Here is a 144,179-nt window from a genome sequence, read left to right on the forward strand (position 1 = left end):
TTCTCTGTGTGTTTGTGTGTATATGGTGTGGGTGTTGTGTGGGTGTGTTTGCTGTGAGAGTAGGCAGGGGCTTTTACTGTCTCTTGCATCTAAAGGGTCATTTCTCCAAATGGAGAAGAGACAGCAAAAAAGCAGATTGCGAGATGCCCAGATAGACCTAGACTTCCTGGTGGGAAGTGACCCTTTTCATCTGTTTCCAAACTGGCCATTGGGGTTGGATGAATCTTGAGAGCAGGGTTATGAAGAATAATTGAGATAGTTTTATGTTTAGCTGCTTAAATTCCCATTACAGTTGCAGCACCAGCAGCTAAAACCACCTCTTGCCTCTTTTTAGCTACTTCTTGTTTTCACTTTAGCTGCTGTAGTGTGGCCCCTCACTCTCTAGGGGGTGGTGAAAGTATTTATAGAAAGCACAGCCTATCCCACTGAAGGTTAGGTCATGGAAGGGTCCTTGATCCCCAGAACTGTCTGTCCCTGTTGAAGCCTAGGTCTCCCCAGAGATTCCGAGAGTATTCAGAACCCTGGCTAGGGGCTTTAAAAGGTATGCACTGCTGTTCCTGTGGGTGTGGAGACAGGAAGAAAAGATGGGAATTGTCAGTACTGAAGAGACTGTCAGAAGATAAGCACATTGATGCACTATTGGTGGAGTAGAAACAGAATATTTTAAATTCTATCTCCATAGAAAATAAATTCTTTCCACTAAATTTGTTGGTACAGTCAAATGATTTTACATCAGAAATGGCTATAATTAGCAATAAAATGACAATAAAGAATATGCATTATCATCTGTTTTGCCTCTACTCTAAGATTATAGAATGGTTATATTTAACTTGAAGCTGAGGCCATAAGTTTACATTGCTTCTCCCCACCTTCCATTAGAATGCGAGCATGAATTGTCATTTTTTTAATCTCCAGCACTTAGCATAATGATTTCTATAGAGTAATGCTTAATAAGTGCTTTATCATACATTTTATTTTAAACATTTCAACAAAATGTATTTCTTGCATTTTATTCATATTATATATATATTTAATGCAGTCACAATTAACTTTGTTTTCACTAAATTTCTCTTTCAATTTCAAATAAGATAAAATAAATAATTAAACTGTTCATATAACTTGACCTAGTAATCCCACTACTAGGTATAAACTTCAAAGAAGCTAAAGATAGAAATAAAGGTTAAACAGATGACAATACATTGTTGCTTTCGTTTGTATTATTGTGTGTTTTAATATTTGCATTTAAAAACATTATTCTGAAGAGTCTCAGGACTTTACAAGACTGCCAAAGTGGTTCATGGCAAAAGAAGGTTAAGAACCCCTGGGCTATAAAATCGTTCTCATTGTTGGCTGGTACTTAATGGTTCCAGAATTTGAAAATTAGCTGTTTAATCATTAGTCTTTTCATTTATATCTTATGATAGTCTTCCATTCTGTATTTAAATAGGCAACTCTGGCAAAATAAGTTCTGTAACATTTTTAATTCTAGGCTATTCAGAAACTCGGGGGTGTGCCTCAATGGATAATGGAATTTTGTCCAATTTCCATAGAATGCAAGTACTTTACTGAGCATAGCAAAGCCTCTGAGGTGTAAGCATTGCCAATTTGTATCCCAGTGATGGCAATTTTCTGACTTTTTCCTTATGCCAATAAAAGTCAGGGCCAAACTATAATATAAAAAGGAAACCAATTTGCAACTCGGTTTGTTCCTCAGTGTGTGTGATGTTTCTGGTTAATCCTCAAGGTTTCATTTCTTTTTGCTTTTGTGAGGACTTTGGGATGCTTCTATAATGTGAATATGAGGAAAGCCAAAAAAAAAAACCAAAAAAAGAAAAAAGAAAAAGGATATCAAGAGAATTTCTGTTAAAAACAAAGAAAAGCCTTTTCATTGTTTGTTCTGTCTCTTCAATCCCTCTCTTATTTCTTTCCTATTACAAAGAAAAATGAATAAAAGAACTTTAGCATAGTTTTTTGTTTCCCTCAAAATGGTCATTTATTCCTAAGAAAGCTAGTTCTATGAAGCAGATATCATTCCCATTTTACAGATGAAAAGCATATTAACAGGGAAGGTGGCTAAGTGAATTTGCTAACATTTTAGAGTCCAGGGCAGGTCTAGAAAAAAGGTATCATTTGAAGCCTCAGGACCAGATCACACTGCTTTCATGAGAGAGAATTGCCAATATAATGACTACTTAATGCTACATTAAGCAGGCTATAATGCAAAAATCCCACTGTGCCTTTAACAGTGAGATAAAAATAGAAACAATATCATTGTATCACAGACTACTGGGACTGTTGGAACTTTATAGATGCATATTTCTACTTCTTATTCCTTTCTAAACACATTTCTCCTGATGTGACAAGCAGATTAGACAGTAGCCAACTGGCTAAAGCATACAAAAATCAAAGTTATGTGTCTCAGAATCAGACAGATATCGCACTCCTGTATGGTAAAGGGATTATTAGAATATTGCTGGGATCTTGATCTATCAGCTCCTCTAAAAACCTGAAACAAATGACCTAAAGATGAAAGAATGTCATTGAAAGAACATCATTGTCTTTCTAGGGAATATTCTGGAAAGTCCAGCTTAGATTTTGCTGGGCTTCTTATTTTTGTAGCTTGTACTACAAAACAGTCATTTCACTATGCACAGACAGCTGAAGTCTAGATTGAGGAGTAGTTAAATAGGTGAAATAATCTCAAAGAGATTAAATTCACGAATATACATGAAGTAAATATTTATTAAGCATCTAAAGTGCCAGAAATTGTATTAAGTGCCTGGGAAACAAAAAGTGGTAAAATATAGGTCCTGTCCTCAAAAAGCTCACAATGTGTGTGGGGGGGACAAAAAAGTGAATACACACATACACATAGAGAAACAGCTATATAATGGATAAATATGAAGTAAATAAGGGCAGAAAGGCACTAGAATTAAGAGGGATTGGGAAAAGTTGCTGTTCCCCGCTCTTTCCAGAGTAGCTTCCATTTGTGTCATGAGTAGAGTGGAAGAAGTTAAGAGGGAAGGTGGACAATGGGGACAAATAGAGGCCCTATGACTTGGCCACTCAAGGGAACAGGAAAGAGAGGCAGCTGGGAAATCAGAGGTTACATCCATTGCAAAGGAGATGCCAATGTTAAGAAAGTTTGTGCTAAGGTGAGTCACAATACAACCATTTTTTTTCTATGGAAAAGCTATGATCTTCTTATCTGAATGTTGTATGAGCTCTAAAGAGCTTTCATGCTCAGCTATAGGATGTACCAAGTATAACAAACAGATGAATGATCTGTAAAATGGGAATATCTACTTCATAGAGTTAGATTTCTTATGAATAAATGGGCTATTTTGAGGGAAACCAAAAATGATGCCAAAGTTCTTTTAAAATCCCATTGTAGCCCTTTAACTGTACTCAGTGGCTTAAAAGAATGAATATTGATAGGATGAGAATGGTGGTAGTAGTGATGGTAATAATATAATAATTAATGACTCCACTGCCCATACAGTGGAAGAACTATAAATTTCATTTATATTGAAAACATTATAAGTCAGCATCATCAGCTAAGCTGCATTTATTAAGTGTCTACTGTGTACTATGATGTAAAGAAAGGCAAAAACACAGCCCCTACACTTAAACTCAGTCTAACGAAGGGAGACGACATCCAAATATTTATGTACGTACAAGATACTGTTTTTCTCTCTCTGTTTACATATGCATATGTGCATATATATTATATAAGCATATAATATATAGAAATACACATATATATTTGTGTGTGTGTGTGTGTGTGTGTGTGTGTGTGTGTGTGTATGAGAACACTTTGTCCCAGTAACCATAAAGGCAGCTGAAGCAGGCACTATGGACTGCTTAGATCTTGGTCAGACATTGAAGACTCCGAGGCAATCCACTATATTGCCATCAAACCCAGTGATGGCAAACCTTTTAGAGACCAAGTGCTATGCCCTACTCCCCCCTAGAGATCCAGTGGGCCTTCCCCCTTCTTGCCCCAGACAGAAGAGGGAAGAAGCATTTCCATTGGGCTGCTGGGCAAAGGGGCAGGTGAAGTGAAAAAATGTACTCAGGCATGGTGGAGAGAGAGAGGGCATTTTGAGGCTTGGCCCCCCTGAGTCCCTATGGCTTTCTAGTAATGAACTCTGGTATGTGAAGGTGCTCATAACCACAGAGAGGGCTCTGTGTGCCCTCTCTGGCATGTGTGTCATAGGTTCACCACCATGGTCCTAGCCCAACATTAGTCATTTTGACTTTTGCTTTCCTACTAAACTTTGATGCCTCTGGAAGAGAGTGAGGCTGATTGATTTTGTACAACTCTTCCTCACTTAAATCCAATTCATCCTCAAGTCAAGGTATCACTCAGTGATGCTATTAGTCTTCCTCAAAAACAAAAAACAACAGTAAAATAAATCAAAGGCAATAAAGCCAAAACATACTAACAGTTCTGAAGGAACAGCCTCCTAATCCTGTCCCCTTCCCTCCCATTCTTGATGCTTATGTGTGGCATCTCTGTTATCTGTATGCTTCATGGCATAGAACTAGAAGAGGAAATCAGGGAACATTAATCTAGAGGCTGTCCTGACTTCCCCTTTATAACCTCTCCTTCCTCCATCAATAATCTTCCTCCATTTATTCTATCTGTTGTATTCCTTATCGTTTAATAACTATCCTTAAAAAATATCCTTCTCTAGCACAATCTTTTGAGGCATTTTCCTATTTAATTTGAAATTCCTAGTAAATATTTATTAAGCATCTAAGGTGCCAGAAACTGTACTAAGTTCCTGGGAAACAAAAAGGTTAAACCCAGTTCCTAGCCTAACTCCTGGGTTAATATACCAGAAATTATTTGAATCTCTTATTCCTCTAAAGATGTACATGGATTTCAAGTCAAAGGATCTAGTTACAAATTCTATTTCTACTACTTGCCACCAATAGGACATATGGCAAATCGCTTATTTGAAATTTTGATTCCCTGTCTGTAAAATGAGAGAGGTTTGAACTTTATGATCTTTGAAGTCCCTTCTATATCTAGGTAGTTAGAAAATAGTAAATTGTTCTCTTGATCCTGTCTTGTACTTTATCTTTACATACACACACTGCTATATCTAGTGATTGCTTTGTTCAGTAATTTAATAAAGATTGTTTCAAAAACATTTAAGTAATTTATTACAGCAAGAGAGAAAATAATATAATCATCTTAAAATCAAAGTAACTATGTAATCTTTTAATGACAGTTTTCAAAAGCAACATACAGAGGGTAAAATAAGGAGGGGAATGCATATTTTTAAGTAGGTGACCTTTTCATCAGGAGATAATTGCTATTCAATACATTATATTTTTCTAACACTTCTAAAAAAGTATATTATCTAATTCTTTTTGAAACCTGTTCTCTCTAAGCTAATGATCTCCAAACTTTATATAGAGATATCTACTATTTAAAAATATATATTATCTTTTTTCTTTAACTAAATAATTTATACAAATTATTTTCTTAGCTGATATTTTATAAAATTAAAAACACTATAAATTTATAGTAACCCAAATAAAATTTAAATATGCAATGGAAAATAATGAAATATATAGCTATTGAGAAATCACTAACAATCATATTACATATTTTAATTAGGCATTATAATCATCATTATCATTATAATACTTTTTGTGATCAGCTTTTCAAAATATTATATTTGGCTCTAAGTTTTTTCTTATATCTTCTGAAAACTGATATTTTGTTATAAAATAATCCAAAAGCCTCATTTTACACAAAATAGTTACATATGGTAATAAAATTTGTATCACTTTGAGAAAGAAGAGATATTTTTCATTCAACCACAACCAAAGTATAAAATGATTTTTTGATTTCAAATGGTTGTTTCAGCATGCTATGACAAGTCTATAAGCCATTTTTATTTAAAATGGAAAATGTTATATATTTGTCCAGTGCAAATGAGTTCCTCATCTACTTATGCAAATGTATGTTATTAAAATAAGAATTATTCCCATAACTAGTCAAGTGATTAATACTCAGGCCTTATTTTCTTCCATTTCATTTTCAGATGAGATATTTTTTAAAGTTGAAGATAACAGAAAATATTACTTTAAAATTTATTATCTAATGTTTTAACTTTTCATAAATACAGTTAATCTTTGTGAAAAGTATAAATAAGAATCTTAATATTAATCTATATTGAGTACTCAAGTTAAAAATTAATTCCCCATAGAGGCAAGTTTTGAAAAAAACTTTTAATAAAATAAATTTCCTTTTTCGTTATCACTAAGAAAAATAAGTTTTAAAAACTCAAATACTCTTTAAAAGACTATGCCATAAAAAAGCCAGCTTAAAAAAAATTCAGAAATGTTTTATACTTTTCCTCATGTCAATGCAAAATTTTATGAAGAATACTCATTTTGGATTAGTTTTTATAAATTTACTCATTTTGTAACACACACACACACACACACACACACACACACATATATATACATATAGTACCTCCACATATCTTAATATGATCGTCTGTGTCAACCTCTAACTTCCTGAGTGTCTAGTTCCTCGGATCATAGTCAAACTGACTGGGAGAGAGCATGTGGAACATTTTTTCCTCAGGAAGAGACCCACCAGCTATAGGGTCTTGCTAGCTTTTATTGCTCAAAACCATGGAGTTCAGGGGAAGGAGTGTAATAGTCAGTTCTTGGAATAGGGTTTAGAGGCTCTCCAGAAACAAGTTAGGCAGGTTGGGTTGGTTGTTTTTCAAGAACAATTGCTTTATCTGGAAAATCCCTGTGGCTGTTCCAAGTCTGGATTCATCTGGCACTTGCTGTTTCTCTAGTGGGCTGCTGTTTCTCCACCTTAGCTATAGTCATAAAGCATTGTTATATCAAGGTTCCATAGGATCAGAGACTTCAGGAAAGAATGGAAACTTGAGTAAATCAAAATGATTATTATAGACTGTATTTCTTTCATTTCCACACTATGAAACTTAATCTTTTTAAATTGCAAGTGACCATAATTTTCTCTTTGCTTTTACTAGTTTCAGAAGTTTCAGGAGATTTTTTATTCAGTTGGCAATACACTAATCAGTCTTACAAAACAATTTTTAGAATTAAGATTAAATTTCAATGAAATACTTAAACTGTATTTTATAGCCATTGTTAAATTATTTCAATTTTTGAAAAGGAACAGTTTTAGCTGAGGACTACTTCTAAATCAACGATATTTGGAAATAGGTCAGGTACTAATGTATATTTAACTTTTATAAAATATTTTACAGACCTTATGTTCAAATGCAAGACGAAGTCTTGTGACAAAACTTATCCAAGAGGCTATGCTGACTAATAATGCTCAATAATGCCCGTAGAGAAATCTGATGACCACATGCTTAATTTTGACCTTATTTGCACATGTTATAATCAATAATTGCTGTGCTTCATTTCTGGTTCCAGAGAATGAGGTTTTTGTCGCTGTTAGTCTTGCTTTTTGACTAGGTTTGAACTTTGTTTTTGTTAAAGTCAATTTATTTAAATTTAGTTGTTTTGAACTTAATATTCATTTCATGTATTCATTTAAATTTTCTCAAAAATGCAGTAATTTAAACTACTGATCAATTCTTTAAAATGATATTTATGTGTATTGACCTTAAAATTTACTACTACACTGGTAATCAGCCTCTGCACACTTTCTAGTTTCTTATTCTATTCCTAAAATATGAACTAAATTAAATAATTCATATATTTGAACAAAGAAAGGAAATTATGGAATTATCACCTTCGTTGTCCTAAAGACTCTCCTCATTACACAGTCATATTGTCTTTTTTTGATTCACATGTCACATTCCTGACTCTCTTATAAGGGATCAGCTGAATTGGTTGTTTTTTGATATCCATTTTAATTTATCTTCAGTTTCAATTCCATGCCAAACATTTTTGTTCTGTGTTTCATTTCTACTTTAGCAACTAGTTCTCCTTTATTAATCAAAATCAAGTATCAATGTCAATTGACTTTTATGTCTTTTTTCATCTTCTAAAGAAAGCAATTATCACTTAGATAAGCCAAGAAGTTTTCCATCTGCTCTACATTTAACAGCTTGATTAACTATCAAGACAGGTAAACTTCATCATGACAATATCCACTCTCTGTGCCAGCTTTGTGACATTTCTGGATCTGATCTCTCATTGTTTCATTATATTCCCAATGAAATATTTTTTCTGCTTTGCTCTCCATTGATGTTGAACCAAGAACTATTTTCTTTCTATGTTTTCGTTCTTTGCTTTACACTCAGAAATGTCTTTTTAATGTACAATATTATTCCTCACCACTTTCAAATAATGTATTTCTGTTCAATATTATGTTCATTTTTGATACCATATTCTCGTTATTGGTCATATTCCACAAAGTCTAAATGATAATTAAAATTTAATTTTCATTAAGGTAGCTAGTTTATTTAGTTTACTATCCAATTTATTTTCATGTGTGTGCTGACATTGGGAGTAGGAATATTCTTAAACTTCCCTGTCTTAGAAACTAACAGATTAAAAGGTAGAAAAGGTCAAGATTGATAGTGATGGTAAAGGGAGGGACAGTGACTAAAAGCAAGTTTCCTTAGGTTAGGAAAGAGCAAGGGATGGGATCCAGTGTAGACGTTTGAGCCCTTAGGAGGAGTTATGCCTCAGAAACCAGAGATCATTTACAAAGCCCATTTGGATAGAACTTTTTTTCCAACCAGAGGTGAGAAACTAGAATGATTAATCAATATTCATGAATAAAACCTTTGCCTTCAAAAAAATTCTGCTAAATTTCATTTTAGTTCTAGCTAAGAAACTGGAAATTGATTTTTTTAAAATGTACAAACGCTTTCCTTACATCTTAGAATCAATACTGTGTATTGGTTCCAAGGCAGAAGAGCAGTAAAGACTATTCAATGGGAATTGAGTGACATGTGCAGGATCACATAGCAAGGAAGTGTTTCAGGATAGATTGGAAGTCAGTACCTCCCATTTCTAGACATGGCTCTCAATCCACTGAACTATATATCTGCCCCCAAGATTGATCTTTTTATGAGAAATTCCAGCTCCTAAGACTTACAGATAATCCATTGGTGGGAATATTGTTGTATGGACTAAAATGACCTTTAGAGAGTTTAAGACTAGACATGCCCTTTGTTTTTTACAGGAAACTCTCAGAAAAGAAGCTCCCTCTATCCATGAAGTTTACTTCCTTCTATGCAACTTATAATTTTAGAGCTTTACCTAATGCGTTAGTGTCAAACTCAAAGAGAAATGAGGCCACTAAACAAAACATAAGATTTGATATGGGCCACAGAGTAACTTAGGAAACTATGCATATTTACATATTTTTTATTAATACATCAGCACATTTAAATCAGATAAGAACTATTGTTTAATCTGTTTTGGGCTCTCCTTAGGAGTGTGATGGACTGTAAGCAGCTTGCTGGCTGTATGTATGATAGTTCTTGTCTAAAGCATTAAAAGATTAAATGACTTACCTTGGATTATGCAGACAATATTTGCTAGAGATATAGATTGATTTTAGGTCTTTTAGCTTTGGAAGCAATTGCTCTGTGTACTCTACCAACCTACTTTTCAGCCTTCTGAGAGCAATAATATATACCCTCATTTTCTTGAGCCAAAGAAATGACTGAGATAATCATTATAACATAGAATAAAAATGTTCCTGTCTCTTTGTAATCTTTCTGTACAAGTACATGTGACCATGTGTTTCACATGCTATTTAATAGTCATTTCACCTAACTGTGATCCTTGAAATCTTGAATCTGGTTAGGAGAAATACCAATATAGAGGATTTTTCCCTGTTAATCTGGTATATTCCTTATTTTTATACTGAATCCAAGTAGAATATATAACAAACCACATAGAATTCAACACAGAAAAATATGTCTTTCTGTCTGGAATTACAACTTGAATGTCACTGCACTTATTTCTAAGGCTATGTCTGCTCTATTCTTAGCAATACAGATAAATTCTTTATATTGCCAGCACATTGATTTTGTATTGTTATATATATTTCCTTTAATAATTATGCTGAAAGCTCATTATTATCTTTTGTCAGTTTAATGTGTTTTAAAAAGAAAGAAAAAAAGAGTAGTCTGTTGGAATTGGTTGGGGGAAAAACCATGATGGACTGTTAATCTTTATTCTGATAAAGGATGTAACTGATTTGCTGACTTTTCAATGACAGAAGTTATGTTAGTTTTGATTTTGATCTATAGGAGAGGCTTATGTCTGTAATCAAGCAATATAAATTACATATCTTTTGCCATTTGTTTTTGTGACTCGGTTTCTATAGATCTGGCTGTGGCTGATATTTTCAGATCTTTCCTTCTGGCAGACATTTGCTAAGGCTTATTATGCTCTGCCTTCAATCCTATTAGCAGGGTCTGGCCTTTTGACATGCTTTATGTTGATTTGGCTGAAAAATATGAAATGTGTCACATGAATTCCAGAAATAAAAACATTTATTTTTCTGCTGATTACAAAAAGGCTCTCTTCTGGCCCCACTGTAATCACTCTTGTGAAAAGTGGAGAGAAACAAGAGGATTAGAAAAAGTTTAAATACTGATATTACTTGTGATAGGTTTTGAATCATCTAATTTGAGATGAACACATTGTAAAAGAATCTTTATTGGTTAGATATTCTTATGTCTGAAGTATAGATAAAATGAACTCGAAGTATCTAAAAACTGCTATTCTGATTTTATTAAAAAAACACAGAAATAGGTAGTTTCCAGTTATATATAGAAATCTCTACATTTAATTGTGAGAATAAAAAGCAAATAGAAACACCGCATTATTAATGTGCCTTGACTTGTTCCTGACTTGATCTCTGAGAAGAGATCTAAGACTTCTCAAGATCATGCTGAATTTTATGCGGGAGGCTAGGGGAATAGAAGTTTGAGCTGTTTGGGGCTCATTGTAAGCAATTGTAATAATTTGCTTATAAGTAATTATTATGATAATGTGATTTGAATGTTCACTTTTCAAAACCAATCAGAAACATTTATTAAATGCCTCTTTTGATGTGTTTGGCAATGTAGAGGGTGCCCAGTAAGATACAAAAATTAAAATAAAAATTGATTTTGACCTTAACTTATAGTCTAGTAGTGGGATGGGGTATGAGCATGTAATGTACAATTCGTTCATTCATTTCCATAAGTTGTATGAAGTGCCAAGATTCAGGCATCATGCTGGGGGGGGGGGTGGACAGAGATGAACATTAGTGTCTTTCAGAGTGTGTAGTCTAATTGGAGGAAACAAGGAGAAACACAGAAGAAAAACAACTGCTTGAACACATGGGCTGATGGGGATATTATTGGGGATGTAGACACTAAATGATAACTCTAGTCCAACTATCAATAATATGGAATTAGGTCTTGATCAATGATATGTGTAAAACCCAGTGGAATTGTGCATTGGCTAAGGGGTTTGGGGGATGGGGATTAGGGAAGAGGGAAAGAACATGAAATATGTAACTAGGCGAAAATATTCAAAATAAAACAATAATTTCAAAAGAGAAAAAAGAAAAAAAGAAAGTTTCCTTTCAGGAAACTAAAAAAAAAAAATAAATAAAAAGACAATTAAATTAAATACTGATGCAAAGTAATCTGGGAGAGGAAAGAGCAAATGGTAGAAAGAGGATTGATTTCCTGTAAGGATTGGCATTTTAAGGAAGGAAAGTTTGAGGATTCTAGGAGGTGGAAATAAGAAAGGAGTCTATTTCTGATGGAAGGATGTGCTCCCAAAACTTTCTGTGGTTTTAGGTCATCTTTATCTTCATATGAAAGAAGGGCAACTCAGATTGCTAGCAAAGACCAAGATCTTGCCTCTTTGGCTTATCTACTATCTATAGGAACACCAGAGTTTTTTGGTAGTTATAAAGCCAATAACTATTACTTGGTGTACATAATACTCATCATAAATTCCTATGAGATTTCTGATGATAGACCCAAACCCTTGAGACAGAAATAACACACAAATATACACAGACAAAAGTGAAGTCTGTTAAGATGGCCCCTTTTTTTCCTAAAAAGCTTTGTATTGGAGGCTGAGAACAAGCTGTTGGGAAAATGAGAGGCCTCAGTAGCAAAGACTCTGAGAGAAGGACATATGAGCATCTTGTAGGGCTGCTCTTTTGTTGATTCTTAGGTAAGAGTGTTTGCTTTTCCTAAAAAAAGTAGTTTTTTTCTCATCATGCTAGAATCACCTCATTTCCTTTTTATATGAGGATACTAAAGTTGATGTGCACATTACTTTAGCTAGGGTACACTTAATATATGGATTTTAACAAAATATTTGATCAAGTATAAAAACAGTATTGTGGAAAAGATGAAGAGATGTTCATTTAAGTATTTTAGATGCTTTTGAAACTGGTTGAATGGCTGAAATCAAAGAACTTTAATGGTTCTCTGTAAACTTTTCAAGAAATTTGCATTTGATCGCCCTTGGGAATATGTTCTTGGCTATGTGATTTTTGAGGTTTTAAAAAATCAGTTACCTGGGGAAAAGGCTTTCTTGGGAGACATTGATTACAGAAATAAAGGGAAGATAGTCTCTACACTCTGACTTGAATAGACTTCATCTGGAATATTTTGTTTGATTCTTTCCAATAGATTAAAAGAGATTTTGATAAGGTGGAGAATATCCAGAATAAAACAACCAAGGTAGTAGTGAGACTTAAGTCTTAAGCTCTTTAAGAAACAATAAAAGAAAATGGGGATGTTTAGCCCTGAAAAGAAAAGAGATTTTAACTATTTGCAACAATATATTGTGGATGAAAGACTAGCTTTAATTTGTTTGGTAACAGAGGGCAGAATTCATAGCAATGGATGGAAGTGGCAAAGAGGTCAATTTAGATTTGAAGTGTTGGGGAGAAAAAAACACCTTTCTTTAATATTAGGGCTATATGGAAATAGAATGAGCTTCATTATGTGGTAGGTAAATTTCCCTTTAGAAGATCCTCAGACAGAGTTCAGGATGATACCTTGTTATGTATTTTATAGAAGGGCTTTCTTTAGTAACATTTTGGTTATTGGGTCCATTCTAATTCTCAGTTCTGTAATTCTTTGATCTCTTGGAATTCTGATTTCCTTTTCCAGACATTTTCTAAACATTCTCATAATAATATGTTTAAACATTTTGCCAGGCTTGAGGTAGAGCCAAGATAGTGGAGAAGAGAAGTACTCAGCTGAACTCTCCCAATCATCCTTTCTAAACAGTTGTAAAATGATGAATTCTGGTGTGGAAGAACCAACAAAAAGGTCTGAGTGAGACATTTTTCCAGTCCTAGACAACTTAGGAGGTCAGAGATTTCTGTGACATTGGAGTTAGAGGTTAGTCTAGAGCTCTTGTAGATGTAGCACCAAGTGGTGGGATTAGGAAGTTGCAACAGAAGCAATAGAGCTTAGGGAGTTCTCAAGCCAGAAATAGTAATAGGATCTGTCTACTTGTCAGAAAGAGAGTACAGAGTATCCCTATGTTATAATGGGTGCAGGACCAGATAATGTTTGGAAACTCCATTACTTTTATTAATTTCTAGGTCATAGTTCTAGTGCAAAGAGGAATACTTTCAATCAAGAGGATGTAGAAACCCTGAGAGGAAGCATCATTTCCAGTTTGAGGAGATCAACGACTCAGAGGAACAGTATTATTTCTGGTCACAAGGGAAGAGAGGCCCTGAGGAGTAGTATCAATTGTATTCCTAAGGAATCAGGGACATTTTCTGGGTAATAATCAGATTGTAGACCAAGAGAGCAGTGACCACACATCTCCACAGATCATACCACCTTGTCTAATAAATAGAAATTAATCTTGAAGACTTATACTAAATTTATAAGAATTTATTAGTCAAGAGAAAGAGAGAAAGAATAAGGTCCAGCCATGTTGCTGCTTCATCAGGTCCTAGGTTCCCAAACAGTCCTGGACTGCTTACCAATGGTTACAAGGGACCCCAGCCAACCACATGATTGGGCCAGATAAAAGCCAGCCAATGATCCCACACAAACTCTCTATAAAAAAAACCACTTAAGTGACAAAGAGGATCAAGACACAAGCTCAGAAGAAGAAAATGAAGTCAAAAGATTTAGAAGTAGAATTAGACCCAAGTCCAACAATAATTCATGGAAGAGCTAAAAAATTATTTCTAAAATCAAATAATATTAGGCAAAGTTTTAAAAAAGCAAAGAAATAAAAGCAAAGGAAGAAATTATAAGACAATAAAGACTTAGTAAAATAGGCACAAAAACTGATGAAAATAACTTCTTACAAATAGAATAGACCAAATGTAAAAAGATATACAAAATTTCATTGAAAAAAATTACTTAAAAAATAAAATTGGGCAAGTAGAAGCACTATGAAACATCAAGAAATAATAAAACAAGACAAGGAGAATTAAAAAAAAGTAGAAGAAAATGTAAAATATCAGAAAATTGACTAAACTAGAAAATACATCCAGGAGAAATAATTTAAGAATTATTGAACTGCTTTATAGCCATGATCAAAGAGCTTACTCATCATATTTTGAGAAATTATAAAAGAAAACTTCTACCATATCCTTGAACTAAAGGGTAAAAAAGAAATTGGAATAATCTACCAGTCACCACTTGAAAGTGATCCCTGAAGGAAATCTCTCAGAAATTTTATAGCCAAATTCCAGAGATCACAGGTTGAAGAGGAAATACTTTAAGTAGTCAGGAAAAAAATGATTCAAATACTGTGGAACCATAGTCAGGATTTCATAAAATTTAGAAGCTGCCACCTTAAAGGTCTTAGAGTATGGTATTCTGTAAGGCAAAAGAGCTGGCTAGAACCAAGAATAATCTACCCAACAAAACTGAGTACAGTATAATCCTTAAAAGAAAAAAAAATCCCCATAGATATGAAGGACTTTCTAAGATTCCTGAAGGAAGGATCAAAGCTGAATAGAAAATTGTACTTTCAAATAGAAGATACAAGGGAAACATAAAAAAGACAGGTGGAAAAGAAATCATAAGGGACTCAAAAAAGTTAATTTTTTTACCTTTCCATTTGGGAATATGATACAATAATGTTCTAAAACCTTTATCATTAGTACAACTGTTAGAGCCATTGTACATAGAAGAAGGGTGTGGGAAAGAGTTGATTTTCTTGGGATTATATAAAAAATGGATAGGCAAAAAAGAATTATACCTTAGAAGAGGGAAAGGAAAGGAACCATTTCAGGTTTGAGGGCTCCCAAGGGTAGATAAAATTATCACACATAAAAGAGGTATATAAGGAAGAATGTTTACAATGGAGAGGGGAATGATAGAGTGAGAAAGCAGTGCTTGAACATCACAATCATATTTGGTTCAATAAAGGAAACTATCTATACTAAATTGGTAATAGAAAGGAGGGGAAGGAGATGAGAGAAAGGGGGAGGGATAAAAAGAGGATGGACAAAAGAAGGCAGTAGTGAGAAGCAAAACAGACTTAAGAGGAGGTACAGAATAAAAATAAAGAGAGAATAAACAGAAGGATAGAGTTGAATGCACAGTTAGTAATCAGAACTGTCCATGTAAATGGAATGAACTCATCTTTAAAATGGAAATAGAAAGCAAAATGGATTAGAAACCAGAATCTGACAATACGTTTTGTTTTGTTTTGTTTTTACAAGAAACATACTTGAAAGAGAGACACACACAGAGTTAAAATAAGGGGCTGCAGCAGAACTTATTGTGCTTTAGCTGAAACAGAAAAGAGTAACAATCATTGTCTCAGAAAAAAACAGAGGCAAAAATAGACCTAATAAAGGGTAAACAAGGAAAGTACATCTTGCTAAAACGAACCATAGACAAAATCATGTAAATCCTAAGTATATATGCACTAAATGGCATGGCATCCACATCCCTAAAGGAAAAGCTAAATGAAATAACTGGACAAAATAGTAATATTATACTAGTCAGAGATCCCCTCCTAAGAAATAGATAAATATAACCATAAAAATATAAGAAATGTCAAGGAGATGAAGAGAATCTTAGAAAAATTAGATATTATAGACCTGTGGAGAAAACTGAATGGGAATATAAAGCAATATATCTTTTATTTAGCTGCAAATGGTACCTTAAAAAATTGACCAAATATTAAGGAATAAAATCCTCATTATCAGATATAGAAAATAGAAATGTTATACGCATCCTTTTAAGACCATAATACAATAAAAATTGTATTTAATAAAGAACTATTGAAACAGATTAAAAACTAATTGACAAAAAAATTAATCTAATCCTAGAGAATAAGTGGATCAAAGAACAGATCATAGAAACAATAATTTCATCAAAGAGATAAAAAACAATGAGGCAATGCATCAAACTTTGTGAGATATGGCCAAAGCATTACATAGGAGAAAATTTATATCCCTAAACACATATGTTAATAAAAGAAAGAGTAAGGTCATTGAATTGGACATGCAACAACAAAAAAATTGAAAAATAACAAAATTAAAATAAAAAATTTTATACAAATACAGACCTAAACAACTGGAAAATATTAATTGCTCATATGTAGGTTAAACTAATATCAGAAAAATTACAATTATACCTAACTTTATTTGCTAATTCAGTGTCATAGCAATCAAACTGCCTAAGAATTACTTTAGAGAGTTAGATAAAATAATAACAAAATTATCTAGAAGAACAAAAGATCAAGAATATCAAGTGAATCAATGAACAAAATGTTAATGGAGACAGCCTAGAAGTTCCAGATTATCAACTCTATTACAAAATGGTATTCATCAAAATAATCTAATAATAGATAAGAAATACAGTGGTGGATCAGTGGTTGTAGTTTAATTGTAAAATGATAGTGATAATGTTCAATTGTTTTTCAGTCAAGTTTGACTCTATGATTCTAATTGAGGTTTCTGGGCAAAGATATTGCAGTGGCTTGCCATTTTATTCCCCAGCTCATTTAATAAATGAAGAAACTGAGGCCAAAAGGGTTAAATTAACTTGTTTCAGGTAACACAGTTAGGTAGTATCTAAGGCCAAATTTAAACTAAGTCTTTCTTAGTCCCAATCTGGCACTCTATCCACTGGGCTACCTGGTTGCTCATATATAGCAGTAGAAAAGTAAAAAAAATCTATTGCTTGGTAAACCCAAAGATCCAATCTTTTGGGGTAACAGTTCAACATCTGATAAAAATTGCTGGGAAAATTGGAAAGCAATTTGGCTGAAACTAAGTGTAGACCAACATCTATAAAGGAAGAAAAGGTAAAAATGGATAAATGATTTAGGCCAAAAAAGGTGATATCTTTAGTAATTTAAAGGAGGATAGATAAATGTATAGGTCAGATCTACAAATAAGGAGAGTTTATAGCCAAACAAGATAAAGAAGATAATAAGAAATAAAATAGGCAATTTTGATTAGTATGAAAAAAAGAACTAATGAGGTCAAAAGTATAATGAAAACAGAAAATTTTGGGGAAAATTATAGCAAATTTCTCTGATACAGATCCAATTTCTCAAATATATAAGAAACAGAGCCAAATTAAAATAAGATCTATTCCCCATTGATCATTGATGGGAAAAGAATAAAGACAGGCTTTTCTAGATAAAGAAACCAAAATTATCAACAGCCACATTTAAAACATGCTCTAAATCACTATTGATTAGAGAAATTCAAATTAAAACAACTCTGAGATACCACTTAACACCCATCAGATAGGCCAAGAGGTCAAGAATGGAAAATGACAAGTGCTGGAAGGGATGTGGGATAATTGGGACAATTGTGAACTAATCCAAACATTCTGGAGAAAAATTTGGTATCACATCACACTCAAAGAGTCACAAAACGGCATAACCTTTGATCTAGGATTACCACTACTAGGTTTGAACCCTAGAGAGATCAAATCAGGGAAAAGTTCTTATTTGTACAAAACTATTTAGAATCAACTTTTTTTGTAGTGACAACGAATTAGAAATTGAGAGGAAGTCCATTAATTGGAGAATACTAAACAAGTTTGACTTCTATGAACTTATGTAAATTAAAAGTGAACAAAACAAGAAGATTGCACACAGTAATAGGAATTTTGTAAGGAAGATCAACTATGAAAGAGTCACTCTTATCAAGGCAACAATCCAAGACAATTACAAAGTATTCATGATGAAAGATACTATCCAAAAAGAGAGAGAGAAATGGTAAACTCTGAAAGCAGAGTGAATAATATTTTTTCTCTTTATTTTTGTTTTATTTTGTTTGTGTTTTGCTTCCTGTCTAATATGGAAATATGTTTTGCATGACTTCACACATTCGATGAAAATCAAATTGCTTGCCTTTGCAAGCAGGCAGGAGTGGACGGGAGGGAGCAAATTTGGAACTCAAATTTGTAAAAAAAAAAAAAAAAAAAAAAAAGTTAAATTTTTTTTACCTACATATAATTGGGAAATATTTAATGAAATAATTAAAAAATTTTTGTTAAACCTAAGATTTTTTCCAGAAACAAAGAAATATTCAGAGATAATATGTAAAGGAGTAAGAGGGTAAGGAGAAGATCAAGAGTGTGTGGTATACCTGAAGGTGAAGCAGGAAAATGTATTCGTCAGGAGCCGTGGCCAATAATACCAAAAGCTAAAGTGAAGTCAGAGAAGAGGGTTGAAAAAAGAGGATGTTGTTTTCATTAATTTGGAGGTCATTAGTGATCTTACTAAGAACTATTTTTTTCTCATTTTCTAGGGTTAAAAATCCAGTTTCTGGAAGTTGAGATAGTTGCCAATAAATATATAAAAACATCACTCAAGAAATCAGGTGACATTTTATTGGGAAAAAAAGGGGAATTTTAAAATTCATTATCATTTGGCTACATTCAGTATTTAATATTACATATTTATTTTGTAAGGAAATAATTTCCTTTTCCATCTTCTCTGTTGTCATTTCCTTTTTTCTGTCTAGTTGAATATTTCTCAGGTTAAGAGCCTACTTACTCCTAAAATGAATGAAGTAAATGAAAAGTATTAATTTTGTGTATCCTTTTTACAACACTATGGATTTCCTGACACAGTTACTTTGGGAGGTAAAGATGATATGTGAGCATTATGACCTCTGAGAGGAAAAAATTATAACCACTATAAAGTAATATTACTTATGGTTTATTGATCTGAAAAAAGGAAGACATTTCCCAGGGATGAGTAAATTATGTTTTCTCATCAGTATGATTGGATCAATAAATATGTATAGATATGTTACTGGAACTCCATGTCATAGAAGATTATCAATAGTGATTCTTTTATGAAGTGCTATAGTCCACTATGGCAAAACAAATGAATATTTTTAAAAATAAAAACTTATTGTAAAAATAATAAAATTAATTTGACTATAATCAAGTATATCTATGAACAGTTATAGAAAGGGTGCAGATGCCTGTCAGGTATGAAATAAAATGCTTCAAAAGAATCCTTGATATCCTACCTGCACAAATAAAAGCTGATGAAAGTCAAGATTTGTCAGCTGCAAAGAGGAGAAATTGAGCTACTGACATGATTTATGGCCTAGTTCTTAAAATGAACCAAAACAAAAGAAATAAATGAAAGATCCCAGAATAGGGTCAGCAAGATGAGCTCTTGAAATCAGCAGTTGAACAACTCAAGAATTTCAAGTGCTATTCAGTGACAGTTTTGAAGGCCTAGAGAGTTTTTAAGGGACTTTACTTGAAATACCAAGGAAGAGGATTCCATAGTTTCCCAGGATACAGTTGGTTTGGTGGAGGGAAAAGTATTACCTAAAAAAGGGGATACTGCAGTTGTAACTAGTGACAGTATGGTTATAGAACACCTTTTTACTGTTCTGTATGGCTAGAGAAATTGATACTCATCATTTCCCATTTTGACAGATGGGAAAGTGCTGCTAAATTTTAATAGTAACATGATTTTTAATGTAATCTGAATTCTATTTATTTCAGTATTCTGAAAACTATGTCAAAGATTTATTTCTTAACATAGGAAAGCTCATTCTTATGATCTATGCATCATTCATTTTGCATATGACACTTGTGAAGGATGATCTCAGTGTCATGGAAGGAGAACAGTCTTTGCAACCAGGAAAGTTTGAATTCAAATTCAAGTCTATTGCTCACTAGCTAGATGACCAAAAATGTCATTTAATATTTCTAAACATCAGTTTCCTCCAATGTAAAATTGGAATCATGATAATTATGCTACTTTATTTCACTGGGTTGTAAGACATTTTACATGTTACACATGTAAATATACACTATCATTGTTAAAAAGACTTGGAACATTTGTTTACTTTAGCAATGTTGAATTAACATCTTCCTAAGAAATTCCATGTTTTAGAATCAGTGTTCTGCAAAGTACAATTAAAGCATGGAGGCACATTCTCTCCTCCAAATACATACAGATGCAGAAATGAAAATGTGACAATTAAGGTGACAAGTGAGTCCTGGGAGGGGAAAATACATACTAAGTTCCAAATGCTACTTGGAGAGAAAATTTGGAGCTGAGTCCTTTGGGAATATAAGCCATATTCAATGATTCAAAACAAGTTTATTATTCATGGGGAATAAATAGTTTAAAAGAAGAAAAAAGTAACTTTTTATAGTATATCAAGCTAATCTTACTCTCTTCTAATGAAAGATTCCTAAGGAGAGGAACTATTTCTTTTTGGGAGGAAACATAGCTAATTCTTTTTAGGTAATTTAAAGATAAAATTTTGTCTGAGAAAGACAAGGCACTATGGAGAATCTGTCTGCATTATAATAAATATAGCAATATTTTAATTAATTTCACTTAAATGAATTAGAAATAATACATGGAGTAAATTTTAGTAAAACAAATATAGTTAGGGGGCAGCTGGGTAGCTCAGTGGATTGAGAGTCAGGCCTAGAGACCAGAGGTCCTAGATTCAAATATGGCCTCAGACACTTCCCAGCTGTGTGACCCTGGGCAAGTCACTTGACCCCCATTGCCCACCCTTACCACTCTTCCACCTAGGAGCCAATACACAGAAGTTAAGGGTTAAAAAAAATTTAAAAAACCACATATAGTTATTTCAGAAAAAAAAGAACTATTCTTCATCTTTGGTGGTTATGAAAATTAACTATGGAAAGCTGTTTTGAAGAGTTTAAAAAGTGATTGGTTACTTAAATTAAAATGTTTTAATTTTTCAAGTCATCACTTTAGGAAAACATTAACATTAACTTTGTTACAACTTTTCATTCACCAATGACTTTCAACATTTTTCAAGGTGTGTTTGATATATATCTCTTGGGCTACAGTGGTAGGAAAGTATAGGCCTTTTCATGGGAGATAATTCTCCATTTATCATTCATTGTTCTTTTATGTTAACGTAATGTACTGAATCAGGGATCAGGGGTGGGGGCGGAATTTGGAGACTGTTCTGGCCTGATTTTGTAGGCACCTGTGTTAGGGAGTGAGAGATCTAAGTTAGGGTTTTTAAATCTTTAACATTAAAGTTTGTTGTGAAGTGACTTCTAGGGGAATTTCTGTATTACTGCATGTAAAGGTGGGAATTTCCTAGGAGTCTGTAGGAGGCCTGTGAGGGTTCTAATAATAGCCTTTACTGTTCTGATTTTCCCTGGGGCTGAGTAAAGATATTGATCACAATAATTCTAATAATAAGGAGTGTTAGTGAGAGAAGAGTCACATGGGGGTACCTGAGTGAGGGGTTTCCCTCCTTCTTAAGGCTGCCATGCACTTCCTCAAGGTCCCCCCTGTGACCATGTCAGACAGGGTGGGTTTTGATGGCTCCCAGAAGAAAAATATTGTTATAGATACATACATATATATGCAACATATATATTTATATACAATTAGAATAACTTATGAATAGCTTTCACAGAATTTCCAAATCTTCAAGTTGGACAGTATATTTGAATCCATCAAGTGCAAACTTTTCTGATCACTAGAATCATTCAACAAAATAGAAGGTGGGTGGTCATCCAATTTTTCCATGGATATCTTACCTGAGAGAGAATACACTACTTCTGAAAGCAGCCTATTTCACTTTTGGATAGCTCTCGTGGTTTTGAAATATTTATTTCTATAGAGATGAAATTGGGCTTTGCAATTTTCATTCATTGTGCTAGCACTTAAAAGAGCCAGTTAATAAGACTTCTCTTTAATCTTCCTATGACAAGGCCTTGAGTTTACTTATCATTCTAGTTGCCTTCCTCTGGACACATTTTAGCTTGTTAACATCTTTTCTATTGTAAGATGCGGACTGAAGACATCACTCCAATTGTAGTCTGAATAGAGCAGAATAAACAAAGATAATCCCTTCTCTAATTCTGGACATGGTTTCTTTTATGAAGCTTAAAATGGAATTTATGTTTTTGGTTGCTATGAGTGATTGTGATCATGGACAAATCTTTTAATCTTTCTCTGTTTAAAATAATTGTCGAATTGTGACTCTGCATTGATGGAGAAAGTCTCCACCTCAGAGGTTTCTATCTACAATAATGAAATCAATGAGATAATATCTGTGAAGCATCTAAGCACATTGCTTGATGTATAATAGACTTTTAATCAAAGACTGCTTCCTATGAGATGGGATATTATTGGGAGTTGAAGGAAGCTAGGAGACCTTGATCATAAGGTACAGCATTCTAGGTTCTGGGGCATAGTCAGTGAATGTCCAGAGTCATGAGATTTTGAATTTTGCTCAAGGAACAGAAAGGAAGCTAGTTTCGATGGATCACAGAGAATATAATAGTGGAAGCTATATGGTTTCAAAGTCAGAAGTGTGTGTGTGTGTGTGTGTGTGTGTGTGTGTGTGTGTGTGTGTGTGTATTATGAATGGCTTTGAATATAGTATCCAAATATAGCATATTTGGTCTAGGAGTTGATAGGAAGCTACTGGAGCTTTTTAAGTAGAATGGTGATTTTTTGTTTTTTAGGAAGATCTCTTTGATAGCTGAAGAAAGGATGGACTGGGTGGGGAGAGACTTTAAGTGGGGAGATTTGCCAGCATATTATTGTAAATGTCTAGGACCCAAATCAGGGGAGTGACAGTGTCAGAAATTGAAGAGAGAATATATGAGAGATGTTATAAAGGTAAAATCAACAGGCCTTATCAACACAGAGTATGTGTGAAGGGAGAGGATTCAAGGATGATAATAATCTGGGTAACTGGAAGAATGGACCCTTGACAGCAGTGGTTAAGCTAGAAAGAGTGGAGATACTGAAGGGCGAGGAAATTGATGAGTTCACTTTTGGGCATGTTGAGTTAAAATGTCTAAGAGGCATCCAGTTTACAATGTCCAATAGGAAATTGGAGTTGCAGGTCTGGAGGTCAGCGGAAAGATTAGTGCTTGGAAAGATAGATTTAGGAATCACTAGCACAGAGATAATAATTAGAACTACAGGAGCTAAAAAAAAAAACAAACAAAAACAAAAACAGATAAAAGGGTCTAGGACAGAGCCTGACCTAGATGGAGTCCCTTAAGGGACACTGAAAAGGAGTAGTCAAATAGGTAGGAAGATAACCAGAAAAGAGTACTGCCAGGAAAATATAGAGTTAAGAGAATAACCAGGAGAAGAGGGTGATCAATATTATCAAAAGTTGCAGAGAAGTCAAGAAGGATAAGTGTTAAGAAAAAAATTTGAGTTGACAGTAGATCCTTAGCAGCTTTGACAGGAGCATTTTTGGTGTAATAATGTGGCTGAAAGCCAGAATGTAGGGAATTTAGAATAGAGTGATAGAAATAGAAGTGGATGTACCTTTTGTTGACTCCTTCGTCTTCTGTTTAGTCACAAAGAGGAAGAGAGGGATGGGAGGAGAATGAACAGATATAGATGGATCAAGTGAAACTATATCATTTCACAACCTTCTTTTGGAAGTTACTTTGTCCACATGAATTAATTTTCCAGATTACTGACTTAACACTTTTATCACCAACATTTAAAACTTTACATATTATTTGATAAAAAAATCTTGCTGCAATATACTTCATGCTTCCTTACTTGCCTTCTTGAACAGAATATATTTCAGTCTCACTGAATCTATGATTAGCAGCTTGAGTACTCCTCCACAAGATACAGGTTATAACCCACCCATACTTTCTCATCCTCTTTTATTTTTGTCCATGTACTCCCACAAATTCACCATAGCAACATGCTAGAGGTCTGTCTCTGGGTCTGCTAACTTCATATCAGTTGAGCACTTGGGTTGCAATCTATTATCTCTTATCAGCCTAGAGTTGCAATCCTCTCTCAGACATGAATTTATTGTGTGACCCTGGATAAGTCACTTAACTTTTCTAAGCCTCAGTTTCTTCGTCTATAAAATAGTGATAACAATGGCACCAATTTGCTAGAGTCATTGAGAACATAAAATGAGGTCATTTTTGTAAAGAACTTTTCAAATCATAAGGCTCTCTGTAAATGCAAGCCATCATCATCATCATCATCATTATCATCATCATCATTAATATCTATAATCACATGTATAGTCTGCTTTTCCAGTCATGAACAGAATATTAAATGTAATTTGTACTTTAAAAAAAGTACTTTTATGAAAGATAATTAGTACACTGTAGTAATTGCATCAATCTATTGAATTACTAGAGTTATTCATTTTATATTTTAAAGAGCCCTAAACTTCCCTGTGTTTTTTTTTTCTTTTTACTTTTTGTGTTGGTTTTTTACAGTTTTTCTCCTTTGCTGTTTGGCTGTCAACTACTTCTTTCTGTTATTAGTGTACTAGCCTCTCACAGCTACTGCTCTTCTAATTATCCCTATTTCTAATCTTCTGGAGGTTAATAAACAAAAAAAATTATTAGAATTATGTATAAAATAAGGGTGAAGAAGGGGAAATGAACAGAAACATTTTTACTACTTTGTCAAATTGATTTATGCATCTTAAAGAATTGTAAATTCTTTACACTTTGTATTACATTTTCATGTACAAAGTCTTTTTCTTTCTTATGTACTATAATGTTTTTATTGATAATAACAATTTATAGTATCCTCAAATGCTTGAAAATAGAACCCATTATCTTTCTACCTAAACAACCCTCTTAAAAACTTTCCAATTTCTGTTAAAGATATTATCATCCAGTAGTCAAGTTTGCAACTCCAGTGCCAGATTAAATACTGTGACAAATATTTTTCAACCAATCTGAAATAAAACAAAAGGTAAAGCTCCAAGCCAATAACAAGTTTATTGAGAGAGACCTGTGTGGCTCAGCAAAGCTCGGCCATTAGGCTTTTCTCCCAACATAAGACAATTGAATGAGGATTTTTCCCTTGCTTATATACCTTACTTAGTATCTCTTAGTATCTTGTCATAGAATCTCTTCTATCAAGTCCAGACATTCTTCTCTCTGTGGGTAGTCCAGATAATCTGTCTCAGCTTCTTGACTGGTCATGAGATATCTGAGGTCACTGACACTCCTCCTTATGTGCCTTATAGAGTAATGACCCATAATCAGTAGGTCTGCAAAGAGGTTCAAGAACAGCCCCCCTCCACTGCTCATTTGGACATGCCTATTATGGTTGATAAGCTTTCTGCTTCCTTGATGAGCCACAACCCTCTGCAAATGCTAGCTTATGTAGAAAGAGGAAGCAGCTAGATTTACTGCATTATTTTAAACTTTTCCCTTATAAAATATTATTACTGGGTTTCTATTAATCTTGCTATAATTCTATTAATCAATAATCAATCACTGTCCAAGATTAATCACTTCCTTTGGTTGCATACTGATTGATTTATGATAATTAGGGTCTTATTTAAAAAGATTCAGAGGGTCAGGGATTCTCATTCTCTTCAATACCCCTTGTGGTGGGAACAATATTCTAAGCCCCTTTTCCAATACCAGTTAACCTGGTTCTTCCTTAAAATATATTGAAACAATCTTCATGACTTAATTGATTTAGGAGACTAAAGACTCAGGCTATTGTCATCACTTTCTGGTTGCCTGAGATAAAAAAAAACAAATACAAAGTTCTCCAGGTCCATACTGATGCTTAGTTGATCAACCACAATGGGAAACTCAGAGTCAGGAGAGCTTTATTCGGTGAATTTCATTCTCAGTGCCTAGCTTTATTGAATGTTTTTTTTACTATTTCTAAATAAATGACTTTTTGATATTTAATGATCTACAAATATCTCATTTACTTCTAATATCAAATGTAAACTACCAGAAGCCTGGATCAAGTTAGGTCTAACTCAGAATATCCCACATAGTTGACAAATTTTGTTATTTCTGTCTCTATACTATCTCCATTTACTATCAGCAACTCTACATTATGCTCTTATTAACTCTTTTTAAAAAAAATTTTTTTAAACCCTTAACTTCTATGTATTGGCTCCTAGGTGGAAGAGTGGCAAAGTGTAGGCAATGGAGGCCAAGTGACTTGCCCAGGGTCACACAGCTGGGAAGTGTCTGAGGCCGGATTTGAACCTGGGACCTCCCATCTCTAAGCCTGACTCTCAATCCACTGAGCTACCCAGCTGCCCCTGCTCTTATTAACTCTTGAAAACTCTTATAATCCTTGATTCAGTTCTCTGTCCACTCCAATCTACTGCTACAGAACTCATAAAGTAATTTTCTTGAAGCTCAGTCCTAGAATGTCACCTTGTATTCACACTAGTAGCTCCCTATAATCTCTAGGATCAGATATTAATTTCTATATTTCAAATATAAATTTATTCATTATCAGTCTTATTTGGGTTAATCTGAACGTTCTAGTATTATTATATATTACTCTTTTCCCTTGCTCTCTTCATTCCAGTATAACTAACTTTCTTATTGTTCCTCATATATTCCATTCCATTTCTCATCTACACACTTTTATACTGGCTTTAAAATACACCCAAAATGGACTCCATTCTTAGGTAAGTCTTTTAGAATCCCTGGTTTTGTTTAAGTCTCAGCTGAAGGGCCATTTTTCATCATATTTGTGATTTCACTGATTCAAGAGAAAGATCTGAAACCATCCATGTCTGCCCAAACTGTTATCCATTCATGTCTTCACATAAACTCCTCATGGAGATAGGCACCTCTGTGTTAGGTGCCTTGCTTCCTCAAATTCTCTTAACAGTATAATAATACCAGTTATTAAGGGTGAGTTATTTTAGGTTCAGTGTTTGATGACTTGAGGAACTTATAAGTCATTGAATACTTAAGAAATGGAGGTTTGATGAAGTTAGACATTGCAAGGATAAGTACAAAGGACACAGTGACCCTTGGCATCTATAGATGTTGTGTCCATTATCTTCTTATGGACACATGCCTGGTTACCAAGGCAAAGAGAACATGGTAAACTACATGATCTTAAGATAGCTGGAAAGGCCAGGATTTCATGGAGGTGGAACTTTTTATGCCTTTGTTTGACCAGCAAGAACATTAAAAGTCAGAAATTATCTGGTAACTGCATCAAAGGAGGTGGAGTTCAATCAAGTGCTAGAAATAACTTTGTTATCTTTTTGGGAAAACTAAACCATGTTGGTATGGGTTGGAAGGATTAGGAAACCATAGTAGAATATTAGTTCTATTACACCAATAAAACATAAAAGGTGTTCATTGGTTATTCCTTACTCTTCTTATGTGTTTCCTCAGTGTTTCCAGTTATAAATATACTTGGTGACATCCTATTTACTGTTGCTCCTATGAAACTTATTGTTTATAATATGCTGAGTCTTATTTATGTACACTAGTGCTTTTTAATTTTGGGGGGGTGATTTTTTGGTTCTTTGGAAATACCTAGTGTTACCTGACTTACAAATATGTAACTCTTGAAAAAGGCTCATGATAAAAAGAATTTTGGGGGGCTTTGGTGGGAGAAATTTGGGATAATTAAGAGAATTTAGTAATTTTTCAAAGTTTTATCAGTTTGTTATCTTCCATCCATTTAACATGTCAGATACACTCACACAAAGAGTGCATGCATACAGATAGATAGCTATACTTTCTTCATTCTTACTCATTTGCTATTGAATGGGATCTGGAGAAAGTCATGTAACTCTGCTGACTGCGTCCTGTACAAATTTATATTATCTAATCTCATTTAGATTCTTAAAAAGGTAATCATATTACTTCACACTGGTTAATTCCATATGGCACTTCTCATATCCTTATTTCTTCTCCCCTAAACCCTCTTAGAGTACCTCTTCTCTATATTCTCTTAGTTGAGGACCTCATCTTCAATGAGCATCTCGACTCATACTTTATGAGGAAAATCATTGTCATTTTCTGTGCACTCCATCCTCCTCCTTCATTTCCAACTTGAATCTAATCTCTTTGTCAAGATTAACTCATTGCATGTGTTCTTGACACCATCTGCTCCTCAGTTGTTCAGAACTAATAACCCCTCTTCTCTGTCTCTCTGTCTTTGTCTCTCCCTTTCCCCTCCCTCCTCTTTTTCTATTCTCTTCTCCTTAACCTCTCCATCTACTGGTTCTTTCCTTCCAACCTTTAAGCATGCCCAACTCATCCCCCATCTTAAAACAAACAAACAAAGAAACAAAAAAACAACCTTCAATAGATCCTACCATTGTTCAAGTCATCAGCCTTTATTTATTTCATTTTCCTTTCTCAGGCAGACTCCTTGAAAAAACTGTAAATGTTTTATCTCTATTTCTTCTGCCTTCACTTCTAAACCCTGTGTAACTTAATGTCTATCCTCATATTTCAACTGAAACCATTCTTCAAAGGCCTAATTATTTTTAACTTTATAGTCTTTGACTCTGTTGACTACATTTTCTTCCAGGGTACTTTCTCCTCTTAGTGATTTTGGGACATTGCTCTCCTTTTCCCACTATAATTGCACCTTAACTCGTACTTTACCAGGAAAATTAAGGGCACTTTCTGTGTATTCTATTATCCTCAGTTATTCACAACTTGACTCCAGTCTCTCCACTAATGTATTTATCTGACTGCTCCATATTATTCTCTTTTGATATATTATCATTATGTCATATCTTCTCTCTGACTATCCCACCAGGCTCTTTTCTCGTCTTCTCTTTTTTTCTTTACATTCTTTTTTTTGTAAAATCTCAATAGTTTTCATGGTTTTGATTGATATTTCTACACAGATCACTCCCAAGCCTATATGTCTAGTCCTAGTCTTTCTTCTAAGCTTTAATTCTGGGTGACCAGCCACCTGTTGGACATTTTGAACTTGATGCCTGTCTGTCTGAAAATAAATATGTCAAAAATAGAACCAACATTTCTACCAAATTCATCCTTTTTATACAATTCTCTATTTTTATCAGGGGTAATATAATCCTTTCAGTCAACTAGACTTGCAACTTTGTCACAATCAGTGCATTTTTCTCACCCCAAATGTTGGAAGTAATATTGGGAAATAGAATCCTTGTCCACCACCCTAGTACAAGTCAGGCTAGTTTGTTTTTTCCTTTGAAACTATATTGAGAATTTGATTAGCTTAGGATATTGAAGACTTGGACTTTTGACATTACTTTATGGTTGCCTGAGTTAAAAACAGTCACAAAGAACTCCCCAGGTGTACTCTGATGCTTGGCTGGCAGACCACGATGGACAGTTCAGTCACAGGAGCTTTTTTTAGTTGGAGCTGTCCTCAATATATAACCTTATTTTCTTGAAGTACAGGTCCAGAATGTCTCCTTGTACTCAGTAAACACTAGAGGCTCCCTATATTCTCCAGATGAAATATAAATTCCTCTACTTGGCATTTATTCCGCTACATAAACTAGATCCATCTTTTCAGCCATATTGCATTTTACCTTCCTTCATATACTTTGTGTTCAAATGAAAATGGCCTTCATCCATTACGTTCCATCTCTCATCTGCATGCTTTTATACTGATGATCACTTAAGCTTGGAATATACTTCCACTTTATTAATGGTTCTTGGAATCTCTGTTTTTATTCAAGTCTCTACTCAAGGGCCATTCAAGGGTCAACTTACATAGTTCTTATCCATTTCTGTATCCTAGAGTAATTTGGCAGTCCAGTGAAGCTGGACTTACTACTTACTACTTACTTACTTACTACTTACTACTAAGATTAGTGAAAAGAAGCAATTATATGTTTTCTTCCTATTTAGAAACACAGATCCAATGATATTTACCCAAGGATATCTTCGGAGTCCACAGACCTCAGGATAAGAACTCCTTCTCTGGAATATCTCTTTTTAGGATACAATTAAATCTAGTCTATAGTATAGAATGAAAGGTCCTTGAGGGTAGGTATTTTTCTCCACTTTTGTTTTTGTATACCCAGCACTTAGCATGATGCCTGGAAATATAATAAGGGCTTAATAAATGCTAGTTGATTGATTTACTCTAAAGTAGTAGGGAAAGTACTAGACTGAAAGAGATATGGGTTCTAGGCCTGACTATCATTACTAACTTATTTTGTGACTTTTGACTCTATATTTTAAAAAGGGGACATTCCATTTTAATGTCTACTCTGGTTTTAAAAATCTGTTTTGTAGAAATACAGAATTTAAAAAATAAAAGTCTTCAAACTGATTTGAATATTTCAAAAAGCTTGAGTTTCCAACAGAAGTTTTTCTTTGATCTGATTTTCATGTACCAAGTAGAAAATGAATAACAGCTTTAAAAACTCAGTGCTTCTGAAATATTGCTAGCTGTTGAATAATTTGTATCTCCCTGTGAGTTCTTTGAGTTCAAAAACTTCCTACCTTTTTATCTTTTAACCTTAGTATTATCATCTACTTATGAGATAATGTTTTCTCCTGCTTTCCCCTGATCCTATGTGATCTGAAGACCTCCTACATTTAAAAAAATTAACAATCAACACTGAAGGAAAATGGTTACCGCATAACAGTAGGAAAACTTGGTATAAATATCATATGAAATTTGGATTTTGATTCATTATAGATGTGCCTCAGTGACCCTACTTTTATATAGGGTGCTTTTTGGCTAAGTACTTGGTAGGCTAAGCAGATGCTCTTTAGACTTCCTCAGTCATTTACCTGGAACAATCAGCCTAATTTCTCATTTATAAAATAATTGTTTGGAAATGTCATATAGTATTAGTGGGCCATCTGAATGGCTAACAGACAGCTCTTGCTAATTGGTACCACCTGCAACTAATTCTTACCTAACTAAAGCAATTTAAAAATTGTGCTTCTGGAAAATATTGTCTTTTCTTTTATAATTCCTATCTTCCTTTCACATTAGCATTTTTTTTTTAAAAAAAGGACTTTGATAATACTCATTCCTTGAGGTGTGATATAAATTCTAGGTAAAGCCATATGATTTTTTAGAACAGACTCAACAAGTTTTCAACATTTAAAAGTAAAAGGTAGAAAAGAGGTGGAATGTGAAATGATCTTTAAAAATACAAACCTGTACATGGAGGACACATTTCCTCACAGTATTTCATAGGAAATAAAATAATAAAATCACGAGTGGACCTTTGCCTTAGAAGATGAATGATATACTAATATCACACTTCTCCTTCAAATGGACAAAAAATAATTTAATTCAGCATCTAGTTAGCAAGAATAATTAATTACAATGGGAAAATACCTCATGGCAACCTCAGTGAACTATTTCCTGTCTGGTCCCAGCCTTACTCTGTGCCTTCTCCAAATTGGGTCCTTTTTAGTAGCAGCCTTGTAGTGTTATAAAAACAAGTATACTGGGTTTCTGTCCCTCATTTCCCACGTAAGAGAATATATTGATGTCTTTCCTTCCTCATTTGGATGAGTCTTTAATACCTGAAGACATATTTGTACTTGTTTCCCCAGGAATATTTTCTTTCCTGCAGCAAAGGCTCTTTTTTTTTTTACATGTGACAACCTTGTCTTAAGGAACCCCAAATTTACCTTTGTCCCTTGGGAACTTACCTTCAAGGAACTCCCAAATAGAACCCTGTCCCAGAATTTGTAATAAATATTTTTTGACATTTTGTAATCCATGTTTTCTCACTCCCTTTTCTCCCCCATTCCTGAGATGGCAGGTAATATGAAAAAAGGTTACATATGTACTAGTATACAATACATATTTCCATTTTGTCATGTAAAGAAGACACATGTTGCTTTTTAAGAAAAAAAAACTATGAAAGAAATAAAGTGAAAAATTGTATGCTGTAGATAAACAGACTTGTACGAAAATATTTATAGCCTTGCTTTTTGTGGTGGCAAAAAACTGGAAAATGACGGTATGTCCTTCAATTGGGGAATGGCTGAACAAATTGTGGTATATGCTGGTGATGGAGTACTATTGTGCTCAAAGGAATAATAAACTGGAGGAATTCCATGTGAACTGGAAATACCTCCAGGAATTGAGGCAGAGCAAAAGGAGCAGAGCCAGAAGAACATTGTACACAGAGACTGATACGCTGTGGTAAAATAGAATGTAATGGACTTCTGTACTAGCAGCAATGCAATGATCCAGGACAATTCTGAGGGATTTATGGAAAAGAATGCTACCCACAATCAAAGGAAGAACTACAGGAGTGGAAACAGAAGAAAAACAACTGCTTGAACACATGGGTTGAGGCAGACATGATTGAGGTTGTAGACTCGAAACTACCACACCAATGCAAGTATCAACAATTTGGAAATAGGTCTTCATAAATGATACATGTTAAAACCAGTGGAAATACACATCAGCCATGGTGTGGGTGGGTGGGGGGGAGGAACTTGGGGGGTGAAGGGGAAAGTAAGAACATGAATTATGCAATCATGTTAACTTTTCTAAAAAATAAATATTAATAAATGTTTAAAAAAAAAAGAAAAATTGTATGCTGCAATTTTCATTTAGATTCCAGCAGTTCCTTTTATGGTAGTAGATTGTCTTTGTGGTCATGAATCTCTTGGAAGTGACTTTGATTCTTGAATTTCTCATAATAGTTATTTTGTCCTCCATGTAGGATTTGGGTCAAAGCTGTTAGTTGGAGGAAGGCTAGAGAAAAAAATTGTGCTCTGAGAATTGTCAACCTGAAAAAAAAAACAAAAACAGAATCACCAAAGCAGTTACAAAAGAATTAATCTTTAATTGGGACAAAGGAGACAATGCTCTTATGGTCACTACACAGAGCCAACATCAAGATCTGGGACTCTGGAAATACTTTCTCCAGGGAAAATACCAATAATGGGAATTTCCACTGAACTGTAGAACTCAGGGTCTAATATATACCATTGGGATACACAAAAGGAAGGACAAATGATTGGCTTACATAAAGGCTAGGGAAAGAGGATATAGCCAGAAGCTAGAATACCTGGAAGCAGTCTAGTTACACTAAGAGAAACTAAGAAGACCAAAGGAGTACTTAAGATCTGATTATATCTTCTAATCCTATCTTGGGTAATCCAGAGGTGCTTGAGGACTTCATAAAAAAAGTTGTCTATATCTATTTCCTCCCATTGCTGAGCTTTCTCCATACCTATTGTGCTTCTCCTTAACCTCTTTCATTTTTAATTTTCCATTCCTTTTTCAACATAAATCTAATCTGTACTCACCATCTCAAATAATTTTCCAGACTGAAATGCCCCTCTCAGGTCACTAATCCCTTAGCTATATTAGCTTCCTATTAGAAGATAAGCTTTTTGAGAATAGGGGGCAATCTTTACTTTTGTATTTATAGCCCTAGAGCTGAGCATTAGGTCTGGCACATATATTAATATGCTAATTACTAGAGACAAAGCAATGCTAAATTTGATGAAATACAATACTTTTTATATCTTTAAAAATACTATTAATATGAAATAAGTCCTTTTGCTGTAGTTATTTGTTTTTATGGCATTGATTTCACAAGATTTTAATATTCTTTAATTCTTCATCATGAAACAACATTATTATGACCCTGGATTTTCTGCTTGCCTTTTAATTACACTGTCTCTTCAAGGAATATCCAGATTGACTCTTTCCCAGACTCTTCCCCTGGCAAGTTAAAGAACTCAAAAGGATTGAATTGATTATGAATTGGTTCCACCTCTTTCCTAGGGCCTAATTAAAGTGATCGCTTTACCAAAAGTACCTTTTCAATCACCCTAGTCTCAGGCTATTGCTTCTAGGCCCCTCATAGGCACCCTAGCTTCTGGCTCTCCTGTCTCTTTCCCAAGCTTTTGTGAACTCAAATAATTTTTTTTTTGTTTTTTTCTCCCTTTTTAAAAGACCATAAAAGTACCTCGATTTCTTTATATGAGCAGTGCTTCTTCTTGTGGCTCTCTAGTTTTTAATCCCAAAGTTATGGCTCTATGAGGTTATCTCAGTTATAGTCTCCTTGACCTGACAATTGGCAGTCCAACTGACAGCACCATTTTGTCAGTCCTACTGATGGTGGTTGGATACAAGAGACAATGAGACCAGATTAAGATAACAGAGCAAAACTTTAATGGACAAAAGGAGAAGGGTGAGTCCCATCACTTTGGGGGAATGGAGGAAAAAGGAAGCAAGGGGGAGCCCAATGCTAGGAAAGTTGTCTGGGGTGGAAATTGAAGGGACCTTGAAAATATCAAAGTACACCCTCTTTAATCACTTTTTAAATGACCAAGAAAAAAATGTTTTAAGTGAAATAGATTTATTGAGAAAGTGGGGCACTGCAGCTAGTCATTGACCTGAGACAAATGTCCCCAAAGGTTTACAGAGAGAGAGAAATGTCCTTGACTTCCTCTGATTCACCAGAGACAGCCTCACTGAATGACTTGCAGGAAAACTCTGATACAAAAGTATTCCTGATAAGAAAATATTCCCAGGTTTACAGAGACACAATAGAATTAACATTACAAAATGTTGGACTATGAACACATTTAAGCAAATTAATATCTTCAAAAAATTGGGAGAACAGTTTTACTTTGGGTACATTCAAACAAATTAATATTTTAAAGAAATGATCAGGGGTTGGAGATAGAGGTTTTAATCCAGAAATAAAAGGGCAGGAATATTATATAAAGAGAGGAGGAGGTCAGGACTGGATTGTTTGGGTGGGGCTAATGTCAAGTTAAGGGGCTTGACTACCTGGAAGAAACCTCCCATATAATGGAAGAGACATCTATGACAAAAAGGTACTCAGTATTGATACTTGAGATTGATCCTCTGGTACTTTCAGGATCTAAGACCATCAGCCTGGAACTCCTGCCTCAGGCAAATTCTCAGACAAACTCACTTAAGGCTTTAAAGTCTTTGTAAGGATGGAGGTGGAGGATGAGCTTTGACTAACCCAGAGATAATAATAACCATTAATAACTTGAGGATAACACACTAATTTCTCGCTCCACATAGAGTTGGCTACAGAGTTCCGCATGAGTGGAAGAATCATGAAATCTAATAGCATTAGGGGTTTGGATGTTGTTGGCAACCATCGACCCTGGCAACCTTTGTGTGTTGGCCTGTAGCCTGGCTGGAGTCTGTTTGTTTCCTGTTGCCTAGTTAGGGTCTCCAAGTTTGTCAAAAATGACCTACTATTGTCACAATTGTAGTTGTTCTATATTTTTTCAGGTTGACACTTTGAAGAACAATTCCAGTTTCTAAGTTTAACCTTGATTATAATTGAGAGATTTTGTTTTTGAAATTTTTTATTAATTGATTTGTTGATACAGTAAAATTCTTGGGTATCTCATATTCTCTTTTCCCTCTCTCTGTACAATAGAAGTCATCGCCTCTGAGAATGCTCAGTACCCAGAGCACTCCCAGCTCACTGGGAAGTGGTTTCTAGAACTTTCCCGGGGTTTAGAAGTGGTGTAGCTGCCGCCTTGGGGAGGTGGCAGCTGGATAAGACTCCTCTGAGGGAGAATTGTAGCAATGGCAGATGAGATCAGCAAAGCACAGACTGCCCAGCCTGGCGAAGATACCATCTTCGGGAAGATAATTCGCAAGGAAATTCCAGCCAAAATAATTTTTGAAGATGACAAGTGCCTTGCTTTTTATGATGTTTGCCCACAAGCCCCAACTCATTTCCTGGTGATACCTAAGAAACCTATTCCCCAGATATCTGTAGCAGAAGATGATGATGAAAATCTTCTTGGACACTTAATGGTTGTTGGCAGGAAATGTGCAGCTGACTTGGGTCTGAAGAAAGGATACCGGATGGTGATCAATGAAGGTCCTGATGGGGGGCAATCTGTCTATCATATCCATCTGCATGTTCTTGGTGGACGTCAAATGACATGGCCTCCTGGATAAATTGTTGGAATGTGAGCAGCAGGTTTATAACATATGTTAAGCTGAGTATACTTAAAATTTTTTCGTTAAATAATAAATTGGGAAATTATTTCAAAAGGCACACAATAAAAGATCTGTTTTCCATGCTATTAAATTTGATTAAATTTTTTAAATTTTAATTAATTTTTTTTACAGAAAAAAAAGGGGGGGGGCGGCTGGGTAGCTCAGTGGATTGAGAGTCAGGCCTAGAGATAGGAGGTCCTAGGTTCAAATCCAGCCTCAGACACTTCCCAGCTGTGCGACCCTGGGCAAGTTACTTGACCCTCATTGCCTACCCTTACCACTCTTCTACCTAGTAGCCAATATATAGAAGTTAAAGGTTAAAAAAAAAAAGGCATCACCTAACCAAAAAAAATATATATAAATTACATCTTTTATGTTTCTGTTTATCAATTCTTTGGAGGTGGACATATACAAGTTATTCTTCAAATATTAATTCTGTAGTTGTATATAATGTTATCTTGGTTCTATTCATTTCTCTTTTCATAATTTCATGTAGGTTTTTCCAAATTAAAATAAAAAAAGATATTAACCTGTTTGGCATTTCTTATATCACAGTAGTATTCCATCACAATCATACGCTACAAAATGTTCAGCAATTCCCCAATTGATGAACAGCCCTTGTATTTTCAATGGGCTTTAAAGGAAGTCATTTCCAAGGCAACCAAAATACATTTACCTTGAAGTCTTAGTTAAAGGTCTAAAGCTTTCATGGCAGGTAACATGCTACAAAGACTCTGGCAGTATTACATCTCCATGTTATTCTGTCTATTTTTGTCTAGATTCCATTGATTGGAATTAGGAGTATTAACTTGGAAAAACACAGAATTACTAAGTAGATAGAAAAGCCAAGTCTTTAATCAGGAAGAGATAGTGCTCACTATTCAGGTACTACCAGTATCTCTGAGAGGATAACCTCACTAGATTATCCTCCAAAGAGGGATTTGATAGAATTTGGGAATTTATATACCTTTTGGAGAACTAAGGACAGGGAAAAAGGGAAGCCAAAGTCAGGATTATCAGGGAGAGGCTGACACTTTACAATGGATACAAAGGAAAGGGTCCAGCTGAAGCCTGGGCTATCTGGGAAAGGACCTTGATACATTGGAGAAACTACCAGGATAAAAGAGTGCTTAGCTTTTGATTAGATCTGGTAGATCCACCTAAATTAATCATTAATTACTTTAAGATCTATTGTTCAGTCTGAAATGGATAAGTGTGAGACCTCCTTTAAGGACATGGGACAAAGGGCAAAATTGGGGTCTCCAGATTTCAACTTGACAGGAGATAGAACCTAAATAGTGTCAATAGTTTAATGACAACTCATCAAAGATATAAGGAAAACAGCAATACAATCTTTATCAAGTTTAAACCTTTCTAGAAACATGAGATTTTATATTACAGTGCTATTATAAGCTTGTAGTGGATTTATATTCAAAGAAAGTCAGTCACCTTAATTTCAAAATACAAATTATATAATTGGAACATACAGACTAGTTCAACTCCACATTTTAGATAATTTTCAGATCTGTGACTTGTGTGTTCATGAACACAAAATATTATTTTATTTTTGCCTTTCATTTATTCTCCAAAAGATATGTATTCAATAGATACTCTCACAACTGGAACATTCATTTTTTTAAAAAAATTAAGTAGTAATGGCATGGGCATTGTAACCCCAAAACTCAAGCAAACTATAAGCAGGAAAATTCCTTTGCTCCCTTCTGTCCTTATAACTCCTAACTCAATAATATCTGATAATTTCTATAAGACCTTGAGATTATTATCACCCTTGGATCGTCCTTTAGATTTGAAATGGACATAGAGATCCACCTCCTGGCTACACCTCGATACTAGCGGGCTGTATCTCAGACATCCATCTGTCCCCTAAACTTTGAGGGTCTTCAGGCAGCCCCCAGTCAGATGACCAACCCCCCGCCCCCCACCAAATACCTGAATATTTACCACACTAGAGTCACGTCTTCACCATGGCACAGTCATGTCTCCACTGTTGTAAAGAGTATAAAATCCCCAGAATTGATGTCGTCTGGGGGACAGCTGTTCCATCTATGCTGCCCTCCCAAGGAATGGCTCCCCATCTTGCTGTTCCACCTTGCTATCCTCCTGGCCAGATTCAACATTACTTTCTAAATTAATAAATTTCTCTTTTTATTTTTAAGCTAAGTTTTGTAGTCTTGCATTCTTGCTAAAGGTACCCTTGCCGAACCTCTGGGGGTTCACCTTTAGCACCCCACAACAGTACAGAAAGAAAAATTTTAATATCAGATTTTAAAAAATGGTGTGGGGGTGGAAAATGAACAATACAAATGTAGCTAAAGATTGAATCCATGAAGGACAAAATAAGAAATGATTTAAGGTCATGCCATTTCAGACTCTTGTGGAAGTTTCAGTTCATGTCTGCATGTTTCTAGGTACATGTGGAAAAAGAGTAAACCCACCCTGAACTCTTGGCTATAATGCAGATGACAGTTCAGTGCAGTCGAATAAAGATAATTTGCATAGTCTCTTTGAGTCACAATTTTAAGGTCATTTTAATAATTCAAATGCATAAGAATTAGCATGTTTCATTTTATTCATATCTTATAGTTATTCAAGTTTAACTATAACCTAGTTGTACATTCTAAATTAGATGTGATCTCTGAGCAAATAATTTATAAACATTTACTATTAAAAATCTTAAAAAAAAATTAGTTCAGGTTTTGTCGGAGCCACTTTTACTGCCTCAGCACAGCTGATTATTAAATTTTCAGAGTAAGCATTTACACCTTAGAGATTGGAAATGTTACAAATTATAGCTTGAATTATTAAGTTGATTCTTTACACTTAAGAAAATATGGGAAAATGTTAATAATTTAGACTAAATTTGACAATGTGTCCTATGAACAGCAGCCCCCAAACTCCCTTTTAGAAATCTGATTGTTAAATATCAGCACACCACTGGAAGTAGCTAATTTATATGTGTCAGTTATTAAAGATTTTTCATAACCTTTAAAAAAAAGACAATTCTTACCTTCTATTTTAGAATCAATATTTTCTATTGGTTCCAAGATAGAAGAATGCTACAGAATAGGCAATAGTGGTTAAGTGACTTGCCTAGGGTCACAAAGATTGGAAATATCTGAATTTAGATTTGAATATAGGATCTCCATCTCTAGGCCTGGCTCTCAATCCATTGAGTCACCTAGCTGCCTCCTTCCTAGCCTTTTAAAAGAATTGTTGTTGGGGAACAGTTTATAATTTAATTCTGCTGGGAAAAAATTACTTCTCAAATTAAAATAAAAATAATTTTCTTACATTTCACAATTTGGCATCTGCCAATATAGGCACATTACCTGTAACCCCTCTCTTCAGACTGCCAACACAGGCAAGCTCAAACAGTAATGATATATTTGTCAGTGAGAAGATTGGGCAATCCAGTCTTTGAATTGTGAGAACTGTCAAATACCATTAAGATCTTGGGTGACACTAATGCTGCATCATTATTGTAGCTCTTGCTTCCATTTTCCTCCCTCTTTTTGGAGGGCTTTCTATTACCTACTTTTTGTTCATCCAAAAAAATTTGTAATATACCTATGGAAACTTAGAATAATTTTAAAAAGGAAAGAAAAAATAGGAATGTACAGGAAGCATGTATTTCTGACAAAGGCAACCCATCATCAGAAATTGTCATGATGTTTTGGCACAGAGTGAATATATGGTAAGTCATCTGAACACCAAAATGAGGGGAGATACTTTCTTTTAAGAAAACAAGACTATAGTATACAGTGGAAAAAAATCAGCTATCATCAAGAAAGGAACCCACTTAAAGTTTTGATCATTAGTGTAGGACCATGTACATTTTGGAGGTTTTAATAAAAATGTAAAGGTTGTGGAATCAGAAGACATTTACATACATTTCTGGTAGTTAATGAGCTGTTAAAGTTAAACAGTTTTTGAAGGCACACCTAGTTTGAAATTATAATGCTAGCCTCCAATGTTTTGTTAGCAATTAATGCCCTAGAACTGTGATAAATTGGTCATCAGTTCATTTTTAGATGTCACTTGTTCATTGCTCAGAATGCTCTGTCTTGCCAATATTTAAGTAAGTTATGAGATCTTACTTTATATTTCAAGAAGCTAACAAAAATGGAATACATGTCTTATTCTATAATTTTATGTGTAAAGTGATATTATTTATTAATACTATTGAAATGATTACAGCATTTCAATGTGTACATTTAATTATCTTATCATTCAGAGAACGAAATCTTCAACAAAGCTCAGCGGTAATTATATTAACATTTTGCTCATATTCCCAGAGAGTTGTTCAACCTAATAGCCAGTTCCATATTTATAGTCAATGACATATCTTGATTAAAATTAATATGAATTAATTTAGAAAGAGGACTACTAAATGGTACTACAGTATGGCCAATCCAATCATTACAAATAAGCTAATACTTTAATACTTAATAATTGCTTTCTTAAATCAATCATACATTATTTCACACATCTATTGCAGGCAGGGATTATAGTGTGTAAGGTCCTTGACCAGAAGTCAGGAAGACCTGAGATTAAATCTTGCATCATGCACTGACTGGGAAATTCATTTATCCTATTTGCCTCAGTTTCCTCAACTTCAAAATGGGAATAAAATAGTATTTATAAGGTTTTTGTGAGATAAAATAAAAAAAATATTTCCTAAGGGCCTTAGTGCAGTGTTTGGCACATAAAAGTTACTTCATTAATATTTGTTTTCTTCTTTTCTCCCCTTCGGTAAAATTGTTGGCTCATTGATATACTTGTTTTCTTCAATAGAGCTCTATTTCTTCTTATCAAGAAGAAGACAAGAGACATCGTCCTAGGGGTTACTTTTTTATTTCTGTATAAGTCATCATGATTAATGTGCTACAACCTATTTATTCCCACCCATTAGATTATACCATGAGATCACAGATTAAGAAAGGGACTTTATCCAACCCTTTCATTTCCACTTGGGGAAACTGTGGCCCAACATTAAGTGACTACTCTAATGTCATAAAATAAAGGAATAAGTGGATAGATAAATGAAAAGCATTAATTAAAACCCCAATACATACCAATTATTGTGCCAAACCTTAGGGATATAAACTCAAGAATTAGACAATTTCTGCTTTCAATGAGATTTCTACTAGGATGAGATAGCAGATATAGGAGAGTGGTGACCAGGAAGAGTGTTTTGATCTGGAAAGTCACAGAGATAGTAAGTGTTGGTGTGGAGGAAGAGAATATATATTAAGTCCTTGCCTTATACCAGGTATATAGTGGGCAAATATCTCATTATAAAAGGAATTCACTGATTGATATACTCTTTCCAGAAAAATTGTAATATTGATTTGATTATAGTTCTTTGAGGAAGAGAAGGCAGGAAATGAGGTTGGTACATTTAGGCAGGTCGATTAACTAGAGATGACAATATTGAGTAGCCAGAAGCATAATAGCTTGAGGTTGGCTAGATATTGTGACTTACATGAATTTGTACTTACTGATTCACTTATCCATTTAGTTCAAATGCACAGTGAGAAGTTCCAGACTCAGTCAATATGTACTCTGGAGGTTAGAGAATCCAGAAGGGACAGTGGCAGGGTAGATGGTAAGAAAAATTACCAAGATGGCATAGAGAGAAACATGTTTTTTAGAGTGTGAGACTTAGTTGCTGCAAGAATCTATATGAGATCACTCTGACTGCTTCAAGCAGTATGAATCAGTCCCCCTTGAGAGAGTTCTCACTTAATTCATTTAATTAGAACTCAAAAAGACTTATATATATATGTATATACATATACATATATATAACAATAACTAATATCTCTTCACATTCATATATTTCTGACAGAAACGTAAGTTTTTAGGATTGTGAAGCTGATATGTATTGCTCAAACAATTCACACAGTCCAAATTCCTTGGTCAAGTAGAATATAGCTTTATCATTTTTTAGTCTTTGCTTTAGATTCAAATACCATCACCCCCAGTGGTGGTGCTTATTCCCTCTGAGAAGTCTAGTACCATAGACTAAAAATGTTAATTTAATTGACTACAATATTTATTTTTCATTTGTTATATAGTTCCAAATAGATTATTAACTCCTCTAGAGCAAAGATCCTCTCTCTCTCTCTCTCTCTCTCTCTCTCTCTCTCTCTCTCTCTCTCTCTCTCTCTCTTCCTTTCTTTTGACAATGTGGAATATAAGAGAACCCCAAATTTTAGAGTTAGCTTGTAAGCAGAAACCCCAATTCTGTCCCTGTTCCAGGGAGAGTTCAGCCTGAGGGAAGTTTTAGACTTAGCTAGTCTCAGACTGAACAATAAACCTTAAAGTAAATGACAGTATTAGCTTAGGTGGAGGTGGCAGGCCTAAGCATATGCTAAATATCCTTTTTATCTTAGAAGTTTTCTCCATTGTATCAGGTCCTTCCTTCCTTCCTTCCTTCCTTCCTTCCTTCCTTCCTTCCTTCCTTCCTTCCTCCCTTCTCTTTTGGAAAGTGTTCCTAATTACAAATATTTTTGTCTTTCTTTTTGGTCTGTTCTTTTAAACCATAAATAAAATACTAGCAATGCAATTACAGTAATATATCAAAAGGATTATTTACTCTGGCCAGTTGGGATTTATACCAGGAATGTAAGGCTGGTTTAATATTAGGAAAACCATCAGCATAACTCACCATATCAGTAATCAAACTGACAGAAATCACAGGATTATCTCAATAAATGCAAAAAAAAGCCTTTGACAAAATACAACATCTATTCCTATTACAAACACCAGAAAGCATAGAAATAAAAGGGCCTTTCCTTTTAAAAATGACTATTTATTTAAACCTATCAGCAAATATCATCTGCAATGGAGATAAGTTAGAAGCCTTCCCAATGACATCAGTAGTGAAGCAAGGATGCCCATTACCACCTCTATTATTTAATACTGTACTAGAAATGCTAGCTTTAGTAATTAGAGAAGAAAAAAATCAAAGAAATTAAAGTAGGCAATAATGAAATTAAGCTATCACTGCTTGTGGATAATATGATGGTATATTTAGAGAATCCTAGAAAATCAACTTAAAAACTAATTGAAAAAATTAATAACTTTAGCAAAATTGCAGGATACAAAATAAGCCCACATAAATCATCAGCATTTCTATGTATTTTCAATAAAACTCAACAGCAAGATTTAGAAAGAGAAACTCCCTTTAAAGTCACTCTAGAGTCTAGACAATATAAAATATTAGAGAATTTATTTGCCAAGACAAATGCTAGAATTATATGAACACAATTACAGAACATTTTGGACTTGAATAAAATTAGATCTAAACAACTGGAAAAACATAAATTGCTCATGGGTAGGCTGAGCTAATATAATAAAAATGACAATCCTATTTAAATTAATTTACATATTCAGTGACATACCAATCAAACTACCAAAATACTATTTTATAGAACTAGAAAAAATAATAAAATAATTCATCTGGAAGATCAAAAAGTCAAGAATATTAAAGGAACTAATGAAAAAAAAGTGAAGGATGGTAGCCTAGCAGTACTGGATCTTAAACTGCTAAAAAAGAGTGATCATCAAAACAATCTGGCACTGGCTAAGAGATAGAAATTCAGATCAATAGTCTAGGGCTAAATGATCTCTGCAATCTAGCGTTGATAAAACCCAAAGATCCTAGCTTTTGGGATAAGAACTCACTGTGTAATAAATAGTGCTAGGAAAACCAAAAAACAGCATGGCAAAAATTAGGTTTAGATCAATATCTCACACTCTCTATAACAATGTAATTTTACAAGATTTAAATTGAATAATTTCAATTAGATTAAATTTAAAAGGTTTTATATAAACAAAACCAATGCCACCAAGATTAGAAGAGAAACAATAAATTAGAAAAACTATTTTTTAAAAATTTCTCTGATAAAGGTCTAATTTCTAAAATATATAAAGAACTAAGTCAAATTCATAAGGACCTAGATCATTCCCCACCTGATAAATGGTCAAAGGACATGAATAGGCAGTTTTCAGTTGAAGAAATCAAATCTATCAATAATCATATGAAAAAATGTTCTAAATCCTCCTTTCATTAGAGAAATGCAAAATAAAACAATTCTGAGGTGCCAACTCACACCTAGCAAATTGGCCAACATGACAGTAAAAGAAAATGATAAATGTTGGAGGTGATGTGGCAAATTGGACACTAATGCATTGCTGGTGGAGTTGTGAACTGATATAACCCCTCTGGAGGGCAATTTGGAATTATGCCCAAAGGGCTCTAAAAGAATGCATGCTTTCTGATCCAGGGATATAACTACTGGGTCTGTAACTCAAAGATAAAAAACAAATCAGAAAGGACCTGTTTATACAAAAATATTTATAGCTGCTCTTTTTGTGGTGGCAAAGAATTGGAAAATGAAAAGATATTCATTATTTTGGGGAATGGCTGAACAAAATGTGGTATATGATGGTTACAGAATACTATTGTGCTATAAGGAATGATGAACAGGATGATTTCAGAAAAAGCTGGAAAGACCTAAATATACTGATGCAGAGAGAAATAAACAGAACCTGGAAGTCATTATACACAGTAACTGTAATACTGTGGAATGACTTTGCTACTAATAACAATACAATGATACAGGGCAGGTGCGAGGACTTATGAAAAAGAATGCTATCCACCTCCAGAGAAAGAACTGTTGTAGTAGAAATGCAGATGAAAAAATATGATTTATCACTTGTTTATTTGGATATATGTTTTGGATTCCATATGACTATTTGCTTACAAAAATGAATGATAGGGAAATGTTTTGTGTGATTGAATTGCTTATCAGTTCTAGCAGAGGGCAGGGAAAAAGGGAAAGAGATAATATGGATCACATGACTGGAAAATGTATGTGGAAATTTTTTATTAAAATAAAAATATTTTAAAAATAAAAATAAACCTCAGTTAAATGACATGGTCATGGTCAGAAAGCCAGTAATCATTGAAAACAGAATTTAAACCCATGTATTCCTGACTCCAATTCCAGCTATTTCTTTTATAGCATAGTCAGTAAATGTGTTCTTTAATGTTATGAAGGATGTGCTACACAAAGTCAAATAGAAAAGGGCTTTTTCTTGAGTCAGGTAGATCAATTAGGAGTTTAGTATAATAGAAAGACCAGAATTCTAAATCAGTTTCAGATGTTGTGTGTGTGTCTGTGTGTGTGTCTGTGTGTGTGTGTGTGTGTGTGTGTGTGTGTGTGTGTGTGTGTGTTATATGGTCTTGAGCAAGACACTTAACCTTTTCTGCTTCTGTTTTCTCATCTGTAAAATGGAGATGGTACTAGCACCTACTTCCTAGAGTTGGTGTTATCAAATGAGACAATATTTATAAACTATTTTGCAAACTCTGAAGTGCTATATAAATGCTAATATTATTCCTCCTCTTCCTCCTCCTCCTCTTCTTCCTCCTCCTAGTACCACTGTTATCTTGGTGAAAGCTGAAGCAGGAGGAGATATGTGAAAAGAGAGAAGATGATGTATTTGAAAGATATTTTGAAGGTAGAAATGACAAGGTATGGCACCACATTGGGTATGTGGCTTGAGTGGGAATCAGGAGTCTAGTATGATGTTGAAATTAGGAACCTAAGTCACTTGGAAAGATGCTGATTCCCTCAAGAGTAATAGGAAAATTGGGAAGAGAGGAAGGCTTTGTGGAAAAGACAAATTCTGTTTTACATATGTTGAGCTTGAGATGACTGAAGTACATTCAGTCAGAGATGTCCAACAGGAAGTTAGTAATATGTGACTGCAGCTACTTAGAAATCATAACTAAATGTATGGGCAATGATGACATTTTCACATGAAAATATATAGAATATATAAAGAATAGAGAAAAAGACCCAAGACAAAGTCTTATAGGGCATTGGGCTTGACCTGGATGAAGAACCAGTAAAGATTAAGAAGAGATTAAATAAATAAGGCCATCTAGGAAACAGGTGTCTGACAGAAATCTATGAAACAGAGTTTCCAGGAGAAGGAGATCACAGGATCAAATACAAACAAAATAGAAAAGAAGGAAGAGAACTGACCATTAGATTTGGCAATTAAAAGATCAATAGTCACTTTCTAAAGGACAATTTCAATTGAATGATGATACACTCTGGGCATACAACAGATAGATTCAGGAAAAGCAAAGCTTAGTGGGAGAAAAGTATGGATTAACAAGTTAGTTCAAAAATATATACAAAACAATGTCTATTATGTATGAAGAATTATAGGAGTTTTAATGAGTACTGTATTCAGAAAAAAAGGAAATACCTGTACAACTACTCATGTTTCTAGCATTGAATGATAGGTTGAGATTTTGGGCTGATTATAAACTATCAGTCTGTATATTTATATTTTTGGGAGCTATCATTTCATTCAAAATATTGTCAAATCAGTGTAATAAAAATGCACTTTCACTGGATTTCATTAGTGAGAATCATAATTGAATAGTAGTTACTTTCAATTTGGCAATATTTTGTCACAGGTTTTTTGGATTAGAGACTTTTCACATATATGCATTGTTTTGCCAGTGTTCTGAGTTATGGAAAACAGTTAATAAATACACATGGAGTATTGATTTTGAAGCATATTTTCTCAATTCAAAGTCCCTAGGAAAGCCTAGACATTTTTTGTTAAAGCAATGTTGCTTTTTAGCTAAAATTCCTACTTGATTCAAGGACAACAAAAATAAATCATTCTTTCAGAGTTATCTTCTTCATTAAAATTAATGCTCCATGTTTTTATATTTATGGAAATAAAAAAAACACTTGTAAATCTTTATCTTTAAAAACATCCTGAGTGCCCATAGATTTAGCATAGTGAATAAATTAGTTCAAAATATTATTTATTCATTAAGCATGCATTGGATACTAATAGGAATGTTTCCATGGAGTTTCATAATTCATTATTGCTAGAAGATGGCACTAGAAGTATTAGTGAATTTGAAATGATTAAACCTTTTTGACCTACACAAATGAAATTATCCCAGAAGACACAGTTACAAGAATTCTAATTTTCTTTCAGAATGTCTTATACTTGAGGAATGTAATTAATTCATTGGTTTATTTAATTCAGTAAAGTTCATCTTGATTTTACAGTCCATTTTAATATCTCATGGTTCAAGAGCTGCATTTGGCATTGTGATTACTTTGCTTTGGGATGATTTATACAGAAGGTTTTTCCAAGAGTCCCAAGCACAAACAGTTCAGGATAATAGAAATACTTTGGCTATTGAATACTGATCTATTTCCAACTAAACAAGGGAAAACATTAACTCCTAGACTTAAAAGTAAGCACTTCACACATATACATATACATATATACACATACATTATCTAGGAAAGTTGATAGGCATTGAACAGATGTTTCCTGAATAAATTACACAAGAATATTCACATTTCTTCAACATTCTGTATTGCTTTTCTAAAGTCAGCAGAATCATGTTCTTTTTTTGGTGTAATTGAAGGGACTCTGAAAAATTATAGTTTTTTAGATATTATTTTATAGTCTCTCCTCACTGACTCATATAAAAATAATATCACCACTGTCTGGAAATACTAGTTTTCTTTTTGATTGAAGCATTAGAAGTTCTGACTAAAATTCTAGTACTGTCAGGATATAGTAAATCATTAAATCATTGTCAGCTTTAGTTTGTAAATCAGCTCAGAGACCCAGAGGATTTTATTTTCTTATTTTCTGAGAATGGTTGAATTAGAAATTTCTTAAACTGGGGCCAATAACAATATGTTCTTGTTGTTAGTGTTGTTTAATAAATATATTTCCATATACAGGTGTACTTTCTACATTGCGACTTTTCCCATTGAGGTTTTGATATGTCTCAGATCAGCATAAGAAACTCAGTGGGAATTTTTTGGGAACCTTGTGGAAGCCTCAGATGCCGCATGAAGGCCAGCAGAGGATATACATACAAAGTTTAGAAACTCAGAAATGCATGAGATATATGTATAGCATTGTATAATAGCCACATTTTTCATCTTTTAATACCATATGCATGATTTATTTTTTAAAGTTAAAATAAAAATTTAAAGTTTGTGAAAAAAATGTGAAATCCAGCAGATAACACTAGAATGTAGAGGATAGAAAGCAGAGATATCTTAAAAAGTTTAGCAATTCATAAATGCATAAAATGTATGAATTGTTGTGTACAGTATTGCCAATATAGTATATATTTTAATACTAATAACTACTCAATATTTTTCCTCAAAACTAAATTTGTATTAAAAGAATTGAGGTTTTACACACTAGTTTTAGGATGACAGGTATGTTTATGGCAATCTCTCTGATGACATCTCAAGGTGATCTCACAGTGATCTTTACATCTCAATTTCCTTTTATCTCATGACATTTAAACACTATAAACTCTATTATATCACTGCTCCCAAGGGCAATGTTCCTAGAGATTCAGAAAGTGCTTCCAAGAAACAGAAAAGTGGTAAACTTGAAGGAAAAAGTATAATTTTTTATATATGTTACATTGAGGCAAAATGGATGGTGCCGTAGTTGGCCAACATCACTATTTTAAGGAGTCAACTGTAAGGCATATCTGGAAAACAGGGAAGGAAATCCACAAAGCCATTGCTGCAACTGACACCAACAATCACAAAGAATTTGCTTAATTCGTGAAATCTGCATCTCTCTTATAGAAAGTGTGACATTCTGCCCAGTACAGTATTGTTTTTTTTTTTAAAAAAGTCATTTCTGATATCATATGAAAAAAGATGATGTTTTTACATGATATCCTAAAGGAAAATGAAGGTGAAGGATCTATTCCTATAGATTTTCAGGCTAGCAAAGGCTGGTTTGAAAATTTATTTTTTAATTATTTTTTAATTTAAATTTTGAATATTTTCCCATAGTTACATGCTTCATGTTCTTTCCCTTTCCCCTAATCCCCCATCCCCCTCCCCTGTAGCCGACACACAATTCCACTGGGTTTTTACATGTATCATTAAGACCTAATTCCATATTATTGATAGTTGGACTAGAATTATTGCTTAGTGTCTACATCCTCAATAATATCCCCATCAGCCCATGTGATCAAGCAGTTGCTTTTCTTCTGTGTTCCTCCTCCCACAATTCTTCCTCTGAATGTGGCTAGTTTTCTTTCTCATAAGTCCCTAAGCCTTGCTCTGGATCCTTGCATTGCTGCTAGTATAAAAGTCCTTTATGCTCGATTGTATCACAGTGTATCAGTCTCTGTGTAAAATGTTCTCTTGGATCTGCTCCTTTCACTCTGCATCAATTCCTGGAGGTCATTCCAGTTCACATGGAATTCCTCCAGTTCTTTATTCCTTTGAGCATAATAGTATTCCATCACCAACAGATATCACAATATGTTCAGCCATTCTCCAATCAAAGGACATTTCCTCATTTTCTAATTTTTTGCCACCACAAAGAGTGCAGCTATAAATATTTTTGCACAAGTTTTTTTTTTCCTTATTATCTCTTTGGGGTATAAACCAAGCAATACTATGGCTGGATCAAAAGGCAGATAGTCTTTCACAACCCTTTGAGAATAGTTTCAAATTGCCATCCAGAATGGTTGGATGAATTCACAACTCCACCAGCAATGCATTAATGTCCCAATTTTGCTACATCCCCTCCAACATTCAGCACTTTCATTTGCTGTCATGTTAGCTAATCTTCCAGGTGTGAAGTGATACCTCAGAGTTGTTTTGATTTGCATCTAATTATAAGAGGTTTAGAACACTTTTTCATGTATCTATTGATAGTTTTGATTTCTTTATCTGAAAATTGCCTATTCATGTCCCTTGCCCATTTATCAATTGGGGAACGGCTTGATTTTTTTGTACAATTGATTTAGCTCCTTAAATATTTGAGTAATTAGACCTTTGTCTGTGTGTTTTGTTATAAAGACTTTTTCCTAGTTTGTTGCTTTCCTTCTAATTTTGGTAGCATTGGTTTTGTTTGTACCAAAACTTTTTAGTTTAACATAATCAAAATTATTTATTTTGCACTTTGTAATTTTTTTCTAACTCTTGCTTGGTTTTAAAATCTTTCCTTTCCCAGAGATCTGACAAGTATACTATTCTGTGCTCACCTAATTTACTTATAGTTTCCTTATTCAAGGAATATTCGAGTCATTCACTCATTCTAAATTTATCTTGGGATAGGGTATGAGATGTTGATTGAGACTCAATCTGTCCCATATAGTTTTATAATTTCCCCAGCAGTTTTTGTAAAAAAGTGGGTTTTTGTCCCAAAAGCTGGGTCCTTTGGGTTTATCATAGACTGTCTTGCTAAGGTTGCTTACCTCAAGTCTATTCCACTGGTTTTCCCTTCTGTCTCTTTGCTAGTACCATATTGTTTTGATGAGTACTGCTTTATAGTACAGTTTAAGATCTGTTTCTGCTAGGTCACCTTACTTCACATTTTTTTTTCATTATTTCCCTTGATATTCTTGGTCTTTTGTTCTTAAAAATGAATTTTGTTATAGTTTTTTCTAATTCAGTAAAAAAATTTTTTGGTAGTTTGATAGGTATAGCACTAAATAAGTAAATTAATTTGGGTAGGACGGTCATTTTTATTATATTAGCTTGCCCTACCCAGGAGCAATCAATGTTTTTCCAGTTGTTTAGATCTAGTTTAATTGTGTGGAAAGTGTTTTGTAGTTGTGTTCATATAATTCCTGTATTTGTCTTGGCAAATAGATTCCTAAGTATTTTATATTGTCTAGAGCATTGATGGGCAAACGTTTTAAAGAGGGGGCAAAGGAAAGGAAATGTTCATCTGTCAGTCTGTTTCTAAGGCAACTTTTTTGAGGTTTCATTTTATTATATCCTACTCATTGTATTTGTCAGATTAGGAATAATGTTGCATGGCTGGATAGAACATTTCAGGGGGCCGCATCTGGTCCGTGGGCCTTAATTTGCCCATCACTGTCTTAGACCATTTAGTATTCCAACCTCTCCCTAAAAATATTTCTTCTAGTTACTATAATAGTGAATACAATTTTGAGAATTACACATAACATTTCTCCATTTAGGAATACAAATAATTTGATCTTATTGAAGCCCTTAAAGAAGCAAATTTAAAAATGAGTTTTCTTTCTTTTCCCCCTTTTTTATTTACCTTTTCATGTTTCTTTTGATTTTTGTGGTTGGATATCAAACTTTCCATTCAGCTCTCGTCTCTTCTTTACAAATACTTGTAAATCTTCTATCTTATTGAATGCCCATACTTTCCCCTGGAAGTATATAGTTAGTTTTGATGAGTAGGTAATCCTTGGTTGTAAACCCAGTTCTCTTGACTTTCTGAATATATTCCAAGCCTTGTGGTCTTTTTAGCATGGAGGCTGCCAGATCCTGTGTAATCCTGATTGGTGTTCTTTGATATCTGAATTGTCTCTTTCTGGCTTCTTGTACTATTTTTTCCATAAGTTGGAAACTCTTGGATTTGACAATTAAATTCCTGGGGGTTGACTTTTGAGGGTTTAGTGTAGAAGGTGATCTATGAATCCTTTCAATGTCTATTTTACCCTGACTAAAATGTGAGCTGATCACCCCATACACACCCCACCTACAGTCCCAAAGTCAGCTCACAGGAGTAGGAGCAAGCAAGGGGTATTCACTAAGTTCTTGGCAGTTAACTGGGATCCCAGGGACTTGCTCCTGAAAGCAGCAAGACTTAAGACCCTAAGAGGCTAAAGAACACAAACTTTGAGCTCTGACCCTGAGTTAGAACACACTATCAGCACTGATTGACTGTATCCTATCATATGCATTGGAAATAAAAGTTCATAGACAAATGGATACTATTTTGGCTGACACATTGAATTACTGAATTTTTTATTATTGCTTTTATTTTTACTTTCAATAGAATATTTGATTTTTCTCTCTTATTTCTTGTACTTAAAGTACATATAATAAATATTAATCTTTTTGATTTTGCAATAGAATAAGTTTAAAACATATAGTTGCTCTAATAGTAATGCATACCCTAAAGCTTTAGACTATAGAAACCTGCCATTGATTAATAAATTGTTATGGGACTTTGATTAATGATTGTGTCTGATTCCAAGAGAAAGGATCACAAAAGAGTGACTACACAGTGCTAAAAAAGCACAGAGTTAATCTGCACAGTGCCTACAAACACAAATTCAAGGTTACCAATCAATCCCAGTGGGATTGATGGGATCTGCTCCAAGATAGATGTCTTATTTGAGGTTTGAGGTTGTGGTTGTTTGACATACGTAAGATGTAGGTCTTTGCTGTGCCACATTCTGACAAGTACCTAAGTTTGGCTACCATCTTGGTTCCCCTATCCCTGATAGTGAAGGTAAAATCAGACCAAGGAAACATACTTCCCTTTTACACCAAAATCCAGTCCTTTTTTTTTCTCTCTTATAGTATGGCAACTTTCTGTAGTCCTGGCTGCCAATGGGTCAGTACAATATTACTGCATTTGTCCTACAGATTTGTGGGACAGAAATAACCTTAATTGGACCTTGATTTAAGAACCTGTTATGGATTTATTTTTGTCTAATCAAAAAATTTTTTTTATACAAACATAGATTTTGATATTTTGGTTTTGATTTTGATTTTCTTTTCTCCCCCCAATTTTTAAATATTTTATATTTTAGTTTTTCTTTTGACACTTGATTCATACACTTCATAACTCAAGCGTGTATCCTGAGTTTATCTGGGTGTTGGTCAACACTCTCCTCAGGAGGGATTGTATAATTTTCATAAAATCCAAGAATTAAAATTTTTTTGAGAAAAATGTTAGGAAAAGAAGCTCACTAACTCTTTGAATCAAGAAAATGGACTGTTTGGAGAAAGTGCCATAAAGAAACCTATACTGCATCAGAAGATCTAGAATGAACTTTGGGATGTAATTGATTGAATTGAAGGCAGTTTAACACATTCTGAATGTAAATTTTTATGACAAAGGGGACTGGCCCCTAATTGTTTTTTTTTTTTTGTCAATGTGCCTAGCAAACATTGATTTTGTTCTCTCTCTCTTCTTTCTATTTCTGTCTTATCTCTAACTATTGTAGTTTCTTCTTAGAAAGTACAATATTATACGCACTTTTAGCTAGAAGATCTTTAGAGGTATAAGCTAGTTATGTTAAATGATTCATTGGGGAGACTCGTCTCCCAAAGAATCACAGGGAGGATTATGAAGATAAGATTAAATCTCCCCTTGCCTACTTTCAAATTATTCAGCAAAAAACTTTAACACCTCCATTTAACACTAAGTAAGGGAGTTCCCAAGTCACTTACTAAGGTAGGTGACAACCCCAGAGGTGACTGACCACCCTCTGGGCAGGGCTAAGCAAATTGATGGACTGCAATTAGTCCCCATAAAGTGGAGGAAGGGACAGGAAGTGAAGTGGAAAAAGGATTATAAAAAGGTCTGAACTTCCTGTCCAAGGGGTCTTTGGCTTGAGTCTTTAGCTTGAAGCTTTGGTTTGGGACTTTGGTTCTTGAATTGCTTCTGGTAAGACTCCTCCTAGATCTTCTCCTTTGGAGTCTGTCTTAGGTGAGTGAATAGCTGACCCTCCTTTCCTGGCTTCTGGAGAGATTAGGTCTGGAGAGGCCTTACCTTCTTAGAGGAGGCTTTGTGGGTGGAACCCCTGTTAATTTACCACTGGGTCCCCTGACTGATGTTTAACAAGTCCTACTGGGGTTTCTCTGGACACCGGAGCAACATTTAGTGTAATAGACAAGACATTTTCTCTACCCTCTTTTTACATTTTTCTACTTTCACTCTTTCTACCTCTTTGTAAATAAACTACTGAAAGTCATTGTGACTTGAGCTATAATATTTTTAAATCAATGACTACCATATTATTTTAGAATTCTCATATATTTAATCAAACCCTAAATTTAATCCCTACACACTTGTTCTATAGTTATCTCCTATTAAAATAGGACAGTTACGAGTTGCCTCAAGTGCATGTCATATCTTTTCATCCTTACTCTCTCTTTATAGATTGTTATTTATTTAAAAATTTTTCCATAGGAAGTCAATTTATAGATAATTGATACAGAAAAATTTCTTCAATTGTAACTTATCATTTCCTGTTTGTTAAAATATCATTATCATCATTTTGATAAAGGTATTTGGTATTGTCCATGTCCATGTTTCCTCACCCTCTCTTCTTAGTGTGTGTGTGTTTTACATAGTCCTCTAGGCTCTGAACACTTATTTTTTTACTTCTATGGCCATCTCAATGGCACAGTAGTTAGAGACTGACACTCACTGACAATCAGATATTATTCTCTCTCTATCTCTCTTTCACTTTCCTTCCTTCCTCCCTCCCTCTGTCCTTCCCTTCCTTCCTTCCTTCCTTCCTTTCTTCCTCCCTCTTTCACTTTCTTTCTTTCCCACTTTGACATCCAGTTCTATGTAAGTCCCTTCTCTCCCTTCCCCCCAATTACCCAACAAAGCTTTTCTGTTAATACAAGTCACTTAAATTAACTGCCTTGTGTTACTTTGTCCCTTTCCTATTACAATCCTATTACAATGTCCTAACAGTTTTAGTGCCAGTATTTTCAGCAAAATGCTTTGGATAAAATTATTTTTATCATAAACATTGCTACACTTTTCAATTACATTTTCTCATATCTTGAGACCAACTATTCACATAGAAATACTTTTGAAATATTATGATAGAAAAAATTGGATAGTTTTATTGAAAATTAAGATATTTATTTCTTGTGTAAGATTTTAAGAAAACATTTTGTTCTTCTAATGTAGCATTGCTCTGAATACAGACTTTACACAGGTTGAGAAGATGATCAAAATTACTATGTGTCTCCCCATCCCTGAAAATATAACATTCTCATACAAAATCTAAGATTTTTGTTTATTTGATAAAAAATAAATTTTCCTAGAAAAAAAAGTTCATTAGAGAGTGTAGTCTAGAAATGGATACTAAAATATCCATCTAAATTCTTGCTTAGTGTTAAAATAGTATCCACTAAAGTCCTACTTATGCCTATGGAATAAAGTTAGTGTTAGGCTTTTTCGCAGTTTTTGAGTCACTTAGTGATGAACTCTTTGGACAAAGTTTCCATTAACAAAAGGAAAAATGATCTTCAGAAAATGACCTTTCGTTTTTGCTTCTTCTTGTGAAGATCTAGTGGTAGAATCAGAATAAAGGGGCAGAATTTCCTCAGCATTGCATAATTTTTACACTATTTAAAAATATAACTTAGTTGTTAGTACTCTATAGTATTTATTTGTCCAATGACAAGAATTTTTCAAAACAATATTGTTAATGGCATTATTGGTGAAAATAGAAGCTAGAAATTAGCTTAAGGTTAGTATAACAATAGTTTACGCATTTTTCCTGAAGAGGAAAATAGAGGCATTTGAATAATTAGCTTCACTGTATGCCTAAAACTAAAAAGAAACATCATAGTTTTGAATACTTGATTTGCAATGTTCTAGATAAAAATAAATAAAAAGGAGTATCTTGAAGATAATTGCATCTTTTATCTACTGTAGAGATGTTCAAATCCATCTTCATAAAAGAAGTAAAGAAGTTCTCTGAAGAATGGGGTAAAACCCTCTAAATAAAGATAATATGGAAACATGAAATCTATGTGTTGGAAGCCCCCTTGAGGGACATTTAGTACAATCAGTCTCTGAATAGGAATTCCCTATACAATTAACTGCCAAGTAGTTAACCAACTTTCACTTCAAGAATGCTGTTGATCAGTGAACATACTACCTCCAAAGATGTTTAATTCCATTTTTTAATCATTCATGGTTTAATTTTTTTAATTATAGATTTGCTTCTCTGAAAATTTTACACACAACTCCTCAAACAGTCTCCTAGAGCCAAATAGCACAAGTTAAATCTTTAAAATATTTTAATGTTTAAAAATCCAATTTTATTTTCAGTGTCTGATTCTCCCCCTTCCCTCTAAGCTTTTCCCCATTCATTATTATGGCAAGAAATGCAAAACCCATTAAAATATGAAGTAACAAAAAATAAATGTCCATATTAGCTATTTTCTAGAGAGAGAGAGAGAGAGAGAGAGAGAGAGAGAGAGAGAGAGAGAGAAGTATTTAAAAAGACTGGAAGTTCTTCATCTGAAAGTGGAAACTATAGTTCATCTTGGATGTGAATGCTTTGGAAATATAATGGATTTTGTTAAGCAAAGTTAATAAGTCTTTCGTAGTTGATTATGATATCATCACTTTTACTGGGTGCATTGTTATCATTGTACTCACTTCACTGTGAACCATTTTATATAAATCTATGCAGCTTTTTCTAAAACAATCTCTCTTTTAACTTCTTATGCCACTATTATATTCTGTCCTTTTCATATACCTTTACTTATTTAGCCATTACCCAACTGATTTTAAGAATAAAGAGAGCCAGGTAACCAATTGTTATGATAGAGGGGAGACAGAGAGTCTATGAGGTGAGACTCTCTTCTAGCTCTCCCCTCCTGCCAAATATATAATGGGAGACTTTGAGGGGGCATCATCCCCAAACTGGGTAACTTGGATGGTCGTGGCGTCCCACAGGAGTTGGGGATGAGGCTTCTCTATAAGATGAGGTATTGGGCACCCCAATCTGATTCTGAATGAGGGTGGGGTTCATGCAAGCCTCTCTTGAGATCAGCCAACTTCACAGCAGGTGGTCTGGCTTTCAAGATGGAGGCAGCCAGACCAAGCTGTGATTTCCTTCCCCCTCATCTCTCAGGCACTCTGGAACGCTATCTGACTAATGAATGGCTTTTATTAATATCAATATAGGGATTGGGGAAAGGGGTGAAGGCAGAGGGATTTTGGGGTGCTCTCTTCTCTATTTCTATGGGGTCTGTCACTCAGGTGGGAACCTTTGGGGTTCCCACTCCTAAGTATCTCCCCTCGCCTCTTCTCCTTCTATTTTCTATTCTATTCCTATTCTACAATTGCAAGTCAAACTGGAAAGGGTCTCTCTCAGCAAGGTTGGGTAATGGGGGAAGGAGCCATATAATCTAGAGAAAAACAACAAAAAAATTAAAAATGTTTATGGGGTATAGCTTCAAATTGAATAAGTTCACAAGTCTACCCACAATGCATTAGGGTATCTATAGTCCCATATCCCATTCAGCACTTGTCATTTTCTTTTCTATTTTTGCCAATCTGATGATTATGAAGTGATATTTAAACTTTTTTAATGTGCATTTCTCTATTAGTCATCCAGAGCACTTTTTCAAATGATTATGAATAGCTTTGATTTCTTCTTTTGAAAACAGACTGTTTATAACCTTTGACCTTTTACCAATTAGACAATGGATTTAATTCTTCTTGGTCAGTTTCAGACATATTTGAAAAATAAAACCCTTATCAGAAAAATGTGCTACAAAGATTCCCCTCCCCAACTTCCTTCTTTTCTTCTTATTTTAGCCATCTTTGTTTTGTTTGTGAAAAACTTTCGAACTTCAGATTATCAAAATTATCCATTTTAACTCCCATAAACCTATCTCTTATTTCATTATGAATTCCTTCCCTATCCATAGATTTAATTTGCTTATGACAGCACCCTTTATATCTGAATAACATACCCATTTTGAGCTTACATTGTGAGATATTGGTCTATGCCCAGTTTCTGGCAAACTTTTTATTTAGTAAATGTCTAGATAATTGAACCTCCTTCATTATTATCATTATGCCTTTTTTGCCAAGCTTACGGTATGCTTTCTGAAATAATCTATTTCATCTTTATGTTTTGTTGTTTATACTACTGATGAAAATATGGTTTCTTTCTGTTTTCATTAATCTCCAGCTAAAAGCTCTTTGTCACAGTCTTTTCCACTGCTTCATGGATTTTTTTTAATGTGACAGTTGCTTAATGTACAGAACTATTCTCTACCTCCACCCTTTTACATTTGTGATGCCTTAGTTTTATTTAAATTTTTACTTTTTCATCTAAGCTTAAACACCAACAAGTATTTCTATACATATAACAGAATCCCTAAAATGATACTCTGAGAAATCATAAATTTATAACACTTGCTTTTTAAATTTGTATATATTCAAATAACATTTTTACATGGTTACAAAAATTGACTTTCTTTTTTAACTTCCTTCTATTCCCTTCATACATTTAAAAATATTTCAATGACACATTCTTTTTATTATATCTTTGTTGCTGATCTCCATTCCACCCATGACCTTATCTCCAATTAATCAAAAGAAAAAAGAAAATAACAAAGAAGTATATTCTTTAAAAAAGCAATTGTACATAATGATCATGTTGAAAAAGGGAAAAAGTTTTTCTTTCTGTACATGTGCATCATCTCTCTTCATCAAAAGATAATAATTTTCATTGTATGTCTTCTGGAGACATGGTTAGTCGTTGCATTGATAAGATGCATGTTTTTAGAGTTTTTTTCTTCTTTATAATATTTCTATAATTATACTAGTTTATTCACATTTCACTTTGTCTCAATTCACACTACCCTGGCTTCTCTGAAAGTCCCTTTTTCACTTTCTCATATGATGTAACACTATTCCTATCACCTAATTGTCAAATAGGTTGTGTCATTTAAAATTATTCTAAGTGCTGGGAGACTACAACTCCCAGGGCTCCCTTCCATAACTTCTCCCTAACACTCCACTTCCTTTGTGGGAGGTGTCAGAAAAAGTATAAAAGAGAAAGTTTGTGTTTTTTCACTTGCTCTACCCTGGACTCTCTCTCCCATTCTGTCATAACATTGGTTATTGGCTCTTTTTATTATTATAATTTTGGCAAGCCAGCCAGGAATTGAACCTGGAATCTTCCAAAACTGGGTGACCTGGATAGTCGTGGAATCTAAGTTATTTTAGAGCCTTTAAGTTTGGTGTTTTTCTGTCAAATTTTTTTTGGTGCATGTCACACATACAGATTTGAAGATCTCCACTCTTAGGTCCTCTGAAAATCCTTGGAATTTGGCAGGATCACTGTCCATTTCTGAATAGAGACTCATAGGCTATAATTGACTCTGGTTGCTTTGGGATCATGCCTTATTCTCCAGCCTTGACTTTGGTGATGGCCCCATATCCTATTGTTCCCAGGCTTCTGGTTGAATTCTTTTACAGTTCTAAAGTAGAAGTTATTTATTGTGATTGCTCATTATATTTCATTAAAAATTCTTTTTTTTTTCCAAATTACATGTTGGTACAATTTTTAATAATTGTTTTCTCACCTTTTATGATCCATGTTCTCTCTCTTCTTTTCACTCTTCCCCTCTCCACAAGATGGAAGATAATATGATATAGGTTATACATATATTATCATACAACATATATTTCCATGTTCATCAAGATGTGAAAGAAGACATCTATCATTTACACAAGAGAAAAATTCATGGAGAAAATAAAGTGAATAGTATGCCTCAATCTGCATTTAGAAGACATCAGTTTCTTCCATGGTGGGGAATAGCTTTTTTCATGATTTTTTTGGAATTGTCCTAGATCCTTGCATTGTTTTTAGTACATGTCATTCACAGTACATCATCATACATTATTGCTGTTAATGTGTACAATGTTCCCTTGGTTCTGCTCCCTTCACTTTGTGTCACTTCATATAAATCTTTACAGGTTTTTTGTGATCATTTTGGTCATCATTTTTTTTATGGTACAGCAGTATTCCATTATAATCATAGACCACGACTTGTTCAGTCATTCCTCAATTGACAGACATCCCTTCAGTTTCTAGTTCATACCTACTATGAAAAAAGCACTATAAATATTTTTGTGTATGTAGGCCCTTTTCACCTATTTTTAGTGTCTTTGGGAAATAGATCTTGTAGTGGTATTTCTGAGTCAAAGTATATACATAGTTTTATGGCCTTTGGGCATGGTTCCAGACTGTTCTCCAGAGCAGTTATATCAATACATATCTCCACTAATATGGTCCCAATTTTTCCACATCCTCTCCAAAATTCATTATTTTCCTTTTTTATTGCCATATTAACCAGTTCAGTAGGTGTGAGATGGTATCCTGTATTTTTATTAGTTTGCATTTCTCTAATTCATAGTGATTTGGAACATTTTTTCATATGATTAAAGACAGATTTAATTTTTTCCTTTAAGAATTGTCTTTTCATATACTTTGACCATTTTTTTCAATTGGGGAATACTTTGTATTCTTATAAATTTGACTCAGTTATCTATATATTTGAGAAATGAGGCCTTTGTGAGAGACTTTTGCTAAAAAAATTTTTTTTCCAGTTTGTTGTTTCCCTCCTAATCTTGGTTGCATTGGTTTTGTTTGTGTACTTTTAAATTTAATGCAGTTCTCATTATATTTCTTGATCATTATTGTGTCTGGCACAAAATTTAGTTTTATTGGATTAAACATGTTGGTGGAGAATGGGTGGTAGACTTCAGATTAAGGGAGCTTGTATTGGATGGAAATCTTTTATTTTCTTTTTTATTGTTATTTTTGTTATGTTCGTGTGTCAAGTCTCACCATTTCACTTTGAATTTTACTCTTTCTATAGGATTTCTGTTTTACCTTCTTTTTTAGCCATACTCCATGCATTTGTACATAAGTGTATGAAGCAATGAATTTTATTGATGATTTTTCTCTGGAATTTTGCCTCATGAATTTGAGCGTTTCTTTTGTTATTTTTCTTACATTGGAACTCCTCTTTCAGTGCCTTACACAAAGCCATTGCTTAGCACATATTTGAATTTAATATATATCATATCTAGTTCTATAGTTCTATTTAGACCATTTTTTTCTCACTCTCCAATTTTAATCCAAAGCCTTTTTGACTTGAATAAAAAACTCTAGGCAGTTACTTTTGGAGACTGGTTCTCTTTATCTTGCCCAAATTGGTAGTGCATTGGCAATTCATTACCTGATCCTTCCCCTAATTGGCATAGGAGTTTTGTTCTCCATTTCTAAACTAGATTGTTTCATCCCTCTCTGGGCAACCTTTTGGCTTCTCTACTCTTTTTTTAAATTTAAAAAAAAATTATTTTTTTTAGACCCTTAACTTTTGTGTATTGGCTCCTTGGTGGAAGAGTGGTAAGGGTGGGCTATGGTGGGGTCAAGTGACCTGCCCAGGGTCACACAGCTGGGAAGTGTCTGAGGCAGAATTTGAACCTAGGACCTCCTGTCTCTAGGCCTGACTCTCAATCCGCTGAGCTACCCAGCTCTTCTCTACTCTTGGGGACTCTCAATATTAGTGCCAAATTGAGTATACCTGCCTGATTGGCTTTAGCCATACTGTATTTCAGAACTGAATTTCAGCAATCTCTCATTTTCCATATTTTATTCTTGACAGGCATTCATCAGTGATGCTCATTAGGCATTAAAACAAACAAGCCTAGCTGTTATTAAATGTACTCTGGCAAAGATCTTATAATTCAGATATTTTATTTACATTTAAATAAATTCAACCATATTTTATTTTCTTTCAAATCATGGTCTTTTATTAAAATATTGCCAGGTAAGTAAAACAGTTAATCTGGACAAATCTGACATCCTATTCAGCATTCTATCCCTGTAGTTCCCTATTTCTATAAAGAAAACAGGAATGTGTGTGCCATTATTGCTCCTTTGGGATCAGTATTATTTTTTTGCATTTGATTTGAATTCACTTGTCTTCTAATCTTACTTTCATTTATGTTATTAACTTTCTCTATATAAAATCTAAAATGAGCACCAACTAGGTGCAAGGAATTGCCCAAGATTATAAGATAACAAAATTTCCTTTTCCTAAATAAGCATATTATATTTTATTGGGAGGATATATGTATACAATATACTATTCTCCTTTTGAGGGCATACACTTTCAATTTTTTCTTTGTATTCCAATTACAGAATATAATTGTATAATAAGGGAATTTCTAATCTAACTTTATCATAGTTATTCAGATAAGAACATTGAAGAGTTAGCTAGAATTTATAAAATTAAGCTTGAAATATCTACTACCAGTCCAGTGTTAACCAGCTGCTGTCCTGTATTACTTGATTATAGGTATTTTCCTTCTTCCATTTGTTCTTTGATCTACAGAATTATCTGTCTTTATTTGCTCTTTTAAATTCCACTGTACTCATCCTAATTATATAACCAAAATCTATGTAATATAGTTTAAACCTAGTATTTAAGGCTGATGTATGTTTGTTGTTGCTATTGTTGAGTGACATCTGTAGTACAAGGATAATAAATGTTTGATAAACAAGCATAATGAGAAAGAGAGAGAGAGAATAGGACAACATCATATATCACTCTTAGTTTTGCTTTCTTTGTTCTTTATCATTTCTTCATATATTATTTAATTCCATGGATAAGGAGCTGCAGTGTATTTTGGGTTTTTTGGGGAGGAGTGTTAAAAATTGGTGTGGAGTAAAAAGACTGATTTACCACCATGCAAAAACAAGAGAGATGGTGTGTATCAGGGAGAAAAGTCTGATCCTGGAGGCTGGGGAGAGTGATTAGCAAGTTAACGAATGAGACAAGGAATCAGTGCATGTTATACTAGACAATGATTGCTAAGGAAAGAGCAAAGATGATGAGACCCAGATATGCATTGAGCCCTACTAATATGAGAGGAATTGTGTGCAGGTCTGAAGGGGTCTTTCTACTCCTCCCTCCTCCCTCTGCAGTGGATATATAGCAGCAGGAAAGAATAGAGATGAACTATTAATGCGATTTAGTCCAAATCCTGTATTTGTGAACTCCTCTTGGTCTATTTTGCAATGAAGTCTCTGGCAAGGCACAGCAAGAAAAGAAGAGGGGGAGAGTAAATAAGACCTGTATTTGGAGTCAAGGAGAACAGAATCTGAATCTCACCTTGAATATTTTATGATCCTGGGAAAGTCACTCAACTTCCCTGGATCTCAGTTCTCTCATCTGTACAATGAGAGGACTTGTCCTCAATGACTGTTGAATTTTCTTCCAGTTCTAAATCTTTGATTCTATATAACAAAAGTTATTGAGTTTGCCTGGATATAGTCCAGTAGAAAGTAAGCTCTTTGAAGATAAGCTGATCACCTGAAGTCTCATCATGCTTGACTAGCTCACTTTTTGATACTCACTATCTTCTCCATTCACTCTATCTCCTCTCCTCTGACTAAAGGGCTAGAAAGTAGAGAACTAAACTCCTCCCAAAGCTTTCTTTTATAGAAGTCTAGGATCTGAACTTTCCAGGTGACTTGACTTTCCCTCAATAACTCTGCTTGGTTTTGACTATATGAAACATCATGCTTGTTATCTTCATGTTTTGCCTCCTATTGTCATGCTTCTTTTTGTGTGCTAATTTTTTCATTAGGATTGCAAGTTCCTTGAGGGTAAGAACTGTTATTTGTAATAAGGGAATTTAAGGATGTAATAAGGGAATATTGCAGGGAGGTAATAAGGGCTTAGGTTATAGGTAATGTAAGAAGGAAAATTTAAGTATTTATAGATATATATATTAAAATGTGTGGCCGCCAGGAATCAACAATTCAGGTTGATTCCGTAATTAAATCAGACCCAAGTCAGCATCGGGTTGAGGCAAGTTTATTACAGTCTGGTAGGTAAAAAGTAGGAATAAAGAGAAAAGGAAAGAGGCTAGTCCAGGCCAAAGGCCTGGACTGAGAGAGAAGAAGGTTATAAAACTAAATAAATGAAGCTGTAAGCCACAAGGCCCAGCAGCCAGATAGGCAGAGTTTGGAAGTGACCCAGCTAGGCCAAGGAAGTCAGCCTAACTTACCCACGTGACAATATAGAGTGTAAGCTGTCTGTGGTCTCAGGAGATGCTTCTTCTTCCAGTTCGAGAGGGCAACTGCCCCCACAGGAAGTTCACTAACTTACTTAAAGAGATAGTGTCTTTCATCACTTCCTGTGGTCCACCTCTAATTCAAATGGACAAATGGCAGTTTCTACATTGATTTGGGACTGCCCAAAGGGCAGTCCCTTATTCTTGATTTGTTACTTATTGTCATGTGTGGGTAACTTGTCTCCCCTCCCCACTAAGGGAGGTGGGAGTGACATCATTAGCATGTCTGGGTTGAGTAGAATTTTGACTATTAATGGGCTGGAGCTAATTCTATTTACACAGTAATAGCTGGTTTGTGAATCCCTAAGGCAATATAGTGGATGAGGAAGGTACAATGGAGAAGGTTGGTAGTTGAGTTGGTAGGAGAAATAAGAGAATGTCTGAGTTTAGGGAATATAACACGGAGGTATAGAGAGTTGCAAGGGAGAGGATGAGTTAATCGAAGGCAGGCAACAGCAGCAGGGAAACACAGACTGGATACTCAGGTTAGAGACAAAACACTGAAGGGAAACAGACGGAACCCTTCAAGTAAAAGGGACACTTTACAGAGCCAGGTTAGAGCCAGCCAAGAATGGTTTGAAACTGACTTGAGGCTTCTAGTCAGTTTCACAGGAAGGGACTAGAGGAAGTATTGAAGTTACACTTCCTCCAAATGGATACCTTCAGCTTCCCTCAAACTCCAGAGAGTATGTTATTCCTCTCTCTCCTCCTTCCTCTCTTATTAATCAACTAATGAAGTAGCCAAAGGGTTTTGATTAAAGACAAACGGGGTTTATTGTCTTCTAGGGTAGATTGGCAGGGTAGAGGGTACAAGGTAGCCCTAAAAGCCGCTTAGAGGAAGCTTCAGGTGGCGGAAGGGAGGCAGGAACGTGAGACTGAATAGGAACCAGCCTACTTCAGCCCAAGAGGGTTTGTAGCCAAAAGGGGTAGGAAAGCTGGATACAATGATTCAATAGGTAAATTTGTAACAAGGGTAAGCCCTATTTGACTAAACTATCACAGATTTGAACTAACTCTCCGATCTACTCTCCTTTCCAAACTTCTCAGATATTCAGGTAGGGGAGATAAAGGTAGGAATAAGGTAGGGTAGGGAGATTCAAAAGAATTAGCTAAATTAACAATTTTAAAAGAAAAGCTGCAAAATATAGGCCAGGTTTCAATCTAAAGAAAGAGCTCAGATGGATTCTGATTCTCTCCACGAGTTCCCAGGACCAACTTCCCTTTTCCCCAAGATTCTAAAACCCTCCTTAACTGACAGAAGAACTCTGCAAAGCAGTTATGCCCACTCTCTGCACCACATATTTTGTTATGAGTATCACCAAAGCTTAGCACATATTTCTAGCCTGTCACATAATAGACAATTAAGAAATGTTTATTTAAATTGAAATTAGTCTAGTTCATTTTTGCCTTTGTATTCTCCTATTACTTATCCTTGTAACTGACCCATAGTAGTCACTTAATGAAAACTTGTGGATCAAATGAATGATCAATAAGTGAGAGTTTAGTGACAAATGAAGTTATCTTGAATTAAACTGTATCAAAGTGCCCATGTTAAATCAGAACTGGACTTTGCTTATTAATCGTTTAATGTGTTTGTGTGATATGTCTGAACACTGATTTTCCTTGACATAATGAAAATCGAGTCTATTTGTAATCCATTGTAACTTGTTTCTTCTCATATTGTATAGAATTTGGATGATAGATCAAATAAGGATTACAGAGTAGGATAAGTATTACTTTATTCCTAATTTTGCAAATTTGATTTAGGAAACATCATCTGAATTAATTTCTGAGGAAAGATTAATAAAATAGAAGCTATCTTCCTGTGTTTACCAAGTTGTCTGATGCTTTCTAATTTTTTTCAAAGCCCTAAATAGTGATTTATCATGACTCCAATATATATTTTATCTTTAGATAATCAAAGTGTTAGGGTTCAAAATGGGTGGCCTCCAGAGGAACACATGAGACAATGCAATCAAAGCAGGAGAAAGCTTTATTGCCAGTGCGCACTGGGGAAACTCAGCAAAGAGAGTCCCGAGGGGGCATTCAGAATAAGGAATATATATATGTTTCTGGGATATAGGTGCCTTTGTCTTAGGGTTAGCTAATAGCTAGACAGAGGGAGTAGGGATGCTTCCAGGTGCCACAGGATATGATTCTTAATCTTCAGATTCTTAATGTTCTGTCTAGGAATCTTCAAGGCTGTTTCATCTAGGGGCCCTGGGGCTTCCAGCCAGGAGTTGTCCCTGGGACTGTGAGTCAGAGAGATAACTGCCCTGCTTGAGTCGGGCATGACGTTATCCAAAAAATCCCCTGCTTAATTGCTAAGTTTAGCTTTTTGGCTATAATATTCTTATAAGCTATAAGCTATAATATTCCTATAAGCTTTTTTGGCTATAACAAAAGTGCATAGTAGCTTATATGAATTCATTATAAGAAGACTAAAGGATATGACAAAACACATTTCTCAAATAGTGAGAGAGGGTTTGATGGCACTTTTCTCTCTATGTGTTGAATCAAGAACTTTTCCTAGTTTAAGCAAATAGTATGAAAATTGTTACCATTTAAAACAATTTTCAGTGGTAGGAATCATTGGTTAATCTCTTATTTTCATCACTTCCTTAATGTTACTGTTATAATAATTATAATAATGGTAGTAATAATAGCTTCCATTCATATAGCATTTTATGATCTATTATAATGTCTTCTACTGATATTGACCCAGTGAATTTGATAGTATTCTTCCCTTTTTATACAAATTATGAAGACAAAAAAGAACATAGTGTAGTTTAATGTCCAATTAAATTATATGGTAATTTGGGGCTTTAACTTGTGGGAAGCAAGTGTGGGAAGTTAGTCTTTACTTTCTGATTCCTTGATGTGGACTTTGAAATGTTCACTTAGTGACAGCTATAATCCTACCATATGGGAAGCAGGTACAGAGGGTGTGTGATTACAGACAAAGCCACATCTTTACTGAATAATGATCTCATTAGGAAGAAATCATATTCACAGTACTTGGTGTGTTGCCCTTGACTCTCCTCTTCGATTTCCTCTCGTTTGGGAGCTGACCACCATGCCACTGCCTGGCAGCTCTGTGACCCAGATGCAAAGTACGGTGTGTATTATTTCTCCAGCACCATCTGGAGTCTCATTTGTTTAGTTACTTCCCTGGCAATCTTCTGAGCTACTTTAATTACTAGATGTTTTCTTTTATGGTGATGTGGTTGTTTATAAGAAAAACTAAAGACCAGACTGTCAATGAGTTTTCTTTCATTCCTTCATATACCTTTTATTTCCTAAGATCTTAGTTACAATTGAGACTATTCTTTTCATATATTCTTTATGCAAACTCTCTGAAGTTGACAACAAAAGATGCCAATAAATAAAAAATTAGGTAATATTCCCTTCTGCTTCTGGCTGCTGTTTGAAGCAATCATTAGAATTTTGGGGTCAGCATGTGTCTATGGCATTTGATTATATTTTTACATGGATGAAATCAGAGTGTCATTTAACAATGTCAGGATGTTCTCTATTGGTTCAGCTGCTCCAAAATTAGCAAGCAAGACCAAGCTAAAGCTTTCTATTCAATACAGCTTAACAGATTTTTTTAAGGTGATGATTTACTCAACACTATCTCCATAAGGATAAGATATAAATTACCCAATTAATCAGTTCATTCAGGAATCTTGGCTAAGTGAGAAAAAGCTTTGAATTGGAATAACTTCTTCATAAGACTCCTAAATTGACTACTAATTTATCAGTTGAGAAGGGATTCATTCCAGAAACTGAAAAAGAAAGGCTTTCTAGTAATCCAAGGAAGTGGAGATATAGGAAAGAAAAGACCTCAGCTTTGGTCACGTCTTTTTCCCAATGATCCCTGCTAAGTTCAGATATTCTCTTCCTCTTCCACTCCCTTCATTGCAGCAAAGCATTTGTAAAGTATAATTAGTCAATGAACATTTATTTAATGCCTACTATGTGACAGTCATTGTGCACCATGCTCAGGATACAAAAAAAGTCTTTTTTTTTGTATCAGTCCCTGATATGTATGTAATTATAAACATGTATATAAACTGTAAACAGTCCCTGCCCTCAAAAAAATTACAGTGTAAGGGCAGAAACAAATATATGTGTGTAAACAAGTTATATGTAGGATAATTTACCTAACTGGACATTTGGTGATTGTAGATCTCTTCCTAGAGACCCTGTATTCTTCCAGGATTTGATGTAACTAGTAAAATATCATCTGATATAGGATTCTCTGGGAGGAGGGGGACTTGCCTTTTATAAGGATCTAATTTTCCTCTGGATTCTGATGAATCTCCTTCCTGAAAGTGGTAAATCAAATGATTTTATGTATAGAGAGTGGATAATATTGATGTAAAAAAAGGCTTGTAATGTGGTGTTTTACACTCATGTGGTATTTTGGTATTAGAGACTTTTAAAAAATAATTGAAAAACAATAATTACAAAGGGATAGTATTCCTTACCTCTTTTAATTAATTGTGAAATGACGGAGATAGAGTCCATCATTTAAGATACCTTATGAGAAATTACTTGTTCCCTATTAATAAAAATTCTTCCCATTTATTCTCTGAAAAGTTTGCTTTGTATATATTCATTTGCATACTGTGTAACCTATCACACTGTAAACTACTTGAGGGCAGGGACTGTCTTTTGTTCTTCGTGTATCCCCAGTGCTTAGCACAGTGCCTGACATATTCTTGTTATTTAGTTGTATCTGACTCTTATTGAGCCTGTGAAACATATTTTCCATGGGTTTTCTTGGCAAGGGTACTGGAATGGCTTTCAATTTCCTTCACCAGTGGATTAAGGCAAATAGGGGTTAAGAGATTTGCCCTGGGTCAAAAAGCTAGTTAGTGTCTGAGACCAGGTTTGAACTCATATCTTCTTGATCCCAGGGTCTACGCTCTATTCACTGAGCCATCTAGCTACCAATCTGACACATATTAGGCACAAAATGTATTTTGAATTGAAGATGTCCTTAAAATGTGGAGAGATGACAGGGAGACTTTATATAGATAAAATAGATATAAAGTTGGAAGTTATTAATTTTCTTTTATTCACCTCCCCCTTTTTTATCAGAATAATTAGATCAGGTTTATGATAACTTTTCTGCTTTCAGACTTTAAATGCTGATCTTTCAGTGCCCTCCCAGTTCTGTGAGATTCAACACAGACTTTGATCTAATCTAGACTTTTTCTCTTTTCGTTCTCTTAAGTATCATTTATACCTTCTCTATAAGTAAATTTTAATACTGTGATGTTCAGGTCCAAGTGTAGTTGTTCCAATGTTCTTGTTGGAAAAAAAAACAAATTTGTTTTAAATATTTTGCAAATATATTCAATTTTCCTAATGTTTTTAGCTCACGTTTTTTTTATTGTTTCATGCCTTTGGGATGACTTCATTTAGTTGCATATCTTACCAACCTTTCTTTAAACTGAATTTATCATCCAATGCTTTTCTTTACTTTAAAAGATAACATTGTTCATGACCATCAGTCATTTTTAGAAATCAAACTTTACAAATGAGTTTACATTCTAAATAGATACTGCCTTTGGCAGCCATCTCTCTAACTGATAATACAGGTGTTTGCTAACTATGGCATTTCCTTGGTTCTTTTAATTTTCTTCTTATTATAATAGTTAAAAATCTAGAGAAAGTTATGATTGTCACCATCAATGTAATTTCCATTATTTATTTCCTATTTTTAACAATCAAATGCATGTTTAAATACAGGTTTTCATTACATAACATAGCTTTCTCACCATTATATTTTTTCTTGTTTTGTTTATTAATTCTAATCATTGCTCTGATTTAGTCAATGATATAACTGTATACAGAAAGGTTCTCTGGGTATAAAAAATATTTAGCGATAATACCTAGTTCAATAACAAATTCCATTTTTTTCTCTCTCTCTACATATATAGTATTATTTTTCCAAATTACATGTCAATATAATTTTTAATAATCATTTTCTAACATTTTACAATCCATGTTCTATCCCTGTTGTCCATCCTTCACCTTCTCCAAGAAGGCAGGTCATATGATATAGATTATACATATATTATCATACAATACATATTTCCATTTTCATTATGTTGTGAAAGAAGTCACATATTACTTACATTAGTGAAAAATTCCTGGAGGAAATAAAGAGAAGAACAGTATGCTTCAATCTGCATCCAGATTACTACAGTTCCTTCTATGCCATTAGATAGTTTTTTTCATCCTGAGACTCCTGTTGCTGTCCTGGATCTTTGCATTATTGATAATAATTATCAGATGATCATTGTATACTATTGTTGTTACTGTGCACTATGTTTTCCTTGTTCTGCTCACTTTTTTTTTTGTTATGTTATTTGTCTTTTCCTGTCTTTTTTTTTTTTTTGTGATCATCTTGTTTGTCATTTTTTATGGTGCAACAGTGTTCCATTGCAATCATATACCACAACTAGTTCAGTCATTCTGCTACTGATGATCATCCCTTTAGTTTCTAGTTCTTTGTCACCTTAAAATAAAGCTGCTATATTTTTGAACAAAGAAGATTCTTTCTCACTATTATTGATGTCTTTGGAATACAAACCTAGTAATGATAATTGTTGAGTCAAAAGGCAAAAGGCATACATAGTTTTATGGTCCTTTGGGCACTGGTTCCAAACTGTACTTCAGAATGCTTATATTAGTTTACATCTCCATCAACAGTATAGTAGTGACAAAATTTGTTTATATTCCCTCCAAAATTTATTATTTCCTTTTTTAGGGTTTTAGCCACTTTGGTAGGTGTGAGGTGGTAATCATAATTGTTTTAGTTTGCATTTCTCTAATTAACAGTGACTTGGAGCATTTTTTCATATTATAATAGATAGTCTTAATTTACTCCTTTGAAAATTCCCTGCTTATGTGCTTCACGGAATGCTTTGTATTCTTAAAACTTTGAATTGATTCTCTATATTTTTGAGAAATGAGGTCTTTGTTAGAGACACTTGCCATAAAGAATTTTTTCCCAGTTTGTTGTTTGCATTTTAATCTTGGCTGCATTGATTTTGTTTTATTCAAAGCCTTTTAAATTAAATATAGTCAGTTATCTGTTTTATATTATTTAATGTTTGCTATGTCTTATTTGGACATAAATTCTTCCCCTTTTCACAGTTCTGTAAAGAAAACTATTTTATCCTCTCCTAATTTGTTAATGATATCACCCTTTATTTCTACATCACATATCTATTTTGATTTTACCTTGATATATGGTGTGAGGTATTGGTCTTTGGACATTTTCCACCATACTATTTTCCAGTTTTCCCAATAGTTTTTGTCAAATAGTCAGTTCTTATTCCAAAAGCTTGGATCTTTGGTTTTATCAAAGAATAGGTTACTATATTAATTTACTATTGTCTCTTTATTGCCTAATGCATTTGATTAGTCCACCCTCTATTTCTTAGCCAGTACAAGATTGTTTTGATGGTTGCTACTTTATGATATAATTTGAAATCTTGTACTGTTTTTCTTTTAAAAAATAAACTACTTCCTTCTTTATGAAGCTATTTGGTGCTTATAATGCCTAATGATTGTCAATTTCTTTCTCAAAGAAAATGTTTTTGATATAGTGGCCCAAGACCTCTAGGTAATCCAAAGTCTTTAGACAGCCTCAATTTTGCTTCTTGAACCCTAGTTTCTCATCTATTTCTCATTTTTCCCTTTTCAAGCCTTGATAATTAAGTCAAAAGGTACTAACACATATATTGATTTAATTTGGATAGTCTTATTAATTTGCTTATATGATCTCTATTTTATTTCATCCTTAGTAATCAATATTAGTATCTAAACTGTAATTATTTTTGTAGTGATCTTTTTGCAAATATTCTTTTTTTGTTGCCATGTAATTTATTATAATTTTGGATATGTTATGAAATGGACCAATATAAATACATACTAAATTTTACAATTACTTGTGAAGAATGTAAATGATATCTAAGTACTGATCAAAATATGTCTAGAGCTCCCACAATAATTTCTTTAAATGATATGTTCCAATTTTTCCAGTGGAATTAAAAATAGTCCATAAACGGCCTCAGACACTTCCTAGCTGTGTGACCCTGGGAAAGTCACTTGACCCTCATTGCCCACCCTTACCACTCTTCCGCCTAGGAGCCAATACACAGAAGTTAAGGGTTTAAAAAAAAAACAACAAACAAAAATAGTCCATAAAATAGCTGGTGTATTCAAGATATCAAAATGTTATCTTGATATATATAGCTTATTAGCTTATTAGCACAACAAATAATACTATTTTTAATTAAATGATTTTAATTAAATAATGATATAGGATGACCAAATAACCCATGAAATATATTTCATATTGCCTTTGCTTCTAAATTAAAGCACATTCAAATTTCTTCTTTCTTAACCTCTCAAGGATTACATGTGAACAATACTTCCATTTAGCTACCTATTCCTTCTTCTAGTTTCATTTATAACAAGAACATCAAGATTTATTTAGTCAATTTATCCAGAAATAGATGGGCTTATTGGTCACTTGATAAGGATATCACATTTAGAGTAAAAGGAAGTTTTGTTAGCAATCTAAAAACTGCAATTCTAGTTTTTGTACTATTGTAGTACAATCACTGTAGAAGCTGATGATATCCATAAAGAATCAACATTCATTTTTTTTTAATATCTTACATCACCAAGGTCAACCAAGCAATTTTGAATACTAATTTTCTGCCTTACTGATGACGTGCCTGTCCATAGTTTTCTAGGCTGGTTTTTGTGGAAAAAAGAATTGTCTTGTTGCCTATATTATACACAAAACATTTCTAGGATGGGAGAAACTGCCAGGACTTATGATTCAAAGGCATAGATTTTAAGAACCAATGCCCACCTACGTCCTATTGCATAAGGAATTAGAATAGGCCTTTCTGGAAGAATTAATACCTATGCTACAAAAATTATGCACAGCAAGACATGATATGCATTCTGCCAGACTTTTGCAAAAGAAATATGGCCCTGATAAATCATGGAAATATATTGTTTATTCTTATAATATGTAAGGAAGGTATCCCATATCCCTTGATCCAGTTATTATAACTAAAGAGATATTCTATATACTGATATCCTTATCAAAAAAGAAAAACTCCTTGCCTATATTATAGAAAAATCAATTTTATAAGGTAGGTGTCAACAATCTATTAAAGTCACTGTAAGAGAATAGCTGGGGAAATGAGGAGAAAATGAAGAAGCATATATTAAGCCTAAGCTATATTCTAAGTAATATGTTAAACACTTTAAAGTATCTCATTTGATCCTCACAAATTCCTTGGGAAGAATTATCTTCATTATTATTATATATCAGTATTACTCCATTTGACAGTTGAAGACATTTTGGCACAGAGTCATTAAGTGACTTGAGTAGGGCCACAGAGATAGGAAGTAAATTCAAAGTCAATCAGAGCTTCTCATCCACAGGCCTAGAGAACTATCCACCATGTAATTAACTGCCGAAAAATAATCTTGCACTACCCCCCAAAACTGTGAAAAAAGGAAGTATTTATTCAGACATTGTGCTAAATACTTTACAAATTTTATCATTGAATATAGTAACTAGGTAATAACATAGTAACTAGGGTAATAAGGCAAGAAAACAAATAAAGTTATATACCTTTTCCTTATTACTTATAGTATTTTCTCCTTAACCTGGTAGCTATGGAATTTAGGAATGATGTGTGCATTTTCATCTTTGGGTCTCTTTGAGGTGGTGATTGGTGGGTTCTTTCAATTTCTATTTTAACCTCTAATTCTACAATTTCTGGCTATTTTTTCTTCATGATTTCTTGGAGTGTGGTGTCTAAACTTTTTTTCTGATTGTAACCTTTCAGGAGTCCAACTATTCTTACATTGTCTCTCACTGATTTATTTTCCAGGTCAGTTTTTTTTTTTTGATAAGATGTTTCATATTTTCTTCTATTTCATTTTTAAAATTTTGTTTTATTTCTTTTTTTTTTTTGTCTTAGGAAATCATTAGCTTCCTCTTTGTCCAATTCTAATTCTTAATACATTATTTTTTTCCATCGATTTCTGAATCACTTTTTCCTTTTGGTTGAGCTTTCATTATTATCTTGATTTTCTTACATTGCTTTTATTTTTCTTTCTAATTTTTTCTCAACCTCCACTTTGTTTTTGAGGTATTTTCTAAGTTTTTCCGAAAGCTTCTTTTAAGCTTGTGTCCCTTTATTGTATTTTTTTTGTTGTTGTTGTTGTTTTTGAAATAGGTATTTTTACTTTGGTGTCTCTGAGTTTGAGTCCAGGTCTTCTGTGTCTCCATAATAATAGTTTGGTACCTTCTCCTTTGCTTGATCATTTTTATTTATTTATTTTAAAAATGTTAGTAGCCAGGCCAATAAATTTAATTATTGATTTTTTTATGGGACTTCCAGGGTTTCTCTTATGCTGCTGTATATTGCCTCAGGTTTCAGGATTTTTTCTAAAATTTTGTTTTCACTTGATTTCTATTTAGTTATTCCAGTTTTAAGTCCGGGATCTGATGTGATCCTGATTAACCCACTTCAAGTCCCCAGTCTATGACTGACTTCAGGTGATCTGACCAGAGCCCCTGGGCAGTTCTGCCACTGCCACAGGGAGTAGTCAGTTCACCTTCCACTATGGCAATAACCAGGGACTCCACTCTAATGAGAGTGACTATAGCTGACAGGACCCCAGTCCATCAGCAACCACACTCACTGGCTCAGGTTCCTTTCTCTTTCCTCATCTCCTACTGCTTCAGCCCAGGACAAAGTAGGAGTCTAGTCTGCATTCCTTGGGCCTGTAAAGTCCCTAATTTTCTAACATGAGGCTTAAATTCACCCTCAGGACTTGGTACATGCAGACTCTATGTAGTGATTCCCAAAGTGGGCACCACAACCCCCTGGTGGGTGCTGCAGTGATCCAGGGAAGAGGTGATGGCCACAGGTGCATTTATCTTTCCTATTAATTGCTATTAAAATTAAAAAAAAATTAATTTCCAGGGGGCTAAGTAATATTTTTTCTGGAAATGGCCAAAAAAAAAAAAAAAAGTTTGGGAACCACTGCTCTACAGGGTCTACTCCTTTAATCATCAGCTATGACATAGCTGCTTGCTCCCTGGAACTTCTACCTGAGAATTCCATAGGTATCCTGAGGGATGCAGGCTGTGAAGATGGGATTAACTCTCCCCTGCCTATTTGTAAATTTAAATCAGAAGTGCAGGCACCCCATTTTATCCTTAAGTGGGAGAGGTCTGTAACCCATGTGTGCTCTAGGGCAGCAAAAACAAGGTGAGATTTCCAATCCTGTTACTAGGGATTATCTTGTTGATACCACTTTATTAGCTCTGTTCCTGCCCCTAGGGCCTATACTTAGTGGGACTGAAGACAAGGAAGTCAGAATCGGTCCTCCCTGGTTTTCCCAGGATGTTCAGCTTCACTCCCAACTCCCATCTGTTTTTGCTGCTTTTAGCTTTAACTCTGCTGAATTATTTTTAGTTGTTTGTGGGGGGTATTAAGAGAAAGCTTTAAGTCTTACTTGGCCATATTTCCACAATAAAATTACACTTTAAATAACTGAAAAATCAGTGAATCTTCTTACAGAAGGTATCTTCATGGCAAAGATATGTAAGTACTAAAAATATATTGTATATTTTGAATGTTGATTGATTAGATGATTTTATAATTGGTTTTCTTTTAAATGATCATAATAAATATGATTGAGCATAATAAACATAATTGAGCATAATAAATATATAATTGATCAGTTTTGAAAGTTCTATCTAGAGGGGGCAGAGGGCTAAAATGACTGTTCTAAAGGACAAAAGACATCAACAAAATGTATTTTTCAAAGTAATCATCTTTCTGAAGTTAGTGGTTTACTCTGCTATAATGTGGCTATTAATCATTAATTTTCCTAAACTCTTTTCTCCTGAAAAGATATAATTATATTTTAGTGACATAACTTCATCTCCAGTGTCATAGCAAATTTAAGGTATCAAAGTCTAATTAAATTTTATAGCAGCTCTAAGTAGAGTTTTAGAAAGATTACTTATATGAGAGTATTGACATTTTGGAAGCTTAGGGGGAAAAAGTAATTTATACCTTTAAATAAAAGTTCTGAAAAAGCAAGTATAGTTTTATATATATATATATATATATTTTTTTTTAATTTTAAACCCTTAACTTCTGTGTATTGACTTATAGGTGGAAGATTGGTGAGGGTAGGCAATGGGGGTCAAGTGACTTGCCCAGGGTCACACAACTGGGAAGTGTCTGAGGCCGAGTATTATTATATTTTAACCCTGAGTTTTTGTTACATTCTTTGCTTAAGACCTTCTGTATTATCCACATATTACACAAATGATCAATTACTGGTTGTAATATGGTGTTTTGAGAGTTTCAGTAGAAACATGTATATACCTCTCTCTCTGATAATAGACACTGAGAATCCAGATGTTTCAACTTGTTTAACCAAACTTCTGAGATTTAAAAATTGCTTTCTTACTCACTGGAGCTAAACATGAGTCATTTTCACATGCTGAGAACTGATGATATGGATTATTACTGGAACCAAATGCTCTTCTGGAAATCCAGCAACTTATGCTTCCTCTGCAGGTTACATACCCTCCAGTCACAAAAATTGCTTGACCTCAGCAGGAGAAATATTGTAACATTTTTCCTTCTATGGGACCAACTTCTAATTTCACTGATTTAGCTGAGGGAGGCAAGGAAAAATATTAATTAGTCATTAAAACCATACTGGCTAATTATAAAATGAACTTTGTTTGTAGATTTCCCATTTTGTAGAACATTGATAATTAGATCTGATTAGTATTTCTATCCTTAAAATAAAAAATAAACCCAAGCAGATGAGAACTAATATGTCATCTTATAGAGGACTATTTAAAGTATTGCAAAGTTCTTACTTTGCAATCAATAAAACAGAAATAAATTGTTCTGAAAAAAGTATTTTTATAATATAAAATGAATGCTAGAACAAAATGCTGTGTGAAGTACCAAGAAGAGGAAGTGGTCTATGTAGGTTGTGTTTTCATGATGTCAAACTCACCGCAATAGGGAAATTAAACTGACATTTTGATTTAATGGAAAGATGAAAAAACACAACATTTACCAAAGTTTTCACTTTTCAAATAATTATACTAATGACATGAGGAGCCAGATAAATGAACAAAGAAAGGTAATCCTGAAAGTGATCAAATTAAAAGTTATTATTATGCATTTTTAAAGTTTATATTGTTGGAAATCAAAATGCTGTAATTTTATTTATTCTCAAATTCTCATACTTCTTTTGAGAAGGTAATTGATTAAAAAGTATGGCAAATTCTTCCTTTTCAGTTTACCTTGAATAGAATTCACATTTAAATAAGTACATTTCTTTTAGAACTTTTAGATCTAATGCATGATTTTGGTTAAGGATGGGTTAATTTAGACATAGTGAAATTAGAGACTTTATTTCCTATGTGCCATAATATTCTGCATAGTGACTTTTTTTTCCTAAACATATATACTAATCACTTATTTTTTAATCTGTAACACAACTGTTTCCCTAGAATTGAAGCTCTGAGGTGACATGAATTATGATAAATTTTTCAGCATTTAAGAAATACTTAACTAATACATATATTATACTTTTGGGGGGGCAATATATTATACTTATAAAAACAAGTATATTTCTTTTTTTCTGAAAACATTGTCCAAGAACTCTTTCTCCATGCCTAGGATATTCAATAATACCACGTCTTTCTTCCTTTGCTCAGAAACTCTTTGCCATATTGTTTCATGTATCTACTACCATCTCTGGATCCACATAGTTCACCATAGGGTCTTTGGAGATGAGAAAATTCTCCTTCAAAAGGCCTGAATTTGAATTTCTTATGTATTTTCTTTCTCATTATAACTTGCTTCTTCGAGAAGCCTTTCCTAATCTCTCATAAAATGGAGTGCTAGACTTGGAGTGGGAAGGTCTAAGTTCAAATTTGAGCTCAGAAACTTACTACCTGTGTGACTAATCCTATTTGCCTCAGACCACTCATCTGTAAAATGAGCTAGATTAGGAAACGGAAAACTACTTCAGTATCTGCCAAGAAAACCCCAAATGGTGTCACAAGGAGTTGGAAACAATTAAAAAAAGGATCAAATGAGAAATCTAAAATCATAGAAAGTTGAAGTGTATTACCTAAAGTTTCATAGTGTGGCATTTAAAATTATTGTAAAAGTAGCAACTGGGTAGCTCAGTAGATTGAGAGTCAGGCCTAGAGACGGGAGGTCCTAGGTTCAAATCCGGCCTCAGACACTTCCCAGCTGTGTGACCCTGGGCAAGTCACTTGACCCCCCCCATTGCCCACCCTTACCACTCTTCTACCAAGGAGCCAATACAAAGAAATTAAGGGTTTAAAAAAATTAAAAAAAAAATTTTTTTTAAGCCCTAGGAGACTACAACTGCAAGACTCCCTGGTACAACTTCACCCAACACTTCCCACTTCCTTTGTGGGAGGTGTCAGATAAAGTATAAAAGAGAAAGTTTGGTGTCTTTTTGCTCTGTTCTCTGCTCTCTGGTGTCTAGAGCCTGGAGGCTTGCTGATGCTATCTACTCTGATCTCTTTCTCTCAGTGCCTTTTCCCCTTTCTATCTACCTCCTGGTTTCTCCTAGACCTTCCCTTTTCTAATTTAAATAAAACCTAGCTATTCAAAACCCTAAAGTGGCTCTCTGATCTTTTATTTGAGCCCTGAAGGGCTCCTGTCAATTTTCCCCTGCCAGGTCTGGGACTGCTACCTTCCTTTCCCTTCCTCTACCTTCCTCTCTCCTTTCTCCCATTCCTCCAATCTTCCTACCTTCATCCCTTTCACCTCACATTTTATTTGGCGATCTCCCAATGGGACCTGAAACTATCTGCCTGACTGCCTGCTGACTATCCTGCCTGCCTTACTGCCTAAGGGTAAGTGAAAAAATTTTCCCACCCCAAACCCAGTCCAGTGGGGGTCCCTTCCTCTACTAAACTCCTGCTGGGCTAGATCTAAATTTCCCCCACCCCAGATGCCCCCCACCCCAGCCCAGGAACCTTAACCCTAATGCCCCTCACCCTTGCCAGGCTAAAACCCAGCAGGGGGTCTGCTGGGGAAAAAAAAAACAGCAGGGGTCCGGAACAACCCTGGTTCCTCTCTGCCTTCCACCCACCCCAGCCTAAATTCTCCCTACTGCCCCTACTAGCTCAAATCTCTCCCTCTGTAGAAATTTTGCTTTTTAAAAGGCAATACTAAAAAACCCAAATACCTTCATTATCAGCCTGATGGCTTTCATCATCCATTTTGACTTTCATTGTCTATTTCAGCTACATAGATTTCAGTGCTTCCTCCTCCCTTCTTCCTCCTGAGATGCAGTGCTATCTTGGCCACTAGAGGCCAGCACTGAGCACTCAGTGTGCTCCCCCCTCCCTTTTTTCTGCTAAGCTACAGTGCTGCCTTTCTGCCACTGGAGGGCAGCACCAAGGACAACACCAATAATACATAATATATAGCAAAACCAAACAAAAGAATATTTTTTTTCAGTTTAAACTAAATAAATCAATCAAAAATCATAAATAAATAAATAAATAGGGGCAACTGGGTAGCTCAGTGGATTGAGAGTCAGGCTTAGAGACGGGAGGTCCTAGGTTCAAATCCGGCCTCAGACACTTCCCAGCTGTGTGACCCTGGGCAAGTCACTTGACCCCCATTGCCCACCCTTACCTCTCTTCCACCTAGGAGCCAATACACAGAAGTTAAGGGTTAAAAAAAAAACAAAAATAAAATAAATAAATAATAAAACAAAAAATAAATAAAGAATTGGAGCTAGCTGACTAATAAATAAATCAGTAGAAGCCACTCAACATGTTTGTTTCTATACAGGGAAACTTTTTGGTTTTTGCCAAATTGGAAACCTTTATGGTTTCTGAATACCTTTTACTTCTGATCCTGCTAGGGAATCTTATTTTTCTAATCTTCAATATGAAGATGCAGAAGGCTGCAAATCACAAAATGCAAACCAACATCCAAGCAGCAGTACAAATCCAATTGGACAATTTCAAATACTCTATACATGGTGCAGTGGAAAAGGAGGATTCCAATTTTAGCGAGGCTGCTCTCAAAATACTCAGAGAAGAAAGTCCTATTTCTCCTATTTCTCCTGAAATAGAGAAGGAGACAGATGTAATGGAACTCCTCTCTCGTCTTGTGCATCTCCTGGACAACCCTCCCTTCCCTCCTCCTTCTCCTGATACTCCTGTCCCTTCTCCCAACCCACAACCAACCCCAACCAAGACCATATCAGTTCCTACCCATGCCACAGTAAGCACACAAATAGCTCAAAAGCCCCATACTGCCTTGGTAAGCACCAAAATGACTACAAAGAAACCAAAACCACTCTATGATTCTGATTCATATGATTCTGATTACTGTGATGGCCTTTTCCCTTAAAGGGAAGTGCCTACATTAGACCAATCTGGGGATGTGATAAATTTAACACACTATACTCCATTCACTCCTCAAGATATCAAAGAATTTAAAAAAGATGCTCCAAATTATAACAATGAACTCATAGCTGTAATGAAAAGGATGGAATACATATTTTTCCAATACAATCCTTCCTATAAGGATGTGGAGAAATTATTCCAGATCTTCCTAACAGAGAAAGAAAGAAACAAAATCATCCCTCATGTAAATAAAACCAGAGGATGAAATACAGTACACTGGCCATGGGAGGATCCTCATTGGAATCATAATGAATCAGAGGGATATTTGCAGTTAAATAATGCTAGGGCTACAATATTAAAAGCAATGGAAGAATGTGAAGAACATCCAGACAACTGGACCAAATTTGATCGCCTAACACAAAATGATGACAAAACTCCCTCTCAATTTATGGACAGATTTATTAAATTGAGAGCTTGGTATTTGGACTTGAATTTATCGACAGAGTAAGGCATAAGACTGTCGACATGGAATCTAGAGACCCCAAACTTGTAGCTTAGTGAGGTATGATGAACCCCAAGTTTAGAAATAGTTTGTAGGTTGGAGACCCCCAAAGTTTGTGCTTGTTCCCTGTTCCTGTGGGAATTCACCCTGAAGGGAATCTCAGGCTATCAGTTGCAGACTGAATAATGGACCCTAGGGTAAATGCTAAATATCCTTTTGTCTTAGGTAGTCTTCCCCATTGTATCAGAAACCCTTCCCAGGAAGACACACCTGGGCAGGGACCATCCTTTAGTATCCATTGTGTAAGCAGCCCCTTCCCTTACACCCTAGCCTCTAGCTATGATCCCTTTCTCTAGCTTGATTGTATCCTGTCAGTATAATGTCAATCATCTTCCCCAGCCTCTGGATCTTCCCAAAAGGTATATAAGTTCCCCAATTTCCTTTGTCTAGCACGGTGTCACTCCCAGGGGGATCAGGGAACAGAGCAAAGCAGTGTTCATTTCTTAGACTCTGCACAAGGTGCAGCTCTGCAAAAGAGGCCAGGTAGCCCTCATTCCCCTTTCGCTTGATTAAAGAGTGATTTTATGGCTATTTAATAGTTCTGTGTTTTTTCTAAGTTAACAAGACAAATAAGGCAACAATTTGTAAACAATTCTAGCAGAGTGGTCCAGGATTACTTTAAGATGCATTGTCCCAAATGGCCAGAAATGGATCTGGAAAAATTAAGGAGAATAGCTGTATATGTCACTAAAGGAAATGAAGAGACAAAAGTGCAAACTAATGTCCTATTAGATATCATACAGAAAGAACTGAAATCATTATGAAATAAAATAGAAAGACAGGAAAGAGGGCATGATGATACTACACCGATGCCACTTGTCCCTCTCGAGAGTCTAATTATCAATCTCTGACCTGCCACTTCTGTAACAAGAAGGGCCACTTAATGATGCATTGCAGGAATTTGTTCCAGACAATTAGGGATAATAATAACAACTACAAAAATTTCAGAAACAATATTAATTTCAGAAACAATAACTTTTGGAACAATAAGTATAGGAATCTCAATTTTAGGACTGATAATCAGGCAGATAATCCACAACAAATGACCCCCAAACAGAATCTTCAAAGTGGAGCTCATTCACAAATACTCAGGGTGCTACTGCTCTTCCATGTGGGGCAGAAGGAGTTACCCCTTAAAACTCTATTGCTTTTGTTGTTTTGTTGCTATTAATTCTTTTCAGTTTTGTCTCCCTTAAAAATAGCAAAAGAAGAAGAAATAGAATTTTGAATACAGTCCTTGTCTACCCCCTTACTTTATTTGTGCCATCTGGTATTTGACATATGCCTTTGTATCAATAATTTGGAAGACTTGTATTTTGTGTATTTGACAGATTTGAACATATATTACCTTGAAGGAAACCTGTATTGAATTGACTTGTGAAATTTTGTATTTTCTTAAATGTATAATTGCTTTTATAACTCCATTGTTTTACCTCATTTGCACTCACACTGTGGATCATGGCTAAGCTAAGAGGAAATGCATCTAAATTTTTAGGTAAGAACCTTTATATTCTATCCCTCCTTAAGTGACATGAATTGCAACATACATATACACATATATTTTTTTTCTCTCATTGTCATTGATTGTAGGAGACATTTTTGAAATTCTAGCACATTTTTTTATAATTTCATATGTAATTTATGTATTAGAAGCACGTTATCTAAGTTGAAAGAGTTTTTGATTATTAGATTAATGTAGGTTTAGTATATCCATTTGTTCTAATTATAACTGTCTACCCAAAAGCCTTAGACTACTGAAATGGGATCAACAAAGGAGCACAGATTTCATCTATACAGTGCCAAAGAAGCACAGATACCTACACCATGTCAAAGCAGCACATACTTAACCTGATTGATGCCAAATGAGCACACATGTCAAATAGAGAAACCAATCCTACTAGAATTGCTAAGACTTCTATGCCAATAAAAAGGACTTGAACCTAGTGTGAGAATTGAGGTTGTAACGCTTAACATACATTAAGATGTAGGACTCCTTTAACTACACTCCTTGTAAAAATGTATATCGAATACCTAACAATTGGCTGTTCTGGCCCCATATCCTATCCCTGAGAAGAAATGATGAAAGAAGAAAAGGAGAAATGACATAATATCAGACCAATAAATACAAATCTAGTCTTTTTTCTAAATTTCTTACTATGGTGGTTGACTGTGGTACTGGCTGCTAAGTGGGTAAGTACATGATGTCAGACATGGATTGCTTTGATTGGGCATTATTCAAAGACCTAGGGTGATTTTCTTTTTTTTTTTTTTTTCTTATTTAGAATTTTTTTTCATATAAATTTTAGAATTGGATGTTTAGAATTTTTCATCCACTAGTTATTTGGCCTTTTTGTGCTAAATTTTCTGATGAATTTTATTGGCAGTGATTCATATGCCTCCCTCATCAGCCATATATCCCTCTGTGTGATTTCAGTGTTTCTTTTTATCCTCCTCAGGGGGGAATGTGTTTTTATTTCATATGGAGACTCTAGGTTATTTTAGGAAAAGAAGTTTACTACCTCCTGGAATCCAAATGGAGATGTCCGTGGAGACCACATGGAGAACATATGCTTATCCAGGACCCTAAGAGAGCAACCAGATGTGCAAAATTTTGAACTTCGGGGAGGGGATTAATTCTTTTGTCTTGCAAAAATTCACTTGTTTTGTTAAATTCACCTGTTTTGTTTAAATACATTTGTTTTACGTATATATATATATATATGTCTAGTTGTGAAAAAAAGGGGGCTGCCCCCTGAATTTTTTTGTAAAAGCAGCTCCAAGTATTTGATTTTTTATATTGTAAAAAATTGTTACCATTATCCCCTTGTGTTGATGTATATACCCTTTATTTATTGTAATTGTAAATTTATTTGTGTTTGTTATGATCCATTAGGGAGGCTGGTCTCCCAAAGGATCACAGGGGGGAATATGGCATTTAAAATTATTGTAATCCCTGGGAGACTACAACTCCCAGGACTCCATGCTACAAATTCCCCCAACAACTCCTACTTCCTTTGTGGGAGGTGTCAGAGAAAGTATAAAAGAGAAATTTTGGTGCCTTTTCCCTCTGCTCTCTGCTCTCTGGTCTTTAGAGCCTGGAGGCTGGTTGATGCTATCTACCCTGATCTCTCTTGGCACCTTTTCCCCTTTCTATCTACCTCCTAGCTTTTCCTTTCCCTTTTCTAATTTAAACAAAACCTAGCTATTGTAAACCCTAAAGTTGCTCTTTGATCTTTTATTTGATCCCCAAAGGGCTCTGGTCAGTTTCCCCCTGCCAGGGCTGGGAACTGCTACCTTCCTTTCCCTTCCTCTACTTCCCTCTCTCCTTTCTCCCATCCATCTACTTTCCTACCTTCCTCCCTTCACCCCCTCACAATAGGTAGAAATAGAAGAACCAAGATTTGAACCTAGATCCAATGTATATAATCTCCAAATGTATGCTTTTATATTGTTCTAGAGTTGATGGGGAAAAATGGATTCATTGCTAGCAGAGAATGCATATATACATAAATAATTATAATGTGAGAATTTAGAAAAATGTTAAGTGAGTGAGATTATTTTCACAGGAGGAAGAGTTTTATGGAGGAAGAAGCCTTTTAATAGAAATTATATGAAATATCTGGAAGTTTGTTAGAAAATAGAGTAATATTATTACTATTTTTGAATAAGTGGAGTTGTATTTATTAAATAAACACTAATAATACATAGATATAAATAAAGAAAACAATAATTAGATTAAATAAAATAATTTTAATTTACCTTTACCTGTGTTGACAGAAGTTCATGGTGATGGCAAACTTTTTCGAGATGGAGTGCTGGTCCCCACCCCTACCCCCCTAGACTGAATGCAGCACCCCCTTCTCAGACTGTGTGTGCCATGCCTTTCCCCCCCTCCCCCACTGAGTGCAGGGCAACCCCTCCCCAACCACCTTACCCCACACAGGGAGAGGGGAAGAGTTCCCATTGGGCTGCTGGGTAGAGGGGGAGGGGAGTGGTATGAACATTCCACTTCTCTCTAGTTCTGCAGCCTGTGAGTTGCCCACCTTCCCTACCATGTGCTCCCATTGGGCCTGTGTAAATAGAATTAGCTCAAGCCCATTCATAGCTAAAACTCTAGCCACCAGAGATGATGTCATCCCCACCTCCCTTAGTGGGGAGGGGAGATGAGCTACCCACACGTGACAATAAGTAACAAATCAAGAACAAGGGACTGCCCTTTGGGCAGTCCAAATTAGTGTAGAGGCTGCCATTTGTCCACTTGAATTAGAGGTGGACCCGCAGGAAGTGATGAAAGACACTATCTCTTCAAGTATGTTGGTTACTTCCTGTTGAGGCAATTCCTGCTTTGAACTTGGTGCTGAAGGATCTCTGCTGAGACCTCAGGCAGCTTCCACTCTGAATGGTCACGTGGGTAAGTTAGGCTGACTTCCTTGGCCTACCTTGGCTTTTCCAGACTCTCTACCTTAAGTAGGCTTCTTGCCTCTCTCATTGCTAAGGCCTTGTGGCTTGTAGCCTAGTTAATTAGCTTTTCAATCCTCTCTCCGCCAGGCCTCATATAGGCCTGAGCTAGCCTCTCCCTCTCTCCATTTCCCTACTTTCTACCTTCCTGATTGTAAATAAACTACTTAAAACCTGATCCTGACTTGGGTCTATTTTAATTATGGAATCAATCTGAATTATTGATTCCTGGCAGCCACACTATATATATATATATATATGTATCTGGGCAAAGGGGTGGTGTATGTGAAAAAATGTTATCAGGCAAAGTGGAAAGGGAGAAGGGAGCAGCTCTGCCCGAGTCCCTCTGCCTTTCTAGTAACAAACTCTGGTGGGTTAGAGGGGAAGAGTGGCTGCATGCCCACAGAGAGTGCTCTGTGTGCCATCTTTGGCAACCGTGCCATAGGCTCACTATAATTAGTCTAAGGGGATGATGGGGAGGAATAATATGTGAGGGCAATTGCACTTCTAGAATTCTTTCTCTTTCCCTTTTCTATCTCTTATCACAACTGAGCTCCTACATGAGACTTACCAGGTGTAAGCTTCATAAGAAATGTTTCCATTGATGCTTATTTCTGTCTGTTTCAAAATTTATCCAAAGTGGAAAATGGTTTAGTATTTTAATAAATTTACAATTCTGCTTGTAAAAGCTTTATCAGGGTGCTATATTTCGATGAAGTTTTACACTTCTACCCATTTTGCATATGTTTCCTTGATTAATGAAATGGGGATATCCTCTTTACTTGAAAAATCCCCTGCCACTAGCTGTTGCTGATCCTTTTGAAGTTCCTCAGTATTGTGCTCTTCTTTAGGCTCCTGAACTACCACGTGACCTTTTGTTTTGGCTGGAGTGGGCATATTTAACATTACTATTAACATGAAGAATATAGAACCTTTATAAGTTTTACAGCTGGATGGGCCTTTAAATTTATCTTAAATTCACTCTCATTTTACAGATGAGGGAATAAAATCTGACTTAATCAAGATCATAATGTGACAAGAATCAGCACCAACATTTGAACCAAATTCCTTTGACTCTATAGACCTGATGATCTAGGAGGGAAGTGATGTAAGTAAAATGAGCCAGAAAAAATAGCTTGGAGCCAGATTGGGGAGAAGGGCAACAGGATCTGAATGCCAATAAAAGTAGTTGTATTTTATTTATGAGTAAGGGAAAGAACTGAACATTTTTGAGCAGGGGAGTGATGTGATCATACTTGGTTACTGGGAAACTGGATATATGAGAGAATGAAGATTGTGAGAAAAATTAGCTTGTTGAAATAGTCTGAGCAAGAGGTAAGAAGGTGCAGAATTAGAATGAATTTAGTGGCTAAGGAAAGAAGAGAATGATGAGAGAAATACTGCACAAGTAGAACTGATGAGATTCATCGAATACTTGGATGGTGAGGGTTAGGGAAAAGGAATCAAACTTTTGAACCCAAGTGACTGTCAAGGAGGCTATTGTGGCATCAACAGAAACAAGAAAGTTTGAGAAACTGATAAGTCAGTATTGGGAAACAAAAAATGATTGATCCCATTTCTGCATTGTAGCTCACCACATCCTATTCTTCCATTCCAGATGGAATGTCATGATATGATTCACATAAAAATTGCAAAACATTTTCGGGGAGAGGATAGGGGCTATGCATACTAAAAAGCAACAGCCATAACATTTTACCAGATTTAAAAAATTATGCTTGCCCATTTGACTTTTAAGATTTTCCCATGTGGTATTTTTCTTGAGGGAATTGCCTAGAATCCACTTAATAGAACATGCAAAGGTCAGTTTATATGAAATGTTGCTTCTTGTTTTAAGATCTTGGCAGGATAATATAACGTTGAGGCCATGTTTACTGCTAGATATAATTTCATTTCTTTTCATCTTCTTTGTATCAATTTATGGACTTTGTTCATGTGGGCATCTCCCCACAAACAAAGATCAAAGACCTTGATGTTTTATTTTCAGGTCTTCATGAGTTTCTGTGCTTACAAAAAAATTTTAACCTTGTAATAGCCAACATTTCCTTATGTAACTGAGCTAGACCTTAAACTTAATGATCGCCAGCTTTTGAGACTTTTCTTGAAGTCTTTTCCACTTTCTAGAACCTGCCAGAGTTCGTGTTCTTCATTGGAATAGCCATTAAGAACCCAAACACCATATACATTTAGTAAAATAACAAAGCAGTTCTTCAGTGGAATGTTTTTTATATGAACATAAATATAAATAGTCCCTGTGATTCGTCATATGTTTTTCACTTTCCAGGAAAAAAACTATTAATTTTTCTAAAATTGTTCCCAAGATCTAAGATTTGCCTAAAATGAGAAATATATTTCTTTCTAAATGGTAATGGAAAAAAACCCTTTTCTTCATTTAGTTTTAATTGCCTAACAAAATTCATGCAAGGGAGTTACTGGATTGCTACTAAGTTCTGTCCCAGGGGTTAAATAACTCTTGGCCTGGTTCCCTGATTTTATTTATCCAGATAGAATGTTTTGTGATGACTGATAGTTGTATTGCTCTAAAAATCAATATGAGTTTTAAAATAAAAGTTGCTAAATAAGCTATAGTCAGCTATTCCTTTTAGTTCCAAACTCAAAACAGAGTAAAAACTGACAATATTATCAGAATATTTCAAGAGAGAGATGAAGAATTTTTGACTAAAATGAACATTGTTCTTTCAAAATATTCTAACTAGAAACATTTTCTTTCAAAATGGTAATGGAAAAAAAGCTCTAATTTTAACTTTAATTGCTCAACAAACATCATGCGAGGGAATATTGGATTGATACTATGTTCTATTAAAGGGGTTTAAAAACTTGAACTCAGTTTCTTAATTGGTCAAAATAAGATGGTGATCTAGATGACTCCTAAGGCCATCCTCTCCCAACATCTGATGTCTCACTGTAGAAGGTATTAGTCACTGGATGGATGTCAACCTTAGATAAGTCAACCTTAAATAAAACATGATGCCTGCTTTTATAGAACATATAATATAGTAGTAGAATGTTTATGGAACATACAATATTTCAGTAGATGCTTTAATATTGTGCTGAGTTTATGGTCTTATCCATGTAGGTACTTTTTTATAGTGGACAGAAAAATACAAACTATTCATGCCTTCCATTTCCCCCCATATTTTTCCTTAAATTCTCAACATAGAATCAATGCAATGCAATAGAGATCTTTTCCCCTAGATCTTTTACATTTTATAGCAACCTTGACATAAATCTAATGGTTGCTACTTGACCATCAAAGTCCCCTTTCCAGGTCCTTGATGATATCTTTTATGAGAGTTCACTCAAACAAATAATCATTGGTTATTTATTGCAAACTACTTTCATTGCTCATGTGATTCTTTCCTTTTAAGTCACCTATCATTTTGCATTTTTAAAGAATGATATTTTACATGTTCCATGGTTGCACAGTTTCAATGAAGATCATTGATATTAATTTTTCATAGTGTTTTGTCCCTCCCTCCCTCCATTCTTCCCTTCCTCCCTCCTTCCTTTTCCCTTCTTTCCCTCCCTCCTTCCTTCCTTTCTTTCTTCTTTCATCCATTTTTCCTTTTACTCTCCTCTCATCATCATGGAGATTTATTTTATTTCCATCTGGGCCAGTTCATTCTTTTTTTTTTTTAACATCCCTCACTCACAGAGGTGTACCATATTGGTACAGGAATTTATGCAGATACCCAATTGGATTAAGCTACTATTGCTCAAAAATTCCAACCTCAGGAAATTAACCATTCTTAGCTTTCCCAGGAGTAGAGATTATGGGTATGCAACATCATGCCCAACTGCATTATCAATAGCATTCAATAAACATGTCTTTATTGTACAAACACCAAATATATTTAATAGGAATTACAATAATTTTTCTTCCTAATGTACAATAAAGTTGGGAAAGAGAAGTGGCAGGCTTCAGGAAGCAGCTTTTAGTAATTTGAACAACTTTATGTACTTGCCTTTAGAGTCATATGGGGGCCTGAGAGATATTTTGGGAGACAGATTTTCCACCCCCCAAACCTCTCCTATACCCATAAAAAGCACTGATGCTAAAGTGAGGTACAATCTCCCAAGCTGAAGGAAATAAGACATCATACTATGATGTTACAGAAAGCCAACTCAATTTTGGGGAGGAAGAAGAGAGGCAGCATAGTGAATTAGAAATGGTGCTAAATTTAGAGGTATAGGAAATGAATTTAAATCTCAGGTCTGCCACTTGCTACCTATATGAATTTCAGTGAGTTAGTTAAATTTTCTAGGTGTCAGTTTCCTCACATATAAAATGAAGAGGTTTTATACTATGATCACTAAAATTCCTAACTTATTAATTTTTAGGGAAGGCATGTCTTTGACCTTTAGGAAACATCTTATATAAGGTCAGAAACTACAGGAAAAGGAGTTCCAATGGAAGAGTTCTGAAATATGAATAACAAGCTAGAACAGTTTTTTTGATGTATGACAAAGGGTGCCAGATATTCTGGAGGTGGAGAGGCTGTTTGGTGGAAAAGAAAATAGTTTCCCTCTTCCACAAATTGAAGAAGATTTAAGAACACATTACTCATAGGCCTAACATAACAGGATAGCAAAATGGACAATGATGAAGAATAATGCCCAATCAAATCTATTGCGAGTTGAGAAAAACTGCAGGATGCAAGGGTTGGAGGTAGGGCAATGAAGGCAGGTTCGAAGCAGTAAAAAAAGGGAGCTTCATGTTTATATATATATATATATATATATATATATATATATATATATATATATATATATATATATATATGTATGTATGTATGTACAATTTAATAATAAACAAAAAGTAGGAAAAGAAAAGGAAAAGGATTTTTTTCCAGTAAAGTGAGCAAAGCAAAGAGAGTAAAAAACTCACACCTGCAGCACTTTACCAAAGCAAAACACAAGCTTCCAAAAAAGAGCCCGACATTGTGGGTCTCACCCAAATTTATCTCCCAAGCCTCTGTATGTCAAATGAAGACGTAACTTAAAAGGATGATGGGAATATAGTTCAGGTGTGGCAAATTTTTCACCTGTACAATATACATACAGCAAGGATGAGTGATGTCTTTTAAGAGGTACTGATGGTATAAGCTAAAGAATTAACAATGTAGGATGGCAAACATAAGCTTTGATGGAGAATAGTGACTATTAATATCTTCTAAGAGCTGAAAAATAAATGACACCAAGCACATAGGTTGAAAAGTCAAAGCACCAATGTGGAAAGAAGAGTTTTCTTTACTGAAGCTCCACCCTGGGGTTCAGTGTAGCTAACTGAGATCATATGGATTGTAAGTTCGTATTGGTGAGCAGATTCTGTTTTTCTTAGCCTTGTAAACTTATGTGCTTCTAATGGAATTTGGAGACTTCTCCATTGTAGATGTGTAGGGGGAGAGTGGTATAATATCTGATACTGAAGTTTTCAGATTATCTGAGTAACAGAAATAAGTCACAGAATTGAGATATCTGTTTTTCAAAAGGGGTTTTGGACCAAGAGGGATGGGGCTTTCCTTTTGGCAATTTATGTATGTGACATCTGTATTTATATCATTTATAATATCTACATATGTAAAGTGACAATAGTAAATATATGGTTCCTCACTTCCACATTCTGGAGGTCAGCATCAGCTAAGTAATTATGACTCTGAGCAATATTAGCCTTCACTGAAATTGCTCAGCAGCTCCTACTCAGACTGTCACCTCATGTTGACTTATTGACTAGGTTCAGATTGTCAAAGGACTTGGATTACATTGGAGAGAACAACTTAAGGGAAAATCAATGGGATTTTCTTCTTCCTTTTCAATAATTGCTTAACAAATATAGTTTACTCTAGTAAATGCTTTGACTTAAGTCAGGAACAGAACCATAAGTAGAAATTTTTTCAGTTGTGTCAAAAATAATTTGGAGGAAATGTTGAGTCCAGCAGGATAGAATGGGACATCAGAAGTCCAGCGGTCACCACAATCGTGGTTAGAGTCATCTCTGCCAAAGCAGGATATGAAGATGTGCCCAGAACAATGCCATAGACAAGAATCTCTCTCTGGAAATGATGGCTTATTGTACTATACGACAAGTGAAAGCTGACAGACAGAAAACCATGAGGTGAGACAATTGTCTCTGTAGATCCTGAGATTGTGAACCCTGGGGCAAATCCCAATTTGCCCCATGCTAAGCATACTCTACTCTCAGAACTCACTGAGAGTTAGCATTTATTTCCTAATTTTGTGTGTGTGTGTGTGTGTGTGTGTGTGTGTGTGTGTTGTGTTCCTTTAGTCAGTTGAATAGCATATAGGTCACACTGGGAAATAAATTATATTTTTACATGGTTATTTGTATTAATAAGAAAAAATAATGATTAAAAACTTCCCTACAAAAAGCAGAAAAGAATAGCTAACACCATGTAGGAGAGCTAGAGATTTATAACTATGTCCCTTTTATTCCTTGGAGAACTGACTTACAAGTATGTAGTAAAATACAATGAAGCTGATTATTTTAAAGAAGGAAAGAAAAGTAATGTTTATGACTTTTAAAGAATATGAAATAATAACAGATCATATTTATATTGGATCCGAAATTTTATAATACACTTTATTCACAAAAACCTCATGAAGTAAGCAATGAAGTGTTCTTCTTCTTCTTCTTTTTTTAATCATATAACAAATCCTAAGGGAATTAAAAATGTTCTTCTGGTAACAGATGTGTTAGATAACATATCTATTGTGAGTTTTGATCCAGTTAAATATCTGAAATTTATAAACATCAGCAATAGTGCTTTCCAAATTAAATTGTTCTCTCTTTCCCCCGGGCATCCAAAAGGCTGTCCTAGAAAATCTCATTTTTAAGGGTAAAAATAATTTAGTTTATATGGAAGTCAGGATGTTCCCTTAGTAGCAACTCCCATAAGATCATTCAATCACTTCCTTAAAAAACAATGTGACAAAAGAAAGAAAAAAGCTGATGGAAAAATTGAGATAAAAATACATTTAAAACTGTGTTGGGTCATCCAGCTGTATAACTTCAAATAAATAAACTGTAATAAAAATCTTTTTAAAATATTAGTATTTTCAAATTCAAACTATGTAAGCCTGATTTACTTTACTAAGTTCTTTTAGGAGAATTTCCCCCTTAAAAATCTTTAAAGCTTTAACTCATTTGAGTGGAATGAAAGGAAAAAAATAGATCCTACTTCCTTACGAAATGAGGAAAAATGTAGAACACTTTAATCAAAATAATTATAACATTAATTCTTTTGTTCTTTCTTTTTATAGTGACTGAGCACATACTATGTGTAAAGAAACAGTAGGCAGAATAATATCTACCCAAGGTCAGTCTCTACTGTTTAGTTGTTTCAGAATTTGATTGTAGGGAAATTCAAACTCATTTTTAAAGAGACTCCAGACTAGAGGTGGTTGGGTGGTGCAGTGAATAGTGCTGAGTCTAGTGTCAGAAAAGCATGAGCCCATTTACAAATGACTAAGCCTCTATACTATCTGCCTCAGTTTCCTCAGTGTAAAAGGGGATAATAATGTCATTCACACACAGGATCATTATTATGAGGATTGAATGAATTATCTTTAAAAACAAAACAAAACAAAATGCTACCACTCCCACCACCACGAAATCTTGGTACCTGACACATACTGGTGCCTAATAAGTGCTTGCTTTTTCTCTCCCTTTGCCTCAGTGATCACTGAAGAATTAATCAGCATTGCTAGATTACTAGAGTTAAAAATGGCAAATACATTTTGCTTTTATATACCAATCACAAGAGATGGTTGCATGAATATGTTCCCTAAAGGACAATCTACATTGGAGAAATCTGAAAGATTCAGATGTGCTCACTCTTTGATTCAACGAACCTCACACAGAAATTTAGATGTGATTCATCGCATTTGTTCAATATGTGTTGATCCTCAGTCAGTAAGTAGCATCAAATGATTGTCAAAAGCAGACCTGGTCCTATATGCTTGGTAGAAATGATTTGATCACTCCTTTTCCAAATGTCAAAGGAAATGGAGATATTTAGATTTAGAGAAGAGAAGACTCAGAATGGGAGGGAGGAAAGGATTCATAATAGCTGATTGAAAATTCAAATATTAGAAGACAGAGGATAAGAACACTTTTTGTTTTAGGTTCTAGAAGAAATAACTAGGAAGTTTAAACTCGTCATGTCATAAAAATGCTCCTAATAATTGGAGCCATTGAAAAGTGAAATGAGCTGCCTCAGAAAGCAGTGGATTTTTTTCCTCATTGAAAGTTTTAAGAAAAAAACTGGATGAAAACTTCTTCAATATATTGTAGAAAGGATGCTGTTTCAGGTTGGAATGGCCTATTTGGCCAGAGAGGTCCCTTCCAATTCAGTAATTATAATTCTATTTTTTTGAGGTTGATAGGATTCTGAGAAGTTATATCAGGATAATAGTAGTACATAACCTACTACTAAGGCAGTGACAATGTGTACAATGAAGCTCATTGTAATGTCCGAGTAGAAGCCAAGTCTCTACATGATCATGGAGACCAAGGAATACCATAAGTTCTTGGTTAGGGAGAATTCAGAATTAACAGAGAAATCTCCAAAGGTAGAAGGAAAGGCATTATTAAAGTGGTTGCTTGTGTGTTTAAGAGGTAAGAGGCAAAGAAAGTAATCATGTATTCCTAAAATATGCAAAGAACCAAAGAGATTCCTTTGGTTAACACTTTGAAAATTTGAAAAATTCAAAGTGCCATCAATTTAGATGACTTCCACTGTTCCACGTAGCAACCCTCATTTCATTATTGTTTCATTATTACTTGTCATTTCTGACAATCTCCTCATCTCTGCAAAGTGTCTACCTTGTCTATATAGTTTCTCAGACAAGCTGAAGAATCTCTAGGATTGTTTATAGGATTGATATACCTTTGGTGAAAGAAAAGGTTTCAAACCTGCAGCATTTCTTACCTCACCCATTACTACTCTGCCTCATCTCTTTTCTTTCTCTTCATCCCTTTAGTTTTTGGTATTAACAGTCCATTTACTTTTTCATTCCTTGTAATCTTTTGATCTCAGGAAGATCCTAGACGAACTACATTAATAGTATAATTCTTGCTTATATGGTGCTTTACAAAGTACCTTATTTATAAAAACCTGGCCACATAAGTAGTGAAAGTATTATTATGCCCAGTTTATAAATGAGAAAACTGTGTCTAATTGAATGGAAAGCCAAGACTTAAACAAAGGGCCCAGTGATTGCAAGGCTGACAGTATTATGACTCTGCTACATTATATAGGCAATTGGTGAATCAGAAGATGCTGTAAAAATTCTTCTCACAGGCCAAATACTGTGAATGACATCTCTAAGCACCCCTGGATTGCTTTAATGAAATTTGGAGTCATCTATTTGACCTACTGTGTTAAGAATAAAACCTTACTAATTAAGTACTTACAAGTTCTGTCGATACTATCTATGCATTACAAACAATTCATAATTATCCCTCTACCTGACATAATTTAACCATTCATCAGAATTCTTTTCAGTCGCAGGAAAAATGGAAGTTTTACTTAATGAAAAGATTATGACCTGAAAATGCCATTATCTACTTCCATAAAATTCTCTAAATAGATCTTCTATGTCCTCAACTCTGCATTATGGCTAGAGAGACAAGAATTGGTATGTTATTTGGAGACATTGCTTTTAGGATTACAAAACAACATTTTATGAGACTTATTATGGTTCTTACTCCGTAGCATTCCAGTCTGATGCCAAACTAAGGTGCGGAGTTGAACCTGGGTTTTGAAATCTTTGTTAGCAAATCACAGGCTCTGCCATGATCTCTGTGGTCCAAACATCCAATTATGACTGTCTCTCAAGTATACCTTCAGCTAATATATTCAGAGGATCATCACCCATAGTTTATACATGTGGTGAGGACTAGGAAGAATGTGGAAAAAAGAATATGCTAAATGGCTATTGTACTATGTAGGCCACTTGGAACAGTAACATTGACGGGGTGGTGGGAAAGGGGGACAGAGATTGCTAGGAATTATGTGGCTTTTATTTGGAATATCCATGAATATTTTACTTTACTTTTGGTAATATAAAAAAAGATCCCTGTTTAGTCACTAATGAGCAAAGATTTGGCTGATGGGAATGAATCATATAAATATTTTTGTTCTTTACAAACATTAATCGAAGAAGTAGCTAAGTAGAAAGATGCCTCACAAGTACTCTGAGGAGTAGCAAATAAAGGAGTATGTAGGTTTGCTTTTATTTTGTACTCATGAGCAACAAGAAATATCGTTTCATGGAAATATGGTCTTCCTCTATTGCAGTGCCAACAAAAAATATTAATAGAAAGATCACCATGATAATATTTGAAATGTATGTGTCAATACATGATGCAGCGAATAAGGAGGCAGAGAAGTTCAATGAGGAACCCAGCAACTACTTCCTAAATTAAATCACATGCATAGGTTTAATATATAGAAGGACATAGGGGAGAAAGGCGAAAAAAATTATTGGAAAACATGGTTCAGGAGTAAAAATTTTAGAAGTCAGCAGCTTGTCAATAATATAGAAGCTTTATGCCTGTACATGATACATTAATGCTTTTTTTTTTCAAAAGGAAGGAGTCAGGAAATACTGGTTATGGCATGGAACAAATAATATCACAAGGAGTGATATTGATTAAATTCTGACAGAAAAGTGCTGTGTTTCTGAATTAGGTGTCTTTATTCAGTCAGACCACTAACTTTTTAAAGCTAGGATAAAAATCAATACCAAACTGAAGAAAGACTAAAACTGCAAAAAAATAAAGAATTGTTCAATGATTGAGCTAACTCCAAGATGACCTAATTAAACAAATCTGACATTAACAGATGGAGAAGGGAGAAAACAAATGGTGTGATTAAATGTATATGATCACTTTCCAAAGGAAATGTACAAAAGAATTTGATACGAGTTACCAGATGAAAAAAATCCCTACAAATCTCTTTAGTTGGCCAACAATTGATCTTGCTAACTGGACAAAATGGGAACCAAGGGAAGTTCAGAATGAAAACTAGTATCAACATCTTAAAGTGGAGGGTTGGAGAGGATTATCACCAATATTACCTTATAAAAATGAGAAAGAGTAAAGAAAAAAAATAATGAATTGTTGAGGTACCCATCTAAGCCAGAAAACACTAAAGATAAAACTTGATCTGAGAACAAAAAAAAAAAAACCAGATAAACAATGAGAAATATCTTTCAGTTTTTCAATAAGTCATTTTCTCTATCAGTTATAGGGAACTCTTATTACAGTTCCCTATAACACAGTATATAAATTAGATTAAACATTCTCTGAGTATACCCACTTTGAGATGCTTGTGAAATTAACTCTCAACATATCTGAAAGAGGGTAAGATACATAATATGTAAAATAAAATATATCATATATAATAAAATATACAACATATATACTTGTAAGGTGGGTCAATCACATCATTTCTTAATGCTAAAAGAAAGAAGTAGAAATTGCTCATAATTTTCTTAAATTAAATAATTGACTGAAAGGTTAAGAGACTATAAGAACCCTTTGTGTTTAATTTTTGTTTGACTATGAAAAAATATTTGGTTTATAGGACAAAATGCCACCATGAACAGTCTCTTCTCTATCTCTGTTTCTCCTATGTACATATCAAAATCATACAAGATTCTTTCAAAGATGGAACAATAAGGATAACTTTGTCATAACTTTGAGCTTATATCTAGTAAGACACAAAACAGGGAACTCTTCCCTGCTGCCTACAAGAATGCTCATCTCTCTTCAATCCTTCAAAACAAAAGAAAAACTGTTTTCTCGATCTTATCATTATTATTATCTATTATCTGAAATGTGTATGTATTGGCTAACATCTTTGGGAAAGCTTCATTGCTAGATAATAGCTTCTTCACCTCTCACTCTCTTCTAAACCCACTAACCTCATTATTCAACTGAATAATTTCTGAATATTATCTATTGTGTAGGTATTTATGACCCTATTCTCTCAGAACCTCTTCCTACTATCTAGTTACTTCATTTAAGTTTTGTTTACTGCATCTTCCTCGATGTAACATATATTAACCTGGAGTTTTTCCAAAAACTCTGTTTTGGGTCCCTTTTCACTGAATACCTTCTTACTTAGGATTTTATCAGTTCTCATGTATTCATTATGGTCTCCTTACAAATGATTCCTAGATCTATATATTAAGTTCTTATTACTCTCCTCACCTATAGTTCAACTGCTTTTTTAGAATTTTTTTTAATTTCATCAATAAAATTTTTAATAATTTTTTTCTGACATTTTGTGATCCATGTTCTCTTCCTTCCTCCTGAAGACCACAGGTAACGTGATATAGGTTGTGCATGTGTTATCATGCAATACACATTTCCATGTTCATCATATTGTAAAAAAGACACACACCAGTCATATCACTTGATGAAAACAATTCATGGAAGAAATAAAGTGAAGAATAGAAAGCTTCAATCTGCATTCAGACTCCTTCAGTTCCTTCTATGGAGGTAGATAGCCTTTTTTGTTTGTTTTTTGCTATGAGTCCCCTGGATTTTTGCATTGCTAGTAATAATTAGTTTATTCACAGATGATCATTGTTCTTTTTTGCTGTTCCAGTGTACAACTTCTCCTGGTTCTGCCTATTTTACTTTTCATCACTGCATCTTAGTCTTTCCAAGATTTTTTTGTTATCATCTTGTTTCTCATTTCTTATGGCACAATAGTGTTCCATTATAAGCCTGTAGCGCAACTTTTTCATTTGATGGATATCCCTTCAGTTTCTAATTCTTTGAATCACAAAAAGAATGGCTATAAATATTTTTGGTATAAGTAGTTGCTTTTCCCCTGTCTTTGATCTATTTGGCATACAGATGTAGTAGTGGTATTGCTGAGTCAAAGAGCATACACAGCATCATGGTTCTTTGGGCATGGTTCCAAATTGCTCTCTAGAATAGTTATATCAATTCACAACTCCACCAACAGTGTATTAGTGTCCCAGTTTTGTCATATCCTATCTCTCATTAATAATTTTCCATTTTTGTCACTAGACAATCAGATAGGTGTGGGGCGATATCTTAGAGTTGTTTTAATTTGCATTTCTGTAATTAATAATTATTTGGATCATTTTCCTTATCATCAACTGCATTTTGAACATTTTAAATTGTATATCTCACCGTTATCTCAAACTGAGTATGTCCAAAATAACTTACCTTCTTTCTCCTTCTTCCCCTCCTATCTACTTCAAACTTCTCTCTTACTATGGAATATACCACCATCTCCCAAATCACCCAGGCACATAATACTGGTTTCATCCTTCACACTTAACCAACATACCCAATATCTAGACACATCTTTTCATATCCAACATTGCCATATTTCATGTAGATCTTTTTTATCTATTTATACAGATAACATTCATGTTCATCCTCTCATTGCCTCTCATTTGCTTTATTTGAAATAGACTTTTAATTGATTTCCATGTCTCAACTCTCCCTATTCTACTCCATCTTCAATGCTTCTTGGAAAAAGATTTTCCAAATATGCATTAGAATGATTATATTAACATCCTACTTAATGGATTACAATCACCCACTTTACTGTCCAAAATTAAATACAAATATTTGATCTGGCATTTAAACCCATTTATCACCTAATCCCTTCATTTCCTGTTTTGTACTTTATTCCCTTCCATGTTCTCTGTGACCTAGTTACACTGGCCTATTTTCTGTTTGTTTTTTGTTTTTTCTTTGCAAATGACACTATATTTACTGTTTCTGTGACTTTTCACTGACAATTTCTATTCCATGAATGTTCTCCCTGTTACTTCTTCTTCTTAGATTGCCTAGTTTTCTCCAAAGTTTAACTCAAATCTGTGAAGGAATTGACTATTATCAGTAATGCAAAAATCTAGGACAACTCCAAGGGACTCATGATACACCACCAAAGAAGAAACTGATGGAGTCTTATTGTAGATTGAAGCATATCATTCTTTTATTTATTTCTTCCATGATTTTTTTCTCTAGTGAAGGTGATATGTGTCTTTCACAGTGTGACAAACATAGAAATATGTAACATATGGTAATGCATGTACAACCTACTTAATTTTACTTGTGGTCTTGGGGAGGGGGAAATAGTGGGAGGAAGGGAGATAATATAGATTATAAAATGTCAGAAAATGATTATTAAAAATTGTTTTGACAGGCAATCTGGAAAAAATGAAAAATTAGACTTAGATTAGAATTTATGAACACAAATGCTCCATAATCATAGCAATTATAAACCTATCAACATTTTCCCTTATAATTCATGGGCATAATCCTCCCCTATACCCCTTCAATCTCTGGTAAAGGAAGAAGGATTAGGCTCACATTTTAATTCATGTCCTTTATAACATTGGTTTTATCAAGTTCAAGTCCAAAGTTGGCAATGTTGGTTTCTGGTGAACTCAGGTGTGATATATGCTTCTCAGGGTGTTGTTGCTGGACGAGCTACAACATTTGGCCTGCATTTCCTGACTTCTAAGCTATGCCTGGCTTCTGTTCCACTTCCTGAACCTCTGATGGAAAAAGCAAAAATGAGAAGGCCAAATCTAAGGTCTAATTTTGAGGCGAATGACTTAAGGGACTCTCCCGTAGGCATTCTGTCCCTCCTACATCATGCGAGGGAAGGAGTCCTTCAGGTAAGATAGGAATGCAGCAAAAAATGCCTCACAGTGCTCTGTGAGGTAATTTTAAAAATAAAAAAATATGGACCATCCAAACTGTACAGTCAGTGGAAGAAGGCTGCCCCAACCACATGATAGACCAACACCGAATGCCCATATATGTTCCAGTTTCCAATATCTTGGAAATGTGTCCTTCAGTGTCTTCCATGTCAGTGATGCCATCTTAGTTGGTCTAGGCATGTTTTAGTCTAATCAAATTACTATTACATTGGATGCCTGGTCTGTGTTGAAATAGAGGATAAATTCCCAATGGATGCTCCTATTTGCAGATGGTATTGTGCTGATGTCACAAAATTCAATAACACTTTACTCCCTCTTAACTATGCCTCCTAATCACTGAAAAGATATCTGGTTAAAATTTTATATAGAAAAAGTACAAGGATATGGAATAACTACTGTGCAATCAGTCAACCAACTGGTCAAAAAAACATTTATTAACCACCTTCTATGTTCCATCATTCCCAGCTAGATGCAGGATGTGAGTGAAAAATCCCCTACGCCCTTTTATGAAGATTTGACCTTAATGTTAGCAGTAATCATAACTGTGATTATAGGATAATTAAATACTGTTAGCATAAGTGAATTAATGTTATAATACTCCTTATGAATTTAGTAGTGCTTTTGTGATTATTTTGATGTAAGTTTTAAGGTTTAAATTAAATAAATAGCTGCTTTAGTATGATTAACCATTGTTGGCATAAGTCTCAGTTTTTAGCTAATCATTGTTATTCAGCAGTTAATGAAAATGATCTTGAATTTGTAGCCTAGTCCTAATCACCTGATTGTCTTTTCTGTCTGACTAAGGCTCAGTACCTCTCCTCCACCCTGGTATTCATCATCTTAGACACATGATGGTCTTTTCTGTTGGAGCAAGATTTAGGACCCCTACACCACCGTTATCTATCTACATCATCTCTTGTGACATGTTCTCTATGATTTCTCAATTTTGGGGTACTTGTCCTGAATTATTTTTAAACTGGTTTATAAGTTGTAATACTTCTTTGGGTATAAAGAAGGCCCTCTCAAAAAGCTTGAGGTCTTTGGTCTTGACCAGAATCTGGCTTTACTGTGGGACTGGCCCTCTCACAATGAACCCAATTCTTTTTTGGCTTGGAGACTTTGTTTCTCTCATTTGTGTTCTTGCAGTTAGAAATTACGCAATAAGGGAAAAATAGAGAAAGAGGCAGATCATCTACAATAAAGAGTTAGATGGTCTTCTATGCTGGGCCTGATTGTTAGTCCCCTGGTACTAACCAAATGAGTAGCCGGCTCCTGCAGGTTCAACTACTATCCCTTGTAGCAGGACAGGAAAGCCTGAGCTCTTCTACTCCTTGCTGGGAAAGATTGTTATTGTAGGCTTGAGCACTATTCTATGGTCACTGCCAAGGTATGATTGAAGTTTGCAAAGACTGATATTGTATTTGCCTGAAATGAGTTTGAATCATAGACAGCAGATAGACAATCCACTGCTGGACCCAAATTTGAAGTTTTGCCCATCAGGGATGACCTTTTAGAGGTTTACCTTCTCTGCTTGAATAACCTTTGAGAACATGGATTCATTTATGCATCCCATTAAGAGAATAGGATAGAATTTTAATGGAGATCTAAATTAAATGATCATTTACAAATTTAAGATAATATTCCCTTATGATAAATTGCAATATGTTCACTCCTTGGATTCCAAATTAAGGCCCGTATGTTCTACTTCTGTAGATTTTCTGAAATAATACTGTTTTTATTTTATTTTATTTCATTTTTAAGAGGAGAACAGCTTTTACATAAATTATACTAGGCAATATGCCAGTCATCATTTTTGTACTTGAAAATATTTCCAATTTAAACTGCTATCTTTTCAATACATATTTTGTTCTATTGGCTTGTTTTATGACTTTCTAGACAGTTTAGCCCACACCATCATTAATTATTTTCCAGAGATCAAGATGAACAGATTGTTCTTGAACTTTACCTTCAAAGTATTTAATATCTAAGCAAATGATGAAGGGAGTTGCTGTAGCTGGTGGGGCCCAATAGAATGAACCTTTCCTTCCCTTACAAACCTCATAAAAGAAGATGCCCTGATTTAAATAGTTTAACTTAAATTGGTCCAATAATTAAAAAAAAGTCTTCTCTTTCTTAGGTGAGTGTATAGAAAATACGGTGAACCTACAAGTTTCATTAAAGCCATCCAGACCAGTAAACTCATGTATAATACTTAGTAAATGTTTAATTCAAAATATAATTTCCCCTTTAAAGTTTCAGAAAGATATTAATGAAATCTAGTTTTCTTTAATTTGGTAAGTGAAGTAATTGGAGTAGACTTAATTTAACAAACAGTAAAAAATATTATCTTTTACAGATACTTTTTATTTTAAAGAAATTTTAAGAATTTGCAATTTAAGAAACTGCATTGCTATTTTTTCTAATTGTAAGACTGACTATCCTAGCCCATATGGCCTAAAAGTGTTCTCTAGTACCCTTCAGAGAACTGGTGCTCTTTAGGTTCTTTGCTAATGAATGTAGTTTCTACCAATAGAGTTCCCCTGATTGTAGGAGTGGATCACTGCATACCAATTTCACTTAACCATTCTTTAACAATAAAGGGAATTAGGGAAGAATTCATTAATGAGATGATATTCAAGTTGGGATTTAAAGCCTGGTTAGGAATTCTGAGGTGAAAAAGCATATTATAGTTCCAGGGAAAAGTGCAATCAATTGGGGGCAGCTGGGTAGCTCAATGGATTGAGAGCCAGGACTAGAGATGGGAGGTCCTAGGTTCAAATCCGGCCTCAGACACTTTCCAGCTGTGTGACCCTGGGCAAGTCACTTGACCCCCATTGCCCACCCTTACTACTCTTCCACTTAGGAGCCAATATACAGAAGTTAAGGGTTTAAAAAAAAAGTGCAAACAAAAGGGTAGAGGCAGGAATGATCTGGGTTTAGAGGATAGGGAGTAGTCAAGGTTAATAAAATATATGGACAAGAATACTATAAAGAAGGACTGATAATTTGGGAGTCTCCTTAAGTGAGGAAGGCACTGAATGTTAGGCACAGCTATGAATTTTATGAATTTATCTGCTCTTGTTCTTTTGATGTGGCTAATAACAGAACCCCACAGGGAGGTTAACAGTCTTGGAGCAGGTGAAGTTAAAAATCAAATGAAAATAGCATCCACTTATTATTATTGGTAGTGTTTATTCATCATTTTGCTGTGAGTAGCCATCCCTATTCAGTAACATGTACAATCAGTCAGATTTAAAAAACATTGTTCTTTAGCAAAATATTTTCTCGTGCTTTGTTTCAAGAAAAGTCATGCATGACTATGGAAATTTTCTCTTATCATATGTATGTGTTTCTGCTAGAACTCTAACAGTTCTCTTCAAGTAGCAAAGCTATTAAGTTTAACATAAATATTTCATGTTATGGTACAGTAGGGAGAGTATTGAAGTCAGGAAAACATGAGTTCAAATTTTGCCTGAGGCACTTATTAGCTGTATGATCGTGGGCAAGTCACTTAACTTCTTTTTTCCTCAGAATCTTCAATTTAAAATGGTGGTAATGATCGTACCTCCCTCTCAGGGGTATTGTGAGGATGAAATAAGATAAGATTTATAAAGTACTTAGTACAGTGGTTGGCACATAGTAGGCACTATGTAAATGCTTATTTCCTTCCTAATAATTTTTTTACCAGTATTTTAGCTGTTTGTTTGTGCATAAGAGTTGAAAAAAAGCTCACAAGGTCATTCAGCTATCTTCCATGATATTCAAGAGAGCTTTCTTAAAAGACTAGAAAGATCTTATTTTCCTTTGCATTCAGAGAAAGATGTTCAAATCTATTCCCAAATAACTTGAACCCTTTTCATATTTTCTAGCAAAATGGCCACGGTCTTTTATGAACTTGTATTATTTTATAGTCTAATATCACCTGATTTCTTAAAGATGTAACAATAAGAATAGTCATTCTTCACTTTTCTATGGCACATTAGGATTTTTCAAAGCATTTTCACGTACATTATCTCATTTGATCCTCGCCCTCAGGTGGTCCTTCATGAAGTGCATTTGAAGCTAGAAATCTATTCATATTGCTATTGCCTTTTATGTTCTTAATTTGTAGCTTAGAAACTCTCTTTGGGATTTCCACTGTTAATACATGGTAACTTTTCATCAGAATTACACAGGCAAAATGAATAGTGCCCAGGATTGTTCCTGCACTTAGCCATTATCAGAAAAGTGGAATCTTTTGTGATTTCTCATCCATCAAAAATGGTTGCCTTTCTAACTACAAGTGTGCAAATTAGAGCTCATTTCTCTTAGAAAGAAACAAAACCTTTTATATTGTTTCTGTAAAAGGCCTTGGTGACAGACTTGAATATGTGTGAATATAATTAGTACCATTTGATATTTTAACTCAGTAGCAGGGATGTCTTTACTGTAAATTAGCATCTTCATAGGCATTGGTTTCTCCTTTATGTTACAGAAGTGTGCATTAGCAAATTAACAGCAGCTTTCTACATGCACATTCTGCTTAGCTTTCTCTTTCTGGTTCTTATTCCTCCTTTTGTTGCAACTTCTTGACCTCCAACAACCACTGGGGCTCACTGAATGATCTGGATTATTCTTTTCCAATGTTTTGGCTGTAGTAACATTTTAAAACATGTTTTCAAAGCACCCTTCCCCTTTAATTTTTAAGGCCCTTGTGCATTTTAAGGGAAATTTAATCCATATGTTACTGATTCATTTACACTTAGATCATTAAATTGTTGTTTGGTAAAAGCTTTTTATTTCCAAGTGGCCTTATGAGAATTTTTATTACACAGAACAGGAAGTGGGGCTTTGCCAAGAATAAATGAACTTGAACAGCACAGGTTTTCTGCTTGGTTTGGAATTTCAAACTTCCAAAATTTTAGTGAACTCTAAACACAGAAGAAAAAAAAATTGCTTCTTTAGTGAAAGGGATAGTTATTTGGGGGCATTATTTTTCCCTTTTATGCTTCTAAAACTTTGCATTACTATAGTTATAGGTATTCACATATACTAGATTTCACTTTGATTGCATATATAGTTGACATCTTTGATGTTTTTGTTAATAATTGTCTTAAATGAATATGATAGCAGTAATAAAGATTCTTTCCTTAAGAATTTGATTTATTTAACAGTATATTTTTATCATTGTGATAACTATTAATACCACTTACTATTGCATATAATATGTCTGATTCTCTTTCTCCTATTGAAGAGCTGACTTGAGCAAACATCTCCAATTATGGCAGAGTTAAAACATATTTCCCATCTACAAGGGACCGTGCCTATGCACCTAGAAGAGGGTTGATTGTATTAGAATCATAGTGATGGTTCCAATGACCTAGAGATCGCTGTGTTCTCTGGAATATAATATGACACATATTTATGAAGTATGTATTATGTCCCACAAAAATTTCGTGGGATTTATGAAAGAATTACATATTATGTTTCCTGATAAAGAATGACTTAGAATCTTATTTGGAAGATATTTTTTTTCATGTAATATTTAGTGCAATGGATCAGGCAGAGCCTGAAGCTTCAGATAAACATTCCCTTTAATAAAGACAACCAACCATCCCCAGGTAACAGACAATACACAAGGTGACAAAAACAGTCCATTAAAGTAAAAGCAGTTGACAGAGCACTTCCCTAGGGTTTGGCTCCTCTGCCAAAGTCCTAAAATTCTTTTTATATTCTCTCTGCACTAAGGGACCAAAGCTGATTCCCAAATCAATTTTCTTGGGGGCAAAGTTAACTCAAAGTGCATGAGATCTATTTCATAGTATGCTGGCTCACAACAGTGGTTGTTGGTGCTGTAGGGTTATGAATTACCTCAAGCATCCCTAATGCTCCTAAATTCCTGATTCATAAAGGAAAACACAGTTAACACATAGGACTAAAGACAGATTATAGGTTCAGGGGATCTAATTAGCAATCATGATCTAATCTCTAATATCTCTGTGGAAGTGAGACTTGAGAACTTCTTCCATAAGAACTGTGACTCCTACTTCCTCAGCAGCCAATTCTGAGAACCCCCAAAAGAAGGCTCTTCGTACCAAAGTCAACATCAGAAACAGATATTTTTTTTACAAATGAAAATGATAATAATTTGATGTTTTACCATTTGCCTTGGTTCACTGGTTCATGCCATCTCATTCGTACCTGAAATCTTCTGTGTTGTACCTTTCCATTAGAATGTGAATTTAGCAGCAGGCAATGTCTTAATTTTTGTGCCCGATGCTTTGTATGTAATAAGGGCTCATGAATACCTTTTTCATTCATTTCTCCCATTTTATAAGTATTGATACTGTGTTGCAGGGAGGGGAAGGTTCTTGCTCAGAGTTGCTAAGGAAATCGAAAGTCAATGATTTTCATTTGTTACAAAACTATTGTTTAGGTCAACTTTTCCAAGGCACATAAAACATTTGTAGAAAAAAAGAATGAACAGATCGAGTCAGTTGTTAAAACGTATAGTATAGTAGAAATATTAAGTGCTATTGGGAAAGGGAGAGGCTAAGTAGGATGGACTTAAGAAAACACATTTAACTGAATAATTGGGACTTGAAGTAGGTCTACAACATTGTGTATGATTTGGCTAAAAGCATCCCAGAATCATAGAATTTCAGCATTCAAATGGACTTCAGGGACTGTGTAATGCCACCCATACCTGCACAAGAATCCTCTTTGAAATGTATTTTACCATTGGTCATCTAGCCTTTATTTCAAAATCTTCAGGGAAATGATACATTTACCTGCCCAAGAATCCCACTTTGCAATAGCTCTAAAAATCAGGAAATATCCCTTCTTCCACATCTCAAACTTAAATTTTACTCTTTGCAACTTCTTTCTTGTTCTTACTGTAGTTTTGCAGCTTAGGGCCTTGGAGAATAAGTCCATATGACAGCCTCTTTAAGACAACCTTTCAAATTCTTGAAAACAAGAATTCATTCCCTATGTCTTTATTTCCTAGGTAGGAGAAAAAACCTCTATTTTCTTCTTTATTTAGTCTTTGGCAGCAATTTAGTACATGGCAACTAGTCATCTTAAAGAATTAATTAAGCATAGAAAAACTATTTCAGTCATTAATGTCTGGGTAGAATTCTTGTTTGGCCATTTTCAGCCATGTCTGATTCTTTTTTATTCCATTTGGATGTTTCTTGGCAAAGACTGGAATGATTTCATTTTGAAGTTCATGTCAGATGAGGAAACTGAAGCAAACAGGATTAGTGAAATGGCTTGCCTCAGATCACACAGCTAGTTAGTGTCTGAGGCCAAATTTGAACCCTGGAAGATGAGCTTTCCTGACTCAATGCCTAGTACTCTAACCATTACATCACTTAGCTCAGGAGATTTTTAAAGCATAGAAAAGGTGCTTGGTATATAGAATGAGATAAATGTAATAATGCATTTATCATAATGATTATTGCTTTGGAGTTGAGGCTATATGATGGTACTAGAAAATATTGGTGGAACTAAAGTGACCAATTCCTAAATTGAATAGAAAAAATCATATAGTACTGTAAAAATGCCCCTATTTAAAAAAATTAACTTACTTCCTTTGAGTGAATTATTGACATGTCCCCAGTGCTACGGTGACCCAGATATGAAAACCTTTTACTAGATAAAATAGAGAATATTTATAAATTAAATGTTGACTGGTTCTCATGGTAAGAAAGCATCTAATAAAATGTGGTGGCCACTGAGAGACCTGTGACAGAAATGAATGTCCATATTTGTCAATAGTTGTTTCATATCAACTTTTTAGAGAGGTTTTTTTTGTCTTGCCTTTAAGTAAAAGTTGATTTTAAATAAAGATATTTGAAGGTAATGTGGATTATGTCCTCCCTTTTCTTGATTTGCTCAAGGATCTTGCCTTTACTGACATAGATTATTGTATTGCCCTTTTACTTAGAGGCCTAAGTCTCGTTTCCTTGAATATCGTTTCCATGGAGCCAGACAGGTCAGAGATGTTGAAACAGTGGAATTTAGAACTGGCAGGGATTTTAAAATACAATCCTTGAATTTTACAGAGAAAGCTGAGGGCTATAGAGTTGAATAGACCTCCCCAAGTCATGCTGTTAGTTAGTGATAAAGCAAGGATAAAAACTTTAGTTTCTTAGCTTCTAGCCTAATTTTCAAGTACTATACAGCACAGATATTCCAGAATTTAAATTAATGCAATTCAAATGCAATTTAAAAAATGCATTTACAATTTTTATTATGTTTCAAATTCTTTAAAAAATATAAAAAAAAATCATAGCTTCTATTTTGGAATCAATACTACATTTATTGGTTCCAAGAGAGAATAGTAAGGGCTAGGCAATTGAGGTTAAGTGACTTGCCTAATATCACACTGCTAGAAAGTATCTGAGGCCAGATTTCAACTCAGGACCTCCTGTCTCTAGGTCTAGTTCTATCCACTGACCCTCCTTAATACTTTTAGTTTCAGATTCTTTCTCTTCTTCTACTATTCCTCCAGCCATCGAGGAGGCAAAGGGTGTGATACCTATCATACACAGACACATATATATGTCTTCTATGTATACACATGCATATCATACAAAACAATTTCTGCATTAACCCTAGTTCCAACAAAAACTGCAAAAATGAAGAGAAGGAAACCTGCACTTTGAGACCATCAGTTCTTTCGTCATGATTCCTTTGAAACTATGGTATATCATTATATTGAGCAAAACTTTTCATAGTGAATTATCTTTATAATGTTGCTGTTGCTTTGTATATTATTGTTCTGGTTCTGCTCATTTAACTTTGCATCAATTTGAATTTCTTCCCAGGTTTTTCTGCAACCATCATTTCTTAGAGCACAGTCATATTCCATCACAACTATATACCACAACTTGTTCAGGTGCTCATCCCCTCCATTTCCAATTCTTTGCCCCCACAAAGAGCTTCTAGAAATAGTTTTGAACATATGATTGCTTTTCCTTTTTCTTTGATCTTCTTGGGATATAAACCAAGTAGTGATATTGCTGAATCAAACTGTATTCATAGTTTTACAACCCTTTGGGCATAGTTCCAAAATGCTCTCCAAAATGACTGGATTGGTTCAGTACTCTAACAACAGTGTATCATTGTACCATTTTTCATGTATCCACTCCAGCACACCTGATGAATGATAGCTCTGAATTCTTTTAATTTGCATGTCTCTAATTATTAGGTATTTAGAACTTTTAAAATACGACTATATAACTGTTTTCTTCTCCTGAAAACTGCTTATTAACATACTTTGACAACATATCAATTGTGGAATGACTCTTATTTTTATAAATTTAACTCATATATTAGAAATATATTAAAACATTTTTTCAACAAAATGAGACTTTTCTCAGAGAAATTTGCAAGAAAATTTCCCTCAGTTTCTGTATTTCCTTCCAATTTTAATTCACTTAAATTATTTGTGCAAAAACTTTTAAAACTCATATAATAAAAATTAGACAGTTAGGTAGCACAGTTGATAGAGTGCTAGATTGAGGCACATCTCTCTGAGTTCAAAAATGTCAATGGATGGGATACTCACACTGATGAAATGACAAATCTTTGAGGTAGAGGAGTGTCTATAGCCCACAGGGAAATTATTTTTTTTATTCAGAATTACCAACCATGTGGCTGGAGAAAGTCATCTTTCATGTGGCATTTGGATGATTTCTGCCTTATGCTTAATAAACAAAAGAAGAAATTGTTAAGCTTGCATGACAGTCATAGGTGTAAGTGAGTAAGTCTATTCTTTGCTTCTTAGCCATATTACAATCTGCTTATTGGCTGGTGTGTAGGAGGAAGATATCACAAATAAATATATTTAGCAATGGTTATTTAAAAAATTGACTCTTTCCTTACTCAGGGTTGTGTTGATAGCATTTGGAAGCTGTTCAAGAATTACAAAAATAAACTTGATGGCAAAGTAATTCCCTCATGTATTGACTACAATAAATACAGCTGGTACAAGTCCTCAAGGGAGTACTTGGAAATGGTTTCAGAGACATTAGCAACATGGTCAAATAGTCATTGAAACATTTCTGACTGGTTATTCTAGTATTGGGTTAATTTTTTGGTACTGTTTACTAAGCATATAACTTGCATTAGTAATAATGAGAATTGCTCATCTAGTTTACATCTCAGGGAATAATGTTTTACTCTGAATCTGATTTAAAAAAATTTTTGGCCATGATGGAAATAATAAAAATAAAATTAAACTGAAAGTGACTCTAAAAGAAGCGCACTTGAACAAGAGACAACTATAGAATGTTCCCAAATTATAAAATTGCCTAAATTAATTCATTCCTCTGCTTCCTACCCCTCAACCCTGCACTTTTAGCAAAGAAATTAAGAGACACATTTACATTAGTATTTATATGCTAGATCATTTAGTCCACTAGCATTCAAGTCATGACTCATCCTCGACTACTCACTGAGTTCTAGTTGTCCTTATTTTAAGAGGTGTTAGCTACGACATAAAAAAAAATAAAATTCTATTTTCACTTCTGATGAGTGAATTGAATTGGAGCAAACACAATGAAAGACTCTCAAAGGACAACCAGAATAAGGACACCTAATAACTGTTGCTAAAAGGTGAGAGAAACAATGGGGAATCAATTGTCAGATGGCTTTGAATAAAGACATGATGAAACCTTACAGATAACGGACAAAGGCTTAATACTAGATGGATGAGTGAACATTATAGGATCATAGATATAGAACTTCAAAGGGCATCCAGATTAACTCCCTTGTTTTAAAGATGCAATATGTTAAGACCCAGTGGGTAAGTGGCCTAAGACCAGAAGGATTTACACTCAATTCTTCTGATTTCAGAATCAGGACTATTTCTACCATTTCATCTTGGACACCAAAATAAGCATTAAAAATTGTGGGCAATGCTATCAGTATAAAAAGTTAGGAAGAGGACAGAACTCCTAAATGAGGGGGAAATCACACTTGTTTTATGAATCTAATAAGAATGTGCAAGCAGTGGATGGGATTAGATATCTATATAGGCAAGCATCCCAGAAGTGATCCCATTTATGTATATTTTCAGAGGTATAAACAGTGAAATTCATTGCCTCCATAAATGAGGCAGTTGCCAGACCACAATATAATTAATGCAAAATAAATTGGAAACTTGAAATTTAATACATTATGAAAGAATAGTGACATAATGCCAAGGGCAAACAGGAGAATGTCATCATGAAGATTTGAAAAATGAGAGTTGCCGAGTAAGGAATTTTCTATGTTTCCTGCAGTTTCCAAGGGGAGAGGTTGCCTTGTCTCGTGGACAAGAACATTCTGGTTCTCTTGGCAGATAACTATGCTCAATGTAAAATGATAAATTATTATTCAAGTACAAGTCAGTGTTGTATAACTATGGGTGGTGCAAGGAAATTTTCCTAGGACTGACTTATGCCTAAATGAATTGATTATCTAGTTTTGAGTAGAAAAAAAGAAAAAAACTGGATGTGGTTTTGTGGTCATGTTAAAAAGATATATTGACTGGTGAACCGTATGAAGTCCAAACCATCCAGCCACACATCTTATTCATCTTTGTTTCAGATGAAGATACAGAATTGTAAGAGGATAGACAAAATTGGAAAGTAGCTACAATGCTTCTAGAGGACGAGGGAAGTTTGTTAATTTAGTTTCAAAAAAAAAAAAAAGGAAAATCGAAGGGAGTCTTCATTAAAGAACACCAATAGTAGTTATTCATACAGTGCATAATTTAAGATACCTTTTAAAAAAGAGTTCCATAAAACTTATTTCTTAAATTTTTTGATGATAATTTTTTCCAGATTACATGTCACTACCCTTTAAAAATATTCATTTTCTTATATTTTGCAATCCATGTTCTCTCACTCCCTCCTACCTCTCACCTCTCCTCAAGAAGTCAGGTAATATGACATAGGTTGTACATAAATTATCATATAACATATATTTCCATGTTTATCAGGTAAGGAAAGACAACACATAATTCATATTAGAGAAAAATTCATGAAAGAAATAAAATAAAGTTTATTATGTTTCAATTTGCATCCAGACTCCATCTGTCCTTCTGGAATAGTGCATATCCACCCCCTTTTTTTTGTCATGAGTCTTTTGGTTCCTAGATTCCTTATCTTGGTGATGACAGTTGTCATTCACAGTTGATTATCAGACACTATTGTTATTGTGTACAATGTTCTCCTTGTTCTGTTTATTTCACTTTGAATCACTTCATAAAAATCTTTTCATGTTTTTTTGTGATCATCTTGTTTGTAATTTGTTATTGCATAATGATATTCCATTAAATGCATATTCAACAACTTATTCAGCCATTTCCCAATTGATGGATAATCCCTTCAGTTTCCAGGTTTTGTCACCACAAAAGAGCTTATTTTTTAGATAGGTAGGTTCTTTCCCCCTATCTTTAATCTCTTTGGAAAGATTTCCTTTTGAAATAGGGATTGGGTCATATCAAGTAAATTCTATAAAATATCCTTGCTATCTGTGATAACAAAATGCAAATTATTTATGTTGCCACAAATAATATTGCTTCTTCTATTTTGGTGCCTGGGAGTTCATTCATTCATTCATTAAACATTTAATAAGTACTTTATATATGCAGAACATCCTTCTAGGTTTTGGGAAACTTACAAAGTTGAATTGACTAGCAGATAAGAAGCACAGATATTTATAAAACAGATATTACATAAATCCATTTTTATTTTGGACAAGACCTGCATTTCCATTTCAGTTTCACTTTATAGAGACAAACTCTTTCTACCAAAACATATCTGTATTTCCTTTGGAACATATAGCCTTAAGAAAGTTGCCTAGCGCAACAAAAATTAAGAAACTCCACAAAGGTTACACCACCAGTTTGCATTAGGGGTAGAATTTGAACCTAGCTCTAACTCTTAAGACCAGCCCTCTGTCTACTATTCCACACTGTGTGTAAAATCATTAGAGAGATCAAGGAGGAGAAGACTAGTGCAAGAAAATAAATGGAAAATAGTGACCAAGAGTTTTGTACTCTATTTCTAGTCAAACAAAACGTCTACTTTCTTATTTCTCATATAGCTTTTTCACTATCATGGAAGGTTTCTACCACAACTCATCTTTGTGAGGTTATCCTTGTACAAAGGATGGCTTGCAAAAAGAAACCTGAGCAGCTGCTATAAAGCAAAATCCAAATAAAAATAAGTAGTTTGAAATAATGCTACAAGGGCATGAAAAAGATGAATTCTAAGCAATGTGGTGAAGTAATCAACTTTTAAGGAGACAGCATCTTGGAATAAAAACATTAGAAACAGGATGACACTTCTGTAGAAAATGTGTCTACACATTTTCAGAGCCATTCTGTAACTGTTCAAGTTATAAATTCTGTTTAAACTGAGAAGTGGCAGTTCATTGACTCAGAAACTATTGAAGATAAATGGCCAGGAGAGAGACTAGTTGGCTGCTTAGGATGGGACTCTCCGTTTGGCAGTGCCTTCATGGGATCACTTTAGGTTTCAGAGTCTGGGCTATACTTTTGCATACCCTGAAACACGATTTTAGCATATTACATTGGTGATTAATAGCCAGGGACCTAATTTGTTTTAGCAGTCTCTCTTACAAGAGACTGATTTATAGTCCAGGCTAATTTGTTAATTTACTAATTTCAAAGGGAAGCTGTTCTGGTGACTTGAATACTTGTCGTAACTACTCAGCACAAACTACCAAGGGGACCGGGATAGTTGGAAAATGTAATGATAATAGAAGGACATATAGAGCCCTAGTAAAGAGAGTTACATGATCTTATGGGACATTGTTGTCAAACTTTAGTATCTCAAGATGTCTTATTCCTTTAGAGATGAATATTTCTCCTCTAGCTATTTGGGACATCCTCTTTTCTGTTGAATGATCCACACTGACAAATCCTTACTCTTTAATCATTCTTCTTCTAGACTCTCTCTAGACCACAGCTTTTTCTGCATTGGCAACAATATCTTGAATATTCAGTTTGGAATTGGAACAAAAATCTTGAATATTCAGTTTGCATTCATTAAACATCGACTATTCATATTCTATGACTTGAATTACAAAGGCAGAAACAAAATATTTCCTACATTCAAGGAGTTTATATCCAAGTCAGGGAATAGGTGTATTCAAAAAGTTGACAAATAAGTCAGATTCAAGGGCCACCCCTGGTCTAAAACCAAAATTCTAGGCTTATATAGAATGAGTTCAGTCTTGAGAATCAAACTTTATTCTTTTGCTACATACGCAGGAACACATGTATACACACACACACACACATACATGTAAATTATCTTGGTTCATTTTAGTCCCAGAGTTTCCTCTAGGAAATCCTACAACTTAGCTCAAATATAGTTAGTATCTAGGTCTCCAAGGATGACAATAATGATGCTACCTGGAGATGATATAGCACTGAAAAATTTTGTAAAACACTTTATAGAAATTATTTTCATATGTTCTCTCATGAATCATAAGAGGTAGGTATCGTGGTCATCCTTATTTTCAGGTGAAGAAACTGAGGCAGAGGCTAAGGGACTTGTTCAAGGTTACACATTGTTTACAAATTGTCTACAAAACAGCCATTGTTTGAGGCTGGATATGGAACCAGGTTCAACTGATTCCAAGTTTAGTACTCTATTCACTGTGCCATCTAGATCCATTATTAGCACACAAACTAACAATGGACACCACATAAAGGACAGCCTTTATTTTACCACACAGAAAATACAGATAGCCTATAAAGGAGCAAAAATAGACTATAAGTTCAGTCAGTTTCTTACCGCTTTGAAAGGAAGGAGTTATGCTCTATGTAATAATAAATGATAATATGATAATGTGATAATAAGGAGGATACTGCTATATAATTTGCTAGATGTTCACAAAGTATCCACACATATCCTTAGGGCTCAGGGCACAAACTGATCTAGAGATCCTTCTTACAAAAATTATAACTTTTATTTATACAATAAAGATTTGAGGATAATAAGGTTATATAAAAGATTCCTCAACACTAAGAAAACTAATTCCACCCACTACTTTCATCACAAAAACGAAATTCTTGTAGATCTCAGAAATTACACAATGGATCCTTAACTCTTACTATAATCCCATAACTATCTATAATAAACTAAATAAATCCTTATTTATCTATTGTTGAAAAGTTGCCTACAGATTTTTTTTTTTAAAAACCCTTACCTTGTATTGGCTCCAAGGCAGAAAAGTGGTAAGGGCTAGGCAATGGGGGTCAAGTGACTTGTCCAGGGTCACATAGCTAGGAAGTGTCTGAGGCCAGATTTGAACCCAGGACCTCCCATCTCTAGGCCTGGCTCTGAGCTATCCAGCTATCCAGCTGCTCCCATCTCCAGATTAATAAAGATGGTGAACCAAAATGTCAGAGGTTCACTGAGTGGAGTGTGGCTCTGAGGTTTCCCTCAGAGTCTAAGGCAAACAAGGTCTTCTGGTCTTTCTTCTTCTAAACAAAGTTGTCACAGCAGCAGATATATACAAGTCTTCTCTTTCTTTCACTCCACAAATAGGGCTATGGTCAGACAGAGAGAGAGAACAGAGCAGTTAATCTTGTCACAGTCAAAGATTAACTGTCATAGAACTTTTCCTACCTTTCCCTCTTCCAATTACAAGCCTGGCACAGATTTTTTTCTGCCTTAGCCACTCTCCAGCCACTGAGACAACCTTCCAGATTCCTTAGCTTATCAAAAAAAAAAAAATATAGGGCACAGCTGGGTGGCTCAGTGCATTGAGAGCCAGGCCTAGAAATGGGAGGTCCTAGGTTCAAATCTGGCCTCAGACACTTCCCAGCTGTGTGACCCTGGGCAAGTCACTTGACCCCCATTGCCTAGCCATTACCACTCTTCTGCCTTGGAGCCAATATACAGTATTGACTCCAAGATGGAAGGTAAGCATTTATTTAAAAAAAACACAACAAAACTTTATCAGCATATATTCCTAATTTCATCACTATGGCCTATGAAGTCTTTTCTAGTTTCAAATCTATGATCTTGCTATTCTCCTTCTAGGAGTGTCACCTTTCCCCTTTAGAGGCATAGCATTTTCCTATGGTTTAGTGTCTTTTTGGGAAGGAAATAAACAGAGTTGCTAGGAATTATACCAGCACACTCCCCCTCAACATTCTGATGAGTTTCTACTTTCACCCTAGGGACATTTATAGGTTTTCCAGTTTTCTAGAACTACTTCAAGGACATGGACAATCACAAAAAGGAAAGTAAATTTGGATTTGTTAGGGAGGCCATTCCTTCCCTTTGAATCTGAACTATAATTCAGTAACTGAAAGGTGATGTCTAAATCCTTTGTTCACTTATCTTGTGACTTCCCTCCTTGCTGCTTTTCCAGCTCCAAGATTTGCATATATAATCTCTTTATTTTCAAGAGTGACATTGATTTGATATATCTCCTTTGAAAGATATGAGAATCCTTGGCCCCCTTTTTAATTATAACCCAAGACAGAATTAATCAGTATTTATCTAAAGGAAGTGATTAATCTGGGATGGTGATTAATAATTCTAGTAACTATATTTTATATAGTTATTAAGCCAACTGAAGATAATGTATTTAGCTGCTTTTCTCTGTAACTTCATATTATTTGTTGTTTCTTAACTCCTCCATTTTCTGTAAATTTATATAAGCCAGTAAGCCAGCTTTTTGCCATGGGTTGTGGTCCTACCCAGCCTATGTATCTTAAGTAGAAGGGAGTGACTCATGTGTGGGAGGCTAGAGCATCTTTGAAACCAGGCCAAAATACCATGCCCTTCAGCTGAGGGTCTGTCAGGGCTCATCTCTAAGTGGAAGGTCTTTCATGAGCAGAAGGCTAGATCTGTGTATATCCTTTTTTTGTATAAGACATATCCATCTCACCAACTAAGGCAGATTCCCCAGAAAGAATGGGGGTGGTTGTAAGAGTAGTCATAGACTGGAGATCCAAAAAAAGGAAGGATTAGGGCATATAACTGGTGGAAATCCCTCATCCAGTTGTCTTAGGATGTGAGAAAAACCTAATGACCCAACTTTGCTGAGAGAAGATGATCTCTCTCAATAAAGTTACTATTGACTTGGAGCTTTGTCTCTTTATTTACAGATTGGATAAAAATATTCATCACAATCTTCTCTTTCTAGAAGATTGTATCTCTAACTTTTGAACTTGAGGTTATCAAAGAAGTAACCCTAATTTTACTGTGTGGTAATTTCTCCTTTCTCATTTTAGAAGTCTTTATTCTGGAATATGGAATCCAGAGAAGATAAAACTCTCATCTACTATATTCAAACAAAGCCATTAATTGTTCTTTTGGGTTGTATGGGAAGGGGTTTTTGTGGGGTACTTTGCCCATGCACTGCTTTTTCCCTGGTAGGATTCATGTACTTAGTTGCACTGATCACTGCTATGTTCTGTGTAAAGGAAAACAAAATGTGGGAAGTGGGAAGACAATCGTCTCTTGAGACTTCTTTAGACTCAAAATTCCCAGTATGTTCAACCAATTCAGATATGTGTGAAGATAGGATTAACTCTTCCCTTGTCTATTTTTAGCTAATCAAATCAAGCACTTAAAGGACCCATACTTGACATGAAGTGAGAGAGTTCCCAAGTAACTTACTCATATATCAAATGTCACTGCTCCACCTCCCCCTTGGGCAGTGCTAGACAAATTGAAAGACTGCTATTCATTCATATAAAGTGGGGGAGCAACAGGAAGTGACGTTGAAAAAACTGCTTTAAGAGGCAAGCTCAAGGATTCAGTCATTAACTCTGCATTGGTGAGCCTGACTGGAGGAGACTTTTTTTCCCCCTGCATCCTGCATAGGCTTGCTGAGTGAGTAGATGGCCTTCCTTTCCTGGGCTTCTGGAGAGCTCGGTTCCAGAGATTCTTTCCTTCCTGGCTTTTGGCTTCTTTGCTTGGCTTTGGAGGAGGCTATGATGGTGGAACCCTGGCTGAAGACACTACTGGGACTCTGGCTGAGGATTACCAGGAAATCCATGTGGAGACAGAGTCTAGGGGAAGCACTGTCGGGGCTGAGCCTGGCTTCTCAGGAGGACTAGTAGGCTTATTAGAATCTGTCTCTTTATCTACATTTTTCCACTTTCACTCTTTCCACCTTTTTGTAAATAAAGAGGCTAAAAGTCATTTTGACTTAAGCTATAATATTTTTAAATTGGCAACCACAATATTATTTTAGAATTTTCATATTTAGCATAAAACCTAAATTTAAACTCTTACATATAGCATGAACTCAGGGACTCTATTTGTGCCATTTATGATCCTCTGAACATTCTCTCACTCATTAGTATCCTTTCTAAGATGTGACAGCCAGACCTGAACACAATATTCTAGATTATTATACAATAAAGGTAGAGAATATAGCAAGAACATCATCACACCATTCTTGGACTCTGTCTTAATGCAGACTAGGGTTTCATTAGCTTTCTGTTCTGCCACATTAGACTGTTGAGTCCTATTGATACTGGTATCTGCTAATACCCTCATATACTTTTTCACATGTCTACCAGTGCCTCTTCTATATAAAGTGATACCATTCAAAGTGGTTCTTTATCAAGATTGGCCTGGAAGTCGCTGACATTTACAAAGACTTTATGTATATTTTCTCTTTATAACAACCTATTAAATAACTATGTGTGCATCATTATTTCCTTTTTTACAGATGTGGAAACTGAAGACCAGAGAAGTTAAATGACTTTTTCTGGAATCACTCAATAAATTGCACTATGCTTATGGCTCGAACATAATTTTCTGCTACCCAAATCTAGTTCTCTTTCCACTATATTATATCTCATAAAAGGATGGGTAGGTTGAAGAAAGACAATGGAAAGATGGAGTAGTTAGGAAGTTTTTGTAATAGTCTAGAAATCACATGATAAAAGACTGAAATAGAGATGTAGTAGTCAAAAACAAAGGAAGTGATGAATGTGAGCAATATATCAAAAGGTGAATTGAAAGGATATAGTAAGTGATAGATTAGGGGGTAAAAGAAAGAGAAAACACACATCTAGCATGCTCATACATGCCTACAAATTGTTCTTGAGGTTTAACTGATATCCTCTGGGCCTAAAAGACTCAGATTATTTTTTTAAGTCTGGGGGAGATTGTCAAACAAAGCTTTTATGAGATTAAAACTAAGATTCGTTTTTGAGTGTAGTAATAGATTTAATACTAGATGCTTCATGATTTGTTGAAGAAATATTTTTGAAATAATTTCTTTGGAAGGTAATTTTTCTTTGCTTCTTATTTTATGAAAGTAAGCCCAATGGCATATCTTTGGTGAACTGCAAATTGCACAGATCCCTTTTGTTTTAAATAAAATATGACATTTATTGGTTTTAAGAGATCCACCATGACCATTAGCTTTGACCTTGATTTAGTAATATGTCTCTGGAGAAGTATTTATATTTTTAGAGTGGTTTGCATTAGAGTGCTGAACTCTTCCAATTATATCTAGATAAGCAATTGTATGTTTATTAAAATCAGTACTGGATGGTTATAATGTTAAGGGTTGAAACATTAGCAATATTACAAAAGATATAAAAGCAATTATAACGCATCATATGCCAGTTATCATCTTGATTGATCCCAAAGCCCTCTATCAACTATAAATTGTAACTTCAGAGATTAGTCTTTAGACAATATTCAACCTTTAAAACTTCCCCCAAATTAGAAATTAAATGCAAAAAATGCATTAAGTGCCTGAAATAGCTGTAACAGTGTCCTTAAGGTAAAGCCTTGTGATTTATTCCTTAAATTGTCATTCAGAATCTTATTGTTTTTTATTTAATATATATTTATTTAGTTCTGTTGCCTGTTTTCCCAGCCCACAGAAGTTTGGAGACAACCAATCAGAAGGGCAGTGAGAAACTAGAGATAGACATAGCCAAAACAGGAGATGTGTCACATGGAAAGTGATATCTTTAACACTGAGGAAAGAAATAGAAAAACTTTAAAAAAGATATATAGGACTATAATCCCACAGAATAAATGACTTCATCAAGAAAATGTCATGATAAATATCATTTGCTTAGGGAGGCAAGGAAGTGTGTAATATGGTTAAGAAATATTTTCACACAAAAATATTAAAATAACCATGGAGAGCCTGAAGGGAAAGCTTCATGAAGCTATCAGAAAATTCACTTTATGTTGACATTCCATCATCACTATCCTGGATCAGTGAAGTGATACTGTATTTAATTTACCAATTGAATTCTTCAGAAGGAAATTTGAGAACTCATTATGTCTAAAAGTATATAATAAAACTAGGTGGCATAATGGATAGAGTGCCAGGCCTAGAGTCAATAAGACACATATTTGTGAGTCCAAATCTGACCTCAGACACTTACTTGCTATGTGATCCTGAGAAAGTCACTTAACTCTTTTTGCCTCAGTTTCTTCATCTGCAAAATGAGCTGGAGAAGGAAATGGCAAATCATTTCAGTATATTTGCCAAAAAAATCCCAAATGGGTTGATGGACAGTCAGAAATGACAGAAAAATGACTGAACTAAGGACTAAACTGTATAAAAATTAAAACCTGGCTTGAAAATTTCATATATCTGCAGTATTTTAGGACAAAAATGTGCTTCTCATTTTTAAGCATGCCTAGGAATGATTGCTTCAAGAATCTAGTCAGCAAAGAGGCCTTGTATTCAGGAAGACTTAGGTTGAAGTTTATACCCTCGATACATGTTGATTGTGAGGCTCTGGATAAATTACTTCACCTCTCAGTATGCTAGATAATTTTCCAAGAAGAGATCTTTATCTTTTTATTGTTGTGGAGGACCTTTTTGGCAATCTAATGAAGTCTATAAAGCCTTTCTCCGAATAAAGGTTTTGAAAGTATAAAATAATACACAGGACTAAAAATGAAATCTGTTATATTAAAACATATCAAAATATATTTTTAAAAACCAAACTCATGGAGCCCAGGTTAAAAAATCCAACTCTATGAAAATAAGTTAAGTCCTTACCTGCATTGGCAAAAGAAGTTGCCTCATTAGGAAGTTCCTTATAATAATAAAATCATGTCTCATCCTAATTGCTATATTTTTATAATGGTTGATTTAAAAATGAAAGAAGCAGAAGGATAATATCAGCATTCTGGAGCTTTTATGATAGTCCAATCCCATTCTCCTACTTCCTGCCATATGTATGTTTTTTTTTTTTTTGGTCTCCCTAATAGTTCCATGGATTTCATTTTTAAAGGGTCCAGTGGTGAGCATTTATTATTAAAAACATCGTTGAAATGATTCCATTATTCAGGAGGTCACATATGCTGAGTGTCCACATGAACATTATGAAGGGTAGTTCTACGTTTTTAATAAATGTTAGATATTTAGCTCACATTTTTTAGATTCCTACCAAATGTTTGATATTATATAGCTAGAATTTTAAAAATATATTTTTCCATATTATATGTTGATACAATTTAAAATATTTATCTTCTGATTTTTTGTAACCCACATTCTCTCCCTCCACCACCCATGCCCTCCAAAAAAGAGCTGATATGATATAAGTTGTGCATATATTATCATAATACATATTTCCATGTATATCATGTTGTGAAATAACACATATTGCTTACACTAGAGAAAAATTCATGGAGGAAATAAAGTGAATAAAAACCAAATTTCGATATGCATTTGGACTCTGTTCCTTCTATGGAAGTAGATATCCTTATTCTTTTTTGTCTGTCAATAACTTTAATATAATATAAAGAGATCAGGCTCAAAAAATTTCTCATTGACAATGAAAGGTTAATCAAGAGCAGCATGATAGAGAGTAGGTCTTGGAAAATCTGAGTTAAAAGTCTTGCTTTCGGTACCCATAATTTTGTGGCTCTAGGAAAAGTAAAATAACATATTGGTGCCATAGCTAAATTTCTGATACCCTGTAGTCTCCATTCAGAATCAATGGGAGGTTCCAAAGTTCCTCAAATGAAAAAATCATGAGAAAACACATGAGAGAAACAGCAAGCTACTCAAAAGAATCTTGAACTCAGTGTTAATGTGGTAAAGGCTCTTTTATTTCATTCTTGTGAGAATGGGTACTCACCAGCCAGTTTTATAGGTGTTACAGCAAGCAAGTACAAGGAATGGGAGCACGCAGGCTCCCTTTTGTTAACATGAATTAGACCCTCTCCTCATTCTTCATTGGTTGGTTTCTAGAGTTATAATCTAGTCCAGTATTGGTGAAGCATTGGCACACATGCTGAGCTGGCACAGGGCGGGGGGATCTGCTCCATTCCCCCTCTTCCCAGTGCCTGAGGACATTTTTTGCATGCTCCAGTTCTCTGTCCAGCTGCCCAAAGCGAGCATTTCCTCCCTCTGCTCTCCCAGGGAATGTGGGGGCTGTAAGGATAGGATTGCAGAATCTGGCTGTAAAATCGCATGATCAATAATTGGTAATATTGGTACTGCTGGCACGGTTGCCCTTCCTCTGTTGTCTTTGCTGTGTCTGTATGTGCCTCAGTTGTTTGCATTGGTATTTCTATTTTGTCCCCTGCTGTGATCCCTTTTCCCCCCCTTTCATCTGAGCATTCTCTTCTAGTAACTTTGCTATTTCCTTTCTTAATGTCATTATCAATACAGGGCTTTCATCCTTGTGTCCTAGCAATTTGTGCGCTAAATTCTTTAAGGACCAATAGAAGTGGAGGAATGAGATGATGACTGAAATTGTGGTTGGTATGAAAGCAAAGATGTGACCTATTTCTAGCTTCAACCATTGGCAGGAATCAAATATGTCTATGATTCCCATTATATAACCTGGGATCACTACCATCCACAAATCATAAATCATAGTCCAAAAGTGGTGTAGTAATGTAAGGATTCCCAACATGGTAAAAATTGTTTTCCCTATTGATGCATTCATTGTACCAGTTTGAATGTAAAATTTCTATGGTACTGTGCCTTTAAATTTTCTTTTTCTTGCCTAAGTTTGTCCCCTTTGCTATGCTGTAGATAGGGGAAAAATGTTTGCTGTCTGGTTCTCACAAAGGCTTTTTATTTTTATTCTTTTTTTTTAACCACAGGAGTTATTTAGTCACTTTACCTAAGCTGGCTGTGCCAAAATTGTAACAATAAAAGGAGCATCCTATCCCACCCCGAAATGGATGTTGATAGAAGGGAGAGAGAGAGGGTCTGTGTGATGACTCTCTCCTCCAACACTCCCCTGGGGTCAAATATACACTGGGAGACTTTAAGGGGGTGTCACCCCAAAACTGAGTGACCTGAATGGTCATGCCACCCCACAAGAGTTAGGGGCAAGGCTTCCCTACAAGAGGAGGTATGTGGTACCCCAATCCTATCCTGAATGAGGACAGGGTTCACTCAAACCTCCCCCAGGTTGGTTATTTTCATAGTGGGTGGTCTGGCTCAAAGATGGAGTCTGCCAGGCCAAACTGTGATTCCCCTCTCCCTTATTGTCTCTCAGGCACACTGGAATGCTATCTGACTGTTAAGTGGTTTTTATTATCCACAAATAAGGGATTGAAGAAAGGGGTGAAGGGCAAAGAGATTTTTGGGGTACCCTCTACACTATTCCTATGGGGTCCTCTACTTTGGTAAGAACCCTAGTGGCTCCAACTCCTAAGCTTCTCCCCTTCTCCTTCTCCTTCTATTTCTATTTTCTATTTTCTACTTCTATTCTTTCCTATAATTGTAAGCTTTGACTGAAAAGGGTCTCTCAGCAAGGATGGGTAATGGGTGAAGGTGACTAAGAGATTTCTCCCAATGGAGTCTAAAATCTTAGCTGACTAGATGGTTGTAGTCTTGAAGGATGAGTTGTGATGATGAAATGGCAGTTATCAGGGAATCAGGGTTTCAATTTCCAAAAGAAATGTCTTCAGCAAGGCCTCCCGACCATTCAGAGCTGGGTTTTCTGCCTCTTCACTCCTCCCAGCCTTCAACCTGAAGACCCTCTTCTCCTTTTCCTCCTAGGAGAAATTCCCAGAATCCTTTGCTGGTCTCAACTGTCAGCAATTGCCAGCAACTGCCTTCTTTGGTTCCATCTCTTTTGCACAAAATCCCATCCTTACAGGGCTCGTAGGTAGCTTGCAGTTGCACTTTGGAACAGGAACTTGAAAATCTTCCCCAACACCGAGTCATGAGAGCCAGCTGATGGGACTGCAATTTACAACCGAAATCATTCACATTAAGGTAAAACAACTTCACCTGTTAGCCTCTTAAAGGAAGCTACCTAACATGGTTTCCTCGTCATGTCCTGTTGATGTGGATGTAGGGGAAAGGAACTTAAGCTAGGAACATGGAACAACTCAACTTTCTTTTCTTTTTATTCCATTATATGGGCTTATGAGAAGAGTCCATCATCTTCTCAGGACCTCACAACACATGTACTTTATTTTCATAATGTTTCAATAGAAATAAGGACAGATTCCAAGATAATGATTGATATGATGGATCTTTATTGTATGATACAGAAATAAAGGAAAAGTTTAGATATGGTAATGAATTTCCAGAAAGATCTCTTCAATCATCTGAAATGTTTAATGAGGAAACTGATTCAAAATAGAACAAGGTATATGTCTATCCATCTATAATCTATCTATCTATACCTCACTTTGAATCACAAAAATATATAATTACAAAGATCATTTATAAATACTCTTAACAAAAATTCTAATCTTTTTTTACAATTGTAATTTGGATGTAGAAATAGAATATAACCTTCTTGAGGCTAGAAATTGTTTCTGTTTTCATATCTTCAGTCAATGAAATTAAAAAAATTTTTTTTTTCCAATTCAGCCCTTCCTTCCCCTTTTGGTTTTTTGTTTGTTTTGTTTCAATCTTCATTATCTCATGTAGTTCTTTCCAAGTTTCTTTTTAAAATACTGACATATTTTTTGTAAGCTTCATTCAGATGTTTGAAATTTTGTGAATTCCAAAGATAAATATGTTTTATCTAGGATTTAGGATTGTACCGACTTTTGTCTTCTGGAGTTGTGATTCCGTCAGTTTTCGCAATTAAGAGTTTGATATATAATTTTCACCAAATCTTAGGCTTTATCTCTCTACATGTGTATTATCTATGATGAAGTATGCTTAAATACACCTGTGTTGATTCTGCTGCTCATACCTTGTCTTTCAAAATAGCCTTATGCTATAAAAATAATCATTTTTTTGAAAACAGAATGCCTGATTTTAATTTTAATTTCCCAAAATGTGTATGGCATAAATTGGGAACCAGTTATTTAGTGTATTTGGATTTCACTCTTTTCTCTTTTAGCCCTCATTTGGGAATATGTGAGGGAGAGGCCCTTTTGAAACCATTCTGGCTGCTTAGAAGTCTGCTTCTGTGATCAGATGAGTCAGTAAATATTTATAAAGCACCTACTGTGCTTCAGGTACTGTGCTGTGTGCTAAGGATATAAAAAGATGCCCCAAACAGTCCCTATCCTCAAGGAGCTCACACTCTAATTCAGGGAGTGGAAGGGAATAATAAACAAATAAATATGTACATACAAATCATATGTAGGATAAATGCAATATAATTAAAACATTAAAGTACTCTTAGTAAGAGGGGTTGGGAAAGGCTTCATATAGGATATGAGATTTTTGTTGTTGGTGTTGGTACTTAAAGAAAGCCAGTGGGGCCAGTAGATAAGGAATAGATGAGAAATTTTTTCAAGCGTGGGGGACAGCCAGAATAAAAAGGCAACGGCTGAGAGATGGAGGGTTTTGTTTGTAGAATAACAAGGAAACCAGTGTCACTGGATTAGAGAGTTTTGTCATGCATCTTTCTATGACATCCTTTTATGTTGCTTCTTTTGTGCAATTCTTGGTTGGTAATGGTTTTCAGTTCTTTACTCCTCACTACCATTCACTTTCCCATTAATCTTTGAGTGACACACATAACTTTAATACTTCAGCAAGCATCATGTTCCATTACTCACAGAAATACAGGAGCACTAGAGGAATATGTTGTTGTTTTTTATTTTAAATGGGTTCTTATTTTAGGGAAAAGTTTAAGAGCACCTTACAATTTACCAGAGACCATCTAGTTCTCTCTCCCCTTCATCAATACTATGGATCATTCGTCCAAAAGTATAACATTGTTTGTACAATTGGTATTCTATATCCACTTCGTTTTGGTAGGGTGAGACAAAATTCTTTCAGAATTGTTGATCATATTTAGAATGCTCTGCATTCCACAAATTAAGTAAATCAAAATAATGTCATTTGAAATCTGTAGCTTGCAGAGGATTTAATAATTTTGTGGACTCTTCCCTGGGCATCTTCTATGTTGGTTGATAAACACTTGTGAAAAACATATATTGGTTTGTTTTGTGCCTTATTTGATATTTATAATCAAAATAGAACCAGTCAGATTTATTTCTGATGATATGTCTTTCTAGTAATAGTATATTATTTTATTTGAGAAATAATTTGTTGGACAGCCTTTGAAACATCACTTACTAATCTACCAGATCAAAAACTCTTAAAAATCATTTAACAAAAAAATAAGTCCATGGAATGTTATATTTTATTTACTTTTTTGGTCAAATATACAATTTTAATTATTTCAGCTATTGTGAATATCTTTTTTTTAATCCTTTACCTTCTGTCTTAGAATCAATACTAAATATTGGTTTGAAGGCAGAAGAGTTGTAAGGAATAGGCAATAGGAGTTAAATGACTTGCCCAGAGCCACACAACTACAAAGTTCTGAGGCAAAATTTAAACCCACGACCTCTCTTCTCTAGGCCTGTCTCTCTAAACAGGGAGCTACCTGGGTTCCCTTATGAATATTCTTTTAAAAGACATCATTGCCTTCTCAGACCATTATCAAGCATGTGTAGAAATTCTTTTAAATATCTGACAGAAGTAGGAAGAAAGGAGGGGGCAGCTGGGTAGCTCGGTGGATTGAGAGTCAAATCTAGAGACAGGAGGTCCTAGGTTCAAATCCGACCTCAGACACTTCCCAGCTGTAGGACCCTGGGCAAGTCACTTGACCCCCATTGCCCACCCTTACCACTCTTCCACCTAGGAGCCAATACACAGAAGTTAAGGGTTTAAAAAATTTTTTTAAAAAATTAAAAAAAAGAAGTAGGAAGAAAGGAGATATGTGAATTAGCAATTATTAATATTCAATCACATTTTTTTTGGTTTGGAAACAAATAATGCTCTATATTTTTCTTCAGTCTTTTGAATCATCAAGTGAATCACCTGGTAAGTGCTTACTATGTGTCAAACACTTTACTAAGTGCTGTGTATGTGTCTCTCTTTCACATACCCTATTAATCCATTCCTTTAACACACTCAACCAATTACATCTTTTCCATCACTCTCTTCTCTTTTGAGCATGTAGTCCAGCTGTTCTTATATTTTACTTTTTAACTCTGTTTCTATCTCTTCTTACAAAACTTTGTTGTCTGTGATATTAGATTCATAACATAGTAATTACTGTGACTTAAGGGGAAAAAAGAACTTATTTTAAAAATCTTGTAGATCTTTTCCATTTTTTCTCTTGTTGTCCTTCCAGTTTCATCTTATCCTTCTGGGTGGTTTCATTTAGTCTAATTGTTCAGTAAAGTTTCTGGAAACTTATTTTTTACTCCACTTCTTCTAGCTGCTTTATTAGAAAATACTACTCATAATCTTCTATCATCTTCCTCTGTAAGATCTTACAGATGAAATTCCACCATGAAACAAAATTATCTTTGGTTATATCACTTTTGGGCTAGGAGATTAAGTATTTGTTGACTATTGGTTGCTATGTTCTTTGTAGAGCTACAATGGATGAATTGCTTATTAACATTTCTTCTTTTACACATACCTGTTATTCAGCATCATAATATTGTTTTATAGCTCACCTTGGACTTGCCAAAATGGAATGTTATACCTTCTGATGTTATTTTTTCTTCTAGTTTGATATTAATTTTGATCTTGATAAATCAGTGGTCTGCCTAAAAATAGAAAGCTGATTGGAAAATGCTTGTATATTGATTAACAGTCATTCTGAGTATCAAAATATAATCAATTTTATTTTTATATTATCTTATGGTTATCATGTCCAACATTTCCTAATTCTTTACTTGAAGGTGAATGTAGTCATGCTACATAGAAACTTCTGATCATTCTCATTCATCACTCCTGAATCATATTTGGCAGTATATTTTAAAATTTATTTCCTATAGAAGTCATTGGCTATTAGATGACATGTTGATATAATTTGCAAGACTTTACAAAGATTTAAGATTTATACATACTCTGAAACAAATATTGATACATAAGCCGTGATCATTTTTGTGGAGGTCTTCTTGCCAATTTTTATGAGCTCTCCAATATGAGATGATCAAACACTCCATAAAAGAGGTTTCTTTTTATTCTTGAAGACACAATTAAATCATCTCTTTTGTTTATTTTCCAAGGTGAGCTTGTGAACCAAACTTCTCTTTAGCTGTAACTTATTATTATTCTCTAGTTTTATTATAGAGATGCTGTCAAGATGAAATGATTTAGTTACTCCCGAGCTATTTCATATGTTTGTAAATGGACAAGGTGTTCATATAGAGTACCAAGAGTTAAATGAATGTTTCTAGATTGTCTAAGCACTGGTTATTCTTAGCAGCTTCTGCACCCTTATCTATGACTGCAGAAGTATAAAAGAGCAACATTACATTGAAAGCTGTTTCATAGTTTTCTTTGTTTTCATAAGGTGCTATAGTGAAAGCATTTGTCATCAAGTGGTCAGCTACGGTGATGGACTTACCTTTGTTTAAGCAGAATGGTCATGGGAACAGAGTTTGTTTCTAGGCCAATACTGAAAGCCCTTTTAGCCTTATTGGCTCTAGTATATCTTGTTTTCTAGAAAAACAACATAGCCTCTGAGAAACTACGGTAACTCCATGGTAAGTTGTTGTAGTAGAGAAATTTTTTACTTAGGTAAGAATGGATTAAATGATTGATTCTATAATTTTATTTAGACACAATATATAGAATTGTCCTTAGGTCTCTTCGTGAATCAGTGATGTTTATATAAATACCCATATTTATTCTGTTGATTTAATTTACAAACTCTTATTTTTTGATTGATAGTTTCTGATTAGTGGTAATAATGAATAATGTCAAGTGGTTATATTATTTGACTGTTTGCTCTTCATTTTCATTGCTCTGGGACCAGTTACCATACTTTATATAGTCATAACTTCAAATAGCATGAATTTTAATGAATTCAACCACTTCAGGGGTTGTTACATGTACTAATCAAGAAATATAGTACTTACATTGTATTATGTTACTCATAGGTCTTAAGGAATCATTTTCAAACATTGTGAGCAAAAAGTACAAATGGTCTTCGTGAAGAATTTTGGATAAACCAGTAGGCTCATTTCCGGAAGTCATACATTAGAAAGACCAATTATAAACTATACTATTCCTGGGAAAGAAAGACTTAAATGAAAAGCAAGATGGAGAGTATGCCAAATGATACAATAGATACTGTGCCAAACAACATTTGATTGAAATAAAGATGGATATTTAGACTGGATAATAAAGACTTAGGAAGGTCATAATAGTTAATTTTAAGAATTTGAAATATTGTCATATGGAAGAGGAAATAGAATATGATAACTACAATGATAATTTATGATTCCTGTGGAACAATGATGAAATTCTACCTGGTACAGAAAATATGGTGAGGTGGATTTAGGGAACATGATGAAACATATAAGATTTTGTACACAGCCATAGGGAGTAGATTTGTTTTTCTTAACAATGAGTATTTTTTTACATTAAATTTGCTTTTGTTGTTGTGGGAAAGAGAAAATATAGATCTCCATTTTTTTAAAATGAAGATTTGGGAAGGTTTATTATATGCACTTTGAGATGAGACCAATATATTAGTTTTACTTGTTTTACTTTGTTTTAAGAGGTCTTTCACAAAGTAAGAATGGTATTTAAATGCTTGAAATATAAAAAATATATTAATAAAGACTGTTTGTAAGGAAAAAAAGATTTGTTCTGCTTGGTCTTAGAGAACAGAGCTAGATGGAATGGGTAGAAATTGCAAGAGGAATATTTAAACTCCAAGTAAGAAAAAAAATCCTTACAATTAGTGTTGTCTGACAATGAAATTAATAGCCTCAATAGTTATTGTCTTCTTCAAGAACTCTGATCATGGTAATAAGCAACCATAATTCTAAAAACCCATGAGAATACATACTACCCACCTCCTGAAAGAGATATGAGAGATTAATAGTGCAGACTGAGACACATACATACATTTTAAGCACACAAACACACACACATTTTGCTTGACTATACATAAGATTTTGTTTTCATTCTAAATGCAGTTGGGATACATGCCAAGAAGGAATTTTGTCAATCAACCATAAAGTTTCATAAAAAATAAAGTTGCAAACAATTTCAAAAGGAAAAATTTTAATGTCTTCCAAAAGAAAACTAGATTAGGATTATGCTGGACGAACTCAAATACAACTTTAAGTTTGGAAAGTCTGTGATTTTTACTATAGTTTGCCTTAATAAGAGAAGAAATAAATGAGCAATAATAAATATCTTCAAGAACTGTTTTAGAATAGTAATTATACTTAATCTACTTGTTCTAGAAAGAAAGAAAAAAGGAACTTAAAGACTAGCATCAGTGAGCAGAAGTGTTAGACAGATTGAGGGAGGGAAATACTTCTTCACAATTAGACCTACCCTATAATGCTATAGGTTGGCTTGGTAAGTAGAGGTATCCTTTCCCATGGAGATCTATTTAAGTAAAAGGCTGCATGATCAATTTGCCAGGTATATTGTGGAAGGAATTTGTTACAGGACAGATACTTCCACATTTCTTTTTCCTTTCAATTAAAAATTACATGAGACTGCCAAATGCTTCTCTATAATCTAAATATTTTATTACTCTGATGTTTATTTACATACCAGTTTACAAGTTTATTATTTTCCTTTTTTGAAAATGAGACATTTGCCTTTTTCCAGTCCTATATTTACTATCAGGTTCTCTGTGATTTTTTTGAGGATTTCATGGTCACCTAGGACACATGAAATCTTTCAGTACCCCATGATGATGTTAGTCATCCAGGTTAGGTGACTTGAACTGAGCAAGGGCAACCAGATTCATTCTTGGGATCTACTTGCTTATATTGTGTAATTTATTATTAGTTACGTCTTTTTTTTCTAGGACTGATCTCTTTGTCAGAGGAAAGCCAAAACAAGCCAATATGAGCATCTCTGCTGTCTCTCTCTTTGATTCTCCTAGTTGGGCCCAAATATAGCCTTTTTGCTGATTCTAGCTCAGCAGTCTCAGTTTATTCTGAGCATTAGAACATCAGGTCTTATTATTATTAGACTTTGTGATGCTTTCATATACATCCCATTACATTTCTTGCTTCTCATGCCTAGTATATCATTTAAAAATATAAATTGATTCTGAATTCTTTGAGCTATAATCTTCAGACAATATGCTTTTTTTCCTTACTGTGTTTCCTTTGTGCCTTGTGAATACCATTCTTGGTAGTTTCCCATTACTCTTGGATTGACTTCACTGTTAAAGTTTATTTTCACAGACTCCTCCCATTTCTTTCCCTGAACATAGTGAAATCTGATTTCCAAAAGCATGGAGTACATGTAAAACTTTGAATTGTTTTCCTGTCCTCTATCACTAATTCCTCAATGAAGTTTTCACAAAAATCACAAGGTTTTTCCTTGTAATTGAGGAGATTAAGTATTCTCCTTCTTTGCTCCAACTTTAACAGGCTGAAAATCACCATTAAGGCAAGCCAAGAAATTATTAGTTACTCTGCTTTTCAGAGAGAAAGGGAGAGAATATATGTCTGGATTATTGAAGTCTCCATAGTAATTATGCCTTTCTATGTTTGATCCTCTTAAAATTTCTATTTTTTCCCTCCATTTTTTTCAGGAGAAATAGAGTATATTATGATGCAAATATCTCTTCTTTGTCTGATTCCATTGATCTTTGCCTCTATACAATCGCTTTTTGCTTTTGGTTCCTGTATTTATTTATAATGTTATAGCTACTTAAAACACAATGCTACTTCTTACCCTTCCCTTCCTTCTTATTTTTTTAAATATTGCACATCTTCCCAGAGCTATATATCATCTATCAGTTCAATCTCTTTAAATCTCAGAAATGCTTTTTATGTTCTCTGTCAGATTTACATCCTTGCTTTATGATGTCTATGATCTTACTTGATACTCTTTTGTGTATTGCAACAATTTGTTTTATTATCTACTTTTCTAGGTAGATTATACCCTCTAAGGATGCCTGGATGTCTCAACTACTTTTCTTCCACCACTAGAGCAACATTCTATAGCATCCAGCTTGGTTTATGTAAGTTACTTTCTCCTTTTTTTCCATTCTTTAGAGCGGAAGACTTTTTGATTAGATTTACAAGATTTCAGCATCTTAGCTTCCTCTATTATGCACACATTATCCCTGGCTAGAGATACTGCATGACCCACTGCATACTCCTATCTTTATAATTATTGTTGATCTTTTAGTTTAATTTACAGTTCACTTGCAACTAAATGCTGAAGTTCACTAGTAAGGTTGATGTGGGAATAAGTGTAACTACTTTTAAAATGATTTGATTGACATTATGAACTCCTTTGATTGCTCTAACTCTATTTGGAATTTGAAGGAAAAAATAGTTTCAGATTCCCTTTTGCAGCTGCAATGAAAGAACTTTTAAAATGAAATTACTCAGAGAATAGAAGGTGACCATTAGAGATGACCCCAATATCAGAATTATAACCCTATCTTATAATGAACTGAACATGCTACCCCATCACTAATAGGATGATATGTAAAATTCTCTTTTTGAGATTTACAGTTCTTCATAACCTGACATCTGTTTTTCTATCCTTCTTGAATCTTTTTAATGTTTTATTTTATTTTTTAATTATTAAAATTTTATTAAAATTTATTATTTTTAATTATTGTTAAATTTATTATTATTAAAACAGTAAAAAATTTTACTATTAAACTTTAGTCTTTTCCAAAAGGTACTCTGGGTTACTTGTAGTTCTTTGCTCTCAAAGCCTTTTTATTGGTTATCCCTTATGTTTAGAATTGTTTGTACCTTCACTTGTGCCTCTCAGTTTTTCTGATTTTTCTCATGAGTCAGGTCAAATCCTACTTTCTCTGGGGGGGTGCCTTCTAGTCCCACAACTGCTAATACCTCAATCTTTGTGATTACCATAGCATATATGTGCATTTATTTGTACATCATCTTCCCTATTAGAATATATGTTGTTTGAGGGCAAGAGCTGTTATTTTTTCTTTATTCTTAAGTATCAGTTTCTGGTACATAGTAAGCAATTAAATTCTTTTTGGCTGACTAATTGACTGATGGAAATATTTTTAGCTAAGGAACTAAAGTTGACATTAGATTTATTTCTAGATTGGTATGACTCTTCCATGTTGTCCAAGAAAAAAAATAGAGAGAAAAAGCAATATTCGCATTCATTCAGCATGCCTTTTTCCAAATGTTGCTTCATTTTTTTAGTTGGAGTACTGTAAATCATCTAAACCTAAGATTTGCCCAAGTTCAATTGAAAATTAAAAAAAAACCCAAAGCAAAAGTTCCTCATAAGGCTTAGATAAGCTGTACTGTAGAATTCCAAAAGAACTGGTGGACTTGATGGCTGAATTACTGCCCTTCACCACTGCAAATTTGTAGAACTTAAAAGAGGTTATGTACAATGAGATAAAAGTAAATATTGCTAAACTCAGCAATAGTACTACTAGTCTATATCCCAAGAGATCAAAGAAGGGAAAAGGATCTACTTATACAAAAATATTTATGGTAGCTCTTTGTATGGTGGCAAAGAACTGGAAACTGAAGAGGTATCCATGAATTGGGGACTGGCTGAGCAAGTTTTGGTATATTATTATAATGGAATTCTATTATGCCATAAAAAGGATGATAAAGATGTTTACAAACAAATCTGGAAAGAGACATATAAAGAGATGTAAAGTGAAAAGAGCAGAAGCAGGTGAACATTGTATAAGGTAACAACAATAAAATATGATAATCAACTGTGAATGCTCAGGCTATTGTCAGCAATGCAAAGATCCAGGACAACTACAAAGGATGCACGATGAAAAGGGTCTCCCCACCACCAGAGGAGGAACTTATAGGGTCTGAATGCAATTTGAAGCATACCATTCTTCATTCTATTTCCTCCATGAATTTTTCTCTAGTATAAGTGATTTTTGTCTTCTTTAGTAATATAATGGACATGGAAATATGTATTGTTAGTAACACATGTAGAACCTATATTATATTATCTGTAGTTTTGGGGAGAGGGGAGGGATAGGAAAGAATATAAAAGATTGTAAGATGTCAGAAAACTATTATTAAAATTTGTATTGACATTAAAAAAACACAAGCAATAAAGAGTAAATGTTGCTCTGATTTAAAGAAAAGGAAGAGAATAGATTCTGCAAACTCCAGGTCAGTGATTTTGACTTTACTTCCTGACAGCATTTGAGAATGCATTATATTTTTTATGATTTTATTTTTTCCAGGTTACATGCCAGCATAATTTTCAATAATTTTTTCATACATTTTATAATCTATATTCTCTCCTTCCCCCCACCTCTCCCACTTCTCCAAACCTGATGATTATATATTTTTGTATGTGTTATTATACAATACATATTTCAATGTTCATCATGCTGAGAAAGAAGACATATCTCTAGAATGTACCATTAGTTAAATCTTTAATGAAATACATAAAAAGTAAGTGGTAATTAGAAGAAGCCAGTTTTGTTTCATCAAAGACTGTTCATTTTAGACTAGCTTCTTTTCATTTTGTTTTGACAAGCTTATTAAGCTGGTTGATCAGAGGAATGTTGAAGTTATAGTTTATTTGTGAGAAAGTCTAAGTAGATGGAGAGCTTGCCTCGGGGTCAGTTAGACCTTGATTGAAGGTCTTCCTTTGTTACAAACAGGCTACATGAAGCAGGCCAAGTTACTTAACCTCTATAATGGTTAAATTGGTGTTTTGACTAAATAAGATAGTTATATAAAAGTGGTTGCTGATTATTATCCCTTAAGTCAGGAAAAATGTTTGCAGCTTTTAACAATTTTGTTTTATTGGTAAAAAGAGGGAAATGTGGAAGGGAAAGTGGTAAGGAGACTGCCTCACCTACCCTAAATGCTGATCTAGTGAAATGAAGCTCACTCCCCAACAGAGTTCTAATCTCCATGTGGGAATCCTAGTCACTCACCAACAAGGTGAGCAGGATCCTGGCAGGGTTCTAGTGCAGAAAAACCTTCATGAGTTAAGCTCACTGAGGCAGCAGTGAACCCAACAGGAAAGTACCTGACTCCAAGAAACTCCCAAGCCAAAAGTCAAAGTCCTAAAGCCAAAAACTCCAGTCCAAAGGCCCAACTCCAAGTCAAGTTGAAGTCCAAAAGTCCCAAGGAGCTGTCTTCCAAAGAAGAAGTCCAAAGGAGAAGCCTCAAGGAGAAGTCCATTGGACAGAAAGTTCAGGACTTTTTATAGTTTTTTTTCCAAGTCACTTTTTGTCCCTTCCCTACTTTATGGGAACCAATTGCAGTTTTCTATTTGCCTAGTACTACTGTGGGGCATGAGGGGGAGCAGTGGCCTTTGGGGTTGTCACCCACTCTAGCAAGTGACCATGAACTTTCGTACTTAGTGACTGGTAAGGAACTAAGTTAGGGGTACTTAAATTTTTGATTGATTAGCTTAAAAGTTGCTGTTTGATAGACAAAGAGAAATTGATTTACTCTTCACAATCCACTCTGTGATTCTTTGGGAGACTAGTCTCCCCAGTGAATCATTTAACATAACCAGTTTATACATCTAAAGATCTTCTAGCTAAAGGTGAATACAATATTGCGCTTTCTAAGAGGAAATTACAATAGTTGGAGATGAGAGGGAAATAAAAGAGAGAGCAAAACCAATTTTTGCTAGGTGCATTGACAAAAAAACATTTAGGGGGCAGTTCTCTTTTGCATAAGAGTTTCTATTCAGAATAAATGTGTTCAACCCTCTTCACTTTAATCAATTACATCCTAAAGTTCATTCTGGATCTTCTGATGCAGTATAGGGTTTTTTTTGTGGCACTTTCTCCAAACAGTTCATTCTCTTGATTCAAGGAGTTAGCAAGCTTCTTTTCCTAAAATTTCTCTCAAAAATTTTAAGTGTTGGATTTTATGAAAATTATACACCTCTCAGCATTCTGAGCTATTCTCTAAGATGAGTAACAGGAGAATTGGTTTGCATTAGAGAATGTTTCCTTAATGAGAATTCCTTACACCAAGGAAATCACAGGTTTAGTTTTTAAAAGGAAAATAATTTGCCTGTATTTTTAGCAAAGCATTTGGTAATACCTCTGATGCTGTTCTTATGGAAAAGCAAAAAGGTTGCATTAGATAACAGTTCAAGTAATTGATGGACTGGATAAAATTGCAATGATTATTGTTTCAATGTTTCTATGAAGAAAATTATATAAAAAATATCCAAAATTTTTTTCTTGGTCCTGTGCTATTCAATGTGTTTATTAGTGATTTGTAGACAATTAAGATGGAATATAAGACTGAGGGTTAGCTAACCCATTGAAAGGCAAAGTAAGCCACCAGAAAGCTCTAGAGCAGTGATTTCCAAAGTGGGCACTACTGCCCCCTGGTGGGTGCTGCAGCGATCCAGGAAAGTAGTGATGGCCACACTTTTTTTGTATTACATTCTATTTTGAGTTCAATAAATAGTTTCATAATTTCCAGGGGGCTCTAATATTTTTTCTGGAAAGGGGTCATTAGGTCAAAAAAGTTTGGGAACCACTGATCTAGAGAGTCTGGAACGCTGAGCATAATTTAGGATAAAATTTGAATGATTACTGTAATAGCACATTTATATTAAAATTAACTCCACATGTATAAGAGTTGGCATATTTGGCTAGAAAGAAGTTATTTTGGGGTGTGTGTGTGTGTGTGTGTGTGTGTGTGTGTGTGTGTGTAGTCCACAAATTCAATATAAGTCAAAGATATGCTCTATCACTCAGCAAAGATAATTCAATCAAGGCAAGTGTGATAATTAGATTAAGTCCACACTGCCCATCTTTAGATTTAATCACCTGAGAGCACTTCTAATTCTTGGAGGTCCATAACCCACCTGTGCTAGAGTGGGTGACGAATCAGAATCGACTGACCCGCCCCCTAGGCAGTCTATGGTGGAAGAGAACATCTGGTGAGGACCTTTTCTGGTTCATGGAGGAGTGTTGGAATGCTGAGACTCCGATGGGACCTCTGACTGCTTCCCTTTGAATTGTCATGTGGGTAAGTTAGGCTGACTCTCTCTCTCTTCCCTTAGTGTTTCTGGAGGCTCTACCCTCAGGGAGGCCTCTCTTGCCTCTCTAATTGTAAAAGGCCTTGTGGCTAGAAGCCTTGTTTAATTAACCTCTGTGCCTCTCTGCTGGGCCTCTAAATTCTTATCTATTCTGGACATCTGGTCTGGGCCAGAATTTCTCTCTCTCAATTTCCCTACCTTCAACCTTCCTAATTGTAAATAAACTTCCATAAAAATTAATTTTGACTTGAGATTATTCTTGAGGATTGATAATAGTTCAATCCTCTGGCGACCATCTTTTAATATACTGAACCCATAAAATCCCTTTTTCACCCTTACACACGTATTAGGAATAACACTATGTACAAGACTGGAGCCTGATAGCTCCTCTTCATTTTTTTTTAACCCTTACCTTCTGTCTTAGAATCAATACCATGTATTGGTTCCAAGGCAAGAGTAGTAAGGGTTAAGCAATGGGGGTCAAGTGACTTGCCCAGGGTCACACAGCTGGGAAGTTTCTGAGGCCAGATTTGAAACTAAGAACTCCCCTCTCTAGGCCTGGCTCTATATCCACTGAGCTACCCAGCTGCCCCCCTCCCTCCCCTTCATTTTTAACCTGGCAAATATCTGGTATTTAAATGTAGTTCTGGGAGGCACATTTTAAGAAGGACAATGCTAACCTTGGAAAGCTATCTGAGGAAAGTTACCAGGATGAGAAAAAGCTTCAGGATCTCTCCAAAGAAAGACTGGTTTCTGAAGAAGAGAAGACTGTTCTTGGTAGATTTGATAGTTGAAGGTGAAGAAATAAGAACAATGATAGAAGGTAGAGAGTATAAAATTGAGGTAAGGAAAAATCCCTAATAATTGCTGTTATTCAAAAGCATAATGGGCTGCCTTGGAAGTTATTATGTTTATTCGTGAGAGGGCTTCATCAGAAATCTTCTTGAACCCTCTAACACCTAAATTCAGTCAGTATCTCTTACGATTTCTTTCTCCATATTATTTATGACATCTATTCCCATTTCTTCACTAAAGTGGTATCATAAATTTCATGTCCTTATCATTTTTTTGCTTGAAATTTAGAAGTAGTCTCTTTTTTAATCTTCTTACATTGTTTTTTATTTTCTAATAAATTTTTCATACAGTTCCCAATTCATATTTTCAACAAGTATAAATGATCAGGTATGTGCATATTTTTGCCTGTTCAAAATTTTTTCATTGATTCCTATTAGACAATATGTTTGAGGGGCTTTAGTGACATGATTTCAGGAATTAATATAATCCTTCTAGGTCTCAGTTTCCTCATTTATAAAAAGGAAAGGTAGAACTTGATGTCCTTTAATATTCCTTCTCAATCTAAATTTATAATAAAATCACATGGAATTAGGATTAATTTTGCAATAAAATGTAATCTCTTCAAGCTTCTGTCTAACCCCGTATCTAGTCTAGTACAACCTAACTTTCTAGACTTTGTCACATTACTCCCCTTCAAGTACTTCATGTTCCAACCATTTGACTTTCTTGATATTCAGTGAAGTAAATATTCCCTTTCCCATCTCCATGCTTTCACATAGGCTGTCCATAATGTCTGAGATGTTCAACCTTGCAAAATATCTTAATTCAGGGCTTTGCTCAGATGCCATCTCTTATACAAAGTAATTTCTCATTTCTTCTGGTGTTAATTCTCTCTCCATTCTCAGATTGCTTTGTATTTATTGATCTTTTCTTCATATTTTATTCTTTCAGTAGAAGGTAAGATTCTTGATGACAAGGCAAATTTTTTTGTTTGTGTGTGTATGTATTCCTGTTACATAGATTCATAGATTGTAGGGCTCAATAAATCATTCTCAGGCAGGTTTAGAGGTAATCTTGAGTGGGGAGGTGAATGGGTTGGATTAAGATGGTTTCAACTCTTTAAATATGAGAGAATATCTTTAGTGACAAGATTCCAGGAATTAAATTAATGCTTCTAGGTATCAGTTTCCTCATTTATAAAATGGAAAGGTTGAACTTGATGTCCTTTAATATTCCTTCCCAATCTAAATGTAAATATACATATGTAGATGTGTGGATGTATGTAATATATAAACACTCACAGATTATATGTCATCTGTATATCCATATATGTTATACATACATGTCATACATAAACAAATGGATATATGTATATATATCCATATAGGTAAATGTATATTATATGCTGCCTTTGGCTGCTCTAATCAATAGTTGCCTTTAGATGTGAAATGTCAGAAGTATATATTTTCAAAATATTTTATTTATGACTAATAAACTATATCCAGTTAAAACCTAGAAAATTAACAAGGGTGTATGAAAACAAATAAAGATTAGATCTGTTGTATGGGAAAACACTCTGCTAGATTTAATTTTCTTCTCCCTGAGAGTCAAATGACAATGACTTATAAAGAAGAAAAAAAGTTTATCTCCATCATAGGAGCATCTAATATTGAAAAAGTTGAATATACTTAATTTTTTTCTACTTTTTAAACTGTATTCAAGGCTCAGGTTATCCAAACTGTGACATTTAGGTTGAGACATTCATTACATTAAGATATTCTTTTCTAAGGCAAGTCAAAATAAATATATCAGGGTTGGCTTTAGTCCTATCATCCATTCATTTTTCAAGAAAAAAATTGTTGAAAGTACAACAGCCATCCTATTTCTATGTCAAATCAAGGGGAAAACTTGATGAAGCTCCATGAAAAAAATATTTTTTTTACTGTGAATCTCATTCTTAGTATAACAAATTGATTTCAAAAGGATTGCCTCCTCCCATTCCCAAGAGGAATGTGTTCATTTGTATTAAAATAAAGATAGGCTGGTATCCAGATGAAGCTGAGTTGCATTCTGAAATGTTGTCATCTCACATTGATTTTCATGTATAACATTATATGAAATATTTTTCTCTGGAAGGAGCCAAGAACTCCTTGTGCAGTGGCTTGTGCTAGTCATAACCAGCTGAAGAAATGAATGTGGGTCCTAGTTCCATGAATATAGGGATGCTTTTTGGGTATAGTTTGTATAGGAATCTTTAATTATATATAACCTTTTAATGGTCACGATGAAAAAAAGAATCTGAGTTTCATTTAGATAATTCTTATTAATTCAAAGAGAAATTAAGTATTTGCTTCTCAAGTATTTTTTCATGTGTACAGTAATTCACTTCATTTAGACTAATATTTGTTAAGTATCTAAAGATAACCTTTATACTTATGCTACTGACTTGGTTTCAGTAATTCTGGGTAAACAATTTATTAACTTAAAGAAAAGCACTCAATTCTGTGGTGCAAGTTCTTCTAGAATAAGCACTATAGAAAACCAGAAAAGGAATGAACTGGTCTTAGATTTGCAAAGGTCTAAGGTGAAACCCTCACTCCTTTACTGTGTGAAGTAACTAAATTAGGCAACTAAATTTAATATCTTTTAGGGTTTCTTCTTATCTACAAAATATTTTATTTATTTTCTAGTGTGATTATGAGTAACAAGATGATTATAAAATCATTAATATCAGTTTTTATATTTTTTTCAATATTCCCATGAGGCAGCATGGTGTGTCTAGAGGAGTGACCTCAGAACCAGGAAAGCTTGAATTCAAGTCCCATCTTTTACACATAATGGTTGTGTGACCTTGAGAAAGTTCCTTAATTTTTCCGTGCTTTGCTTTGAACGACTTTCTGAGATTATAAATTGAAGAGAAAGGTGCTGACTTGCATTGTTAAAGGGATTTTCCTCATCCAAGGATTTTTCAATGCCAATGAAATGCCAGGTCTAATCAACATTCTCATTCTGAAAGAATCATTGCCTAAGGGCAGTGATTTTGTATTTCTCCTAGAATCTATCATAGTTTCCTGAGTACAGTGAGTAATCAATAATTATTTGTTTGATTAAATTACTTTCTCATTCCTTAAATTAAAACAACAACAACCACCACAAACTGATTCTTAGAACTAACATTAGAAGGAACAGCAACTATTAGCATCACTAAACACTCCATTTCCCCAAGCAGCTCAAATCTTATCTGCCATATATCATTAGTGCACTTAGTGCTACTTCATTCTGGGGCTTCTAGGAATCTTTTTTTTTTTTAATTTGAAAAATTTTATTTAATTAGTTGATTTGGAATATTTTTCCATGGTTACATGATCTAGGAATCTTAATAGTTTATAGACAACAACCTTCAATTTGAGGTATCTGCATAAATGAAGACAGAATCATAGAATCATAGATTTAGAACTGGAAGGGATGTTATAGGCCATCGAGTCACTGAAAGCTTTCCAGCAAGAAGATTGCCGTGTCAATCAGAGAGTCAACAAGTATTTATTAAGCAGTTACTGTGTGTCAGGCATTGTAGTAAGTTCCAAAGGGGGAAAAAAAAAAAGGAGAAAGACTCATTGCTTTAAGGATAATACATTATACTGAAGGAAAGCCACCCATGATAGGAAAGTGAAAATGGGGATGAAGGAAAACATAAAAGTTGCCATACTTATTGGAGAAAATTGGAGTGCATCCTGGAGAAGGATGAAAATATGACTGGCCTGGGTATCCTCCTTAAATGGAGGATCTAAGAGAAGTCATCCAATCAGAGGAAGAGAATTTCAGGGCAGAAAATTGTTTCATTGTCTGAATTCCAGGGTTGGTGTGACATTCCTGGTTGCAGAGGTTTCTGGGGCATGGCAGAGAAAGTCCAAAGCGCAGCCTAGAGGGGAATGAAAGCTAAATCTATGTACTAGGAAGAATAATTTGACAGTTGTGTTAAATTTGGATAAGGGAGAGATTAGTCTGAAAGACTAGTTAGTAAAAGGTCATAGTAGGGCGGGAACATAGGATCAGCATCATAGACTTAGAGCTGGAAGGCACCTTAGAGGCTATTTAGTTCAATGTCCTGATTTCACTTCTGAGGAAACTGAGGCATAAAAATCTTAAATGATTTGTCCATGGTCACATTGCTAACAAGTGACACAAACAGGTTTTGAATCCAAGGTTATCACTCCATCTCCTATTCCACATAGCTTTTTCTAAGAGAGATACTAGAGTCTTTATCTAGGATGCAGCAATATGTGAGGAGGTTGGTGAAGTTTTGAGAGTTGTATCCAGGATAGACTTTACATCAACATAAATTTTTGTTATTAATCAAATCCACTAAAGGAAAACTAATCAAGTGTTTTACAGATGTGTAATTTAAAATATACAAGTCACGATGCAGCTGTAATTATTTTAAATGAGTTACAGCTTGCAAAAATTAAATTCTTCAGTTTCTGAAAATGATTTTGGTCTCAACTTTAACAGAAGTTGTGAAGACAAAAGTTTGGGTACATTTCTGCATTTTTATATCTTATAAATGTTTCCTAATTTATATACATAAGTTTTAAATCTAGAATTTGCATTTAATCAACATTTTTAAGTGGCAAAATAACACCAGTTGCTTATTATTTAACAACAAAAACACGCCTTTAGGACAATAGAAAACTTCTAAAGTAGACTATAGGATAGTAGAATTAAAAGAGTTTAGAGAAACCACAGGTTTCATTCCATTTCTAAAGAACATAAAAGAGAAGAAAGATAAAGAGGTATGAGAGATTTGTCAAAAATGAATTTCTCTCAATATCACAAATATTTTGTAAGAAGAAGAAATGGGGAAGTATTCTAAAGAAAAAAACACTGTTGGCATGTTCTCTGATAGTCTTGGGTTTTCAAAGGATGCATATGCTCTGTAGAAGGAGAATATGTGACTGAGGTTCATAGATCTGAAAAAGATCTCAGAAGCAACATAGCTCAATTTTCTCATTTTATAGAGAGGGAATCTGGATTTAAGGAGAATTAAATAATTTTTCCAAGCTCATCCAAGTAGAAGTGTCACCAGTAGGATTTGAACCCAGGATCTTTGACTCTAGAGTCAGTTTCCTATTTCCTTTGTTATGGTGCCACGCAAATCCAAATGAGTATCATTTAATTTTAAGAACAGTGCCAATTAGGGGGCAGCTGGGTGGCTCAGTGGATTGAGAGCCAGTCCCAGAGATGGGAGGTCCTGGCTTCAAATCTGACATCAGACACTTCCTAGCTGTGTGACGCTGGGCAAGTCATTTAACCACTATTGCTTAACCTTTACCACTCTTCTGCCTTAAAACCAATACACAGTATTAAGTATATACCTTATGTTGTGTATATACAATATATTGTGTATATGCAATATTGTGTATACACAGTATTGGTTCAAAGACAGAAGGTAAGGGTTTAAAAAAACACAACAAAATAGTGCCAAGCAAATAAAATACATAGAATGAACTAATATTTATGACAAAGATACAAAAATAATACTTTAGTCATAAAACACATTTTACGGGGTATTTGGAGGAAGTGTTATAATAAATTCCATTCTACCATTCTATCACAACATAGGCATAATCTGGGGTCTTGCAGGCTACAGTCATAGAGCTCCAATTCTCCTGGACTCAGCTTTGATAGAAAGACTCTGTGTCTTTAGAGTGTGCTTTTATAAATTAATGAAAAATCTTTCAA

At 34.6% G+C, this 144,179-nt stretch overlaps 1 protein-coding gene across 1 annotated transcript; it reads left to right on the forward strand.

Moving 5' to 3' along the window:
- The first annotated feature begins 35,733 nt into the window (after positions 1 to 35,733).
- LOC123231719 (histidine triad nucleotide-binding protein 1-like) lies at positions 35,734 to 36,114 on the forward strand. Its single transcript, XM_044658022.1, has one exon. It carries the CDS (start codon positions 35,734 to 35,736, stop codon positions 36,112 to 36,114), a length of 381 nt encoding a protein of 126 aa, XP_044513957.1.
- The last annotated feature ends 108,065 nt before the right edge of the window (positions 36,115 to 144,179 follow it).

This window comes from Gracilinanus agilis, chromosome 1 (assembly GCF_016433145.1).
Source record: "Gracilinanus agilis isolate LMUSP501 chromosome 1, AgileGrace, whole genome shotgun sequence".
Classification (NCBI taxonomy): domain Eukaryota; kingdom Metazoa; phylum Chordata; class Mammalia; order Didelphimorphia; family Didelphidae; genus Gracilinanus; species Gracilinanus agilis.

What these genes read in the sequence shown, in the direction of transcription:
- LOC123231719 (XM_044658022.1), top strand. Translation starts at nt 35,734, where the DNA reads ATGGCAGATGAGATCAGCAAAGCACAGACTGCCCAGCCTGGCGAAGAT.